Source organism: Eptesicus fuscus, chromosome 5 (assembly GCF_027574615.1).
Source record: "Eptesicus fuscus isolate TK198812 chromosome 5, DD_ASM_mEF_20220401, whole genome shotgun sequence".
NCBI lineage: Eukaryota > Metazoa > Chordata > Mammalia > Chiroptera > Vespertilionidae > Eptesicus > Eptesicus fuscus.
In genome coordinates this window covers 62473869-62589059 of record NC_072477.1, presented here as the reverse complement: position 1 = coordinate 62589059, position 115191 = coordinate 62473869, and the positions used below count along the sequence as shown (strand labels likewise).

The window sequence follows — 115191 nt, the reverse complement described above, 5'->3', positions numbered from 1 at the left end:
AATGGCTGAGGGCATCTTATACAATCACAGTAAGAACCACGATGGCTGGTTCAGTCACAGCACTGGTTATCAGTAGGCTGAGATTGGTACACAACACATACATTTTCTTATCTGTATAATTTCCTGGGCCAGTATTGTTATTTGACTTCCTAATACCCTCATAGACAATTTAATAGATGAGGAAACAGACTCAGAGAGCAAAGGTAAGGGACTTTTCTCTGTAGTGATGTAGTGGTAAAATTCACATTAGAATCCAGGTTTCTTAGCTCTTGATCCAGCGCCCTTCCAGTTCTGTCAGAGATTCCTTCAACATAGAGGATTGAGATCCAAATGCATTTGGCCTGTCAGAAGAGGTAGGATAAGACCAACAAGGAGAGGGGCCTGGTGCAGGGATGTGGAACTGGCTTGAAACTCCCTGCCACTGGGCTTATTGGCTGGAGAACTCCATGACTCAACAATTTCATTCCTAGATATAGACCCAAGAGGAATGAGTACATCATTTCCACCAAAAGGCAGGTACAAGAATGTACATAGCAGTTTTATTCTTTTTTGTTTTTTTTTTTAATTCTCACCAGAGGATATTTTTCCATTGATTTTTAGAGAGAGTTGAAGGGAGAGGGAGAGACAGAGAGAAATATTGATGTGAGAGGGACACATTGGTTGCCTCCCGCACTTGCCCCAACCAGGTCCGGGAATTGAGCCTGCAATCGAAGTACATTGCCCTTGACCAGAATTGAACCTGGGACCCTTCAGTCCAAGCCTAACACTCTATCCACTGAGCCAAACTGGCTAGGGCTATTATTATTATTTTTAATATTTTTTTTTATTGATTTCAGAAAGGAAGGGAGAGGGAAAGAGATAGAAACATCAATGATGAGAGAGAATCATTGATTGGCTACCTCCTGCACACCCCACTGGGGACCGAGCCCGCAACCCCAGCATGTGCCCTTGACCAGAATCAAACCCAAAACCCTCAGTCCACTGAACCAAACCAGCTAGGTTGGCTAGGGCTATGCTTAATAAAAAAAACAAAACTAAAAACAACCCAAATGTCCATCAACAGAAGAATGGATAAACAAACTGTGGTACATCTCTGGAATGGAATACAATTCAGCAATAAAAATGAACAAACTACTGATGCATACAACAACATGGGCCAATCACAGACACTTTTGTGTGAAGAAGCCAATCTCAAAAGAGTATATTCAGTATGAGCAAGACTAATCTGGAGAAATCACAGCAGCAGTTGCTTCTAGGAGTTGGGGGAGACTGTCTAGAAGGGGAACAAGGGAAGTTTCTGGGAAGATATAGATGTAGTGGTAACACTAAGTAATACATGGTAACTCTAAGATGTATACACTTTGCTGAATGCAAATTATACCTAAATTTTTAAAAACTTGAAGCTCAGCTTTTTAAGAAAGAGCAAGTTAAAGAAGGAAAAGGAAGGTTCTTAAAGAACCAAAGTTGGAGATGACATCCCAGGTTGACTCCTGTGTAAGTAAGGTGACCAACGGTCCTGATTTGCCTGGGAGTGAGGAACTTCCTAGGACAAGAGACTTTCAGTGCTAAAACTGGGAGAGCCTTGGGTAAACCAAGTCAGCTGGTGACCCAACTGCTATCGACGTGAACTGGGAAGGAGTTTTGGATGTCTGGCCCACAACCTGGACTCACTTGGTCCCAGAGTCTTAGGGCTTCTCCTGTGGGCTCAGAGAGGGCCCGCCAGGAGGTCAGGACAATGGGCATTGCTGGCTGACACCAGGGACATCAGGGTTGGTGAGTCATCTTTGTTCCCAGGTTGTTCCTCAGGATTCCTGACCCTCTTGGAACACAAAGGGGTGGAGGGTGAGGAGGAGGGAAAGGCCTCAGAGACTGAATTGAGGCACTTGGGCTGACCAGGTTCTAAGCATCACAGCTGAACTGGGCTCTGAGGAGGTTCTCACTCAGCCCTGTTCTCACATCCCCATTCCATCCTCTCACAAATGCCTAGGCCAAGCAAACACCAAAAATATCTTCCATGTTGATTCTGTGGAAGATAACCAGACATGGGAACCACTTAAAGGCAAATGCTATTGTATCTCTTCACCTCCACAGCTGTCATAAGGCAGGGGCTGTCCTCCCCCCACTTGGTTTGCCACAACCTGCAGTGACTTGAGCTGTAGGGGTCTCCTTTACTTTCCTTCTTTTTTTTTTTTTTTTTAGAAAACAAAGGTCACAAAGATAGTAAATAGTAGAGCAGCCAAGTTTGAATATAGGCGTATCTTGATTCTACAGATGAATTTTTTTTTTAATGAATCTTTATTGTTCAGATTACAATTGTTTCTCCTTTTTCCCCACATATCTCTCCACCACCCAGTTCCTACCCCCCCTCTGCCCTTACCTCCCCCCCCCCCCCGCTGTCCTTATCCATAGGTGTATGATTTTTGTCCAGTCTCTTCCCATACTCCCCACACAGACACCCCTTTCCCCCTGAGAATTATCAACCCACTCCCATTCTATGCCTGATTCTATTAAGTTCACCAGTTTATTCTGTTCCTCAGATTTTTAATTCACTTGACTTTTAGATTCACTTATTGATAGATATGTATTTGTTGTTCATAATTTTTATCTTTCTTCTTCTTTTTCCTCTTTTTAAAGAATACCTTTCAGCATTTCATATAATGCTGGTTTGGTGGTAATGAACTCCTTTAGCTTTTTCTTATCTGTGAAGCTCTTTATCTGCCCTTCAATTCTGAATGATAACTTTGCTGGGTAGAGTAGTCTTGGTTGTAGGTTCCTGCTATTCAACACTTTGAATATTTCTTGCCACTCCCTTCTGGCCTGCATGGTTTCTGTTGAGAAATTAGCTGATAATCGTATGGGAGCTCCCTTGTAGGTAACTAACTGTTTTTTCTTGCTGCTTGTAAGATTCTCTCTTTGTCTTTTGCTCTTGGCATTTTAATTATGATGTGTCTTGGTGTGGTCCTCTTTGGATTCCTTTTGTTTGGGGTTCTGTGCGCTTCCTGGACTTGTAAGTCTATTTCTTTCATCAGGTGGGGGAAGTTTTCGTTCATTATTTCTTCAAATAGGTTTTCAGCATCTTGCTCTCTCTCTTCTTCTGGTACCCCCATAATTCTGATGTTGGTTCGCTTGAAGTTGTCCCAGAGGCTTCTTACACTATCTTCAACTTTCTGAATTCTCTTCTCTTCATGCTTCTCTGGAGGAGTGTCCTTGGCCTCTTTGTATTCCAAATCTTTGAGTTGATTCTTGCAATCCTCTAGTCTGCTTTTGGGTCTCTGTATAATATTTTTTATCTCAGTCAGTGTATGTTTAATTTCTAGTTGGTCCTCATTGAATTTATCGGCCTTTTCCATGAAATTCTTGAAAAACCTTATAACCGTGGTTTTGAACTCTATGTCCAGTCGCTTGTTCTCCTCCATTTCTTTGGTTTGTGATCTGTTTCCTTGCCTTCTCATATTCTCTGCTTCCCTAAGTTGGTAGGGTAGTTTTGTGTACAAGGTGTCCTATTGGTTCAACGGGTCAGCCTCCCAGTTACTTGAGGTAGACACTCTTGGTGTACCCTTGTGTACTGTGTGTCCCCCTGCAGGAGCTACAGCAAGGGCTAGTTTTCTCCTCCTTTGCTTGGGCAGTTTTGGAGCAGTCTGACTGGAGCTGCAGTTAATTTGGTTGAGCTGCCCCAGAACAGGCCATTTATATGCAAAAGCCGCTGAGTGGAGCCTGGGCGGGTTTGTAGAATGTGCGGGGCGGGGTCTCAGGGCTGGGCGGGGTCTCAGGGCGTCACTAGGCTGGGGCGTGGCCAACGGCGATGGCTGCCATCAGCTGTCTCTGCCTTTCCACTTTTCCAAGTCCCTGCGCCCTGCGCTCCAGCGCAGTAAACAATGATTGCTGGGCGCACCTCTGCAAAAAAGTCACTCTCACTTTCCGACCCGATGGCCGAGAGTCCAGCTCCTCCCCGTAGGTGCCTGGGTCCCCCGAGTGTCCCCAGAAACTGGATTTCAGAGTGGTCAGGAGCTTGTCTCCCTGCGGGTTGAAGAAAAGCCGCGCACCCAGCCGCCCGCCGCCGGCCCGATTCGCGTGCCTCCGTACCTCAGCTTTTCAGCGATTGTGTTCCTTTCTCTTCTTAGTTGTAAATCTTCCACTCAGCCAGCTTTCCCGTGGTTCTGGGTGGTAGACGTTTTTGTCTTTTAGTTGTATATTTGAAATTGTTGTGTGAGGCAGCAGATTAGTTGTTTAACTATGCCGCCATCTTGGTTCCTCCCTTGTGTGTGTGAATTTTTTTTATTGTCTAAAGTTTTACATATGTTTTCTTTTTCCCCAATTGACCCCCCACCCCCAGCCATTCCGCCCCAGTGTCTGTGTCCATTGGTTATACTAATATGCATGCATACAAGTCCTTTGATTGCTCTCTACCCCCCTCACCCCCGATTTGTCTCTGGATCTATTCTTGTCCATCAAATTATGTTGATCATTATATCCCACATATGAGTGAGATCATGTGATATTTATCTTTCTCTGACTGGCTTATTTCGCTTAGCATGATGCTCTCCAGTTCCATCCATGTTTTTGCAAATGGTAAAAGTTCCTTCTTTTTTATAGTGGCATAGTATTCCATTGTGTAGACGTACCACAGTTTTTTAATCCACTCATCTGCTGATGGGCACTTAGGCTGTTTCCAAATTTTAGCTATTGTAAATTGTGCTGCTATGAACATAGGGGTGCCGATGAGATTTTTAAAAAGTTTTTATTGATTTTAGAGAGAGAGGAAGGGAGAGAGGGAGAAAGAGAGAAACATCCATTGGCTGCCTTCAGCACACCCCCTACTAGGGATGGAGCTGGCAACCCGGGCATTGCTTTGACTGGAATCCAACTGGTGACCTTTCGATGCACAGGATGATGCTCCACCAACTAAGCCATACAGGCCAGGGCTCCTCTCCCTTCTCAGAGCGTGGGAGATGTGGATGTGGGGTAATGAGGGAGCGGCTCTTCAACTGAGGCCAGAAGTGAATTCTGGCCAAGAAACTGCCAGGTGGGCTAGTCCTCAGAGAAGAAGCAGGCACCAGGGAGGGTGGGCTCAGAAGTTCTCATAGTGGTGCATGAAGTGAGCCTGGTCCTGCCTGTTGATGAGCTGACAGGCCTTCTCTACATTCTTGGTCATTCCTGGAGGGCCGCAGCTGAATACCCCGATCTTTCGTACCTGTCAAGTGTATGTGGGAAGAATGGTTTCAGAAAGAAGGGGCCTGCAGGCTTGAGAGGCTCACTTTCAGGAGGAAGCTGCTTCTGAAGCCTGGCTGGAATGACCAGGGCATCAACCCCAGACGACAAGGAGGAGACTTGAGCTGAAGATGGGAAGGGGGTGGGGAGTTTAAGCCTTCCTTATCTTGGGGCCAAGTTGGGGGGTAGGTTTCCACTCAAGATAGAGCTACAGGGTGCTTACAAGTCAGGATGTCCTGGTGGGGAAGGCCAAAGTCCCAAGATGGGTGAGGTTGGGACTAACCTTTGGGTGAACCTCCTGCAGGGAGTTGAAGAAGGGCTCAAAAGGGGGGCGACCAAAGTGGGTGACGGAGCGCAGGCCCGTGAACAGACTCCGGTTCAGCACCTTCTGGAAGTGCCGCTCACAGATGTACTGGTAGAAGAATGAATGGAGGAAGAAGGTCAGAGCCAGGCAGAACCAGGGCAGCTCCTAGCCTAGATGGTGACCCACCCATCCTGCCTGGCCGGCCCTGACGTACCAGCATGGTGGTCCTGAGGTCGAACTTCTCAGCCAGCTGGGTGATGTAGATGTGCACGGACACCAGGTCCTGGTGGTCATTCTCCTCCACCTCCCGGATGATGTCAGCCAGCCACTCGAACTGCCGCTGGGTCCGTGTCACCCAGATGAAGTAGATCTGGGGACACATGGCTGGAGCTGAGGACTCAACTCAAGGTTCCTCCACCCCAGGTGCCTTCACCTGAGCGGCTAGGAAGCCCCAGATTCCCCACAGACACTGTTCCTCTGTCAGGACCCACAAGCTTGGCCCAAGGCTTCTAACCAACAGATCCCAGCAGAGGCCCTTCTGGCTATATACTTCCCACCCTCCCTCAAAACATTTGGCACGTAGAAAACTGGTTATAAATGGCCCTGGCAGACCTAGTGCCTATGAGCCAGGGGCTTTTTCTAATGCTACTCTGTTGTGATGTGGGAACACAGTCCATCTATTCGGATTCCTTTGAAGAATGGGAGAGAGACACTCACCTTTTTACAGAGCATTTGGCTGCCCAAGGATGACTTGAAGACCAGGTCTTTGAGGATGGAGGCAAAGGGGGTGACCCCAATGCCCCCTCCCACCAGCACTGACACCTCAAATTTATGCCACTCCTGGTGGCCCTCTCCAAATGGTCCATCAAGGTACAGCTGCCAACAGAAGGGGGAAGGGATGAGCCTAGACCTGCCCCAGCTCTGAGGCTAGATATGGGGTGGGGAGGGGGAGGGGGGTGCAGGCAGTGGCGGGAGTATAAGGAGAAGAAAGATACAGGTACATTCTAGCCTATTCTGAGGCAAACAGCCCTCTCCCAGCTTGGCCTTGAGGTATCTGGTGCTTCCAGTCTCAGGGAGGGGGAGGACAGAGACACATCTGCTGATGCCAGAGCCCCCAAAGTGGTTCCCAATCATGGGCACCTTTGGGTATCTGGCAGAGCCGTTGATCGGGGGTGAGTAGATCTCCCTGAGGCGAGTGGTCCAGGGCCCTGCCACCCGGATGTGCAGGCTGAGCGTGTCCTCATGGGGTGCAGAAGTCAGTGTGAATGGGTGGTACTCGGTGGTCCCCAGTGCCAGGCAGGCGATCCGCACCCACTGTCCTGACTTGTACTCAAAGCCTTGGGGCCGCTGGAACTGCAGGTGGGTCACTCCTGGGGTCGTGGGCAGAGAAGGGCAGGGATCAGAAGGCTTGCTTCTGGAACCTGAGGACTGGCAGGTACCCTGTCCTCTCCACATGCCTGAGGCACAGGGAACAGTCACATGGTCTGAGCAAGTTGGGCTCCTGGGGCTGGGAGTCAGAGGACCCCCTCCTCTGTTTCCTGGGTAACATGAGAGCTTCTCTGCTCCCCTGTTGCAGCCCCTCTTTTCTCTCAGCTCTCTCTTCCCACATAGGGCTCAGGTCCGAAACCACTGTCCTGGATATAAGCCTACTGGGTCAGGGGACCTCAGGTTCTCCAGGGGCCAACTCAGTACTTACCAGACCTCCACTGTTATAGCTGTGTCTGCACACCTCCTGCACTATCACTTACGTTTTTTCTTTGAATTGACTTACTTTGTCAATTTGATTTACCTTGACAACTAGGTTTAAGTCACTAAGGTAGGTGGAAAACCTATATCATGTCCTCTAAATAAAAGGCACCATGTTTTGTCAAATTTTTTCTGGATAACCTTTGTGGCCTAACCACAGCTGAGCCTTAGGCCTGTTTTCTCTTTGCTGAAAAGGAGATTTGCAAGTATTGGAGAGTACAAAAGCCATACTAACACCATGTTACAACTTTGTCCTTAAGTAATCTTGATTGAAATAAAGTAGAAATGAGGTTAATTTTCTTACTATGTGAGTCCTAAAGGTTGGATGGTTCCTTGACACCTAAAATCATCTTCATCATCCTCTACAATGATGTGAATGCCCACTTTAGCCAGCACTGGCTCTCAACAACAGAGTCTCACAATCAGGCCGTTGGCCTATCTCTGAAAGAGGATTTTTCTGCAAAATTGGGTGTGAAAGGGATATATGGTTTCCTGCCCTGCACCCAGGCCATACATGTGGGGGTCTTTCTTTTCCTTAAACGCCTTAGTCCGCACTTTCAGCTATCTCTTTTCATAGTCACTTCTCACTGTCTACAAGTCCTCCTGGGATTGCATTTGCATCAGGAACACTGCAGGGGTCCCAGAGAGGCTATCTCAAGGTGGAGTAGGAGGCCTGGGAAGCTGTCGTCCCACACACCCTGAGTCGACTTCCTGTGCTCCCCACCCAGGGTCAGGCCAGGCCTGGTACCTGAAGGCAGCAGCTCGGCCTTTACCACGCTGATCTCCACCTTCTTCCGGCTCAGGCTCACCAGCTTGTCCCCCCCATAGATTAGTGCCGGGACCAGGAAGTAGATGTGGAAACGAGGCAGCTGGATCAGGCCGAAGCTGCCATGGATGATGATCTGGAGACACAGCCAGTTTGTGTAGCTGAGGCCCAGCCAGGCCCCCTTCCTGCCCTCCCCTTGCCCAGATACGTTCTGCTTGGGCCTTGGGCCTGGGCTGGGTAATGGGGATGGAATTGGCTTCAGGTCTCAGATCTCAAGGTCTAAGTTTGAGATCTTGTGTCCAGTTCAGCCTGCTCCCCCTCCCATCATGAGTGCTCATTCCTGCCCAGAAAAGTCCCTCACCAGGATGTAGAGCAGGATGTAGAGGTGGTGGGTCAGCCAGAAGCCCCGGAAGCTGCGGCGCCGGAAGTGGTGGGAGGCGAAGACATACATGATGGCCAGGACCAGGAGCAGAAGCACTCCCGTCATACCTGGAGGTATGGGATGCAGGGACAGAGAAGCGTCTCAGCACTTCACCCTGGACTGAGAATGCAAAGAGCATTCCCCCCATTCTACCCTCCTTCCCTGACCTCCCTCATCCCTCCCTAGGTCCCAGGACAGCCTGCCTGAGGGGGCTGCAGCTGGGGCTTGTCCTGGAGGCTGGAAAGGGAATCGCTGATTATTATACACACGTGTGTATTCATGGGAAAATGAAGACAAAAGCAGAAGTCCTCAGACCGTACCCCCAGTTCCCTCACACAGCCCCACTCCTTACCTGGGACTGTCTGGAAGAACCACCAGTAGAACTTCTGGGGAAACTGGGACCTGTGGGGCAAAGGCACATGGGACCTCTGGCTGGCGCAGGAGGGGCTCCGCCACTGTCACAACATGATTCTCTTCCTGCCGGCCCTGATGGCGGAGATGACTGGGCCTCCACCCAGAGGGCCCACCATCCTTCCAGGGAACATGCCACCCAATCTCCCGCAGTTCCATCCTCTGCTCTCTCAGCAATGCCTCCTCCAGTGTTGTCCTGAACTCTCGTACTGCGCCTGATCTTTGCTTCCTTCAGTGCTTGGTTCATGTTCTATAAGTCCAGTGAGGGCAGGGGTATGTGTTTTGCTCAGTGCCCTATCCCTATGCTCAAACAGTGCCAGGCACATAGTCAATGTCCAGTAAGTATTTGCTGAGTGATTGCATGTGCTTTGGCTCCTGGATGGCCACATCAAATGTGCTCCATAAATGTTTGCCCGGTGAATGGCTAATAGGCTGAGATGCGTGTCAGGTACGTGTGGGAAAGAGTCTCCAACTTCATCTCCCAAACTCCTTTCCTGGCCAATCATGGCCAGCTTCCTTCCTGAGGCTGAGGAATTCCCCTCTCAGCTTCCGCATGGAGGCTGGCATCTCACCCTCACTCAGTGAGGGAGTGGAGTGTCTGGGACCATCTATTTCTTTTCTATTACACCCTTGGATGTGCCCAGGTGTCCCCAGGGGACCCTCCCCAGAACTGACCCATCATTCACAAAGACGCTGGGGAAGATGCAGGCCAGCAGGCTGAGGGGGCTGACTGAGAAGATGTAGACATTGACCACGTGGCCAGCGCTGTGCAGAACTGAAAGAGACAGACCATTAGAGATGCCACCCTGGGCCAACTCCAAGGGAAAGAGGAGGAACAGGGGGAGAGATGGAAGTAAAAGTAGTTCCAGTCACCTCACTATTTCCCCCACAGCTAGTCCCAGGGGGCTGCAGCAATGAGATTACCCAGGAGCCACGTACCAGCCAGGACAACGGCAGCCATGGCGATCCAGCGATGGAAGTCCACGGCGGCGTCGAAGGGCACGTAGCGGTTGAGGAAGGTCTCCCGCAGGAAGGTGATGAGGTTGCGGCACATGGTGAGCAGGATGTAGGAGAACATGAAGGAGATGCTGGCGGCCGTGCCCCGCGACAGGATGATGCCCACAAAGGTGGTCTGTGCAATGCCCGAGGGGGGCGAGTCAAAGGCGTAGTCTGGGGACAGAGTGGGACGCTGAGGAGCGGGAAGAGCAACCAGGGGGCTTCTCTTTGCCCGTCACTGCCCCAAACCAGAGCTCGTACAGTAGGCGCGCTCTGCAAACAGGCCCGCACAGATGGCTGAGAAGACCGCGATGCACACGATGTGCCGCCGGTAGTTCTCCACGAAGCGCTTGTACTGCTGCAGCTTCTGGGCCAGCAGGCCCCTCTGCCTCTTCTCCTGCAGCGCCTCCGTGTACAGCGGCGGAGAGGCCACCGCTGCCCTGCAGCCGGGAAGGCAGGTAGCTGTAAGGTCAAGGCACCCTGGCTTCCACTAAAGGTCAGCCCGGCCGGTGTGATTCCGTGGTTGAGCATCGACCTCTGAACCAGGAGGTCACGGTCCCATTCCCTGGTCAGGGCACACGCCTGGGTTGCTAGCCCCCAGTGGGGGACGTACAGGAGGCAGCCGATCAACGATTCTCTCTCATCATTGATGTTTCTGTCTCTCTCTTCCTCTCCCTTGTTCTCTGAAATGGATAAAAAAAATGTATTTAAATTAAAAAAATATCACCCCATGAAGGAGACCGGGTGACTCCCTGGGGGACAGGATGGGCTACAAAATAAGCTTTTTTTTTTGCCAAACCTTTGCCTCTCATCTTTATTTGTTTTATCCGCCCCCTCTTTTGTCTCCCCGCTACTGTACTTCCTCTTCCTCCTGTCTGCTCTGTCCTTCCCTCTTCCTGCTCCCTGCACAGGTTTCGCTGCTCTGCCCAAAGCAGGCAGGAGCCAGGAGACTTGGTGTCGCGTCTGAGTGCCAGATTCTAGCCTGGAGATTAGGATATTGATCACTTGACTCTGTAGCCCTCCAATCAAGTTAGGTACTCATGGAGTAAGACACAGGATGGTCTCTTGTGTGTCAAAGTGGTATGGGCAGAACCCAAAGACCCTGAGATCTCTCCCCATGTCTCCTGGGCCCAAGGGTCTAGGAAACACTCACTTTTTGCCAAACCTCTTCTTCAGCCCGGGGCCTCCCAGCTCTGGGGCTTCTGAGGCAGGGAGCCCCACTCCCTGGGAGCAGGAGCTGAGAAAAGGAAAGTGGGTCTAGTTCTCCCCTTGTCTTTGCAGCCAGAGGAGAACTGCCAGGTCAGAGCTTGGGGATGGGGTGGGGTGGGGCAGGGGTGATTCTTATAACCGATCCTGCCCACACAACCTGCCCATAAAACTGGTCAGAGAGTAGCAGACAGGAGACAAGGCAGAATGAATAAATATGATCTGGCCATCTGTTCTATAGACTGGTTCTGTCCAGGAGTGGCAGGAGAGAGCCAGGCTCCTGAGCAGCATGGGGTGTGGGAAGCAGTGGAATTTGGGCTAGGACTGGCCATGCACTAAGAGTAACTTTCATAGGTCAATGTCTGACCACAGGGTCAGATTCAGCCAGCTCTACTTTCTTCATTTCTTTGCAGGGTACCTGGCCAAAGGGATTTCCCAATGCCCCATTCCTTCTCACCGTTCTCCAGGAGTTCGAGTGATGAATGAAACTCGACAGCTGATCCTTGGTTTAAAGATGTCTCCAACACCTGGAGAGAAGAACAAGAGGCTTCCCCATGAGGTCGGTGGGGTGGGGTGGAGTGGGATGGAAGACTGTCCCTCCAACATCACCCACTGCCCTCTGGGAAGGGTGCCATGGCACGTGCCAGTGACTTGGTCATGTCCTCATCTCCTGCTCCAGCTTTGTTCCCCTCACTCCCCACACTGCACACAGGGCAGCCACTGCTAGACAATGTGGCAATGCTGTGTAACTAGGAAAAGGAACCCTCTCCAGGTAGATGCCTGGGCCTGCAGATCCTTTGTGTAAAGAAAGTAGTGCCTTTTCCTCTGGCCAGATACAATCCAGACCAATGCACATGGCTTGGTGAGCAGAATGTAGGCTGGATTTCGGCTCACTCTTGAATCCTCAGCGGGCATTTTTGTGCAGGGCTGTATTACACCCTTGATTACACATGCCTGACTCAGTGCTAAGCACCAAGGACTAAGAAAGAAATGAGATCTGGGTTCTATACACCAGGAAGTCTCATTTTGAGGACACACCCTTCCTTGACTCTGACCATCCCTTACATACTCACACACCTTCACCTCTGACGCAGAGCTGCGTGCGGCGGAGCTCGCTGTCATGGTCCCGCAGCATGAAGTGGAAGTCCTCCCATGTCAGCTCCTCCTTGTCCTGGAAGCCCGACTCCCGGAACATGGACTCCACCACCTCCGCCAGCTGGGCCTTGGACAGGCAGTTGTTGGAGATCTCGATGAAGGACCTGGGAGAGGACCAGAGAGAGCAGCCTGTTACCTGGTGAGGTCAGGCTCAGGCAGGTGCAGAGTGGGGCGGGCCATGGATGATCTAATGTTGTTGCCCGTGACCCTGGAAATAACACTGAGAAGATATTCAGCCAGCCTGTACCCAACACTAAGCTAGGTGGGGTGACCACGAGCTCAAAAGGCAGAACAAAACTGAAAATGACCTTGACCAATGAAAGATAGCAACCTTCAAACAGGGAGACATCTACAGCTGGGACGAATGTCCACTTAGTGTAGGGACATATCCAGGTATGCCATGGTGCCGTGACAGGGTCTCTGCCTCTGACGGGGGTCTCTCTCATATTATGTCTCCCACACCATCGCTGGGCTCCCCCTTTCACAGTCCAGTGGGGGCATAGAAAACTGGGGGGAGGGGGCGGGAGGGGGGAGAAGATATAGCTGGAATGGCTGCTGCTTCTTTGTGCCAAAACCTCAAGGCACAGGCAGGAGTGTTTCCACACCCACTCTGACAGCACCCACAGTGGCAGAGCAGTAGCCATACTCTTTCCTTAAGCTGTGCTTTGGGGTGAAACTATGAGCCCAGGAGAAAAAGAGCTTTTCCCACACGGCACAGCAAGCACTGCCATCACACTAAAAAACACATCATCCCACTGAGACTGAGGAAGGTCCACACACTGAGTATAGGATGAGAAGGTGGAAGCTCATGCCTTGGGGGCAGGGACCCTCTCCTAAATCCCCTAGGATGTACTCTGGCCTGGGCCTGCAATGGCACACCCAGCGAGGTACAGACTGCAGTCAGCTAACTTGACCCCATCCCTTCTAGAAGCCCATGTCCAGTTGTGGTATCTGGACTGTGGGAGGGATGTGGCAGTCAAGGGGAATACAGAAGTCAATGGGAAGGCTTAAAGGGGGAGAACATTTAAAAGGTCCTGAGCTATTGTAGGCATTCTATCCATTCATTTGGTCATTTATTCCATCTTATTCAGTTAACCACGTATTGAATGCCTGTTATGTGCCAATCACAGCATAGAGGAGGTGCATTCAGCAGGAAACAAAGAAGGCATGAACCCCATCCTTATGGGGCTGAAGGGGACTGTGTTACTGGAGCATTGTCTTTAGGAATAAGAAGTCTCAAAACTGATCTTTATCAAGACACTACAACCTGAAATGGCTTAAGGAGCAGTAAGAGAGGAGGGTCAGAAAATAGAGGAACTGTGTGTTCCTCCTCCTGCTAATCAGGGTGATTAATATTGGAAGAGTGACTAAAGTTGTCCATGTTCCATCCACCTGCGATTTCACTGTACAGAGCAGTGTTAGGCATGCTGCAGACTTCACAAAGATCCAAAAGCATCCAGAAGGGGTTAGTGGACTTTTGTTAGTGGTCACATTAGGGTTGGTTGTGGTTTTGTTGTGTGTGTGTGTGTTTTTTCTAACTAGGGAGGGAGAATTCTCTGGCTGATGTGAAAGTGCAGATATTGACCCTCCTGGAGCAAAGTTTGGGAATGCTAAGTGAGAAAGCTTATACTGGGGACAGAAGGGTCAAACTTTTGAAGCTGACTGCTCTGAGAGTCTAGGACACACTGAGGGCCAGCTCTCAGTGGAGGCTGCCTCCTTGTCTACACTCCTCTGACCTGACTTGTTTTCCTGTTGAAAACATCAAGCAGTCTCGGGGCTAGAAGGGCCCAGCCCGTACCGCATCATGGTGAAGAATTCCTCCTTGGAGAGAAAGCCATTTGCATCCAGGTCATACATGGTGAACATCAAACGGGACTTGTCCTCTGGGGAGCCTGGGAAGAGAAAGGGGGATACAGGTCATCTCTCTGCTGAAAGAACCCTGGCTCCTGGGTTGGCCCACCATCCCCCTACCTTTCATGAAGACCACCAGGATGTCCAGGAACTCCCGGAAGGACAGGTAGCCATTGCCATCTTTGTCAGCCAGAGAGAACATGGACTCCACAAACATGTCCTGGGGCTTGAGGCCCAGGGACTCGGCAAACTCAGCCCTACTCAGCTCACATGTCAGGGCCTCTCGTACCTTCTGTGACGAGTCCAGGGGCAGAGCCCCTGCATCAGCCTGGTCGATGTCCAGCACCTGTACCCAGGCAGCAGGAGCGGGAGGGAGAGAAGGAAGTGAGGCCTGGCTGAATGCAATTCAGTGACCCTTCACATCTCTCCAAAGTCCAACAAAGAAAGGGAAGCCCTGGTGGCTACTCCTAGTCCTCAGATATACTCCTGACTTGGTCCCCTGCTCCCCTGTAGAGGGAGTGGCTTCAATCTCTAGCATTTTCTCCCTGGGCCCAAGATCCAGGAACTTTATACAGTAGGAATGGTGCTGGGTCTGGCTGGGAGCAGCAAGGGGCAAAGTTTGGGAATGCTAAGTGAGAAAGCTTATACTGGGGACAGAAGATGTAGTTGACATGGGTGGACAGGCAGGAAGAGGCTAGAGATATGTTCTCTTACCAATTCAGACAAGCTGCCATGTGCCTGATTTGGTCTCTGCCACATTATTCAAAGATTTTAAAAGTCATTTATATGCAGCAACCATTTGTTAAATGTCTACAATGTACAGTTAAGTCCTCACTTAATGTCATCAATAGTTTCTGTGACTTTAAGCAAAATGAGGTACAACAAAACCAATTTTACCATAGGCTCATGATACAAGCTTGAGTTAAGTTCCTGTCATCTCATCAAAGCTATCAGAAGATCTGCTGTACCAAGGATTTGGGCTAAACACTACATAGGACAGTGTTTTTCAAATGTTGGAGTGTATCAGAATCCCGCCCTGACCGGTTTGGCTCAGTGGATAGAGCGTCGGCCTGCGGACTCAAGGGTTCCGGGTTCGATTCCAGTCAAGGGCATGTACCCTGGTTGCGGGCACATACCTAGTGGGGAGTGTGCAGGAGGCAGCTGATTGATGTTTCTCTCTCATCGATGTTTCTAGCTCTCTATCCCTCTCCCTTCCTCTCTGTAAAAAATCAATAAAATATATATTTAAAAAAAAAATCCCTTGGCGGGTTTATGGGCCCCACCCTCAGAGAACCTGATTCACTAGATCTGGAGCGAGGGGAGGGGGGTAAGGGCTGCTAAAGATTTACATTTTTAACAAATTCCAAGTTCAGGCTACTGCTGTTGGTCTAGAGGCTACACTTGGAGAACCACTGGTGTAGATTGTCTCACTGAATCCTTACAACAACCCAATGGGATGAATCCTACTTTAATAGGCTGTTTTATAGATGAGAAAACTAAGATACAGAGCAGAGGTCATGTGATTTGCCTAAGGTCACACAGATAGTGAGTGGCAAAGCTAGGATGTCTCCAGCCCACAGAGCAGAAGCTTAGTTCACCCATATAGAGTCCTATCAGACCAAAGTTTCCTCCAACCCATGGGTTGGTCCTATCTTCAAAAGGCACGGCCATAGCACCTGGGCAAAGAGGTGTCTAAAGAAGACTTCCAGGATGCGGCCCCGCTGCTGCTTGGTCACAGCCTTCCGGAACAGCTCATTCTCGCCCATCTCAGCCACGTGGAGGCCCAGAGCCCAGTGCACACAAAAGCCTTGCAGATGCTGCACGAAGGTTCCTCGCTCCTCCTCGGAGTTGAACAGCAGCACCTGGGTGGGAGGAAGGTTGAGCCAATGCTCAGAGCTCGAGCTTCTGGTTTAGCCTCCCCTCAGAGAACCTTAGGTTGGGGGGCAGGTGAGTGGCTCAAGAGGGTCAGAAGGAGGGTCAGGGGACCTCTGAAAGGAGTGCCCCTCCCACCATCAGCCTTCACGATGAGCTCTGTAGCTAAGAAGAGGGTGACTTGAGAGGACTCGCTGTGAGAGGGGAGGCAGGATGGGCCATACCAGGTCATACTCCTTGGGGATCTTGAGCAGCAGGGTGCGACGTCCACGGTTGCTGGACAGAATGAGGTTGACCTGCTGCAGGGGCCGCAGCTGGATGGTGCGCAGCACAGAGAGACGCCTATCCAGAACCTGAAGACACCTGTCCGGGAGCAGCTGAATGGTGATGGGGTAGCTCTTCTCCCTAGGGCCTGGCCACTCCATCGCTGTGGAGGAGAAGATTGGGCAGAGCAGTTCAGCAGAGGTCCCCAGGCCCCTGCCCTCAGGCCAGTTCCACTCTACTGGTCAGAACAGGCATCCCAAAATCTGGCTTTCTCCCCACATTTGTAACCTGGTTCTCCCCCGCTCTTCCTCCCGCCCCCACCTGCTCCCTCCTCCTCAGTCCCATCTCACCTGGTACTCCATCTTTGGCTGCCTCCCTCTTCATACTCTCTTTGCCTTTCTTTTGTAACCTTTTGAGTTCTCGGCTCCGGAAATGGGCCACCAGCCCAGAGATAAGCAGACTCACTGAAGGGGATCAGAAGGAGCCAGTGGGTAGGGGAGCCCCTCACCTGAAGCTTTACTGAGGCTTGGCTGCTGCCCCTCCTTCCCAAGGCCCATTGTGCTTGGCTTTGACTATACCGAGAAACTAGCCCTGCAAGCCAGCAGGTAATGAGGGGCAGGGACAGACTGTGGGAAGGGGGAGGCAGGAGAAGAGAGATGGGTGAGGGGGTGAAGGGCCCACCTAGAGGAAGACAGCAAAGAGCCACGATGGTGATACCAAAACCAGGACCACTGCCCTTGAAGTAGTCAAACACGATCATGGGCACACAGGGTGGCAAATCATCAGTTGTGAGCTGCCAGGGCTGAGGACACGGTGCACCTGAGGGAGAGAGCACAAAAGAATCTCAAAGCCTGAGGGTCCTACTCCTTGGCCAAGCATCCTCTCTCTCTCCTGTGAAAAACCAGGTACCCTCCTCTCTCCCAGGCTCGCCTCACTGGAACATGTTCCCCTCCAAAAGTCCCCTTCCATATCCCATCTCGCACCACTCACCACAGCTTGCAGCCTGCAAACTAGTCTAGTCTCTAGTGGGGGAGATGGCCTAATGCGGGCCTCCTAGACTAATACAGAGGGGGCTGCCTGGTGCCTGGCTCCCTGGACAGCACCAAGTGATCCCCAAACCTTGGTCCTTTCTCTAGCAGCCATCTCTTGTGTTCTCCCAGGCCACCTACCTTCATGCCAGATAAAGACATTCGGCTGCAGGGCACTGGGGTCCACGTTAGTGACAGCCACCAGCACGTCCCGCAGAGTGGTGTTTCTGATTTCTGCAATTTCTTCCCTGGAGAACAGCCTAAGTTGGAGAAAGCCAAGGATATTTGGGATGAGAAGGGGTTGTAGGCCTCTAGCAATCTCAGCACCAGGTACCCAGGTGAGGAAAGAGACCCAGAGGGTCTGGGGAGAAGGTGGGGCCAGCTGGGAATCAAGGGCCCAATGGGACTGTTTACAGGCAGAGGGTCTGGGCCCAAGCCCAAGTGGGAGCCAGGCAGGCCTTACCCATTCCTGGTGTTCTCAAACCAGTAACGGTCACCATCCCGCAGACGCACAAACTGGTCTAGGACTATGGCGCTGAAAAGGGGCCCGGGGTCCCCCTGGCTCTCCAGGAGTCCCCCAGGGAGTAGCTCCAGCAGGGACAGGTCGTGGTTGTACAGGGCAGCTGTGGCTTCCAGCACCTGGGGAACCACAGGAGGTGAGGTATGTGTGTACACATGTGTGTCTATGTGTTGGGGAGGGCAGCCACTCTTGCCCCATCCCTCAAACATAGAACCCCATCAGCTACTTGGCTTGCTGTTCAGGCCTCTTTCTAGGCAGCCTCCTCGGTTGGTGGCAAATCTTGTGGGAGGATCAGTGTATCCCTGCCCAAGGTGAGACCACTGTCAAATGCCTAAGGATATACCTTGTGACCATCGCTACCCAGACTGCCTGGCCCCAATGATTAGCAGCTTCAGAGTCACCCAACTCTTGGGGAGGAACCCCGCAGGAATAGGACAATGGCACCCACCCAGGGGCCACCCTGCAGGAATGGTACAATGTAGTGATGAGGAACATACTCTGGAATCAGGCGGCTGAATTTAAATCCTGCATCTATGAGTGGCTTCACAACTATGTCATTGACAAAATGGGGATAATAGTAGTATCTACCCTACCACATTCCCAATGTACATTAGACGAATTACATGTGTAAAGGACCGAGAACGGTAGGGCCACAGGAAAGCTTTAGTTGCTATTATTATCATTACTATTCCTGACCTGGGCGTCCACATTGGGGTTGAGGTAACTCCAGTTCTTCGGGTTCTCTAAACCCAAGGCTAGCAGAGCTTGACTGTAGCTGGGCAGCCCCATATCCCTGCCACGTTGGATGCTGCTGGCCACGTAGTCTGTGCGGGAGAACTTGCCAGAGCCAGGCCAATAATCTAAGGAGAGGAGAGGACCAGACAATAGGCTCAGTCACTTCAACCCTTCTTTGCCCAATAGCCTCCAATTGGGCTGTTGGCACCACCTTCCCCCCCCCCCCCCACCCCTGCCCAGCACTTGTCTACATGTGACTGTATCCATATCATCCTTGCCTTGGTGTGGAGTCCATGTCATCATGTTACAAGAGACTTTTTCTGCTAAGTCTCTTCCCCTAAGACTCAAGACTGTTTTAGTTACCCAGCAGAAAAGTCCCTAGCCTATACCTCCTTAATGTCAAGACAGGACTGAATGAAAACCTTTAGAGACCTAAGCATTGAAGAGATTGTGGTGCCGCCCTTCCCCCACATACTCAGACATAGGCAATTTAGAATAAAAACAACATTAAACTGTAAGTGGCTATTTGCAGTGTATCTCTGTCCCTGCACTGTAGGTACCATAGTTCTACCTGTTGATTAACTCAAAAGAATCCCCAGGCTGCCAGGCCTCTGGGCCCCTTTCCCTTCTGGTTCCAGAGCTCACCCCTAAGATCTTCAACCACTATCCTGTCCTCCATCTCTGAAATCTGGGAGGCCATTCCCAGCAGCAGTTGATTCACTGCCTGGGCACTGTTCAGGTTGGGGTTCTGGAAATAAACAAGACTCTCAGTCAAGGTAGGCTTTCAGGTCCCTTCCCAAAGCCCAGCCCCTCTAACCTTGGACCACAGGACAAAGGTCCCTTGGCCAGTCCCAGACTCTCTTGAGCTGTTGTCCCCAGATAATTTTCTGATCACTCTACCCTTCATCTCCCACCACCCTGGAGCAGCAACACTCGAGAATTGGAATTGTTGCTTTCCCCGGCCTATGTAATGAAACTGACCTTGAGCCACTTTCCCTTGACCCTGACCCCAGGCTGACCTCCCGAGTCCAGTAGCTGTTGCAGACTCTGAGAGCTGGGGAGATGCCAAAACCCTTGTTGGTGATCTTCTGGAAATGACAGCTGGCATTTCTGAAATAGGGAATCAAGAATGTGGTAAGGGGATTCAGGGGAAGAAGCTAAGTTGGGATTGAGTTAGGTGAGGGTTTCAGAGGGGGTTGGCCAGGTCTGAGGGATGGTCCCTGAACTTCCTTGAAGTTCTGGCAATGTGTGTGGATTGAAGATAAAGGTTGCTCTTTGTCCACACAGGGTGGGAAGGGAAGGAGGGAAAAGGGTTATCCAGCTGATGGACAAATCCTGCTCTCAGCAACTGAAGTTCAGTCATTACAAGGAGCTGGGGAGATTTCCCTGTTAAGGCTGAATCTCCTGTCCCAGGGTCCTGTTTTAGGACGCCAAGGTCTGCTTCCTTCAGGTCATTGTAGAGGTGTGTAAAAAGCTCCAGGACCCCAGGCCCTCTAATTCACCACCTCTGCCAGTGCTGTGCCTCCTTTCCCATCACCAGCCTCTCCCTCACCTCATGTAGACGCCAGGGGGCACCATGGTGGACAGGAACTGTTCAGAGGCTGCCAGGAACTCTGGAGAGATGCTGGGGTCCAGGAAAGGGCGGTACCCTGCCCCATGGGAGGAATAGGAGAAATAAACTCCTTAACCCTCCATCCTCCCATAACAGGCATCCACCTGTCTTCTTTCCGCCTATGGAGCCCAACCACAACCTCCCCTCAACACAGGTGCCCCCCACGCCCTCACCTGTATATTCTGGGGGTGTAGTCTGCAGGAAGCTGGGCAGCCACTCATACAGAGCAATGTTCTGAGGGTCAAGAAAGAGGAAAGGTGGAGCGAATGCTCCAGCTGCCAGGCCAGGAGGGATCTGAGCCCAGGGAAGGCTTCAGTGGGAGAGGACGACCAGGCAGGGGCAGTCATGGGAAAGGCAACTCAAATGGGAGGGGAGCTGAGGCCTCTCCCCACAAGGAACAAGGGATTTGGGGGTGAGGGGTGGGGGGACACAGCTACATCTCTTGTGTAAATGGCACTTTGCCTCTCTATCACTCCTAGACTTTAGCTCTCCACATGAGCAGGGGGTCCTGCGAGCCAGGGAAGGCGGGTCACCCGGTCCTGGTCACCAGCTGTCCAGTAAAGGGTGTTTCTGGGTGGCCGATGTCCACGGATGGAGGGCTCTGCAGGGGAGCAGAGTCTCCGTGGAGCAGGACATGAGGGTGGGTGGGGAGGGCCGTGTCACTGACCTGGTAGGTGGCAATGACCCTCTTGCGCGCGTGCTGGAACAGCTCCTCGTCCCCCCAGCGCGGGTGCTCGCGGGCCAGCCTCTGTGCGCACAGGTTGTGGTAGCGGAACCAGAGCAGGCCCAGCGCCTGCAGGAAGGGCTCGCGGTTCCCTCGCTCTGCCCCGAAGGCTGCCTCCGTCAGGGGGACGCAGGAGGGAGAGGAGCGGCGGTGTGACCCGGGGGAGCGCCCCCGCGCACCCCCCAGCCCGCGCCGCCCCGCAGCCGGCCCTGGCCGCCCGCCCCTCCCGCGCCCCTGGCGGCCCCGCGGCCTCACCGTACAGGCCCCGCGGCCCGCGCTGTCCCGTGGCGGGGTCGGGCGCGCTCCACATGAGCAGGGGCTCCTGCGCGTCCCGGGGGAAGGCGGGGTCGGTCCCCGACGCCAGCTGTCCCCCAGAGAAGCTCCGCAGCGCGTCGCTCCAGGAGTGCGAGGAGCCATAGATGGCGCTGCCGTCCAGCCAGCCCGTCACCTCGTTGGTCTGACAGGTCAGCAAGGGGGTAGCTGAGGCGGGTAAGGGGTGGGGGGGGGGGGGGCAGGACCAGGGCCAGGCGGGTGTCCGTGGGTGGGGTGGGGGATCCTCTCCCCGCACGACCTGCCAGACCTGGAGCCCAGAGCCCCACCTGCCTGGGACCCCGCTCCTGCCCCGCCAACTGCCCAGTCTCACCAGGTCCCGGGGGTTGCTGGGGCTCTGTCCGGTCTTGGGGTCCCAGCGGCTCCTCTGGAAGGGCAGCACCACGTCCCCGCGCTGGTCGGGGTCGAACACGGGGTCTCCGGGCGGGACCCGGATGTTGAGGAACTCGGCGGGGCAGCCAGGTCTCTCTATGCTCACCAGGTCCGAGAGCACGTGGTAGCCTGCGTGCGAGGGGTGCAAACTGGTGAGAATCGCCACTTCCTGTGGCCAGATTTCTCAAGAGCCAAAAGGCAGATGTTTGAGTGCAAGCTCTACCCACAGCTCTGTGGCTTTTTTTCTGTTCTGCCAAGTTGTTGTGATAATCAATATAATTAATATAAGCCCCTCCCCAGCCAGTCCCCATCTCCTAGTAGGTCCTTCCACCTCCCCTCCGTCTAGCGGGGGTGGGGGTGGGGAGGGGTGGGGATAGGGAGAGCATGATCATATTGAGAGGAGAGCATGGCAGGGGACTCAGCTCCTGAGAACTATAACGGAGGTCCAGTGGCACTCCTGGGTTTGGAGTAAGGGGTAAAAGGAATTTTATGGGAGCAAAGATCCCTGAATGGAAAGCCCAGATCCCTCTGAGATGAAAAAAGTCTCGTGCTGCTTAGTGGGGGTCGGGGTGTGTGGCTGTGGGCCTGCAGAGGGGCTTCAGTGGGTCAGCCCTCGTGTTTTCCCACATTGCCCTCACCAAAGAAGACCCCCAGCACGGTGCGGTTGCGGCGGGATGCCAGCCCGGCTCTGCCCCGCGTGGCGGCGTCGCTGAGTCGGCGCGGGTTGGGCAGCTGCGGCTCTCCCAGAGCTTGATACACACCGTCCGCGTAATTGGCTGGTACGAGGCGTCGCAATCGGCAGCCTGCAGGAAACAGGCTGTGTTAGAGCACTCAGTCCCCAACAAGCCCCGAACTTTGCCCTGCTCTTCCCTCACCAGTGACAAGACCCCCCTCCCTAGTCTCCTGGCCCCGGGAATGCACAGGAGTTCCCTGCGCAGGCAGCCAGGAGGCTGCGGTGCGCTCTCACGTTCTCCGCGCCTGGACGCACCTGCCGCGCCTCGCTGGTGGTGCCTCAGGTTGTTGAACCAGCCGTCATAGCGCTGCACTTCCCAGGGCAGTGAGAGTGCGTCCTCGCCGCCTGTGGGTCAGAGAGTGGTCCCCTCAGTGCTAGCCTCCCTGCGATGCCCCGGGTACCCGAAGACCTCAGCCCATGCTTGATCTCGCCGAGCGTCCCCAACCCGACCCAAGTGGCTATGCCTGCGCCGCGTGGAGGCTGCGCTGGGAAGTTTCCCAGCCTGCTGAGCACGATCTTCCAGCCTCAGGGAACCGCTTGACTTCATTTCTCCCTTCCCTCAATCCCAGAGCTACTGAGTGACATCTCGGGAGGGCACCTGATGCTTACCCGCCAGATGCAGGGATCCAGTCAGTAGAGCTCCCAGGAGCATCAGTGTCTCTGGTCTTGCGTGGAGCATGCTGAGCCTGCAGCCTGGGGAATAGGAGGTGGTATGTGAGGGACCAAAAGCTGGCGTCCCCAAAGCCTACAGCCGGCACAGAAGGAGGAGGCATCAGCTGTTTTCACTTCTGGAGCGAAGCTTTTAGAAGCATTACCAAAAACCCGCATCGGCACGCTCTTTTGGGTGGACGGCGGCGGACGTGGCAGCCCTCACCTCCCCCGCCGGGGAACTGCTTCTCCTAGAAAGCAGGAAAGCAGGGAAGGGAAAGGGGCTAGTAAGCTGGAGGCCAGGACATGCAGCACCTCAGACTCCGAAATGAATGTCTGTGCATGGACTGGAGGGATGGGAAGATCAAGCCCCAAGCCCCGGTCCAACCTCTGGTTGAGAGCCCCTGTCGGGATCGGAAGGTTTTTCCCCTCTTGGAATCTTTGCTTTTTATGCTCAGCATCCTGCCTCCACCACCCCATTCCCACACCCACTCACCAGCTCAGCCTCCCCGCTGCGCTCTCACCCAACTCTCTGGGTCCTCTGAGGCACGTTGCGCGGGTGTCCACTCTGGCTAGACCGGTTACAGGTGTGACCATCTAGACGCTGGGCTCACCCCCTGCAGAGGAGGCAGGTCTCCTCTCATTTGCATAGCGACCGCCTCCTCTCATTTGCATGATTTCTTCCTGGACAGATCCCCTTTCCTAGCCCCGACGCTGCTTGGCGCGCTGCCCACGCAGCTATAAAAGGAGTCAGGGTCCCGAGCGACTTCCAAACGCAGAGCAAACCCGCAGAGCCGCGAAGGTGGCTGTGAGAAATAATTCCGTTTTCCCGCCTACCCGATTCCTCCCGGGTCAACCCCGAGCATTCGAGGGCAGCGCTTCCCTGCCCAGGGGCGCAGACTTGACCAACCCCTTGGGTCTTGCCTTAGCACGCTAGGGGCGGGGTAAGGAGAAGTGGAACTCAGGCTCCGACGCCGCGGACGCGCTCTCCCAGCTCAGGCCGGCTCCGCTCCCGGCTGGCCCGCCTGACAACGCACAGCGCCCGTCCTTGTTACAGCATGACGCTCTGGGATGGCGAGCTGCCTTTCTACCCCCAGTCCCGGCGTGCCGCTGGCTTCAACGTCCCGCTGCTCATCGTCATTCTGGTGTTCTTGACCTTGGCTGCCAGCTTCTTGCTCATCTTGCCCGGGATTCGTGGCCATTCGGTAAGGGGGTGCTAAAAGCTGGGGTCCGGGGACGTCGTGGACAGCTTGTTTCTGGAGGACCCAGGACAGATTGAGACTGCAGCAAGGACTTCCATGGAATAGTCAGACAAGCATAGATGGGGCAGACCCAGAAGTCTAGTGCAGCAAGCACCCCTTTCCAAGGACAGGAAGAGGTCCCATTCTAGACATCCTAGGGATTGGCCCAGTGGGTCATTCAGGAGGCTGCTGTAAAGAGTAAGTACCCACCCTAACCGGTTTGGCTCAGTGGATAGAGCTTCGGTCTGCGGACTCAAGGGTCCCAGGTTCGATTCTGGTCAAGGGCATGTACCTTGGTTGCGGGCACATACCCCAGTAGGGAGTGTGCAGGAGGCAGCTGATCGATGTTTCTAACTCTCTATCCCCCCTCCCCTACCTCCCCCTTTCTCTCTGTTAAAAAAATCAATTAAAAAAGAGAGAGAGAGAGAGAGTAGGTACCCACCTGCGGCCCATTCTAGTTTATGTGCTGGCTAGCCTCCTCGCCTCTCCCCCTACTGCAGCTCCATTCCTCCCACTCCCACTCACTCCTCCCCAGAAAGACAGAAACTAGCAGCTCAGACTGCTGCGTTTCACTTGTGTGCTGGGTATATGGATGCCCCTATCCTAAGGATTCAGACACTTCCACACAGGATTCAAAGTTGTAGCCAACTGAATACTTCCCTTAGGCTCCCATCTCTCTCCAAGAACCTAATTTGTTTTTCAAGTCTTGGAGGACCTAGCCTCCCTGGGTCTTGTCCTGCACTGGTTTCCTGGGAAACCAAGGAATACCTGAGAGGAGTGTTCATACCTCTTCTACTTGGCCACCAAGCCCAGGGCCTCCCTCTCTTGGGGGAGGTGACCCCTCCCTGCCTAGCACTTCTGGACTCATTGAGCCTTTCCAGAGCAGTGACCTGAGCAGATGGAACCAGGCCCAGGAGCCAGGTAGCTGGGCAGGGGGGGGGCGGGGTGAAGGTTGCAGGAGAGCACCAGGCAGGGAGAGATAGCCCACTGCAAGGTGGACTGGGAAATGGGGTCGGGGAGATGTAAGCACAAGGTCAGAAAACATCAGAAATGCCAGTGGCTCAGAGGGACTTGCACGAAAAGCAAGTCTGACTTCAGCCTCAAAACACCAGGAATGCAACTGGGAAAAGGACTTGCGGCAAGAGAGGGCAGTTGCAGGAGCACTAAATATCCAGGTGGCATGGGGACTCTGGTTGAACAGTACCCAGGCCTGACCCCGTGCCTGTTCCTGCAGCGCTGGTTCTGGCTGGTGAGAGTTCTCCTCAGTCTGTTCATCGGCGCAGAAATCGTGGGTGAGTGCGTGGTGCAACCGATGGGGAGGGGACCTGGGGCGGGGAAGGAGGCTGGCAGAGGGCACCTGGGAAAATGGAGAACTGGGCTTCCCTCCTCCTCTGTCCATTCTCCAGCTCTTTCTAGTGCCCACTCTTCGGTTCCTACCATGTAGACCATATTGGACCTCCACTCGCATCTCTCTTCACAGTATCCCTCCTTCCATCACCACTCTCCCAGTTCCATCTCCCCAGTCCTTCCCCTAAGCGCCCCCCACCCTGTGCCTCTCCTCACAGCGGTGCACTTCAGTGCCGAATGGTCAGTGGGGAGAGCGAACACCAACACATCCTACAAGGCCTTCAGCGCAGCCCGCGTCCGAGCCCATGTGGGTCTGCACGTGGGCCTGGAGGGAATCAATATTACACTCACAGGTGAGGGGGCTGGGCGACGCGAACTTCTGGGGTGAACAGACCCCACGGAGGGGCTGGGGGTGGCGGGAGTGTGCCGGGGGGCAGCTGCAGGACCTCTCAGGTCTCACAGGGTCCTAGAGCTCGGGGTCCCCTTGCATTTGTGTCTTCCCCAACCGCTGCCAAACCCGTTCCTCTCGTGCCTCCGCTTTACTCTCCGAACCCACTTAGTTTTTACGGGTCCGGGGCTGGGCGCGGCCCCGTGACCCCGCCGCCCTCCGCAGGGACCCCAGTGCAGCAGCTGAACGAGACCATCGACTACAACGAGCAGTTCAGCTGGCGCCTGGGCGAGGACTACGCGGAGGAGTACACGGAGGCGCTGGAGAAGGGACTGCCCGACCCGGTTCTCTATTTGGCGGAGAAGTTCACCCCGAGCAGCCCTTGCGGGCTCTACCGCCAGTACCGCCTGGCGGGGCGCTACGCTTCAGCCACGCTGTGGTGAGCGCTGGCGGGAAGGCGCCGTGCGTGCGTGTGTGTGTGTGTGTGTGCGTGTGTGTGTGTGTGTGTGTCTGTGTGTCTGTGTGTGTGTCTGTCTGTGTATGTGTGTCTGTGTGTGTCTGTGTGTGTGTGTGTGTGTGTCTGTGTGTCTGTGTGTGTGTGTCTGTGTGTGTGTGTGTGTGTGTGTGTGTCCAATACGCTCAGATGAGTATGATTGTCCCTCGGGTCAGAAGGTCAGGACCGCACAGACCGTCGGAATCTCCCAGAGCCTCATCAAAGGCTGGGATCCAGCTACACGCTGTGGGGGTTCCCCCTGCACTTCCGCCACGCCCCCCCCGCCCGGGGGTTTGGGCCTGGGGCAGGGACCCAGAGGCCGCGGAGGCCGCGGGCCGGGAGGAGCGGGCTCGCAGCACAGCGCTGTCCCCGCAGGGTGGCCTTCTGCCTCTGGCTCCTCTCCAACGCGCTGCTCTCCATGCCGGTCCCGCTCTACGGAGGCCTGGCGCTCCTGGCCACCGGCGCCTTCGCGCTCTTCGCCGTCTTGGCCTTCGCCTCCATCGCCAGCGTGCCGCTCTGCCCGCTGCACCTGGGCTCCTCCGCGATCACCAATCACTACGGCGCCGCCTTTTGGGTGACGCTGGCCACCGGTGAGGACCAAGCGACGGGCCCGGGGCGGCGGGGGAGAGGGACGGGATTGATGCCGGTTGCGCGCTTTCCAGTTGACAAAGTGAGGTCGCCTGCGTTACTGTTTTGCCCCTCTCGATAGTTGGCGGAGGCAGGCTCTGCTGTGCCCATCTTGCAGCAGGGTGTGGCGTCTCGCCCAGTTAGCACTCGAACTCTTGTGTCATGCAATCCATATTAGAGGGCCTTCTGCGTGTGTGTGTGTGTGTGTGTGTGTGTGTGTGTGTGTGTGTGTAAGAAATGGGAGGGGTGGCTCCATGGGGGAAGGGGGCAGGCCGGGTTCTGTCCCGGAGCCCTGACAGCCCCTTTTCTCACGTCGGCGCCGCGCAGGCGTCCTGTGCCTCTTTCTAGGAGGGGCGGTGGTTGGCCTCCACTGCGCTAGGCCCAGCGCTCTTCGCACCTTCTTGGACCGAAGCGTCAAGAACGGCGGTAACCAGACGAGAGGGGGCTCGCCTCTCAGCCTCAACAACCCATCCTACAAGCAGTTCGGGGCCTCCGACGTAACGATCAGTACTAACCTGTGAAGGGGACTCCAACCTCGGACACCTACTCCGCCCCGGTCCCCCCCGGGGGCAGAGGTTCACCCCGAGAAGGCCTTGCGGGCTCTACTGCCAGTACCGCCTGGCGGGACACTGCCCTGGGGTGCTCCTCCTTTCCGCAGTGGGCGGCCTCAGGCGTGCGCCTTGCACCCAAGTCTCCCAAGATGAGCTGCAAATAAATTTTTCCCTTTTGTTTTTTTTTTTAATACGTTTCTCCGTTCATTTCCATGGCTTCTCCAGACTCTTGTGGGACACGCGCCCTCGGGAGACTTCGCTGGGCTGCAGGCAGCCAGAGAACATTTTCTTTGCTTGCCACCCGGATTCTCTCCATCTGGAAAATCCAGAGGAACCCAGGAAAAGATCTGGGAAAAGGGCGCCCTCTAGCGAGCTCAGAGGAGATCCGACCGGAGCCAGCATGTTCCTGAGCCACCCCAAGAGGATGGTAAGGGCTCGGTGGAAAGAAAGCTCGCCCTCCCACTAACACACCAGTGGGATCCCCCTCCGCTGGCCCAGCTGAGTGAGCTAAGAGGAAATGGCGTTTTGGAGTTTACTCACTAATTCCAGTTTATTCACTATGGAATGGTGTTGAGGTCCAAGGTAGATGTCAGCAAGGCATAAAAATGTAAATCCTGGGATTTTTTAAAAGGTCCTTGGCAAGTCTTACAATTTTATTTAGCAAACCTGAGAACTGAAACTCAAAGAGAATGTGGCACAGGTGGTTAATATTAGGCCAGGGTAAGAAGTTTGGTTTCTTCTCTCTCCAAGTGTCCCTTTCATTGTACCAAGAGGTCACACAAGCTGGGGGAGTAAAGGAAGAACAAAGGGGACCCCGGAAAAAGGAAAACAAGAGGTGTGGAGGGATGAGAGGGGCCACAGAATCACACCGTAACTGCGCCCTGCACCACATCATTATGGAGGTGACGCTAGTTTTCAATAAATGGAATCTGGAACAGGCAACGCATCGAAAAAAGGCAGGGTTGCTGTGTGGAAACTTTTGGTCTTACCATGTGACAAGGTTTATGGGCGGTTCCAATATCTGTTCAGCACCTTAGGTCTTTTTTATTTTTATTTTTTTAACGTCTTTTCTTTTGTTTTGTCAACATTGATAGATAGAGTCTCCTTTTACGACTCCACTGGAGCTGGAGGGCTGATACAACCCATTCTATGGGCAGTTCTGGAGGGAGGTTAGGGGGGTTCAAAGGAGGTCTGGAATCACCTTGGAAGGTGGTGGCCACCAGGGAGAGGAACCTTATAGGGCAGGGTCAGGCATTCTGGGTTGCTCCTCCTTACAGCATGCCTGGGAGGAAGCCTCTGACAGAGGAATGTCCTGGGGCTCAGGACTCTCGGCTGTGGACCGGTAGCGGGGGCTCAGGAGTCCCCCTTCTTCAGGATTCCACTCCAGCCCAGGGTTCTCCCCTACACTCTGGTTGAAGAAAGCCTTCAGTCTGTGGGGCTTCATCCTGTGGGCCACCACCATGGCCAGGCCCAGCAGCACACAGAGCAGTCCTGGGAATGAGGCGATAGGTGTCTTGTTTAGTAATGACAGCACCCTCCCAAGGACATGTTCTCCTAAGAGCATCAGAACAACTCTAAAGGAGGCCTGGCGTCCTGGCTTCAAGGCAATTTGGGCTCAGAGAGGCGGTTGTGAGTTTTGGACTCTAAGCCAAATGCTTTCAATTACATCCCAGGAGAGAGAGAGAATGAATATGGATCTGAAAACAGAAAACCCTGAGGAAGGGCAGGGCACAAAGAGGAGGCATAGGAAAGGGCACGAGGGACAGACACAGTGGGTGGGACAGGAGAGGACAATAAAACTGCAGGACACTTGAAGGCTATATGAAACAGGGACAGAGAAGGGTTCTAGGAATGGGGGGACACAAGAAAAATGTTTGGGGGAAGTGGGAGGGGACATGAGATTAAAAGATTTGGGAAAGAGTTGGACAAAGAGATAATTAGGGGATGAGGCACTTGACAGAGAAAGAGAGAAGACAAGGGGGAGTAGGCATATACAAAAAGAGAGGGGACGTGAAACTGGGGAGAGAAAACCCAGAGATGAGGGATATAAGAGGAATGGGGCTTTAAAGAAGGGAAAGGCATCCTGGCCCCCAGACCTTCAACCTCCCCCTGCCCCAACATAATGGTCCCTGACCCTCCCTCCCTGGCCCTGAGCTCTCCGGTGCCTGTCTTCAGGGCTGAGCCTCACCTGTGGTCAGGGTGATCCAGAAGGCAGGTCCACGGTGAAAGTGCAGCATAGCAGTGCCCATGCGCAGAGGACAGGGGGGGATGAGCGGCGTGGCCATGGAGAAAAAGATCAGTCCCAACAGCTGGAAGATGCCCGTGGCAAGCAGCATGTGGCAACCATAGACCAGCACAGGCATGGACAGCATCACGTTGGCCAGCAGCCAGCAGAGGAATGCCACCCTGGAGAACCAGGACCCCGTGAAGGCTGGCCCAGGCACCTCTACCTGGAGGGCTCCAGGTGGAGGCTCAGGGACCCAAGGATACCCCAAAGATGTGAGGTAGGGATTTCTGCTTTGGGATTCCCAACTGAGTACCGTGGTGACTGGCACCACCTTCCTCATAAGAATTGTAATATAAGGTGGGAGGGGGGGTGCGGGGGGGGAGATGGCTAGAAACCCTGTTCCTGGGTCTAGAGCAATAGGGCCTCCCGCCCACCCTCACCACAGAATGGCCGAGGTGTAGTGTCCCGCCAGGCGGTACTGGCCATGCAGGCCACATGGGCTGGTCGGGGTGAACTTCTCAGCCAGGTAGAGCACAGGGTCTGGCAGTCCCTTCTCCAGCGCTCTTGCATACTCCTCAGCATAGCTCTCCCCTAGGCGCCAGGTGAACTCCTCGTTGTAGTTGATAGTCTCATTCAGCTGCTGCACTGGGGTCCCTGGGAAATGGGGCAGCTGTGCTCAGCAGGGACCCAAGGGCCAGAGTGGGGCATTTGCCTGGGTAAGGGGCTCACCACAATGGGCAGAGGGACAGGAGCTGGTCTCAATGGAGAGAAGGCAGCTTCGAAGGCCTGGGAATTTCCCTTCCTACCATCCCCCTACCTTGCTCTTTAGACCACACCAAACTAGAGCCCAAAGACACAGAGCAGAGCTTTCCCCTCCCTCACCGGCAAGAGCCCTTCCTCACCTGTGAGTGTGATGTTGACTCCTCCCAGCCCAACATGGAGCCCAACATCAGCGCTGATCCACTGGGAACTGAAGGCCTTGTATGATGTGTTGGTGCTGACCTGGCCCACAGACCACTCAGAACTGAAATTCACAGCTGGGGTTGGGGAGTTGGACATATGGGAACTCAGGGAGTTCCGGGCATTGCTGAGTTAGAGTCAGAGGGAGAGCCACAAGGGGACCATGTCTGTTTTGCTCATAATTGTATATCCATTAACTGGCCTAGGGTCTGGCTCATGGTTGGTTTGCCAATAAGGTGTGAGATGAATCCTAGATTTCCCTTGGTCGTGCTCCTCTTATCCCTCCTTCCCTTTCTCTTCCTGTTTAGAGAGAGCTACTCAAGCAGCTGAGGGAGGAAAACATTAATGTAATAAACCATGTTGGGCAAACACAGCTTCAGCTTTGAGACTTCATCTCTCCTACTTGCCTAATTCTCAAAGCAAAGCAAGCAGCCCTCCCCCCCATTCCCTCCCTCCATTATCCAAAGGCCTTCTCCCCACAGACATTCATTTTGATCTGCTTTCCTCTGAATAAAAATGTTATGAAGGTTGGAGAGATGTGTCCAGGATGGTTTCCCAGGGCCCACACCCCTCTGAGCAGGGGTAAAAGTGAGGGGATATGGCCACAATGAGGGAGGCATGTGGGCAGGTGTGGAAGACCACCCTGAAGCGGAGGCTCCCCTGAGGAAACAAGGAGACGCCAGACCGGCTGCTGAGGGAACCAGATGGGACGGAGGCACTGCCTGAGACAGCTGTGCTTCACACTCACCCAGGATCACAGCCCCGATGAATAAGCTGGTCACCACCCGAAACAGCCAGAACAGCCTCTGAGCCATGACAGGGTGGGTGGGTTTAGGAAGGAGTACCCTCCTCCCAAGTCCACCCTTCCTCTTTCCAGCCTTGGGATTACTCGGTGGATGGAGCTCAGAGTGCCTGGCAGGCACATAATAGGTGCTCAACAATCATCTGTTGAATCAGTGAGTGGGGGAGCTCTCTGCTGGGCGGGTGCGGGGGGGCGGGGGAACAGGTTGGGGGATGTTGCTTTCTCAGGACTGAAGCCTGTTTCCTGAGTCTAGTTATAGTGAGAGAATATGGCCCCCTCCCCTCAAGGCCAAGGTCTCTCTGGGGCCCGGGTCCCCAGGGCTGGGTTTGTTTCTTACCATTTTGCCCCGAATGCCAGGCAGGATGATGATGAAAGTGACAAGTGCAGTAAGAAAGATGGTGATGATGATGGCCAAGGTGGTGTCCATTGGGAAGGTTGGCTTGGGGCCAGCATAGAAGGGGAATGTGTGTCCAAAAGCAGCCATTTTGGTGGGGTTGTGCAGGGAAGGCAGATGCTGTACAACAAGGATAGATGTTTATTGAGTGCCCTGTGTGCCAGGCACTGTTCTTGGTGCTGGAGATACAGCCGAGAATAAACCAGATCAGGCTCCTCTTCTCTTGAGCTCACCAGACTCCACTGTTACTGCCATTCCCCTGCCCCTCAGCCACCCATCTCCCCCTGTGCTGGCTGTGAAAGGATGAGGGTCTTGGCAATCAGTCTCTGTGGTTCCATGTTCCCTTCCTAACCTCCAGCCCCCTAAATCAGTGCTGCCACCACCCTGGAGGCTTCTCTGCTTCCTTTGGCACTGTCTTAAGAGACACAATTCTTTTTTTCTTTTTTTTTTATCTCCCTCAGGCCTCCAGACATATCACAGAACATAAAAAGAGCTATATTTACTATCAAGTGAAAGCGTAAGGGTGAAAGATAGTACAGATGACACAAATTTCCTCCTCAGTCCCCAAAGGAACAAAGGTCAGACAGCTCTGCTAAGTATATGATCCAACTATATTATCAGAGGGCTGATTTCCAGACCTGGCACAGCCCACACTCGTCTGTCAGCTTCCTCAAGTGCCTGGCTCCAGCTCTGGCTACTCCAGAACAATTGAGCTGAATTGAGTTCACCTCAATAAGCACTGAAGAAGCACCTGCCATCCACCAGGCATGGCGCCAGGGCCAGAGGCCAGATGTCCTTCTACTGCACACATCATCAACCGCAGCCTTCCTCCTTGACTTTAATTCCCAGGCCTTATTTCAGCTCAAACACTGGCTCAGCTCTTCTCTGCCTGTTCCCTGATCTCAGAGCTAGATTTACTCTAATTTGTCCCTTTGCAGACAGATAGTGTGTTTTATTAAATCCAGACAGAATGGATTACAAGACACACTATTACTTTCTGCGAAAGAAAGAAACTACAAATTAAACCATGACAGCCATTGTTGGTAAGATACACCTCAATATCAGAGATGTCAAAATGTGAGAATAAAGTACATTTTACAATCAATGATTCCAGCTCTGCTCATTTCCCTGAGTGTGATCTGTACTGGGATCTTGGTTTGCACAGGAGGCTCCATGCTTTATAGTCTGACTAGAGGCCCGGTGCACGAAATTCATGCACGGGGTGAGGAGGAGTCCTTCAGCCCGGCCTGCACCCTCTCCAATCTGGAACCCCTCAGGGGATGTCCGACTGCCTCTCGCAATCCGGGACCACTGGTTCCTAATTGCTTGCTTGCCTGCCTGATTGCCCCTAACCAGCTCTGCCTGACTGCCTGATCACCACTAACTGCTCCCCTGCTGTCCTGATTGCCCCTAACCACCTCTGCCTTGCCCCACTCCTGGGACTCAGGATTCCCTCCTCTAGCTGGTCGCAGGCACCCGGGACCCAGGCTTCCCTCCCTCTGGCTGCCCCAGGACTGCAGGGCGGCGGCTTGTCCCTCTCCCAGGTCACAGCCTGGCTGGTCCCCATTCCTCTCTCACAAGCTTATTTGTGCCTGGCTGGTCCCCATTCCTCTCTCCTTAGTGTGATGGTGTGAGGGCGTGATGACCATTTGCATATTAGCTCTTTATTATATAGGATGAGAGTGAAAGAACAAGCTTTGGAGTTAAGTAGCTCTATATTTGATTTCCACCTCTGCCTCTTGCAAGTAACCTGACCTCTACAGAGAGTTTTATTTAAAAACTAGAGGCCTGGTGCATGGATTTGTGCACCGGAGGGTCTCTTGGCCTGGTCTGCGCCCTCTCACAATCCAGGACCCCTCAGGGAATGTTGGACTGCCAGTTTTGGCCTGATCCCAACAGGCCAGGCCAAGGGACCCCACCAGTGCACAAATCTGTGCACTGGGACTCTAGTATGCATATAAGATCTTAGGTTAATCTCTTCCCACCCTCCCCCCTCCCCCCTTCCCTCTGAGATTCATCAGTCTGTTCAACGTTTCCATGCCTGTGCATTGAGTGTCTGTTCGTCATAACTACCAGTCAAACAGCAGAACTGTGGCATAGGATTTTATATATATAGACTAGAGACCCAGTGTACAAAATTCGTGCACAGGTAGGGTACCTAGGCCTGGCTGGCAATCAAGGCTGATCTGTGGGGCAACTGGCAGGGTGATTGGGGCCCCAGCTCATACCCACCTTGGCCTGGCACTGCCCACCCGCCAGCCCCGCCCCCAGCCATCAGTTGCTGTCTCGCTCTCATCGGGGCCCATCGGGGCCAGCAGCACCTCTACTGCTGCCTGCTGCCAGCACCACATCACTGATGCCCACCATGTTCCATGCCACCCCCTGGTGGTCAATGCACATCTAACTCCCAGTCAGGTCGAACTGATTAGTCAAACTCCCGCCCATGGGGACAATTTGCATATTAGCCTTTATTATATAGGATGGGGATGATAATAATGTTTACATCATAGGGTATAAAATGAGACTGTGTATGTAAAGTGCTAAGAATAGTACCTGGAACAGAATATCAATACATGGAAGCTACCAGCTTGGGAAGGAGATGACATTCTATTATTTCATTTATCTCCAATCCTTTTTGGAGAGAACTGGCTGGAATCAGTTCTGGGTCTGGTTCCAGTCCTTCAATGAATAATTTAACATTAAGAAGGCAAATGACAACTTCCCCAGTTGTCGTTTCTTTATCTACAATTAGATATGATGATCTTCGAGTCCCTTCTAGTTCTAAATACTGTGATTCTCCTACAAAACATCATAGCTCCCAGACTTACCCTTCCTTCTGGGCTGGATAGTTTCTTAACTTGTCAACTCTCCCATCCCAGAGGAATGAGTATCTCTTTTTCTTCTGGGCTCTGACACCAACCCACCCTGCCTTCACCACCACCTTTCTCATAGCTTATGCTTCTCAAATCTATGTTTCTAAGTAGACCTCTTCTCTGGGCTCCAAACACAACAAGGTCAATTACCCCATGGGCTTTTTCACTTGGATGTTCCATGGATGCCTCAAATTTAACAGGTCCCAAACTGAATTCACTGTCTCTATTTTGCTTTTCATTTTGTATCTTTTTGGTCACCACTCCATTAATCAAATAATACAGAGACCTGGAATATCTTACTTCTTAAATATTTATTGAAACCATCCATGCATTTCCTTCCCTACTGCCTCTGCCCTAATTCAGCCTCATCCTATCTTGCCTGGTGTCAGAACAATATTTCTAACAAGCAAATATAATTATTTCAATTTTTTGCTCTGGGTAAAATCTATTCTCACCGTCACATAGAAAGTCCTTTGTAGTCTGGTCTCACCTACCCTTCCATCTCCATCTTTCACTCAGCCTAATCTCTAGCCACACTGAGCTATTGGTCTTTCTCAGAATCTGACATGCTCTTTCAAGCCTTCATGCCTTTGTATGTGCTATTTCCTCTGCTTGGAATGCTCTTACCTTCTTGGCAAACTCCTTTTCACTTTTCAAGTCTCAGCTTGTGTTGACTCCTCTGTGAAGGATGCTATCAGGTCTATGTGAATGTTCCTACCTCTAATGTTCTGATTGCATTTTGAACACACCTTCGTCCATGATCCCAAAATCAACTTATAGTCTGTTTGAACATCTCCCTCTCTTTTAGTTTTGAATATCCTTATTCCATCTTTGCAACTCCTGAACATAGCATATACTAGTACTAATCAGTCTGTGGATCAAATGAATGAATATTATGAACTGGTTCCTCCCTGTGCAGGCAGCATCTTCTTTTGGAACACAAGAGGGAGCTATATTCCCTTATTGTCATTAACATTAATTTGAGTTCTCACCAATATAGGGCTAAGGACTGGGCAGGAAGGGATTTGACTAACCATGTCAATTTTTAATGATTTCACAAAATTTTCAGAAAGTATCTTCCAATGGTTGGATTCTCCAAAGCATGAACGTTCATTTTTAATTGAATCTGAAACATACATTTGAACTCTGGCTGAACATGAGTAACAGAATTTGTGGATTAAATTATTTTGTAAAATATGTGATAGTAGTATTTATTTTATGTTTTAAAACATTTTAATTTATTCCAGAGAGGAAGGAAGAGGGAGAGAGAGATAGAAACATCAACGACGAGAGAGAATCACTGATCAGCTGCCTCCTGCATGCTTCCCACTGGGGATCAAGCCTGCAACCCGGGCATGTGCCCTGAACAGGAATCATGCCTTGACCAGGAATCAAACCGTGATCTCCTGGTTCATAGGTCCGGTTGCTGAGCCACACGGGCTGGACAGTGATATTTATTTTAAAGCACATGTTTATTGACCTAAGAATTTAAATTTATGATACCTAAGATGAAACCATTATAATTTTGATGAAAGGCTATATTTTTTAGGAAGTCTATAAAATGTAGCATATCTTGGTTAGTTAGTAAGATAGGAAGATAAAGCAAGTTTGCTAATACATGTTACGTTCTGTAACTTCAAAAACAAATATTTGCAATATAAACAAATAATAGTGTAATGTGTTTTTGTCAGGGTCACGTTATTCCTGCATTTATTTGAAAGGGAAGTTAAACAGTATGTTATAAGAATGGCTCATCCCTATTAGTATGGTGCATCAAAGAAACACTACAAAAGGTTTTCTGTATCCTAAGCACAGAACATTGTTAACTTATTTCCAGTTCTCCAAAATACTTATTAAAGATGACTAAAGCAAAGAGATAATTGGTGAGTGAAATTTGCATTGATTAAGTTTTTTTGTTCAATTTAATGATTTAGGTCTTCCTTAAGCTACATTACCTAGTTTTTTTTACATATTTTTTATTGATTTCAGAAAGAAAGGGAGAGAGAGAGAGAGAGAGAGAGAGAGAGAGAGAGAGAGAGAGAGAAACATCAAAGATGAGAGAGAATCATTGGTCGCTGCCTCCTATAAGCCCCACACTGGGGATCAAGCCCACAACCCAGGCATGTGCCCTGACCAGGCATCAAACCATGACTTCCTGGTTCATAGGTCGACGCTCAACCACTGAGCCATGCTGGCCAGGCAACATTGCCTAGTTCAGTGGTTCTCAACCTTTCTAATGCCATGACCCTTTAATACAGTTCCTCATGTTGTGGCGACCCCCAAACATAAAATTATTTTCTTTGCTACTTCATAACTGTAATTTTGCTAATGTTATGAATCGTAATGTAAATATCTGTTTTCCGATGGTCTTAGGCGACCCTGAATATAAAAAATATCTGTTTTCTGATGGTCTTAGGCTCTACAGAAGCGGTTCTCAACCTGTGGGCCGAGACCCACAGGTTGAGAACCGCTAGCAGGGTCGCCTAAGACCATTGGAAAACAGATATTTACATTACGATGCATAACAGTAGCAAAATTACAGTTATGAAGTAGCAACAAAAATAATTTTATGGTTGGGGGTCACCACAACATGAGGAACTGTATTAAAGGGTTGTGGCATTAGAAAGGTTGAGAACCACTGGCCTAGTTTTTAAAGTTAATTTTTCATGATCCTGATCTTAATTTGATTTTCATTATTTAGCTAGCAGGCCTCTCCTGCATGAAAAAGTGGGACTAAAATGAAAAGTCCCCACATCCAGCAATCCTGCTTTTCCTATGGAGCTTATCATTTCCCTTGGAACACCTTCCTCCCAGATTTGCCAAGAAGGGTATGACAGTAGAATTTCTTCTAATCTGATAAAAATCTCATGTCAGTCTTCACTTGACCCACTTCTCCCTGAGCTCACCACTATGATTGGTATATAAACACAATGTATATTGATATTAATAAACACTAGGAACAATCAGATATGCAGCTACACATTCATATAAACAGAAATACAGGCACAACAAGGAAGAAGTTCTCAGTAACAGACATCTAGACACCAAAACCCTGCACCAGACGCCCCTGTAACAAAACTGGGGTACTTTTTCACTGGGGCAGGCCAATCCTCACACTTTGGGGCCCTCCTTTATTACCTGACCTGGAAAGATGAGTAACACCTTTTCCCTTTCTGAGGTCCCTTAAAATACTGAAGCATTTCTCATACTAAGTTGTATTCCAGACACATCCTACCTACCATAGGATGAAAAGAGACTCCCATGTATGTATGAAGGGCCAGCAAGAAATAGTTCCAATCTTTAGGAAAACTGATCCTACTACAAGCTATAGTCCCCAGCATCCAAAGTTCTTAGCTGCTTTCTTACTGCTCTGTAGCCTCTCTTATAGCTTGACAGGAATTTCTTCCTGAAGTCTCCTGCCCACCTCCCCCATCTATGGAACCCATAGGGTAAGGACTATTAATTCTCTCTACAAATGGGGAGTGGGTCACATGTCTGGAGTTGCTGGGAGCTCTCATTGGGTTAGGGTTAGGGTTAGGGTTAGGGTAATGTGATTGATGGCTTATTTCTCTGGTTGGGGTTGACCCCATTAAAAGTTTGCAGCCCTGGCTAAAGAGACCCTGTCAGAAACTCCTGTCCCCGCCTCTCTTCTTCAAGAACCTGTGTGTGGGCATGTGTATGTGCGTTGTTGCACTGAAGGAAACATTAAATGGAGAATCAGCACAAGATCCGAAAAGTAGGTTGAGACAAGGATCTCCAGTAAGAGGACTGAGGTAGTAAGGATCCAGGGATACTGAATCATACAATCCAAACTATCCAGACTTTAGCTAAGCCAGGATAAGGACTGGATGTCTGTAAGTCTTGTGGCATGTATGGCCTTACAAGATTTTTCTTGCTTCCTCTTAGTTTCTTACCAAACTTTTTCTTTGAAAATCTGGTTTTGATCCGGTTGGACACCAGAAGTGCGCCCCTAGGGGCCCGGGCGAGGGCGGCACTTCAAGCCACCCTCCAAAGGCACGGGGACTGCACCAACTCCAGCAGCCACAGCCCCGCCACTCACATGGTACCGGGGTTCCCCACCTTCGCCTCTTCCAAACAATGCGTGCGTGGCAGCTCCCGCCGCTGGCCTCCTCCTATGGAACCTCACACGCGACGCTCTCCGGGGTGGAATCAGGGGACCTGGTCCGGACGGTCTGTCAAGAAAGCGCGCGCCCTTTCTCTCCGCGGGGCTCCCTTCCATCCCCCACTTTTCTCATCACTTAAGGACCAGGCTCTGACCCGACAAACCGGGTCCCGGATGCTTCTCCGCCTCTTATTTTAAGTCACCCTCGACCTTCTCAGACTGCAGCCCAGGCTCCGCGGCGCTACCCCACACCAGCCTGGCACAGAGGAGGGACAGTGCCCCTCCGCAGCCACCCCTCAGACTCCTGTGTCTCCTCCCCCATGCTCGGCTTCGGGCAGCTCCAGCACAAACCTAGCGATGCAGTCCGGGGCGCGGGCGCCGTGACACCTCCGAGATCTCACGGTGAACTCCTCGGGGCTGGCGGGGGTGGTTAGCACCGTCTCCAACAGGGTCTGAGGATGGGTGCCTTGCCTGGACCCCTGGCCAGGTCTTCGGGTCTTGGTCTTAGAGCCCAGAACCAGCGGTGCGGAGAGGATTTAGGGAGCGCCTCTCCGTCCCGCTGCACCCTTTCCGTCTTGCACTCCCAGCCTCAGCGGACCCATGGAAGCGGACTTGCCCTTTTCGCTCTCCACGTGGCCACACTAGCTGAGCCCTAGCCGCGGACGCGAACTTTCCCTCCACTTGGGTCCTGCGAGCACGTGGCGTCTCACCTTGCGCGCCCGGGTCTCCACGGAGCACCTCGGCGGGTCCCCAGTGCGCCGGCTTCTATCCCGCCCCATTTCGCCCCGCCCTGCCGTAGATCTGGGGTGCGCCGACTCCTCTTCACCACCCGCCCCCCAGCCCCGCCCGTCCTGGCGCAGAACTAGAGAGGGAGCTGGACGAGAGCGGGCCTCCCGGGCCCAACTTCCAGCCAGGCGGGAGCCAAGCCGCAGTCCCCGAAGCGGGGACTCCGCAGCCGCAGGTCAGATTCCGGAGGGGCTGCCCTGGGCCTGCAGATCTGGCGCTGGGAGGAGAGGGACGGGGGGCGGGGGGGGGGGGGGGAGGGGGAGGGGGCGCCGGGGGAGCTCTAGCGGCAGAGGGTGCCCCAATCCGCCAATTTTTGAGGGAAGGGGAATTCAGCCTGACCCTCCTGCGCCTCCGTTCTTAGCCTCGGGCTACAGTGGGTCCCGTTAGGGCCTATCCTCCACCCACCAAGGTTTGGGGAGACTAGATGCTTTGCGGTCTGGGGACGTTGGGTGACCTGGTTTGCTTGGGCGTTGGGGAATCTCTCCGAGCTCGTCCTGGCAGCAGCACATCATGCCAGGGAGGGAACTGGGGGCTTTTAGAGACCAGGCTTTCCTCTTCAGTCCTCCCTTGGGACCAAGCTGGACTCCCTAGGGCCTTGACTCCTCTTTCCCCACCCCAGAGTCACCGCTGTAGGACTTCATGGCTGGGAAAGTTGCCATGTGGGTCAAGAAGGAGGCAGGCCTGTATTCTCTTCCTGGTTCTGCCACTGCCTGGGGCGTCACAGCCCTTTCCTGAGGTTGTGCCTTCCTTTCAAGGCTGGTAAAAAGTTAGGGAACAAATGTGCTGTGTAAATCCCCGTGGCTACCCACCCACAGGGAGAGCTTATTACTGGCCCACCTTCTCATTCAGGTGGTTCCCACAGCCTGGCCTGCAGGCTCGCTGCATGCTTTTGTGGATTGGGTGGTACACTGGTGTCCGGACCAAGGATCCAGAAGCCAGAGTGGTAGGGGAGAAGAGGCAGGACATTCTAGATCAGGGAAGGACCACTGTGGGCACTTCAGCATGTCCAGCCTTATGGCTTCAGCCATCCAGAGCCCTGCTCTTTCTTCACAAACTATCTAAGGCTGGTATCTGGACAGTCTCTGGGATGGAGTGGGTAGAACACTAAGCTTTTGAATTACGACAGGGCCTACATTTTTTTTTATTTCTTTCTTAATTTTTATTTTTTATTTTTATTGATTTCAGAGAGGAAGGGAGAGGGAGAGAGATTTAGAAACATCAATGATGAGAGAGAATCGTTGATTGGCTGCCTCCTGCATGCCCCACACTGGGGATCAAGCCCACAACTCGGGCATATGTCCTGACCAGGAATCGAACCATGACCTCCTGGTTCATAGGTCGATGCTCAACCACGGAGCCACGCTGGCTGAGCTCATTTCTTCAATGAGAGAAGGCCAGTGGGGGTGAGGTCACCCTCTGGGTTCCCTCCTCTGTGACTAGACAACCTATCCAGGAGCCCTGAGGGTTTGGCTGGAGATGAGGCTTTCCATGAGCTCCCACCTTCCTCCACTAGATAGTTCCCCAGCCCCACTCCATCCCCAACCTCCATATTGCCTGTAGGAGGTCTTCACTGGCGTTGGGCGCTCCCTGTGCCACTCAGAAGCCCCAACCTGAGCCCCCTGCTGCCTCTGTTTCCCTGTTGTCCCTAGGTGATTTATTGGCCTGGGGAGAGCGAGCAGGAAGTTGGCATTAAACACAGGAGCCCCTTTGAGTTGACTCAGAGGAGCCAAGCTCCAGCCCACACTCTCTATATTACATTTACATAACACCTGCCACTTTTCAATCCCACATTTGAGTCCCAAAACCATGCTAGGAGGTAGACAGTTCAGACATGTTGACTCCCATAACTGGAAGAGGAAACCAAGGTCCAGACCAGATAAGTGATCTCAGACCCACACAGTGGACTGGCAGTGGCACCATGTCCTGGCCTCCTCACAAGGCTCTGTCCCAGGACCACACTTCAGTAAGCAAGGCTTTCCACTTACTCTTGGGCAGTAAAGTCCAGGAATGTGAGGGTTTCTGTGTGCTCTGTTCATCACTTAATCTCCAGTGCCGAGGCCCATGCCCAGAACATAGAGGGTGTTCATCAAGTAATTTGTGAATGAGTGAAAGATTCTTGGGAGGGAGGGAGTCTCCTGCTCTGTGCTACTTACTGTGGCCTTGACCCAGCCCCATGCCTGGATTCATGCCAAGGCTCTGCCAAGGCCCTGACCCGACTTTCCTTAATTGCTGGGGTTCATTCTCTCTATACTCTTTCTTTTTCTAGGGTCTCCATTTTCATCATGGGCTTCTGCCTGGCTCTGGCATGGACACTCCTGGTTGGGCCATGGATACCCACTGGTGAGTACAGATTGGAGGAGAATCATGGCTAGGAGCAGAGGAACCCAGCGTCTTCTGGGCTTCTCCAAGGACAGAGGCTGAATTACATTCATTTTTAGCCCTACTCCCTGGCTAACACAGTAGCCTGTAGGTGCTCATTCCAGCTTGTTGATTGTGCCTTCCTTTCATGTCAAGTATGGGCCAGGAGAGTAGCTCTGAGGTCCTGTCCTTAGTCTGAGTGGGTGTCCCTTTGGCTAATGAGAGTCCCTTTTTTTTTTGCTCTGTTCTCTGAGCTGAGGAGAGGGGGAGACACAGCCCTATGGCCTCCACCCCTGACCCCAAATAGAAAAAGATTGATTAGACACAGAAGAAAATAAAGGATCTTGGGGTCAGATTGGACTGAATGCTGACTTCCTCAAAGGGAAGTCACCAATGTTCTAGAACAATATGATTAGGGGGGAAAATCCACAAGAGTTTCATCTTGTTACCTTTGGCTTTGGATAGTCTCTTACTAAAATCTGAGGCAATTTCCTACAGTCTGGGTCTCTGAGGAGGGAAGTGGGCTTAAGGTGCCACAAATTAGGTTAAAAGAGCAAGTCTCTGATCATCAGGGGTGGGGATGCAAGAACAGGGAGCAAAGAAAATCTGTGAAATGATGTCCTGGCTGGCGGCATAGGGTGGTGAGCCAGCCCCTGCAGCTTCTCCCTTGCCAGAGCTGCTCACATTTACATTTCTTCCAGCCTTATCTATGCCTTGGCCTTAGATTTTCCTTTTCTCTTGCCTCTAATTCCCAAGAGGCATTTTCCCCATGCCCTCCCCAACAGCCCACATCCCTTGTTCTGCCACAGTTCATTTTATTTTAGAGATAGAATGTATGTGGCTGCCCTATTTCTGCCCCAAGTCCTGATCCTTAGTTGGGTTCTGCAGAGATGGAAAAATTTTCCCTTCATTCCTTCTTGATTCTTTGGCTTCTTTGCCATCCTAAGCTGAGGAGTGGGATAGGGGTCTGGGGCATCAACGGGGAGAAGGGAAATTCATAAGACAATAGGAAGAGCAGATGTTTGCCCTGCCATCCAGACCAAAAGTTATCTCTGGTATTAACCCTCTTTCTGGGCCACGCCCCCCTACCTAATATTTTTCAGGTGGTTGAGAAAAAAGTAGTTTTTTTTCTTGAGTCTGCTATATCTTGATTGCCTTCAGCTCAAAATAATCCACATGCCAAAGTGACATATTTTGGAGTCTCTTATTCTGCTCCTCCTCAGTTCTTTGCTCACATATCAGGGCCTGAGTCATTTTTCCTCTCTGACGACCTGGTGTGTGTGTGTGTGTGTGTGTGTGTGTGTGTGTGTGTAGAGAGGGAGAGAGAGAGAGAGAGAACACTATGGGACAGAAGAGTAGCTCTGAGATCCTGTCCTTGGTCTGAGTGGGGAGACAATCTGAGGACTAGGTCTCCCTCTGGCTAAGGAGAGACCTTTTCTTTGCTCTGTTCCCTGAGTTGAGGAGAGGGGGAGACTCAGCTCTATGGCCTCCTAGTTTGGGGAAAGGAATCTGGCTTGTCATCTGATCTACTGGCCAGAAGGACCCCTGCTATATTTCTGATTCTGGATCCTTCCCTCTGCCCCCATTACCTGAGTTCTTCCCTCAGCAGCTGAGTACTCCCTCCCAAACCCTAGATTTTTGGAGTAAATAGGATCAAGAAAAGGAATTATATGGGGGACATGTTGACCCCCAAAGAAAAGGGGGGGCAAGGTTATCCACTTGACTATCAGTCCCTGATCCCACCCAAGAAACTGGAAAAAGGATCAAAACCACAGCTCTGCAGCCCACATCCTTGCCCTGGGCTCTGCTCAGCAGGAGAAGGCCAAGCCCCTCTCCACACTGCCCCTGCCTGGGGATGGATCAGAGAATGACATGTCCTTTCCTGGGTGGAAGAGTGGCTTGCTCTTTGGGGGTGGCTGGCTGTTTGGGGGTGGCTAGCTCTTGCTCTGTGTGATGTCTTAAGGCTTGGAATGGCTGCTGTCCTGCCATGTCCCCCGGGAGCTGAGGTGTGAGAGCAGTAAAAGTCTCTTGCATCTCCTTCCCCATTACCCCTGTTCTCTGCTTCCTCTTTCTCTCTGAGGCCATTTGTCAGCACACTGCACATGGCTACCTGGCTACAATCCTTAAGTGCTCCCTGCCATATATGTCCCCCCTGCCCCTCCCCCCCCCCACACACACAGCTTAAAGATTGGGCTTGAATTTGAACATCACTTTGCTCTGATTGTCTCCCTCTGTACCCTACCCTACCTCCCACATCTGTGCTGGATGTCCACTTTCTGCTGACCCCAGTGTCAGGCTCACAGGACACAGATTCTGCAGGCCTGCCCATCCTCTCATGTACTGACTTGCCCAGCTGCCCCTTCCCTCCATCCTCACACAGGAGCTCAGAACCCCATTTCCTGGGAGGTGCAGCGATTTGATGGATGGTACAACAACCTCATAGAGCACAGATGGGGCAGCAAAGGTAAGTGAGAGTCAAGCGGATACAGAGCCCAGGGTTAGGATGGTACCCACCGCTTAGGGGCAAGGACTGGCAGGCACCAGCAAAGGCTTATCCATTCCCAAGGTTTTAAGATCTGTGGTATGGAGGAAGCCTGGGAGAGAGGAGGTCAGGGAACCCCTCTGAGGATTGGTCCTTGTCCCTACCCATCCCATTCCAGGCTATCGGCTGCAGCGCCTGGTCCCAGCCACCTATGCAGATGGTGTGTACCAGCCCTTGGGAGAACCCTACCTGCCTAATCCCCGCACCGTCAGCAACACTGCCACGAGGGGCCCTGCAGGGCAGGCCTCCCTGCAGAACCGCACAGTGCTGGGGGTCTTCTTCGGTAAGGGCCCCAACCTGTAGGGCATAGAGGCCAGGGGGGTCAGCTAGACACTTCTATGTCTGAGGGGGACTCAGAGAATGAGGGAGAGAAGTGTTGGAGGGTCAGAGAGACAGGGGAGAGAGATGGAGGCGCAGGCAAGAGGTGGGGTAGGGGTGGGAGCAGAGGGATAAAGTCTGGTGAGAAGAGGAATAAATGTGCCCCAGATAGAGCTGTTGATGGGGTAGAAGCAGGAGCATGAAAATAATCTGGTGGGGACTCGGTGGGGACTCGGTGGGATGCTCTTCTCACTCCCTGCCTCTGTGGCTCCTAAGACAGGCTCAGTACGGGGTTCTTCGCCTGGCAGGAGGGCTGGCGGGTGTGGAAATGGGGTTGCCAGGGCCTAGTGACGGGTTTGTTTGTTGGCTCACAGCAGGAATGCCAGGCTCCTGCTAGTCATTCAAAATGCCCACACCTGCTTCTCAGTGTCCACCATGCCACCCAGGCATGGGCAGGCTGCTCCCAGCAATGGGTTGGAACCCATGCTGCCGAGGCACACTCACTGGGCACCTCCCAGTTACCAAGGAGAAGGCCAAACTGTCAATGCAAACAGTTTGGACCAGGGTGTAACGCAGCACTGGGAAGGAATGGGTGAGGTCAAGGCTGGGACTTGCCCATAATGGCTGTGGAGTCTTTGGCAGCTTGGGGCTGGGGGTGGGGGAACTAGCTTCCTGGGGAAGAAAGGAGCGTGGGCTTCGCGGGCCCTAGCGCCCTCCCTGTGTGGGCAGGCTACCACGTGCTCTCGGACCTGGTGAGCACAGAGAGACCTGGCTGCCCCGCCGAGTTCCTCAACATCCGGGTCCCGCCCGGAGACCCCGTGTTCGACCCCGACCAGCGCGGGGACGTGGTGCTGCCCTTCCAGAGGAGCCGCTGGGACCCCAAGACCGGACAGAGCCCCAGCAACCCCCGGGACCTGGTGAGACTGGGCAGTTGGCGGGGCAGGAGCGGGATCCCAGGCAGGTGGGGCTCCGGGCTCCGGGTCTGGCAGGTCGTGCGGGGAGAGGATCCCCCACCCCACCCACGGACACCCGCCTGGCCCTGGTCCTGCCCCCTCCCCCCCCACCACCCCTTACCCGCCTCAACTACCCCCTTGCTGACCTGTCAGACCAACGAGGTGACGGGCTGGCTGGACGGCAGCGCCATCTATGGCTCCTCGCACTCCTGGAGCGACGCGCTGCGGAGCTTCTCTGGGGGACAGCTGGCGTCGGGGACCGACCCCGCCTTCCCCCGGGACGCGCAGGAGCCCCTGCTCATGTGGAGCGCGCCCGACCCCGCCACGGGACAGCGCGGGCCGCGGGGGCTGTACGGTGAGGCCGCGGGGCCGCCAGGGGCGCGGGAGGGGCGGGCGGCCAGGGCCGGCTGCGGGGCGGCGCGGGCTGGGGGGTGCGCGGGGGCGCTCCCCCGGGTCACACCGCCTCTCCTCTCCCTCCTGCGTCCCCCCTGACGGAAGCAGCCTTCGGGGCAGAGCGAGGGAACCGCGAGCCCTTCCTGCAGGCGCTGGGCCTGCTCTGGTTCCGCTACCACAACCTGTGCGCACAGAGGCTGGCCCGCGAGCACCCGCGCTGGGGGGACGAGGAGCTGTTCCAGCACGCGCGCAAGAGGGTCATTGCCACCTACCAGGTCAGTGACACGGCCCTCCCCACGCACCCTCATGTCCTGCTCCACGGAGACTCTGCTCCCCTGCAGAGCCCTCCATCCGTGGACATCGGCCACCCAGAAACACCCTTTACTGGACAGCTGGTGACCAGGACCGGGTGACCCGCCTTCCCTGGCTCGCAGGACCCCCTGCTCATGTGGAGAGCTAAAGTCTAGGAGTGATAGAGAGGCAAAGTGCCATTTACACAAGAGATGTAGCTGTGTCCTCCCTCCCCTCCCCCCCAAATCCCTTGTTCCTTGTGGGGAGAGGCCTCAGCTCCCCTCCCATTTGAGTTGCCTTTCCCATGACTGCCCCTGCCTGGTCGTCCTCTCCCACTGAAGCCTTCCCTGGGCTCAGATCCCTCCTGGCCTGGCAGCTGGAGCATTCGCTCCACCTTTCCTCTTTCTTGACCCTCAGAACATTGCTCTGTATGAGTGGCTGCCCAGCTTCCTGCAGACTACACCCCCAGAATATACAGGTGAGGGCGTGGGGGGCACCTGTGTTGAGGGGAGGTTGTGGTTGGGATCCATAGGCAGAAAGAAGACAGGTGGATGCCTGTTATGGGAGGATGGAGGGTTAAGGAGTTTATTTCTCCTATTCTTCCCATGGGGCAGGGTACCGCCCTTTCCTGGACCCCAGCATCTCTCCAGAGTTCCTGGCAGCCTCTGAACAGTTCCTCTCCACCATGGTGCCCCCTGGCGTCTACATGAGGTAAAGGAGGGCTCAAATGTGTGTTGGGAAGTGAGGGGCAGGGTGGGGATGATATTGTCAATTGAGAAAATTGCCCTCTTGAGTCTTCAGGACAGGATTATCAGGGGACAGTGAACCAGGAGGGGAAGAATAAAAATAATTGTTTAAAAAGATACATTATTGTGGTTTTTAAGCACTTTAGGTCCATATTCCTGCAACTGGTGTAGATATTAATCCTCCAGTTTAAGACTGGCTAATTGAGGCTCAGAGGCTGAGTCATACAGCCTGTTGTGCTGAAGTTGACACTACCCTGGGGGCATTTTTAGCTGTAAATACAGTACTTGGAGCTTATAAACCTTTTGGAGAAATTATAATAAAAGTGTGAACCTGACCATTGTGGCTGAGTGGTTGAGCGTTGACCTATGAACCAGGAGGCCACGGTTCGATTCCCGGTCAGGGCACATGCCTGGGTTGTGGGCTCAATCACCAGTGTGGGGTGTGCAGAAGGCAGCCAATCAATGATTCTCTCTCATTATTGATGTTTCTATCTCTCTCTCTCTCCCTCTCCCTTCCTCCCTGAAATCAATAAAAAATATATATTTTAAAAATGTCTGAGAGCTGAAGAAAATATAGACTCCAAAATAATAAAAAGGGGACTTTAACTAAAAATTAATTAAATGTATACAAAGCAAAGCATGTCAGTTTATTTATTTATTTTTTACAATTGATTAGAATTTAAAACTTCTTTTTCTGGAACAATTTCTGTTGTTCCACGTATTTATGCATTCACTGATTGTTTCTTGCTTTGACCGGGGATCAAACTCACAACCTCAGCATATCAGGATGATGCTCTAACCCAGTGGTCAGCAAACTCATTAGTCAACAGAGCCAAATATCAACAGTACAACGATGGAAATTTCTTTTGAGAGCCCAATTTTTTAAACTTAAACTTCTTCTAACGCCACTTCTTCAAAATAGACTCGCCCAGGCCATGGTATTTTGTGGAAGAGCCACACTCAAGGGGCCAAAGAGTCGCATGTGGCTCGCGAGCTGCAGTTTGCCGACCACGGCTCTAACCAACGGAGCTACCGGGCCAGGGCTGGAACTATTTCTGGATATGCCTGATGATGGCCAAGGAATCATAGCAATTGAGTTATTCATAGACAAGTAATTTCAAAAGAACAATTAAAAATTCTTTCAAAATGTATATGAACATGTGGAAAGAGAGAATGCACAAGAGAGCATGAGCAAACTCTATGGGTGCATTTTTAGATATTTGGTCTGATGTGGGAGAGGGACCTCCCCAAAACCAGATTGTTCAAGACCTACCCTGAACACATACCAATTCAGGGAAGCCATGGCCTGGCCCCTCGCTACAGCCTTGGAAACCAGAGCTGATGCCTGACATTAGGACCTTGGGGTCTCAGTCACCACTCCCCTGCTCCTTGCATTTCAGAAATGCCAGCTGCCACTTCCAGAGGGTCATCAATCGGAATTCAAGCGTCTCCAGAGCTCTCCGGGTCTGCAACAGCTATTGGAGCCGAGAGGTCAGAGCTGGGGACATTTATGTGGGTGGGTATGTGTATTGTGTGTGTTTGCATGCGCACACACATGTGTATTAGGGTATGTGGTGAAAGTGGGCAGTAGGGCTGAGACAGCCAGCAGCTGGGATGGGCTGGGGTGGAGGAGGCAGCCTGGGGACCAAAGCCATCTCTCCTACCAGTGTCTGAGATGACGGGTAGCTGTACATGGTCAAAAGTCAACCCTCTACTCTCACCTCAGGACTGTGCAAGTGTGGCTGTACATTTATTGCTTCCTTCAGGTTTTTCTTCTCCCTTGGCAGCTCTGAGTCCCCATAAGCCTTGGAGTACCCCAGCCATTCCAGCCCCCAAAGAAACTCTCCAATTAGACTTCCCTAAGGCAGCAAATGAATGTGTTTTTGTGGGTTGGAGGCAAGGAGAAGGGAGGGATTCTGAGAGATTACCAGGGATAGTCTGTCCATCCAAACCAGGTCAGTGTGGGTCAAGAGCATTGATCATTAATTTAAAGCAAACGCAGAGTGTTCATAAGAGGGAAGGGAGGAGAAAGGAAAAGAGAGAAGAGGAAGGCATAGGATCAGAGTCATGGAGCTGAGTTTAAAGAGACCTCCATGTCCTCCTAATCCTTTTTTTTTAAAATGTATTTTATTGACTTTTTACAAAGAGGAAGGCAGAGCGAGAAGGATAGAGAATTAAAAACATCGATCAGCTGCCTCCTGCACACTCCCTACTGGGGATGTGCCCGCAACCAAGATACATGCCCTTGACCAGAATCGAACCTGGGACCCTTCAGTCCGCAGGCCGACGCTCTATCCACTGAGCCAAACCGGTTAGGGCCCTCCTACTCCCTTTTTATTACTTTATTAATTTTATTTCATTATTTTTTTTACTCTCTAATGCCCTTTTTTAGTAAGGGAAGGGCACTGAATTCAGAGAGATCCTATTACTTGCCCACAATTACACATCTGGTTACTAAACAGAACAAGAACCAAGACCTGTATCTTCTAGTGTCTTTGTCAACCATGATCTCAAGTCTGTTTCTAAAATAGAAGAAATAATGAATAAATAAATAAAATAAAATAGAAGAAATCAAGTTTTTGGTTCCTTGTGCTCATGGAGACCTTTCTCCCAGCAGCATGGGCTCTGGATGAGGACATCACTCACTGTGAGTGGTGCATCAACCTGTGGAAGAGCAATGACCCACCAGTTTGGGAGTGAACAGCAGGACTGAATAGAGAACGTAGACTTATAGGCGGAGGGAGTCTGATTGCCCAAATTCTGGCCCCCTTAGCCACACTTTTCTCCTCTCCTCACGCCCATAGCACCCAAATCTACAAAGAGCTGAAGATGTAGACGCGCTGCTACTGGGCATGGCCTCCCAGATTGCTGAACAAGAAGACCACGTGGTGGTTGAGGATGTGCGAGGTGAGGCCAAGACTGGCCTGTAGGCTGTGCACCCCTGGCCCCTGGGAGGAGGTTCAGCTGGAGCTACAGAGCCAGACAGGGCGGGGTATCCAGGCCTGGGAACCTGCACTGTCTCACTGCCGAGAGAGCTTCTGTCCTGATGGCCACAGCTCCCACAGCTTAAGTCCCCATGGGGCTGGTGGGAGCCTGGGGGATGGGCCAGAGGAGCTTTGGTGTTGCTGAGCTCCCTGAGACTCTCTGCTGTCAAATTCACAGATTTCTGGCCCGGGCCACTGAAGTACTCCCGCACAGACTACTTGGCCAGCAGCCTGCAGCGGGGCCGGGACCTGGGCCTGCCCTCTTACACCAAGGCCAGGGAAGCACTGGGCCTGCCTCCCATTACCAGATGGCAGGACATCAACCCTGCACTCTCCCGGAGTCATGGCACCGTGAGGAGTGGTCGGGACCCAGAGGGCAGGGTGGGAGGGCCATGGGAACACTGGCCTGAGACACAGAAGATGGGCAGTGAGACCCGGGTACCAGAGACAAGCACCTGCTGAGAGGGGCAGGGCTCACCCACCTTGCTTTTCCCAGCATCATACACCAGGCTGTAGGTTACCAGACCAGCAGGAGTTGGCTTTAGACTCTGCAACTGTGCAGATCCACCAAATGTTTGTTGGGCATCTACTGCATGCCAAGCCCTTAGTAGACATTACCTCATTTACTCTCCCCAGATTCCCTGGGTGGGTATAAAAGGTCCTTGACTCAGGAACAAGTCGTACCTTTGCACACTGTTATTCAAGCTGCCTTAGGGGAGTCAGTTCTCACACCCTACGCTATCACCCAGCCAACAGACTAGTTTTAGCTGCCTTAACATCTTGGTACAGCAGGGTTTCTATCATTGATGACAATGTTATTGGCCTTTGCCCTTACTATTTGATAAAATTGTTGGAAAATAGAGAATTGGAAGACCAACAAAGATGTGATATGTGTGTGGGGCTTGTAAACTTTATAAAATCAATATGAAGATAAGAATCAGCAGGCATATCCAAAGTAGCAAATCTTTAGCTTCAACTGCACCTCATTGGGATTAAACTGGTCAAGTGCTTATTTACACTGTGAAGAAAAGAACTAACGTAAAGGTGAGGCGGAATATGCTGCCCATATATTGTTGAAGACTGTCTTTAAAATACAATGTATATGTAGGGATTTGATTTTTTAAACACTTTTTTAGATCTAAAAAATGGAAACCTTTTCTAACACATCATTCTACCATTTAACATTTGCACTGATTTGATTCTTGAACTTGTATACCTTTCCAAGACTAAGTTACGTAGGGGATTGGCTGCCTAATTTATTCCAACTTTGTAAAACAGGCAGCTGAATCTGTGAGAGAATTCCCATAATGAGTGAACTTATGTAAAGCACTCAGAGCAGTGCCTGGGGCATAATAACTGAGTTAGTGTTACTGTCATTTATTATTATCCCTAAGGCTGATCCCTGGGAACCATCTCTTTGCCTGAGGGTGATGCCAGGTCCTTACACTCACTCCTGTCCCTTCTTGGCCCCAGGTGCTGGAAGCCACCGCTGCTCTGTACAACCAGGACCTGTCCCTGCTGGAGTTGCTCCCCGGGGGGCTCCTGGAGAGCCACGGGAACCCCGGGCCCCTCTTCAGCACCATAGTCCTCGACCAGTTTGTGCGCCTGCGGGATGGTGACCGTTACTGGTTTGAGAACACCAGGAATGGGTAAGGCCTGCCTGGGTTCCCACCTCAGACTCCAGACCCTCTGCCTATAAGCAGCCCACATGGACCCTTGATTCCCAGCTGGCACTGCCCATCCCCAGTCCCTCTGGGGCTCTTTCCTCATCTGGATCCCTGGGCCTGGGGCCTGCATCTCTCTCCCTCTCTGAGAACACCCCGCCTCTCTCACCCCCAGACTCTTCTCTGAGGAAGAGATCGCAGAGATCAGAAACACATCCCTCTGGGATGTTCTAGTGGCTGTCACCAACGTGGACCCCAGTGCCCTGCAACCCAATGTCTTTTTCTGGCATGTGGGTGAGTGGCCAAGGGGTGCTTGCAGGGGTTTGGGGTCTGGAGTTTCTTTCCTCCTCAGCCATGGGTTTGGCTCAGTGTGGCTGGGCAGTAGACTCCAAGGGGGGAGTGAACTATGGTTGTGCCCTTGGGAACTTTGGATCTGGACACCAAGGTTGCCACTTACAGCTACGTAGGTTTTCCCCTACACAACTCCAGGTGCCCGAGTGAGGGCAGGGCTGAGACTCAGAGAGTCCTGGTAAGGAGACGCATTCAGCTGGGATGGGGCTGGGGTGGGTGGGACACTAGGAGGGCTAAGTGTAGTGAGGATATCCCACCCCCACAGCAGTGACAACGGAAGGGTTCTGTGTGTGAGTGTGTGTGTGTGTGTGTGTGTGTGTGTGTGTGTGTGTGTACACACGTGCATAGGAGGGAAAGAGAGAGGTTGAGGTTCATTTTGGACCCCACTTGTTACCCAAGTAGGAAAACACCACATTCTTGGTACAATGGCAGAGACAATGACAGGGGTAAGCAGCCTCCTCCCCTCTGGTACCCAGAGCCACCACCATTCCCCCTTTCTGCCACCCTCGTCTCCTCAGTGATGCTGTGCCTGAGCCTGTGGTCCAACAGCCCCCCAGGACTCTAGCTTTCTCTGCCTCCCCAGGAGACCCCTGCCCACAGCCAGGACAACTCAGCACGGAGGGCCTGCCAGCCTGTGTTCCCCCTGTCATGCGGGACTACTTCAAGGGCAGTGGATTTGGCTTCGGGATCACCATTGGGACCCTCTGCTGCTTCCCCCTGGGTAAAAGTGGTGGGCAGGGTGGGGTTGGGTAAGAGATGCAAGCTGGGAGGAGGGTTGGTTCCATCTGTGGCATCAAGCCATGTTCCTCTGGGCAGATGACAAAAACATCAGAGGCAGGAGGAGACACAAGAAGTGTCTGACCTGCAGATAAGTTGGCACCAGGGAGAATTGCCCCCCTGTTCTCAGGGCCCAGATTGGTCAGGCATCCCAGGAATCCACGATCCACAGCTCTTTGTAGGAGCCTGGGCCTGTCAGAGGCAAAGTCCTGCTGGAGAACCGGAGCTGGGATGTAGTTGCTGGGGCAGAGGCTTTGGACTTGTGTGTGGGTGGACCCGCAGCCTGGCAGAGTGGGTGCAGCTCTAGCTAGGAGAGGACCCGAGTGCTGGAAGCAGGGGAGGAGCCTGCATAGGCATCTTAGAAGCTACCCAAACTCCCCATAGGATGCAAAGCAGCGCCCCACCTCTCTGAAGGCAGCTTTACAGTTGGAGAATGGACAGATCTAGGACTTGGGGAAAGCAGGGGTCTTGGCAAGGAAAGGAGTCTGGCAAAGGAGCCACTGATCTCCCCAGACCTTCCTCTGAGCAGCCTACTGCCTCTGCCCTGCCAGTGAGCCTGCTTGTTGCCTGGATTGTTGCCCGGCTCCGGAGGAGAAATTTCAAGAAGCTCCAGGGCCAGGACTGCAAAAGCATCAAGTCTGAGAAGTTCGTGGAGGGCGTGGAAGGTAAGCCGGGGATGGCCATGGTGGTGAGGAGGAGGACATGACTCAGGGCGACAGCCCCTACCTCCACCTCAGCAGCCTAAGGAAAGGCCTCCTTTTCCTAGGCCTCCTGGCAGCCGGGCAGGGGGGAAGGGCCACAGGGGCATTGGGTGGAAGTTGGTCCTGGAGTCCTCCAACCTCTGTAGCTCCTCCTCAAGGTCCCATAGGAAATGAGATAGACCCATGGGGAGGAGTCACAGAACCTGGACTACATTTCACAGGGTTTCTGTGACTCACAAATTCCCAACAACTGCTGCTTTGTGCATCTTACGCTGGAATTTCAGGCAACAGAGAAGTAATTAATGAAGTTCTAGAGTCAGACTGGAATCTTGATCCCACCAGTTGGGCCTTAGGCAGATCTTTAAGTTTTCTAAACTTACTTTTCATTATCTGTAGCATAGGAATAATAATAGCACTTACCTTATCGATTTATGAAGACTAAATGAATTCGTTCATGCAAAGTACTTGATACCATGTTGGGCACATGGTAAACACTCAGGAAATGGTAGTTATTCTGCTCATGGGCTAGAAGCACAGCAGGACTATTGGGGAGGGGGTGTCTCTCAGTAGCCAAGAAGAGGCAAGGAGCTGTGGAGGCCTTGATCTAACTCCAGCTCTGAGCTGGCCTTCTTCCTTTGGGTTTGCCTCGAGCAGGGCGAGCCCGGAGGCCCCAGCTGACCCAGCCCCGTCTCTCCCCAGCATTGGAATGGCAGGGCCGCAAGGAGCCCTGCCGGCCTGTGCTTGTGCACCTACAACCCGGGCAGGTCCGTGTCCTGGACTGCAGGCTCTCTGTGCTCCGCATCATCCAGCTGCGGCCCCTGCAGAAGGTCAACCTCATCCTTTCCAACAACCGTGGGCGCCGTACCCTGCTGCTCAAGATCCCCAAGGAGTATGACCTGGTATGGCCCAGCTGGCCCCTGGCTCCTTGTCCACAGACACGCCAGCCAGGTGGAGGGAAAAGAGCACTGGGCCAGACAGGGTTTCTGGCTTCTGGCTACTGGCTGCAGTACCTGAGAGAGAGATGAACTTGAGCACATCTGTCCTGCTCTGGACCTCCTGGATATGATCTCCAGGGTCCGTCCCCTATTCCTCTTGCAGACACAGTCTGCCCCTCCCTTTCTAAGGACACTGTGGCAGGTCCTAGCTGGGATTCCTTGGAAGAAGCTGGGTGCTCTTCCCTGTCCCCTGATTTCAGGCTGGAATGATTTGTTAAAGATTTTGGAGGGAAATCAATCAGAGGCTGATCTTCAGCTCTGGGTGTCTGGCTCATGGTCCCCTCAATCCTCTGGCCTCCCTGCCTTCCCCTTCTCCAGTATGGAACGGGGAGGGAAGAATGCTTTATACATGTATGTGACTCTGCACATATAAGAAAACCACTTAACCCCTGAGCCCAGGAAATAACGGTATGTCTTTTGCAGGGGCTCTCTTTCCAGGGGCCCCTACAAGATTCATATAAAGCTCCTAGACCCAAGAGGCCTTGACAAACGGTTGCTCTCCCTCCTGCTGCCTCCGTAGGTGCTGCTGTTTAACCTGGAGGAAGAGCGGCAGGCACTGGTGGAAAACCTTCGGGTGGCTCTGAAGGAAAGTGGGCTGAGCTTCCAGGAGTGGGAGATGCGGGAGCAGGAGCTGATGAGGGCAGCCGTGACGCGGGAGCAGCGGAGCCACCTCCTGGAGACCTTCTTCAGGCACCTTTTCTCCCAGGTCTGTATGTGGGATCAGATCTGTTCTTGCACGTCTGTCTATGGTGGTGCCCTTACCTGGGGGTGACTCCAGGGCAACTCAGAAACCCTGAGATCACAGCCAAGAATCAACTCTACTGTGATTTTGGCCAGGTCACCTGACCTTACTGTAAGGAGATGCTCCAGCCCCCATTCCAATCCCACCCACTGTGAGACTTCATCGAGGCATTTCCTAGGAAGGGGCTTATCTGCATGTGTCGGTATCTCTCCTCAGGGCTGCCCAGGTGCTCTGCCCTCACTTAAAGGCTGCGGAAATCTAGGGCGAGACAGCCTTTGCGGGCAGTGAGAGCCCTTAGCCACTCCTCCTTGGAGGAGTGTAGCTGCCAGAGGCCTCCAGAGGGTATTAGTGCCTACCTTAGCCTTCTGAGAGCCATTGAGAGGTTGTGGGGAAATAAGATAGGAAGAGAAATGCAAGGACTTGAACCCCTGTCTGGCATGAAAATAAAGGCAGCCTGAGCAGAACTTGGAGAGGAGAAGCTTGGGAGATAAAAGATAATACGGCGTGGGCACCCACTGAAGGAGTTTATCATCCCACTGGGAAGATGGGATGCGCACAGAAAGGAAGATAATTGGCAGAGAATGACAGCTATAAAAGTGACCCAGGAAAAAAAATGGTCTAGGAGTTCAGAAATGGTAGGTGAACCTTCAGGCAGGTATAAAGTCATGGTGGAGGTGAGATTTGGCAAGGACTCAAAGTTGGAGAAGTTTTGGCTCAGAAGAAAGGGGCTCACATCAATGTTTCACCCTCTCCCTTCCATTCTCTCTAAAAATCAATGGAAAAATATCCTCAGGTGAGGATTAACCAAAAAAGAAGAAGAAGAAGAAGAAAGGAGGTACCCAGTAGAAGGGCCAAAAAAAAAAAAAAAATCAGTGTTTGAGGAGAAGGAGCAGGGTTGGCTACCTGCAGAAAGGATCCGTGAGGGAATCTACCATTTAATGGTCATTTGCTGTGTGCACCTGACTACACCACTTACTCTTCAAACAAGTTGAACATGAGTATGTACTAGAATGGAGGGTCCCCCTGCTGGGCTGACTCATTGCCAGGGCCCAGGCAGGCATCTCCACTCAGTTCAGGATCTGGCAGCGCTATGAACGAGAACTCCCTGTGTTGGGAGGTGAGGGTGTGCTACTGTTTCCTAGGGTAGCTGCCAACCCTTTCAGTGCTTTCAGCTTTGAAATGAGATATTTTTCATACAGCCTCTCTTGTTGATTCTCACAATAACCCTGTGAGAGGGCAGGTGAGGAAATGAATGCCAGACAACTGAACAGACTTGCCTGAGGCCACACAGTGAGACAGTGGCACAGTTGGGACATGAACCTGGGTCTCTTGCCTCTAGCCCCAGGCTCTTTCCGCTAAAGCACCTTGTTTCAAGCAACAAGGTTTACCTCATGAAATCATAGCCAGGCTTGAAGTAGGGGCTTCTAGTTGACAGGCAGGAACAACAGGTGTTGTGGTTTGCAGCCTGCTTGCTTCCTTAACCGTCTGTTCTCCTTATGCTGGGGCAGCCCCTGGGGTGGGATAAAGGTGGCTCATGATGAGAATTTCCCCTTCCCAAGCCCAGCTTTTTCTCAACCCAGCTGAGCTTTTCTCTCAGTCAAAACTCTGGATATAAGAGCAACCTGCTCAAGCCAGCATTAATGAAGGGTCAGATGACTCAGGATCTAGCAGTGTCTCAGGAATTCCAAAGGGAGGACTGTGGCCTGGCCTGGAAAGGACCAGGGAAGGGAAAGCTGTCGGCAAACAAGGCCACTCCTCTCGGAGGCTGGCTCCTTCTCAGTGCTGCTGCTTCGCTCTGTCTCTGTGTCTCTGAGCACTTGGAGGAACAGGGTGGTCCACAACTTCTGAGTTTTCTTGTGCTCAGGCAAGACAGACCTAGGACCTCTCAGTTCTAATTCTAGGTCCCCTGCGTGGCTCAAGTGGGCATCCCTGGCCCAATCAGCTAATGCACAGGGCCAAGGTTCTGTAGACTAAATGGCCACAGGGACCACCCACAGGGCTTATGGGGTAGTGCTTAGGGGAGGGGGTGCTGGGCAGATACCTTAAGAGGTGGCTCAACTGGCCTTCAAGTCAAGGAATCCCTGTCTCCTTCTCTCCCTCCCTCTGCTGCTGCCCAAGTGCAGGTGCTGGACATCGACCAGGCAGACGCGGGGACCCTGCCCCTGGACTCATCTCAGAAGGTGCAGGAGGCCCTGACATGTGAGCTCAGCAGGGTCGAGTTTGCCGAGTCCCTGGGCCTCAAGCCCCAGGACATGTTTGTGGAGTCCATGTTCTCTCTGGCTGACAAAGATGGCAATGGCTACCTGTCCTTCCGGGAGTTCCTGGACATCCTGGTGGTCTTCATGAAAGGTAGTGGAGGAGGGAGTGATTGTCCAGATAGGAGAAGATGGAAGGGGCTGGAGACTGAGGCTGGGGTGTAGCTGACCTGCTGGAGATGGGGCCAGGTCTCTAGCCATGGCAGACATCTGGGAGCGCCCCGATAGAGTCAGGAAGCAGAGCAACCCCTCGCTGTGTCCAGCAGTGGGTCACACTAGTGTAAGGCCCTTCCTGGCCAGCCTGGGTTTAGGCAGGAGGTCCGGGCCTCTCATAGGTTCCTCCTTCTCCCAGGATCCCCTGAGGAGAAGTCTCGCCTTATGTTCCGCATGTACGACTTTGATGAGAATGGTCTCATTTCCAAGGACGAGTTCATCAGGATGCTGAGGTTGGTCCAATGGGACAGCTAGGAGAGTGGGCCAGAGCAGGGGCTGCAGGGGAAAGGGTGGGACATGAAGGAAGAAGCAGGAGGGTAAAGAGCAGGGGCCCCCACCTTCTCACCCACAGAGCCAGAGACTGTTAGAGCTAAGAGGGCGCTTGGGATTTGGCCCGTTGGGGTCTTCCCATGTGGGCTCTGAAGGCCTGCCTGGTGGGATGGCCAGTGGGCCTGTGTGTCTAGGCCCCAGGCCCCTTGTCAGGGCCTGATAGCTCCCCTCCCCCAATCCCCAGGTCCTTCATCGAGATCTCCAACAACTGCCTGTCCAAGGCCCAGCTGGCGGAGGTGGTGGAGTCCATGTTCCGGGAGTCGGGCTTCCAGGACAAGGAGGAGCTGACATGGGAGGACTTCCACTTCATGCTGCGGGACCATGACAGCGAGCTCCGCTTCACGCAGCTCTGCGTCAGAGGTGAGGGAGCCTGCCGGTAGGGCTGCTTAGCCGTGAGGCACAGCAGGCACGGTACACGGTACACAAGGCCCGTGTATCTTGGGAATCCATGGAAATGTTTTCATTCCTTTTAAAATCAGAAGACAAGAAAAAAATCAGAAAATAAGATCAGTAAAGAGAATGAGTATAATAATAATAATAATAAATACGTAATGACGTATCCAGCCTGGATTATATTCTTTATACCAGGGGTAGGGAATGTCCGGCACACGGGCTGTATGAGGCCCGCAGAATCATTTGGTCTGGCCCTGCCAAGGCATTCGGGGTGAGTTAATTAAATGTTTGACCAAATACAGCACGCTAATTTTTAAGTTGATAATTTTGTATGGCCCTCAAATGATGTTATAAATATCCAAATGGCCCTTGGCAGAAAAAAAAAGGTTCCTCGCCCCTGCTTTACACCAATATCATTATTTTAAATATAAATTTTAATGTATTTTTTAATGGAGGAAGAGGCCCAGGAAGACAACGGGCCTAGGACCCACAGAAGTCACAATGCAGCCCTGCTGGTGGGGTGTGCAGGGTCAGGATGGCATGGGGAATGGCAGCTGGAATTCCTCTTTCTTGTCAGAGAACCCTATGCCTGGAGCCCAGTGCAGAGGGGAAATAGTGTCTCCTCATTACAGCCCTACCCTGGCCATACCCACCTCAGCTGGGGTGTCTGGTAGTGGTGGGTGTTCTAGTTTTGTTTGCCACTTTATTCCCTGGAGGAGTGGTCGGTAAATGTTTGCTAAGTGCATGGACACCCACTTCTGTTGTCCCCCCCTACTTCCTGCCTTCCTGTGTCTGACTCAGTGGGTGGGGCTAGAATCAGGGTGAGGAGTGGGCAGAGAGCAGGCAGCGGGACTGCCTGTGGCCTGCTCTGAGCTGTTACTGTGTCTTCACAGCCTGGGATTCTCACTGGGGCATGTTGAAACCAAACCCAGCCCCTCCCAGGATTATGAGAGCCTGGGGGAGCGGAGCAGTCCAGGTGACAGGCACAGCTGGGCTTCTGGTCAGGGCTTCCCCTGCCCAGGGTGGGAGGAGAGTTGGTAGAGTGCAGACCCTGCAGCTTTTCACCTTTCCCAGGCAGCCAGAGACGGAGGCACCCAGGCGTGAGGGCAGAGCAGGGGTGGATGCCTGAAGTGAACCCAGGCTCTCATAATCCTGGGAGGGGGTGGAGGGAAGGACCAGGCTTGGGAAAGGAGGATTAAGTAGAAGGTTAGCAATGAGTATTATTTTATTTGGCATTTTAATTAAAAACAAATTTTATTGGAGAGAGAGAGATTTGTTGTTCAACATATTTCTACATTTGTTGGTTGCTTCTTGCATGTGCCCTGGGATCAAAACTGCAATCTTGGTGATTAGGACGACACTCTAACCAACTGAGCTACCCAGCCCAAGGCCCCTTTGACTGGTAATTGTTGTACTTTATTGTTTCCTCCAAATTTTACTTGGAAACATTTTAAACCTAGAGTTTAAAGGAGCGTCTCTTTCTCCCTCACCTAGATTTGTCATTTGTTACCGTTTTTGCCACATCTGCTGTTTGCTAAAGCATTTGAGAGGGGATAGATTACTTTGTTTTCAACACTCTGATTTTATTAAATTCAGCTTAATCACGTTTGGCCTCTGGCCTGTAGACCAGGGTAATCTTCAGGGTTGGTTTAGCACTTGGAAGTGACCTGCAGATTCCCAGGTCTCCTGTGAGAACCTGGATTGACTGTCCCTAAGTGCTGAGCCCAGCCAGGGAACAATGGGAAGCTCCTGGAAGGGTCCTCCTTCCCCTCCTTCCCACCCCCCCTCCCAACATTTTCTTATGAACATTTTCCAACACAGAAAAGTGGAATCTCCCATATATGCACCACCTAGATCCTACACTTAACTCCAAGGAGATTTTAAGCTGGAGGGTCATTAGCGGGGGGTTGTGGTGGAATGTTTTTAGCAGAAGGGTTGCATGCAGTTCCTGAACTCCACCCCATAAGCCTGATTCCATCCCAGGAGTGAGACTGAAGGTGAGCACACACTCAGGGGAGCCTGCCTGGCCAACTTTGTTTCAGGCCTTCTCCCTGACCAGGGGTGGCTAGGGTTAGCTCCCACTGGGGACACAGGCTGAGGCTGGGGCACCCAGAGGCAGGGTATTGGCCAGGGACCCTCTATAGTGTCTGGACATATGAGCCAGGTCCTCCTGAGGCTCTGGGCCCTGAGCTGCTCCCTAGCCCAGCTCTGCATTTTGCAGGAGTGGAGGTGCCTGAAGTCATCAAGGATCTCTGCCGGAGAGCCTCCTACATCAGCCAGGATAAGCTCTGGTGAGCCCTCATCTGGGAATGTTGGCGGGAGGGCTGGGGACAGGGAGTTGCCTTTTTTCTCCCCCAAAATGACTGGGGTCACAGTCCCCCCACCCCCCAGCCTACATCAAGCCTTCATGCAAATCAGAAAAAGACACTTCTTACTCTGCAGACACAGCCCTGCATTCACCTTTGGCCTGGGTCGGAGGCCCTTGTAAAGGGCACAGCTACATGTGACAGCCTTGTCTAGAACCCCCAGGATGCGACTCATTCTCTAGCTAGGTCTCTGGGAATCCTGCTGTCCTCTGGCTGAGAGCTCTGACCTTCCTCAGCAGAGTGGGTACGGAGGCAGACCAGGGGCCACGGAGCACCAAGTGGCTTAGGTAACCAAGATCCTGTCTCCTGCATCCCTGTCCTAGTCCCTCTCCCAGAGTGAGTGCTCGCAGTTCCCGCAGTGATGTCGAGGTGGAGCGGACACCGCAGAGACTGCCGTGCCCCATGGACACCGATCCTCCCCAGGAGGTTCGACGGAGGTTTGGCAAGAAGTACGCCTGCTTCTTCCCCTAAGGCCAGGCAGTTCATCCATCCTTTCAGCACGCATACATTGATTACTTGGTGCCAGGCACTCTCTTAAGCACAGCCTCATATGAGATAGCCTGGAACACTGAGAACTGCAATGTCCCACTGATGAATGGGATAACGGTGGTAAGAGCAAGGGGCTTCAGAGCTCAAGGAAATGCTCATGTCTGTCTGGGAGGTCAGGGCAGGCTTCCTGGAGGAGGTGCCCTTTGAGCTCCAGTGTAGAGTGAGAATAGAAGCGTGGGAGTTGGGAGCTCAGATTGGAAGGGGAGAGGGCTGTCTGTGAGTGAGAACTGGGGGTAGATGAAGTGCGTCCCCTGGGATGTACTGACCCAGTGACTACTTACCAGGGGTCCCCACATGGACAGCTCCCTTGAAGCGTGTGACTCTGAACCATGCTTGGCTTGAGTAACCCGGGGCCCTTTTCTCCCGAGCTCAGGCTGGGAGGGGAGCGGGGCTGCACTCGCGCTGGGTCCCTACCTGAGAGCCCAGACTTGCTGTCTCCCAGGGTGACGTTGTTTCAGCCCCTGCTGGTCACCGAGGCTCGCCGGCAGAAGTTTCAGCGAAGCCGTCGCCACCAGACGGTGCAGCAGTTCAAGCGCTTCATCGAGAACTACCGGCGCCACATCGGCTGTGTGGCTGTGTTCTACGCCGTCGCCGCGGGCCTCTTCCTGGAGCGGGCCTACTGTGCGTGCTGGCCGCGGGGGTGGGCACAGGACTCGGAAAAACCGAGAGCCCGGGGGCGGGGCCTGCTTGATTGACGGCTGCAGGGGAGGACAGAGCGGGCCTACTGTGTGAATGACAGACCCTGGGGCGAGGCCTACAGCAATCACCAGCCCTGGGGGCAGGCCTCCGTGGGTGTTTGGGCAGCTTGAATGGGGACCTGGGGAGGCGATTGTGGGCGGGGCTGGCCAGGGCCTGCGGGTGACCTCCCTCAGGAGCCCCCCCTCACCCGCCCGGGCCCCTCCGCAGACTACGCCTTTGCCTCGCCCCCCTCGGGCATTGCACAGACCACCTTTGTGGGCATCATCCTGTCGCGGGGCACGGCCGCCAGCATCTCCTTCATGTTCTCCTACATCCTGCTCACCATGTGCCGCAACCTCATCACCTTCCTGCGGGAGACCTTCCTCAACCGCTACGTGCCCTTCGACGCCGCCGTGGACTTCCATCGCCTCATCGCCTCCACTGCCATCGTCCTCACAGGCAGGGCCTGGGGTCCCCGGCATCCTCTCCTGGTCCTTCCGCCCCCCCCCCCCCGCCCCCTTCCCCTCCTCTGAGAGGCCCCTAGTCCCTCTCCCAGAGTGAGTGCTCCCTGCACTTAACTGGAGTGAGAGTCTTGGATGTCCTTCTCAGAAGGATGGGGGCGGCCCAGCAGTGGTTGCAGTAAGCCCAGGGGTCCCCCACTGCACCCCGCCCCCCCCCCCCACTGCCTCTTCCCACACCTTCAGGGCCACCTCACCGCCTCCACCTGACAAGTTACTAACACCCCAGAATGAGTGTACAGAATGTGCCATCTTGCAACGTTTATGTTTTAAAAGATAGTTCTGTGAGAGGAACCAAAGGAGTGGATTTCTAATATATAATTTAGACTCATGGTTGTCTTCATGGGTGGTGTGTATATGGGACATGGGGAGGAACAGGAAGTTTCTCAGAGATCAGAAATCCAACCCCCTAGGGTCCTTCTTCAGCCCCCACCTCTGGCTGGCGCGAGTTCACCTTGGGCTGAATGGGTTGAGCACCCCCACCCGGCTGCCCCCAGGCTCACCCCATCCGCCTGGTCTTCCTTAGTTTTACACAGTGCAGGCCACGTGGTGAACGTGTACCTGTTCTCCATCAGCCCACTCAGCATCCTCTCCTGCCTCTTCCCTGGCCTCTTCCATGATGATGGGTGAGTAGTAAGTGAGGGGAAAGGGTGTATTCTTTGTGAGTGGAAAGAACCAAATGATCTCTGCTCAGAGGAGAGTGTCACCTTCCAGGTTACAGGACAGACAATGACCAGCCTGAGCTCCCCGCCCTGAGTCAGCAGAAAGGGGGACCGTGGCTGGGTTGGGGTGCCTCATCTGGAGGGTCCTTTCTGGAAGTCCCAGACATCTCCTCTCAGGATCCTCCCTTGCGTTCCCTTCCCCACAGGTCCGAGTTCCCCCAGAAGTATTACTGGTGGTTCTTCCAGACCGTGCCAGGTGAGAGCCCTTCTGCTCCGTGAACTTTCCGGGCCTGGCCCCTAGTTCCAGGTCCTCTCTACCAACAGAGCAGCCCCGTTGCACTCACTGGGCTCTCACGTCAGTCATGCTCTGCCCTCTGGCCCCCAGGACTCTTCTGGGCAGTAGCTTGACTGGGGTCCCATCCCAACTCTGAACTACTTCCTCCCTCTGTGTGATGGGAGTGGTGCCCCGCCTCTCCCCTAATGCACACACCTGCCCTGACAGTGGTTCTGGGAAATACTGTGCCCCAGTTGCATGGGGGAGCGACCAGGCTCTTTGTCAAGTCAGGCAGAGCCCCCCACCACCCCTTTTAGTCTGTCTTGACAAGGGCCGTTTAGAGGCATATTCCTAACTCCCCATAATCACCCATTTTAGGGCTATTAGCTGTGAATCTATTCAAACACTTCTTGAACCTATTTATATTTTCAATCTGTTCCCTCCTTGGGGTAACACGTTTTCTACACTCACTCCTCTATGAAACAAAGCACAGTTTTTTACTTTTTTATTTTTTTAATCCTAAAGCGATCTGCTCTAAACTTCAGAGAGTGCCTGCTCACTCCTGCACAGTGGGGTTTCCAGGATAAGGCTGTGTTTATGCTCCTCTCTCCATTCTGTACTTGACAGGTTTTGGTTAGATCCCTTCTTAACCTCTGCTTTGCCATTCTTCAGGGCTCTGATCTTCCTAATTTCTGCCTCTCTCCTCCTTGATCACGTGAGGGGCCATTCTCTGACCGCTGCATTCCCATTCTGGCTCCAGTATTGCCCTCCTGGGTAGCCCAGGCCTGGGATTCCCTGTGAAGAGGGGCCTCCCACTAACTCAGGGCTGAACCCAGGGGGGTCTCTGAGGGTAGCACTTACTCACCAGTGCTCACGCTGTGTGCTGTGGCAGCTGGGTGGAGTGCTGCAGGGGAGGGAACAAGCCTTGACTGCATAAGGCAGGGCCTGCAATGTCCAGAGTCCCAGCCCCATGCATTCATTTATTCAACATACATTTGTATAAGGCCCACGGTGTGCAGGCCCTACACTAGGTTCAGTGGTGAACTAGCCTAGCCTGACCCTGTTCTTGTGAACCTGAGAGTCAGGGAAGTGATGGACATAAAACACAGGTACTTGAAAAATATCATGACAAAATCTATGAAGGATGAGTAGGGTCTGTAGAAGCGAGAAGTGCCTGTGGCCAGTGGTGTGAAGGGAGAGGAACAGAAGAAGATGCTGGGCTTTCCCCACCCCCTCCCAGGACAGTGGGGTGGAAAAGGGACCCAAGCCCTTGGCAGGCCCAGAACAGCCTCGCTCCTTTGCCCTTCAGAACCCTTGTTCATTTTGCAGGCCTCACGGGGGTTATAATGCTCCTGGTCCTGGCCATCATGTATGTCTTCGCCTCCCACCACTTCCGGCGCTGCAGCTTCCGGGGCTTCTGGCTGACCCACCACCTCTACATCCTGCTCTACATCCTGGTGAGGGCTTTTGGCTCTGAGCCAGGCTGATGGGGTCTGGGCAAGAAGTTCCCAGGGAGGCAGTGAGGGCTGAGACATCGGTTCTCCATCCCCTTAGTTATTTCAAGTATCCTCTTCATTTGTCACTTAAAAGATGGAGATGATAGCAGGGGACTTTCGAGTAGACTGACCCTGATAAGCAGCACTTGGAGAGGGACTTGCCGGCCTGGGTTTTGCAGTAGCAGCTCTAGCAGACTGATCTGCATTCCCAGCAGAGACCCCCACATCATCTTGCCCAGCCAGTCTTTCTCCACTTTGAGTGGCCGGTCAGGGCTCCAGGGTGGGCTGCCTACACTCAAGGGCGTATCGCCCCTTTTTAGAGAAACTTATCTTAATTGGGTTTTGCCGCTTTTGTTCTGATCCCATTTTCTAAGATGTTAGCCACCCCACCCAACTAAGCGCTACCTATAAAGTTAATGACTTTGCTCCAAAAGCCTTCACTTGGACTGTTGATAAACTGGATTTGTAAGGCCACCTTCCCCTTTCCTTCTCCTCAATCTGGGCTCCTGCCTGCCTTCCTTCACACCCGCTCCTTTCTCCTGTCCCGCTCCCTTCCCCCTTCCCTGGGATTGTCAGCTGCTTCGGAGCTGACTTTGATCGGTGCCCCTGTGTCATGGTTCTGTTTGGCCTGCCTTCCTCATGGACACAGGCAGTTCCCAAAAGGGCACCCTGAGGGCCTGCTTGTCGCGGAGCTAAACTAAGTCCCAAGGCTCCTGTGTCCCCACTGATGACAGCCTGGCTGGGAGCATTTAAGGAATGCATAGTCCATATGGCTTCCTTCTCTGTCACTGGCTCCAGGCAGAACTGCACACAGGGGTCTCCTCCCAGGTGCTGTTCTGTCCTCACTGATAGGTAGGAGGGTCTATTTCTTTTTTTTTTTTTTTTTTTACTTTTTAAATACATATTTATTCTTTTTTTTTAATGAATCTTTATTGTTCAGATTACAATTGTTTCTCCTTTTTCCCCACATATCTCCCCACCACCCAGTTCCTACCCCCACCTCTTCCCTTACCTCCCCCCCCCCCCCGCTGTCCTTATCCATAGGTGTATGATTTTTGTCCAGTCTCTTCCCATACTCCCCACACATACACCCCTTTCCCCCTGAGAATTATCAATCCACTCCCATTCTATGCCTGATTCTATTAAGTTCACCAGTTTATTCTGTTCCTCAGATTTTTAATTCACTTGACTTTTAGATTCACTTGTTGATAGATATGTATTTGTTGTTCATAATTTTTATCTTTCTTCTTCTTTTTCCTCTTTTTAAAGAATACCTTTCAGCATTTCATATAATGCTGGTTTGGTGGTGATGAACTCCTTTAGCTTTTTCTTATCTGTGAAGCTCTTTATCTGCCCTTCAATTCTGAATGATAACTTTGCTGGGTAGAGTAGTCTTGGTTGTAGGTTCCTGCTATTCATCACTTTGAATATTTCTTGCCACTCCCATCTGGCCTGCATGGTTTCTGTTGAGAAATTAGCTGATAATCGTATGGGAGCTCCCTTGTAGGTAACTAACTGTTTTTCTCTTGCTGCTTGTAAGATTCTCTCTTTGTCTTTTGCTCTTGGCATTTTAATTATGATGTGTCTTGGTGTGGTCCTCTTTGGATTCCTTTTGTTTGGGGTTCTGTGTGCTTCCTGGACTTGTAAGTCTATTTCTTTCATCAGGTGGGGGAAGTTTTCGTTCATTATTTCTTCAAATAGGTTTTCAGCATCTTGCTCTCTCTCTTCTTCTGGTACCCCCATAATTCTGATGTTGGTTCGCTTGAAGTTGTCCCAGAGGCTTCTTACACTATCTTCAACTTTCTGAATTCTCTTCTCTTCATGCTTCTCTGGAAGAGTGTCCTTGGCCTCTTTGTATTCCAAATCTTTGAGTTGATTCTTGCAATCCTCTAGTCTGCTTTTGGGTCTCTGTATAATATTTTTTATCTCAGTCAGTATATGTTTAATTTCTAGTTGGACCTCATTGAATTTATCGGCCTTTTCCATGAAATTCTTGAAAAACCTTATAACCGTGGTTTTGAACTCTATGTCCAGTCGCTTGTTCTCCTCCATTTCTTTGGTTTGTGATCTGTTTCCTTGCCTTCTCATATTCTCTGCTTCCCTAAGTTGGTAGGGTAGTTTTGTGTACTAGGTGTCCTATTGGTTCAACGGGTCAGCCTCCCAGTTACTTGAGGTGGACACTCTTGGTGTACCCTTGTGTACTGTGTGTCCCCCAGCAGGAGCTACAGCAAGGGCTAGTTTTCTCCTCCTTTGCTTGGGCGGTTTTGGAGCAGTCTGACTGGAGCTGCAGTTGGTTAAGCTGCTCCAGAACAGGCCATTTATATGCAAAAGCCGCTGTGTGGAGCCGGGGCGGGTTTGTAGAATGTGCGGGGCGGGGCCTCAGGGCGGGGCCTCAGGGCTGGGTGGGGTCTCAGGGCGTCACTAGGCTGGGGCGTGGCCAACGGCGATGGCTGCCGTCAGCCGTCTCTGCCTTTCCACGTTTCCAAGTCCCTGCGCCCTGCGCTCCAGCGCAGTAAACAATGATTGCTGGGCGCACCACTGCAAAAGTCACTCTCACTTTCCGACCCGATGGCCGAGAGTCCAGCTTCTCCCCGTAGGTGCCTGGGTCCCCCGAGTGTCCCCAGAAACTGGATTTCAGAGTGATCGGGAGCTTGTCTCCCTGCGGGTTGAAGAAAAGCCGCGCACCCAGCCGCCCGCCGCCGGCCCGATTCGCGTGCCTCCGTACCTCAGCTTTTCAGCGATTGTGCTTCTTTCTCTTCTTAGTTGTAAATCTTCCACTCAGCCAGCCTTCCCGTGGTTCTGGGTGGTAGACGTTTTTGTCTTTTAGTTGTATTTTTGAAATTGTTGTGTGAGGCAGCAGATTAGTTGTTTAACTATGCCGCCATCTTGGTTCCTCTACATCAGGAGGGTCTATTTCTATCTTGCCCAAGGCTTGGCACTTCACAGTTCTGAAGGTGACTACCCAGCCTCGGCTTAGGCTGTTTCCTAGAATTGATGATGTTTATTTCCAAAGAAATCTCTCTCAAGCTAATTTATCCCTTCCTCACCACCTCCTCGGTAATGGGTGGAGTCCTAGTTACTGTTTCTGGTAGGGGTGGAGGTGATGTTCTTATTCCTGGTGAAAGAGGAGCTTCTTTGTACTAATGGGAGACTGGCTCCCTGAGACCAAGACCCCTTTCTGATTAATCTCTGGTTTGGGAGAATCCCTGGAGTTCAGAACCACCCTTCCTGCCAGCACGGGGGTCAGCAGCTCAGAAAGGTGTAAGCCCCTCCACTGGGCAGCCCTCCCCTGGCAGCATCTCCCCTGGAGGTAGGTCAGGGCCAAAACACCCGCTTCCTTCCCATTTATCACAGGTGTGGCCCCTTGACCTCCAGCAGAAAGAGAAGTTACCAGTAAAGGACCCAGGGTGGAGTAGACCCTGAGAAGGCTGGAGAGGCAGGGCTAGCACAGCCAAAGCTGAGCTGGCGGCTGCTCCCCCAGCTCCTCAGCCAAACAGCAGATTGTGGTTAAAAAGTAGAGCCAACACCAAACAGGGTGTATAGCATGAGGTCACCCAGGCATTGTTCTCAGCCTGGTTGGATGCTCAGAAAGCCTTGGGGGTGGGCGTGGGCTCCACAATGAAAGAGGAACTGGGGGAACTGGAGCCAGTTCAGAGGAGAGCTCTGAGAGGCTCTAGTAAATCCTGTGGGGGAAAGGCTCACGAGTTCAGGGACCCTCAGCTGGGGGAAGGGAGAGCTGAATGAGGAACCAGAGTTCAGTTTAACAGTTGTGCTGAGAGTCTGTTATGTCCTAGCTCTGTGCTAAGCCCTGCAGGGAAGGGGAGACTCGATGCTCTGCCCTCAGGATTTGCGGCAGAGGTAAATGCCATGCATGTGAAATGATGGACATGAGCAGACAATACAGGATTAATTGCTGAGCTGAGTGTTCCGAAAAGTAAGTTACAGGAGCTCATTGAAGGGAGTTTCATTTGGGCCAAACTGGTTAGGGAAGACTTCGGGGAGAAGATGGGACTTGGGCCAAGCCTTACGGAGAGATAAACTAGGGTTTGACAGGGCAGAGTGGAAGCTGAAGAGCATTCCAGGTAGAAGGGAGGGCATGAGCACAGGTGTGGAGGTGTGAATGATGACAGGATATTCAGGGCGCAGAGGAGACAGTGCTGCCTGGCCAAGGGCGTTAGGTGGTGGCAGGACGTGGTGGACCTGTGTGAATTGCGCTGAAGCTGAGAGGCTGTGGTTCAGCTGAGAGCCATGCTACGTGGGAGAGCATAAAGACAAGCAGCGGGTGAGGAAATCAGGCTTGGGCAACACAGGGGTTGGGGTGGAGAAGGAACAGTCAGTGCAGGAGGTGGAAAGTGAGTGGCCTGAGAGGAGGGAGACCCAGGAGAGCACTGTGTTGTTGCAGGAGTGTCAAGGTGGCAGGGGGAGGGGGGCACTGTGCCACAGGTGCCAAGACGGGGAGCGAAAGTGGCCTGAAAGGACACCTTGGGGGTTGGCCGTTCGTGAGCCCTCAGTGAGAAGATCCTGAGAAGAGCTTGATGGGGAAGCCAGACTGAGCAGACTTCGGAGCAAGCACGTGGGAGGAATGGGGCAAGGAGTGTCTGACCAGCTTATTGAGGAAAGGACTAGAGCTGGACAAGGCCTGTCGGTTATTTCATGGAAAACGGAGACTGGTTATGTGTTCTTAGACTCCAAAGGGAGAAGATAAATTGGGGGAACTTTTTTCATCGACTCAACAGTAATTGAGTGCCTACCATGTGCCAGGCAGAAACCGCTAGGAGCTGAGAGTATAGTGGCAAAGAAAATGGATGCAGTGCCTACTCCAGCAGTCCGCTGGGGAAAGCAACAGTGAATAGGTCAACGAATGGAGAAACACAATTATTGTGGATGACAAGAGCTTTGAAGGGAGTGAGCAAGGAGCTGTGATAGAGAGGACGGGGTGGGGGGGGGGGGAAGCCCCGGGAGGTGGTGTGTCTGCTGAGACCTGAAACATGAGATGGAGATCATCTAGGAAGAGCCAGGGGAAGAGCATTCCTGGCAGAGGCAACAGCAGGTGCAAAGGTCTTGAAGCAGCAAGGACTTGCCATGTTTGGCAGGCAGGGGTCAGAGTATCCCCGGGCAATGGGAAGGCCGCTAAGGCTTTTAAAGCTGGGGTGACATGATAAAATGAACTTTATAAAGTCACACGGGCTGCCTTGAAGAGAATCGATCGATCACATGGGGCAACCCACTGGAAAACCAGTTAGGAGGCTACAGCATGAGTGCAGGGGAGAGCTGACATGGCTTGGTCTAGGATGGTGTCGGAGAGATGCAAATAGTCTTATTCATCAAGGATGCTTTGGAGCAGGCGTCCTCAAACTACGGCCCGCGGCCCACATGCGGGTGTTTTTGCCGTTTTGTTTTTTTTACTTCAAAATAAGATATGTGCAGTGTGCATAGGAATTTGGTCATAGTTTTTTTAAAACTATAGTCCGGCCCTCCAACGGTCTGAGGGACAGTGAACTGGCCCCCTGTTTAAAAAGTTTGAGGACCCCTGCTTTGGAGGATGGGGTTGGGAATGGTTAGGTTTTGGAACCTGGAAGGAGCATGGCACACGGTGAGGTGAGGCGTGGACATGCCAGTGAGGAAAGAGTCAGGGGTCTAAGCCCGGAGCCAGCCTCAGATCCTGTTGTGGGTGTGGCCGGGTCTGAGTGGTATTCTTCACTCTATTCAGCTCATCATCCACGGCAGCTTCGCTCTGATCCAGCTGCCCCGTTTCCACATCTTCTTCCTGGTCCCGGCACTAATCTATGGGGGGGACAAGCTGGTGAGCCTGAGCCGGAAGAAGGTGGAGATCAGCGTGGTGAAGGCCGAGCTGCTGCCTTCAGGTACCAGCCGAGAGGCTGTCAGGGGCCCAGCGTGGTGGTACCGAGGAAGCAGAGCAGATCCCAGACCTTGCAGTCTCCTAGCCTGGCCCAGTGGAGGTGGCAGGGGCCTTGGGGTGGAAGGGATGAGGGAGCTGGTAAAAGCTCGTTGCCAGAGGCCCTGAGCCTCTTTCACAACAGAGAGGAGAAGCCCAGGTCAGGCTGTTCCTTGCCCTGCTGACCACCAGCCCCTCCTCAGGGCAGACATGGCCTCAGGGGAGTAATGACTTCTGATGGGGGAGGTCCCCCTGGCATATTCCAGAAGCAGAGCTGAGGCTGCAGTGGGGGAACTCTCTGGAGTCCACATTGTTGCTGGGTTCAGGACAGCAGCCTCCCGCCCACCTCCCCTCCTCAGGAGTGACCCACCTGCAGTTCCAGCGGCCCCAAGGCTTTGAGTACAAGTCAGGACAGTGGGTGCGGATCGCCTGCCTGGCTCTGGGGACCACCGAGTACCACCCCTTCACACTGACTTCTGCGCCCCATGAGGACACGCTCAGCCTGCACATCCGGGCGGCAGGGCCCTGGACCACTCGCCTCAGGGAGATCTACTCACCCCTGACCAACAGCTCTGCCAGATACCCGAAGGTGCCCAGACCCAGGCCAGATGTGCCACATGCTCCCACAGCCCCTTAGCAGGCCTCGACTCTGCAGCACCAGACGCCCGTTGTGTTCCTCCCTCCCCCTTCCAGAGACTGGCTGTCCCAGATAAAGCCACAGTCCCCCTTCCCCTCACTCCATAAACCTGCTTTTTCTTGCCTCTCACTTCTGGCTTCAGAACTATGGTGGTAGCTGAGAGCTTAACTCACACCCACTCTGCTCCCTGCAGTTGTACCTCGATGGACCATTTGGAGAGGGCCACCAGGAGTGGCATAAGTTTGAGGTGTCAGTGCTGGTAGGAGGGGGCATTGGGGTCACCCCCTTTGCCTCTATCCTCAAAGACCTGGTCTTCAAGTCATCAGTCAGCTACCAAGTGTTCTGTAAGAAGGTAAGTGCCCCCTCCTCTGGCCAGCCCATGTCCATAGCTCCCGATCACTGTGTCCATCTGTGCTGGCTCTCCTGCCTCTGTTCTTGGTCTCCGTGGTCTAGGCAAGGCCAAGCTGGCCTGGCCCTGGGTGGGGTTGGGGGGGGTCGTCAGGATATCCCCAGATCCTAAAGGACAGAGTTAGTTTGTTGATGCCCCTGGGCTCCTTCCCTCAGTTATGAAGCACCCCACATAGGGTTTGCTTCTGGGAATCCCTCCAGGCAGGTTGGAGAAAGGTGAAGAAACGCTCCTCCTACAGAGGAAGCTAGCACTTGAGGCATTGTCGGGCTGGGAGAAGGAAGGGCACACTTGGGGTGGGGCACAGGTGAAACTGGCTTTGATCTCAAGAGTAAGAGAACAGGAGGTGGTAGGCAGGGCTGATGGGCACGGCTGGCTCCAGGAACACAGCCCAGGCCCTCAGGACCCCTCCACGCAGGCCCCTTCACCCCAGCCTGCACCTTGTGGCAGGCCCCTGCTTGTCTCTGTAGGCCTGGCAGGTGAGTCAGGAGTGCAGGAATGCAGCAGGCAGAGGCCCAGCCCATATGCTGTCAGCATTCAGAGGTGACAGACAGTTCTCTGCTCCTCTGTCCAAGCCAGCTCTACCTCTGCTTCCTTTTTAAATATATATATATATTGAGTTCAGAGAGGAAGGGAGAGATAGAAACATCAATGATAAGAGAGAATCATGATTGGCTGCCTCCTGCACACCCCCCACAGGGGATCGAGCCTGCAACCCGGGCATGTGTCCTGACTGGGAATTGAACCGTGACCTCCTGATTCATAGGTTGACGCTCAACCACTGAGCCACACTGGCCAGGCTGCCTCTGCTTCTTAACCCAAACAGCCCCACTTCCCCCCATCAGAAGCTGGAGATGGATTCCCCTAGGGAAGTTTCCATCCCCCTGGTCTCTGAGTCCATTCCCATCCCTCCAGACAGCCAGCTGGGTCTTCCCTGAAGATGTTCTGTGACAAGCCCTTTAGTGGTACCCTCTCCTTCTGAGCTTTGGTTGGTTGGAGCCTGAGGAGGGCACATCGGAGAGAGTGGCAGGATAGGCTCAGACCATCAGGTGCCCCAGGCTGTCACTTACTTGCACCTCTCCATGCCCTGGGGCAACTCCATGTCCTGCTCCAGTCTGGCCCTGTGGCCCCATACACTCCATTTCCCAGGATATCTGGAGAGGGGCACAAGCTGGCCAGAAGAGTTCTGTTGGTGTGTAAATCCCTGGGGTATAGGGAGCCTGAGCTGAGCTGGGCTCTAAGCTCCAGCCCTGTCCCCAGATCTACTTCATCTGGGTGACACGGACCCAGCGGCAGTTCGAGTGGCTGGCTGACATCATCCGGGAGGTGGAGGAGAATGACCACCAGGACCTGGTGTCCGTGCACATCTACATCACCCAGCTGGCTGAGAAGTTCGACCTCAGGACCACCATGCTGGTACGTCAGGGCCGGCCAGGCAGGGTAGCTCAGTGGTTGAGTGGGTTAGCAGGGGAAGGCAGGATGGCCAGGGAAGGTGGGTGGACAGCCAGGCTCAGTTGGCAGGAGCCACAGAGCAGGTGGCTCCGATACTCAGCCTCCAGCTCCCTCCCAGCCCAGGCTTTGGGTTGGCTTGGGCCAGCACTGACCCTGATTGTCCTTGTCTTGACCTGCCCCTGTGCTCCCAGTACATCTGTGAGCGCCACTTCCAGAAGGTGCTGAACCGGAGTCTGTTCACGGGCCTGCGCTCTGTCACCCACTTTGGTCGCCCCCCCTTTGAGGCCTTCTTCAACTCCCTGCAGGAGGTTCACCCACAGGTCAGTTCCCCCACCCCCCATCTAGGGCCTCTTCAGTTTATCCTCTGGGGGGGCTGAGCAAAGCTCCCAAACCTGCTTCATCAGGGAAGCTATTGACTGCCGATGAGAACTCATCACCCCCTGGGAAGTTGGTGGGGTAATGAAATGGGAAAGGAGAAGAGGGGGTCACCCTGAGAGGGAAGTGGGGAGGCAGGCAACAGGGACTTGCCACTTATGCAGCCATGATGCCTTGTTCAGAAGGAAGAGGTCAATGATTGAGCTAGTCCTCACCATAAACTCAGAGCTACCCTTAACACTAATGATGACCCAGGCCTCATCCTGGACACTGAGCTGATCTTCACCATGAGCACTGAGCAAGCCACTGCTCTCATAAACACTGGGTGAGCCCTTAATGAGACCCTAAGCTAGCCCTCAACTTGAACATTGATTAACCCAGCCCCGTATCAGACACTGCTCTTGCTTGCACTTGAAGCTGGCAAATGCTTTGGAAGGGGTAGAGGCTGGACCCATAGAGAGAAGGTCTACTAAAACCAAGTTAGATTTAAAAACACCAAGCTGGCCCTCACCAGGCATGGTAGAAGCAAACTTTCACAGGAACGTGGAATGCGCCCTCATCAAGGACTCTTCATGGCTTTAACATGGACCTGAGCTAGCCCTCCCTCTGAACACTGAGCTAGCCTTCACTTCTTCCTTCCCCATCAGGTCCGGAAGATCGGGGTGTTTAGCTGTGGCCCCCCTGGCATGACCAAGAATGTGGAAAAAGCCTGTCAGCTCATCAACAGGCAGGACCGGACTCATTTCTCCCACCATTACGAGAACTTCTAGGCCTCCTGCCCAGGGGCTCCACCCACTGCCTGATGAGCAGAGGTTTGGGTCACACCTCGACTCACCTCTGTACTTCCTGTTTCTGGTTCCCTCGCCTTCTCCCCACTCCCACCTACCAACCTTGGTCCAGGTGGCCATGGTCAGTCACCCCATGTGGGTTCAGGGACCCCCAGACTCATAGTCTCAGCCTGGACAAGTGGAAGGCACTGTCCGGGGACTAGAGTTGGGAGCTATTATTGTTTTGGGGCAAAGTAACCCCTCTTCTTCCAAACTAAGAAAAATTTCAAAAGACTGGGGCTGACAAGTAGTTAAGTAGTGTGTGTGTGTGTGTGTGTGTGTGTGTGTGTGTGTGTGTAGGGGGCTGTGAGCCTAAGGATGAAGTGGGAGCACAGATGCTGGCATCTTAGAACTCCTCCCCTAAGTCCTCTCCCTCTTCTGGGCTATCCACTGTCAAAAGGGCTGGCAAATGCCTTCAAGGGGATAGAGGCTGGACCCCAGAGAGAAATTTATAGGAAATCTCTCAGCACCCCAGTTTAACAGCACAATTGATCTTCTCTCCCAAGTTCTTAAACAGGTACTGTAGTCAGAACCTGGCCCAATGTCTCTTCAGACCTTCTCTTCTAGTTCCATAGTCTCCTTTACAAATAAACCACTTTTCTGCCCTCTGGGTTGCTTTATTCTGCCCCAGGATGGGGTAGGTACTGGCAGAAGAAGCCACTCAACTGGCCAACTAACAGGCCAGTGCAGACATTCTCTGAGCTTGCTAGTATCCTCTGAATAAAGGAAACCCCCCCCAGGCCAAGCACCCCAGCTAGAGACCCCTTTCCCTGCTCAAGGGCATCCTTCCGGACAGAGGGCCTCTCTGAGTGGCAAGTGTGAGGCTTCTGAAGCCTGTCAGGAGGCGGGAGAGGTGTGAGGGGTTTTGGAGAAGGTGGACTGGGCACAAGGGGTGGGGGATGGGGGCCTAGACACCCAGGAGCCAACAGGGAGGCAGAGTTGGCCTGGCCTGCTCCGGGATCTATTACTCCCAGTCCTTCTCTGAGCACCAGGTAGTGAGATGACTGCAAGGAGACAGATGAGCACACCACCTAACCTTTTTGGAACTGTTTTTGCATCTACTTAAAGATAGGGCAACCCTCTCGGAGGGAATTTCTGAAGTAGTGCCCAATTTCAAGTGATTCTATTGTCTCCACAGAATTCTTACCTAGTACATTTGTCCGATCACATATCCTCCGTCCCGATCCCTGATTATTTAACCACTGGATTCGAAAATCCAAAATCCCATGCTTCACATCACACTTCGGAGTTGCAGATCTAGGTTCTGGAGGAGGTCTTTAGACTGTTCTCCCAAGGCAGCCATCCCCACGGGGTGTGTTCAGCCCCTCGTAGAGTTTTTGTTCAGCTTGCCCAGGAGAGCCGGAGGGCAGGCCTGGAGTGGTTTGACAGCAGCTCTGCCTGGTGGCCCAATGGTATTCCCGGGAGCTGGGCCCACAAGCCTCGGCGGTTTGCAGAAGGGGCGCATTGGGGGCCACCGGCGGGTGTGATCCCGCGCCGGGGTCCCGCAGTTAAGGGCACGGCCAGCAGAGGGCGCGCGCGGACGGCCCCCGCCAGCCTCGGCCGCGAGCCTCGGCGGGGAGGGAGATCCGGACCGAGGCCCGCAGGCTGCAGGTCCCGGGGCGAACCCATCCTTCAGAGAATGGAGGAGGCGGCGGCAGGGCCCCGCTTCCTCTGGAAAGGAAATGCAGCAGGCTGTGCCAGCTTTCCCAGCTCGCGGGCGCGCGGCTTCCGCGTGGCAGGGCCACCCGCTCCTCCCGCCTGGCGCGCTGCCTCTTTGTCTCTCCGCGGCTCCCCTCCTCCCAGACAAATGGCTGGAGGCAGGAAATTGGACGCGCTCCTGGGAAGCCGGGCTCGTCGGCGCGGCGGGGAGGGGGCGCCACGAGGCCGGCCGGCTCCGGCACCCCCTCCCCCCGCCCCCCAGCCGGGGCGGGGGCAATGGGGGATGTTTTGATATCTCGTCAAAGGAAGGAACTCGATGCTTCGAAAGCGCTTTTCACAGCCGGCCTGTGTCTGCTCCCGAGCTGATTTATAAACAGATCTGTGCTCGCTTCGCCGCTCCCCACCCACCCGTCAGCCCGGGGTGCGGCGCTGAAGGCGCAGACGCGGCGGTGCCTGGCAGCCCTGGGTTTATTTATTGCCTCTGGCCGGGAGCCGGAACGGCCGGGGGACCGCACCGATTCCCTCCGTCCCGATCCCTTCCCCGCCGCTCCCGCCCAATGCCATCTCCATCCCAGGGGTCTGCCCCTCGTTTGTGGGTGGAGGGGAAGAGGTCAGGGTGCCCGGCGGGCCTGCGTCCTGCTCCACCCCGTACTGACCTGGGGGTGGAGGGTGGAGGGGAAGTAGGTGGCCACCTCGGCCCCAGAGGCGGAAAGGGCCTGGAGCGGCGGATCTTAAACTCTTCGGGAGCCTCGCGGTTTGGGAGCCCCCTTCCTCCAGGGGCTGCCCAGGGGTTCTTCTCTCCTCAGCTCCAGACCTCCTCTTACTCCAAGGCCCATAGCCCTTACTCTTTAGAATAAATTAAGGAATCTCCAGTTCCCACTCCACCCCAGGGAGAGGGGAAGAAAGGCTTGGGAGATCATGGCCCTGGGAAGGACCGCAGCCCTCAGCCAGGGCGCAGGCACAGGACTGGGTCCGGGTCTGCCGCAGTGCCCAAGCCTCACACCTACAGAGTCCGGATGGCCACGGGGTAGAGCAGGGACATGTGCTCGGCCCCCTTAATGGGCAGCTTGCGGCTGGCGTAGTGGTGCACGATCTCAGGGACGCTGCTGAAGGGCGGGCTGTTCTGGCCCAGCACATACTTGTGTTCCTTGGTCCGAGACAGCTTCATATGCATGAAGCCCTGGCTGCTCCTGGGAAGAGAGGAGACCCTGTGAGTGGAGGCCCTTCCCAGTCCCCTCCCTCCCCCAGCCCTGCAGCTAATGTTCCAAACCAGCAGAGAGTGGAGGCGGCTATGGGAGATGGAGGTCAGTGCAGAAAGCAGGAAGGGGGCGGAGGGGATTTTGTAAGTAGGTAGCAGTAGGTATTGGCTTTGTGGTGAGGGCACAGGGTGTGCCAAGAATGTGCTTGTAGTGAGTGTACAGGGTGTGTACAGATGGAAAATGGAGGGACCAACACCCCTCACCCCCACCCCCAAACCCTGGTAACCAGGCACTCCTGCCTTCCAGCCTATGCGGCCAGGACCAGTTTACCCATCCCCCTTTCTGAGCTGTGGGGGAGGACACCAGTGAGGCTCTCGGTCACTCCTGTGGAGACAGGAGAGTGGTGGGTGGATGTGACAACCAAGAGAATCTTGGTTCGGGCTCTCTCTTGCAGATACTAGGGGAGGAGTTGAGCTGCTCCCCAAATCTGGGGATAGCCGGCCACCCTGTCCTAGGGACATCCCTTCACCCTCCTGCTAACTGGGCCTTGAGCCAAGCCCCCAGCCCATCCAGCCAGCCCTTCAGCCTGGGCTGACGTCATGGGTGAGGCTGCAGCTCCGTGCCCTCCCTCAGAGAGGACATGCTCCACCGCCTCTCCCATCTCCCGGCACAATCTAGGAAGTCAGCGGTAGTGCCTGGCCCTGACCACAAGACAAGGACCCCGTCCCGTCCCCCCCCCTCCCTGTCCTCCCCCTTCCTCCCAGCTCTGGCAAGCTCCCAGATGTCTGGGTACCCTCAACCTTAGAGCGGGGGTGGGGCCCCAGCAAGAACAACATTTGTCCAAACTACTACAGCCCAGGCCCCAGGTCTGACACTCACTCACCAGCAAGTGGTCAGCACTGCTTAGGGGAGGCCTGCTGGTCAGAGCCTACCTGGGGACAAGGACAGGGCTCAGAGCAGGTGTGGGAGGTAGGACTCATGGTGAGGCCCTTGCTCTTGAGAGGTGAGGCTGGAATACCTCCTTGCTTCCTCCCTGCCTAGGTTAAAAGAGGCCTCTGGACCCATTTCACTAGGCCAGTGGTCGGCAAACTCATGAGTCAACAGAGCCAAATATCAACAGTACAACGATTGAAATTTCTTTTGAGAGCCCAATTTTTTAAACTTAAACTTCTTCTAACGCCACTTCTTCAAAATAGACTCGCCCAGGCCGTGGTATTTTGTGGAAGAGCCACACTCAAGGGGCCAAAGAGCCACATGTGGCTAGCGAGCCACAGTTTGCCGACCACGGCACTAGGCGCACCGTCAGAAAGCGGGGGGAGTGGGGTGACTGAAGAGAGGAAAGGGATGGGAGGAAAACACAGGCCCTTAACTCCATCCTTCCCTCTCCAGGGTACAGTGCCCAGAAGCCTGCTGGAAGCCCCAGTTCTGGGGGTGTGTGTCAGGGTGTGGGGCCAGCCTTCATCTGTTGGTCTGAGATAACTGCTGAGGCTGACAGTGACCACACAGGCCCTGGAAAGGAGCCGAGGGCCTCAGGAAAATGTGCAGCCCCTGGGGACTGTAGAAAGAGGAGGCAGTAAGTGATCCTCTCCCTTGTCTGCCCTATGCCTAGGCCCAGGCCCAAGGCTGTGGGCAGCAGCGTGGACCCTGCCTTCCCTCACCCTCTCGCAGTTTGGGGATGGCTCCCTTCCCACAGTCCACTTGGGAAAATCACCTCTCCTAACAACTGTGCATTCTATCTTCTCTGAGGGACAGATCTGGGCAAAAAGGCAACAAGTAGCCAGAGACCAGAGCTGGAAGCTGAGAGCTCAGCCTCCATCTGGATAACTGAGCTCCTGGGACAAAGTCCCAAGGGTCCATTAGGACACAGCGGAACCCTTGCCAGACCCTCAGGGGCCAGGGTGGGACTAGCTGGGAAGCAGAGCCAGGGCTGGCTTGACTTGTGGAGGAAGCTGTTTAATTACCAATGAAAGCCCTTCCATTACAGAGAGAAGAGAAACCATAATTGTATTTCAGAAAAGCCATTTATATGTGAACGAGGCTCTGGCAGACAGTTGCTGGCGGGGCCAGACCAGCCAGGGCTGGAGCCAGGCGTCCAGACGAGTCTCCCCCTTTACACCCCAGGCTAAGGCAGGGCTGTGTTCTGCAGTGCTCTGCTAGGGAGCCAGACCCCTGCAGTCTCCCTTGCCTTAGACTGTTCCAGACTTGAGGGGGGGAGCTGTACAATGGAGGAACAGTGTGGTTATTAGAGTCAGACTGAGCTGGGTTCAAATCCTGCTCTTAGCCCTAGCCAGTCTTGCTCAGTGGGTAGAGCGTTGGCCTGTGGACTGAATGATCCCGGGTTTGATTCCTGGGTTGCGGGCTCGATCCCCAGTGTGGGGCGTACAGGAGGCAGCCAATCAATGATTCTCTCTCATCATTGATGTTTCTATCGTGGTCTCCCTCTCCCTCACTCTCTGACATTAATAAAAATATAGTTTTAAAAAATTCTGCTCTTGGAACTTTATTAGCTGGTGGCCTTGAGCCAGTCATACCTCTTCGAGTCTATTTTTGTTTATAAAAAGAGATTGATTTTGCAGGATGCTAGTTGGTTTAAGAGATGGTATATATGTTGCTATTTGGCACATAGTATATGCTCTATGAATCTTAACTATAATTTTTAAAGCAATACACATTCAGGAAGTTATGTAAATCACATTTTTGACAATTTTTTCCAAATGCTCCTTTGATTTTATGATAATTTTCAGACTCCCAGAGTGTGAGAGCTGGAAGAAACCTAAGAAGTAACCATCAACATATTTTGCAAATGGAGAAACCAAGGCCCTGGGTCACATAGCTAATTTTATTAAACCCAAGAATAAATCGCAGGTTATGACTATAGTCTGGCTTTTTCTTTTCTTCATTATCTTTTAGTGAAGCTGAATAAGTATCTTCAAATGTATCTGTTTAGTAGTCCCAAATTTCCATATATTGGATTTGTTTGAAGTGCGGGTATATCTATATTCCATTGCACCCAGAAAATGTGGTAGGTGATATACACGCTCCAGTAGTGGTGGTGGGGGAGGAGGTGTGAATGGACACACCACTCTGCCAGGTGGTCCTGTGGAGTACAGGCTCTACCAGGGGGAACTCTCAGGTGCCAAGGTGCCAAGGAGAGGACTTGCCATCCCACCAAGAGAGCCTGGGAGGCAATCCTGGCCTGTGTATCCGCTCCCAGGGAGGAGGGCTGATGGGAAGGGAGGGCCAACCTCCCCGACCTCTTCCAGGATCAGTTGTCAGCCACTAGCAACCAGACCTCCTGCCCGCTTCTTCAGAGTGAATAAGAATAGCTTTGTGTCCACAGCTCTGTCCTCCTCCCAGGACCCAGCCTCCATCTCACCCTGTAGATCCTTTCAGGCAAAGTTCCTATCTCCTGGCCTGTGCTTTTAGAATATTGTGGATTTCCATTAATGATGATGATGGTGATCATTTATTGGGCACTTAGCACCATGGCAAGTACTTCCCATACATTATTTCATTTAATCATTCCCTATAAAGTAGGTATCATTATTCCCTCACTTTGTAAGTTAAGGAAACTGAGGCCCAGAGAGATTAAGGCCACACAGTAAGTGACAGAACCCTTCTGAACTGGACACCAGCTTAACTATTTCCCCCAAGAAACTATGAGCTCCTTGAGAGCAGGGGCTGAGCTCAGAGTTGGCAAAGGTTCATGGGGGATGGGGTTCTCCCCAGCTTGGCGGAGCCTGGGAATATTAGGGTCTCTTCCTGTCCTGGTGGTTGTCCTCCCATTGATTATCCTTGGTGCCACTCTCACAGGCTAATCCTGTCTAAAACGCCAGCCAGCCCCACTCACTTGAGGGACAGGGAGAAGTCATTCTTGCTGGTCTCACTGTTGCGCACCAGGTAGCTGGCCTCTTTGCACAGCCGGAGCAGGTTCTCGGCATCTGTTCGACTGATGGCCCCATGGTACCAGCTGAGGATGAGAGAGAGGAAGGGGAGCGTCTCTGCTGGGTCCCTCGCTGACCAGGCCCACTCATTCAGGGTGTCCCCTCAGGCAAGTGCTAGGAAGGAAAGGGAGGGGGGAGAGTCCCCAGCTGGACACAGACACTCACACCTGGTTTTCCAGAGGCAGTGCTGGGTCTGTCCACTCCCCCAGGGGGCTGCTGGGCTCCATGTTTAGGGGCTTGGCTGACTTGGGGTTCCCTGCAGAGAGTCGGGGGGGTAGACGCCCCTTCTCCTCCAGGCCGGGTGACAGGCAGCTCTTCTCAGATCCTTCAAACTGGGCTGTGGGGAACATACCAGTCACAGCCACTGAGGACCCTAGAAGTAGAGCCCTAGAGAATAGCCAGTACCCCACCCCCATTTCCTGGACATGCTCATGGGCCTGACTGGCTCTAGGGATGGAATTCTGGGTCCATCCCCCAGGGGTGGAGGTGAAGGTGGGGCTCAGCCCCCCAGTGCCACACAGGGCCTCCCAGTCCCTACACTGTGGGAGAAGAGGGGAGAGGAGCAACAAGAGAAACCATTTAAGCTTCTCCCTGGGAGCAGCTGACTGCCTTCCCCTATTCCATCCTCCTCAGGGTGGCTTCAGTGCTGATAATATTGTTTCTTTCTCCTCCTCAGAGTTCATTACCGTTCTCCAAATCACCCTGCCAAGCCATTCTGTAGAAATGACTTATCGATCTGAGAACAATTATCTGATTCCCCTTGGTGCCATCCTGACAGGCTAATCCTGCCCAAAGCCGCCAGCCGGCCCGCCCCTCCCCCGCTCCCAAGGTCGCTGCCCACAGACTCCCCTCCCCACCCCCACAGAAACCCAGTAGAGGGGGCTCTGCCTTCCCCGACCAGGGCAGACCTGACTGATGAGCCTGCACAGGGACAGCTGAAGCCAGCAGACCACATGGGCATAGGCACACATGCACAGGTGACATCCTGTATTTACAAAATACCCACTCACACTCGGGCACACATGTACAAACAGGTGCTCAGGCCTCTGTGCATGTGCAGAGATGCACTCTCCCCCATCTCTCCCCCCCGCCCAACCCCGTTCCCCCCAACTGCCCATTCTGGGTAAAACTGAATGTAGATGAGGTGTTCTGTGCCTTCTTTCTCCCCATTTGGACTATTTTTCTCTCCTTGCAGCACTTTCAAGCCCTTATTATCTTTCAGACAGCAAACCCAAGGAGCAGATCCTTTCCTAGACACTTACTGTGCTAGCTAGTGTCCCCCATCTCAGGAGTTACTTGCATTGCTGAAGTTCTGGTCAGGCAAAGCACTACCCAAAGAAGCGAATTCAGAATAGTGGGTTTCCCTTAGGAGACACCTTCCCCATACGTTTGGGGAGGGAGGGGAGATGTGTACTTTCTCCCTTCCTTCTTCTTTCAGAAGAGAGGGGTTGTTCCTGGGTCCTTCAAACCATGCCCCACCTCTTAGCTCCTCCAACCCAAGCCCCCAGGGCCCGAGGGATGAGAGGACACGTCACCCTGGCCAGAAGCCCCGACAGGACCCACCGCTGCCATCCTCCAGGCTGGGCTCGGGGAGGGGTGAGGCTGGACCGGAGATGTCCCTGTCCCCGTCGGGCAGGGAGGGGCTGCTGTCCAGCTGTCCCACCGGTGGAGGCCAAGGTAGGTCTTTGATGACCTTAATGTCAACTGGAACCAGTAGCACAGCAGGGAGAAGAGAGACAGGCAGGGACAGGGATAGAGACAGAGACAGGGACAGAGAGGCAGAGGTTGAGACACCAAAACCCAGAGCCAGGACACAGGACAGCCTAGAAAGGAGGAGGGTCAGAGTGGAGGCAGGGGCGGCTTCTGAATGGGGAACAGACTCTCAGAGGGCCAGGTGGAGCCATACTGACCACACTGGGCTGGCATGGTCAAAGGTGGGAGGCTCAGGTGGCAAAAGCAGGGTCTTGCTGTCAGCCCTGTGGATCCCCTTCATTTGACCTCTCACAAGCTTCCAGGAACCAGAGGGGCCAGGAAAGGAGGGAAAGAGGGATAAGGAGCTGCCCACGTCTCCCAGCACCACCCCCAGGTTCCCTCAGCCTCCTGGCACCCCCAGCCTTGCCTCCGTCCCTCCTTTTCCCACCGCCTAGCTGAGACAGCCCAGCACCAGGTTGTCAGGGATACTCAGATGTGGGGGCAGCTGTTTTAGTGAAATTTGCCCCCCACACCCTAAATCCCAAGCCCTGACAATGAGAAGAGTGATGCCACGGGCGGCGCCAGGACTGCTAACAAGGTTTCCTAATGACGAGCATAGATTTTCCCATTAAGCAAGCCAAACAGTATTGATTCTCCAAGGAGACTTCTGGAGATAAGCGGCCCATCCTCAATGGTGCGCGCTTTACAGGAAACAAATTAGAAACCTTGTGGTTTCTCAGTCTGGCTGCCAGGGTGGGCCTCCCCACAGAGCAAAGAGCCGGGTCCAGCTCCAGGATGAGCCTCTTGCCCAAGGAGAAGAAAGAGGGCCGTGGGCGTGGAAATGGAGTCTAATGGCATTTAAGTCCTCTATGTCCTCACTGAATCAAGGATCCAGGAGTTAAAGCTCTTGTGCCCCCTGCCCCCAACTCAAACCACCCACACACACCTCTCCATGTCGGACTCCAGGCCTGGGATGGCCACCGGGGTGCTCGGTACCGAAGAAACCTATCCTCACTCAGTAAAGGGGATTTCTCAGAAATCCTCTGGGAGTAGGCACCCCTGGTCTGCATAGCCTACCCGGGGAGACACAGCCCTCTCACTCAGGGTTGGTATCTCTAACGTTACAGAGGCAGCTGTTTTCATTGTTTGGAGGGTTAATGCCTTCTTTTGTTAAGTATTTAACACATGCCACAAGTTTTATAATTTTGTTTGGAACTTCTTTATTTTTAAATATACCCAGTCCCCCAAAAGATGGAAGTGGCCCAAGCCTCTTGGCGTCGGAGAGGTGGTGATGCAGGGAGACACCTTCAACCTCCTCTTGTGCCCACACCCTGACTCTGCACACAGCGCTTTGTCCGCCGGCCAACTCACAGCTCCATGGTGAAGACTCAACTACACTTCTCTCCTGGGCCTCCCCCCCCCCCACCCCCCAGGGTGCCACTCCTTCACTCCCCTGAGCCCAGAAAGCTGCCCAGAGGCCCCGCGGACCTACCCTCTCCGCCCAGGACTCACCAGCAAAGGCTTTAGAAATCCGCTCTTTCTTCCACTCCCAGGGCTGGTCATACTCCTCGGGCGGCCTCTCATCGTCCTCAGGCAGGCGGGACTCCCGGGGCCAAGGGGTCCCCTCACCCTCGGGGGTGGCCCCCTCCTCTTCTGGCTCATAGGGTGTGTCATACAGAGGCAGGGGCTGAGTGGCTGTCTCCTTGGAGCCCCGGATCTCTACCAGGGCAAGCAGGAGGGAGGTGTGAGAGCCTGGCTGCCTGGCTCAGCCCTCCCAGCAGGGCTCCCAGCAACCAGTCAGGCTTCCTTCACAGATGCCGGTGGCTCTGGGGCACACATACAGGGTCCCTCTCCCTCAAAACACCTCTGGGGTTCCAAAAGCATGGGACCCAACAGATGCAGGGGCAGAGGCACCAGAATGAAAGCCAGAAAAAGGATCCTGGGATGACCAGAAAGGGCTGGGGAGCTGAGGCTTACACATTTAGGAAACCAAGTCAGGGTCCTCTCCTAGTCCATCTCCTTGTTACCCAACTCGATTTATTTCCTTGTGTCCCAAGTGATACCATTTCACAATATGACAATCCTCCTTTGTTGCTCAGACACTGCTGACCACCCCATCCTTGAAATTGTCCCCTTCATGGACTGTCCTCCCATCTGGTCTCTTTTACTGGATCCTCTCTTGGTCTCTGTTTCCCAAGGCCAAGTCTTATTCATTTCTCCCAGGCCTCATCCTTGCACTACTTGCCCAGTCTCATGGAACCCTTTGCATCTATGTTTCTAGTTGCCATAAAGATGTTTCAGTTTGATGTTTCAAACTCACGACTCTCCCCAAATGTTCTTCTAGTCTGTTCTGTGATTTTTTTTTTTGAGATCTCTGACCCCAGTGAAACTGTTATAAAAGCTATAGAGCTCCCCATATGTGCAAATTTTCTCATCAATTCCAGGGCACTCATGGACCTCCTAGCGCAGCGGTCGCCAACCGGAGGTCCGTGGACCACTGGTGGTCCGTGAGGTCCAAAAGGTTGGCGACCACTGTCCTAGGGGGCCACACCCCTCTGACCTAAATATGGTAGCCACCCTCCCACTGTCTCCAATACTGCTCTCCTTGGTCCTGGCCCTCCTTCATTGTCTGAGTCCATCCGTCATTGCCAGTGCCTGGTGAGTCTCACCCTCATCTCTCCACATCTAGATTTACTACTAGGGCGAACCTCCATTCTTCAGGACCTTGTTTCATTGGCTCCATGGAATAACAGTCCTGACTGCTCTCTGCCCCTCGCCCACCTCTCCCAAGGAGGGAGAGCAGTTTATCTGATCTGCTTTCTTACACAGAGAGAACATTCTGGTTCTTTCTCCTCCTGCCCCTGTGCAGGGGCCTACAGTCATGCTACGTTGCCCAAGCCTGAGTGGGCAAGTGTAATTCTTGGGGAAGTATTAAGAAGCCCATTGTAGTGACATAGCTAAGTAAAGTTCTCCAATCACCTTTATCAGTAATAAAGCTGACATTGTTATCTCCATTTTCTGTTTCCTTGATCTTATTTCTCAATTATTTCCAAGCTCCAGAGGGGAAGAAAGGGGTGTTAATTGCTGGTTCTGTAAAGCCTCAGTAATTTCCACAATAGGCTGCTAATTCATCTTTCTGATTGATGCCCAGCTCTTCTAGTCTGTTCTGTACACCAAAGCCTTTGTAATCCCCTTAAAATGCCTTATTTGTCCTGTTGTTTTCTTGCTCAAGAATCCATAATGGCTCCCCTTCCCCTTTTGGAGCAAGTCCAAATGCCTCATTCCAGCCTTTAAGGCCTTTCAACGTCCCTCTTGGCCTCTCTCCTCTTGCCTCTCCTGTGAACATGTCTTCCTTTCTTCCTGCCCTGGGAGCTTGGCTCAGACTGACTCACCCCTGTCCTCCTTGCCCCGATCTGGTCCTTCCCTGGGCCCTTTCTTGGTCTCTGCTCCCCAGAGCCGGGTCTTATCCATTTCTTCCTGCCCTCACTCCTTAAACTACTTGCCCAGCATCATGGGCATTGCATCGGCATTTATAGTCATGCGTTTCCAATTGTCATAACATTGTTTGACATCACATCGTTTCAAACTTACCACCTTCTCTAAAGCTAGTGATTCTCTTTTAGGGACCAATGACCCCAGCCCACACCACTTATCTTCCCCTTCCTGACTATCCCAAATGCTTCCACCTGTCTGACCTTTGGTTGTGTGGCCTTCTCTACCACCTCAGGTCTCAGGTACCACAAATCACAGCTCCTTCTCCAAAGTGACTATCTTGAAAGTAGTGGTCACCTTCCCCGAGGACCCAGCAAAGGCATTCTCCATATTTCTAGAGACCAAGGAATCAATTCTTAAGACATGTGGGTCCCAAAGCTTGTTTTGCAGATACCCAAGCCTCAGGGAACAACTTCCCCCAACACTCTCCCTTACTCTATCACTCACCGGCCATCATCTTTTGGGCCTCATAGGGCTCCATGTAGCCATCGTTTTCCGGGACCTTCTCTGGGGCTCCTGAAGCTCCTACTAGGCTGTCACCAGTCTCCTGGACATCAAACGGGTCTGCATAGTCTTCTAGGATTGCCAACTGTGGGAAGAGAGCAGGCTTCAGACATCGGAGAGACAGCTCTTCTCCCCAGATGCTCTATCCACAGGAGCAAGAGTCGTGGACAGGCTGCCTTAGACCCGGAGCCCCAGGTACCCAAGGGCAGGCTCTGAACTTAGATGGGGACAAGCCCTGGCTCTTCCTTTGCAGGGGTCTCCCACTAGGCTGCTCCCAAAAATGGTACTTTCTTTTCTGTTAATTTTGTGCCTCTAGGCCAGGGGTCCTCAAACTTTTTAAACAGGGGGCCAGTTCACTGTCCCTCAGACTGTTGGAGGGCCGGACTATAGTTTAAAAAAAAACTATGAACAAATTCCTATGCACACTGCACATATCTTATTTTGAAGTAAAAAAACAAAACGGCAAAAACACCCGCATGTGGCCCGCAGGCCGTAGTTTGAGGACGCCTGCTCTAGGCCATTCCCTAGGCTAAATAGCCAGGATGAGACTCTGGGCCTTAAAGCCTGCCTCGGTCAGGGTCCAGGCAGCCCAAGAGCTTACACCAGGTGGTTCCACAGAGGGGATTAATTCAGAGAACTGGTTACAACCGAGTTCAAAGAGTGGACAGGCACAAGAGGCAAGTTGGAGATTAGCGTGGTCCATGCCTACCAGTGTGTTACCAGATGCTGAACAAATATTACTTGACCATCAAGAACAGAAAGACTGAGTACTCACTTTATGCCACGGTTCTGCTGGTTTAGCTGCAGGGCATCCATCATAATCATCATGTGGGTATTATTATCCCCGTTTTAAGGAAAAGGAGGCTCAAAACAGGTAGGGGACAACATGCCCCAGACCATTCCAAGTAAGTGGAGGAACCAGGCTTGGAACCTGCATCCTTTGTACAAAATCATGCTGCCAACCTGTCACCAGTGGGCACCTTGGCTGTCCCAGGAGAAAGACAACCTTAGGACAGCCGTAAGGAAAGCCAGGATTTGGGCTCTGCTGAAACCCCCTGGGCTCCTGGAGAACAGGGTCAGGAAAGGCCTGGTCTTGGCCCTCCATATCCCGTGCGTTCTCCCACACAAACGGCTCATGCCACCCCTCTGTCCCTGCTCCCAGTCACGGCAGAGGGAACCACAAGCTGCACACCCCGCAGAGGAGTTCAAGGTGCTCAGGGCGGGGCACAACTGAGGACAATAGAGCCTTTCTCCAAGCTGGGCACAGGCTCCTGGGGGGCAGGGAGGGGAGGACTGGCTGAGGCAGAGACAGAGCCCAGCCCAGCCCCCTCAGGGGAGCACTGCATTAACAAGACATGGCTCTGGGGCCAGCAGCACGGGGAGCGGCCCCTCCTGCCTCTCCCCCATTCTTGGTCTAGGCTTTGGTTCTGGGCCAAGATCCCACAGATCAGGACTGTGGGAGCCAGTTGAGCAGGGAAGCTGTAAGGGTGACCTCCCTGCCCTGGGTTAGTGGATCTGGGACCCTTAGTAAGGCAGAGATGGAAAAAGGAAGCTTCCCACCTCAGAGACCCCTTCTTCATGTTCCTTGGGCTGCTCAAACCCCTCCAAGGGTCTCCAAAGCATGTCCCAAAGGCTCCTACCATCTCACCCTTCAGCTCTTCAGCTCCCACCTTATTCCATTTTGTCCTAGTCAAGCCGCCCAGCCCCTTTCCGCCCTCAGATCTCTGCCTGCTTCCGAGAATACTACCATCTCAGATCTTCCTAACCCACCACCAGATCAGCCACTAGCCTGGAGCCCTTTGTCATTTTTGTCTCTCAGGCTCCAGTAAGTACCCAGCTCACAGTAGGCACTAGAGTTATGTTTCTATTAGAAAAATGTTTCTACTAGATCAGCTCCTACCTCCCTCAGAGCCCACCACACCTCCTCCTCCTTCCTCTAAGAAGTAAAGAAAATAAATCCACTCACCCCCTCCTAACCCAAACTGCTTCCTCCCAGGCCAGCTGGCACACCGCCAAGTGGCCCCACCCGCTTGACCAAGGGGATTTCTGGAGTGAGCCTGTTGGGTACCCAGCCCAGTTAGCACTCAGCCTCACAACTCACACATGGCAGCAACTCAACAGTAACTGAATCAACGGACACGCTATCCTTAAACCTTGCAATGGCTCTCCAGTGGCTACAATAAAAAGTCCATAGTTAAAGAGATTTAAAGATTCCACTTGCCTCTTTGGTTTCTCTTTATCCATCTCAGATCACATTGTTACCTGAAAGCTCAATGCTCTTTTTCTCACCTCAAAAGCTTTCCCTAAGCCTGAATCAAATTCTTTTCTTCTTTCAGAAAGCCTTCCCATTCTCCCCCAGGTCAGGTTAGGTGCCTCTGAGCTGGGCTGGCATCCTGTGTGTAGTGAATACTTGTTTTATTAGGTCTTCCTGCAGACTGTGAGCTTCCTGAGGGCAAGAACCATGTTTACTTGCTAAATTCCAAGTGCCCAAAAGTGCTCAGTAAATCTTTGTTAAATCAGTTCACATAAAACAGGAAGAATGGACAAAGGAAGCACATTTTCTTGTTCATTCAGAAGAAGGAGGAGGCATGAATCTGGGTGGGGTGGAGGATCAGGTTAGGGGGGTTGAGACCCTGGAAGCTGCTCAGTGAGCAGAAGCACCCAGAACCATGCACCGGCGACCCCCAACCCCACAGAGCCCCCCAGCCCTTCCCTCACCAAGCTTGGTCACAGCTGCACTCAGCACCCTTCCCATTGGAGTCCTGGGCCAGTGCCTAGAGCCACGACCCCTCCCAGGCCGGCGTGGGCCTCCCTAGCGCCAGCCCTTGGTGCCCGTGGGCGCCCAGGTGGCAGCTTTGTGGGCAGCTCAATGGCTCCTCTGTTCCACTCCTGGCTCCACACCCTGCTCCAGGAAGCCCCAACCCCCCTGCCCTGGGCTGGGGTGCCCAAGGAGCCGCCCATGGGGTTGCGAGTCAGAAGCAACAGCAGAAATGCCTGCTGGGAAACCAGGCAGGACAGGCACTTGCCCTAGCACAGAGGACCCGTGTCATAGGCCAGGCCTGCTTCCTCAGGAACTTCTTGGTTACACAGGAGGCAAAACTGCTCAGTGGGGGAAGCTGCCCCTGTAGGCTTCTGACACCTTTGTCCTACCACTGTTTATTTTGTGTGTGGGCCCTTTACCGGACTCTAATGTGCTCACTATTATACACCACGTCCACCACAGAGCCTGGCACACAGTGGCTGCTCAGTGCACATTACCTGGAGGCTCAACAGGCGTCCTTCTCCCCATACCCATAGACTCTCAGATCCCCATTTATCTGAACTCTGACCAACCAGCAGCAGCTGTAGGAGCAGGCTGTCAAGGGACTCGACTTTAGAATGGGAATCAAAGCCCCTGACTCAGGAGCGGAAGGGAGAAACTAGCAGGGAAGACATCAAGGCCAGGGCTGATATTTGGGCAAGCCCTCTGGTAGTCACAATGCTGTTGAAATGCTGAACCATTTCCAAGCTAGTATGTAAGTAGCTGCTGCCCAGAGGGTCCCCTTGTCCCCATACCGCCTGCCAACCAGGTCCCCTCCTTTCTATCATCCAGCAGGGTGCCTCCAGGAGGCAGCTCTTGTGCCTGTTCCAACTGGGCAGTGCCCCTCCCAGAGCAGCTGTCAGGTTTGGACTCTCCTTCCTGCCCAAGCCTCTCCTGAGGTGCTGGAAGGCCCACCATCTGGTGGAACCTTCTACTCTGCAGCTGGGCCCTCCGCCCTCCATGGGGCTTGTGAGTCCAGGGAGACCAAGGGGACAAACATTACAGGATTTGGCTCGGCAAGGTCCCCAAAATCTACCACTGCCCCCTTTCTCCATTTCTTTAGTTCACATTTAATGTCTGGAGGCCTCTGTATTTTTATCTGTAAAATGGGGCTGGTATTAGTACCTACCTCATAGGCTTGGGAAGAAGATGATGAATGCAATCGATGCTGCCAACCCTTATAAGGTGTGTCTATGGCTCCCTCGAGATTAGGTGGCAAATGCTGTCCTTCATCATCCAGAATGAAGGTGAACTCAGCCCAGAATGCACTCCTCATTCCTTCTGTGAGTCTCCTTCCCCTTGTTCATTAGCAAATGTCTAGTGAACACCTCTGCTCTGCAGGGCTCCTCTCCATAAGTGCAAGGGCCCCCTGGCATGGTGCTGGCAGCCAATCTGGAGTCGGGCTGCCTGGCTGTCAACCTGGGCTCTCCTACTTACTAGCTATGAAACCATGCAAGTGTGACCCAGCATTCCTGTGCTTCAGTCTCCCTGTATATAACCTGGGATAATAACTGAATTTCCTCATAGGGTTGTGGTAAGGATCAACTAGCCTAATCCATGTCAGCTGCTTCAAAATGGTACCAGGCACAAGGTAAGTGCTCAGTAAATGTCCGCCATTATATCATTAAAGATGAAGACCAGATTCCTTGGTCCTCCAGAAGCTCACAGTGACAGACACAGAATAAGCTCCAACAGACTGAAGCATCTGGAAGTGCTGTGAAGCCCCACGTCTGGGACCCAGGCTCTAGAAGCACCACAGGCTCACTGCTGTCGTATAATATCACACTGGTTCTGTGGTGAGGCCAACTGGAGTAGGCAGCAGGTCCCCCTCCAAGCCCAGACCATTCCCATTCATGGTCTACAGGGCCCCAGCTGTTCCAGACTCCCAATGGACAGAATGCCAGGGCTGAGGTGTCTCTGAGCCAAAGATGTCTTCTAGAGGGTCGGACTGCCGCAATGTGAGGAGGCGGCACTGGGTCGAGTGGACAGGCCTGCCACACAATCCCACAGGTCCCAGGCCTCAGCCCTCCCGAAGCACCAACTGCAGCACAGACGACTAGTTCAGGCCACAAAGGGTTAAGAGGTCTAGCCAGTCCACAAAAGTCCCTGATCTGGACCTCTCTCTTCTCCTCCCTCTACTTCCACAGGAGGCCGTGAGCTAGATAAACAGATCATACCTCCGGGCTCTGTGGAAGGCATAACAAGGAAAATTAAGGCAAACAAGCAAACTCAAAAAAAGTCAAGTACCAGGTCTTCTGGGTGGTGCATCCCTTTCAGGGCCTAGGTATCATTTAATGATACATAAACACTCAATGAACACTGGGTAAGGGAGGGCCCCTACCCGCTCTCCTAGCCCCAGGGGAGGCATGTCTTGTTTAATTTCAGACAACCAAATATCTCTTTCACTTTACTGTACCCTTCCTACCTGTCTGTTCATTCATTCTAAATTTGGGCCTGAAGGATCCAAGTCCATGTGGATACCATCTATAAGGTACACCTATTTTTATTTACATTCTTAATATTTTGGGCCCTGTGAGAACCCCCTTTCCCAGAAAAATGCTCATCTACTCAAATATCTGCACAATTTCTGAAGATTCATGAACTCCAGAAACACCCCCATAAGCTAAGAATAAGAGCTCTGGTTTCACTTCATACAAGATGCCTGTCTTGTTGTTCCCATCACATTTCTCTCTCTCTCTCTCTCTCTCTCTCTCTCTCTCTCTCTCTCTCTCTCTCTCACACACACACACACACACACACACACGCATATCTTGGCATGATGGACGCAAAGGACACACTGTGCAGATGGTCACAGACAGCTCAAAGCTTCATCCAATCAGGGCCCCTTTCCCATCCCCATCCCCCTTTCCTAGACCAGGTTTTTCTCGTTGAAGGTCTGAGAAAAGGGAGCAAAGCAAGGGAAGGCCTGGCTCTCTAACCCCTCTGTCAGAGCATGGCCTGGCGGCCAGAAAGGGTCCAGCACCATGCGGGAGCTCTTTTTCAGCCAGATGGCGAGTCCCTGCCTTCCCATCCCATGCAGGGCTCGGCTCCTGCTGCTCCCATGCCTGTCCTGCCAGGCCTGCCCAGATGGCCACCCTTGTACCCTGCCAACTGCAGCAGTAGGTCTCAGGGTGGGCCAACAGCCAAAGCCCTGCCTGGGGAGAAAGCTAATGGTCCTGAGCCCCTTGGGCCTCTCAGGGTCCTATCTAAGTCCCCATTCTCTCCGACCCCTTATTCACTGAACTCATTTCCCCTCAATCTCTCTGGCTCATCACAGAGGCATTTCCACCCATTTCATCAAACCTCACAAACCAGCCCCTTTCACAGGGTTCTGACCCATCCACCATCAGTCATTGGGCTCCCAGAGGAGAGACATTGGCCAGCCCAAGGCACATCCTGGTGCCCAGTGCCTACCTCACCTCAGCCAGTGACCCAAAAGCAACAAGCCAAGAGGATCTGCAGGACTGAGAGGAGGGAGAACAGAGAATAGGGATAAAACAGCCACAGAATGGAAAAACTGGCTCAGTAATGCCTCAAGAGCCAGAGCCAGCTCACTGTTCAGGGGCAGAGTGAGCTCTGTAGGCATGTGCTGACACTTGGATTTAGGGTAAGGGGTTCAGGTACCTTGTCAGGGCTCTTCCTAAGGGAAGACTCTGGGATCCCCAAAACGGCTCCTAAAGGGGTGAAGCTGCTCTCTCGGAATGGTGGGAAGTCCCAGGTCAGCATCCCTGCCCCTGGGCCATCTTGGATGGCATCCTGGCTCCTTCTCATCACACCTGGTAAAGAAGCCACTGATTGTGTGGTTCCCAGGATATCCTGCTGGATTTCATTCCTGTCCCTGCAGCTGACAAAGGAGTCAGACACCTCTTGGGCCCCAAGGTCTGAACAGCCCACAGATCACAGAGCTGACCCAGGGTGAGGCATGGATGCCCTCCGTGAGAAGAGGCTGCAGGTCTCTGACTGGTTGTGTGGGCACAGCCCCTTCATTGTGGGGTCTCTGTGGCGAAATGTACAAGGGGAGTCCCTGACCCTCGGGCCACAACGGCAATGGACAGCCGTCATTCAGGACATATTTACACACCCTTCTTTATGCCAAAAATGGTGTCCATCACTTGGAAGACACAGACTTGAGGAGAACATGGTCCTTGTCCTGGAGGAGCCCACAGCTTGGTGAGAAGGCTGTTAAACCATTCTAGGACGAAGAGGGCCAGGAACAGCTCAGGCCCATGTGCGAATGGGTGTAGACAGGGAGGAGGAGACTATTGGTCAATAGTAAAAACAAGCCCGGCTGGTGTGGCTCAGTGATTGAGCATGGACCCATGAACCAGGAGGTCACGGTTCCATTCTTGGTCAGGGCTCTATCCCCAGTAGGGGGTATGCAGGAGGCAGCCAATTAATTTTCTCTTACCATTGATGTTTCCATCTCTCTCTCTCTCTCTCTCTAAAATTAACAAAAATATTTTTAAAAAATAGTAAAAACAAGGCCTAATGCTCTCTGTGCCTTACTCCACCACCATCACATCACCCAATAGCCGGGGACAATCAGGAAAAAGGAAGACTAAGGTAAGGACATGTGAAGAAAGCACAGCCTCCTTCAGCAGGCTAAGGATCCTAACTCAGGATGGGCAGCCGTGCCCCATGGCAGGAACTAGGGAAAAATAATTCGCATTCCTGAGGCTTCTGCTCTGACCCTGACACATCTCTCTTACCCAGGAAATCAGGCAGAACGGCACTCTCTCAGCTGAAAGCCTCCACCCTGGAGCCAGTGGATTCGGACAGCAACTTTGCTCTCCAATCCAAAAAAAAAAACACTGTTCTCTGAGGAGAAGGGGGGAAAAAGCCCCAGGGCTGAGCGCCCAGGGGAGAGTGAAGAGGGACAGTGGAGCCAGAGCGGCCCAGACAGTTATAAAATTTAGGGCTAGAGGGACCTGGGGATGGCTTTCCGCTGTCAAGGAGGGATACGTCAAACTGAGGTTGGGCATGGGGTGGCTTCTCCACCGGGACCTGCTGAGGCACAGCGGGTGTTCTCTGGAACAGGGGATGCCCAGCTCTCCTCTCTACCCCAAGCCTGCAGATCCATAAAAGGCTCTCGCCACCCTCAGAATGGACAGAGGGAGGGAGAGGCCAAGAGGAGAAGGAGCGTGGTCTCAGCTGTTCAGCCCTTTCTGGGCAACAGGTTCTGAGCACTGACTGTCCCCACCCCTGGGGGGACAAGGGAAGGAGTGTAGTGGTGGGCCTGCCTGAACCTCCGTGGTCAGCATCCTCAGCACAGAGCTGCATACTGCCCGTCGGGTTTCCTGAGAACAACAGTCCACCCAGCTCCAGTCCCACTGGGTGAGGCAAAGGCCAGCTCTTGCTGTGTCCACCCCCTTCCTGGGGCTTCAGCACCTGCAAGGATGCCTGGGCTACCAGAGGGGTGAGGAGGAGTGGAGCTTTGTGCTGGTTCTGCTCTGGTGGGAGGGGTCGGAGATCAAAGGGCAGTGAGCTGCTGCTCCCGGTGGGCAGAAAGGCCAATAGGCGGGGTGAGGGGAACGCAAATCCGCAAATCCCGTTAGAAAAAGGCCGGCTGATTAGATCCCAGGGGGCTGCGCTGAGGAGATCAGAGCCCCGGAGGGGGAGGGTCACCAAGTCCTGGGGCGACAATAGGGGGTAGAGGCAGAGTTTGGGGCACGCGTCCCAGATGAGTAGGTCGAGAACTGGAACAAAGGTGGATGAAGGCTCCGAGCCCCCGGGGTCAGGGACTGAGACCGGGTCCGTCAGGAACCGTGACACCGGGGGGCCGGGCGGCCAGGCCACCTTTGTCCCTCCCGAAAGCCCTGGACCACCAGCCGCCTCTCCTCCCGGACACCCCGCCCGTCACGGCACTCACCCTGTCGCTGCTGGCCGGGGGTCCAGGGGTCCGCTCCTCGGGCGGGGGCGCTGGGGGACCCGGGGTCTCGACCCGAATAAGGCGGTGGGGGGGCGAGCCGTGGCGCGGGGGCGGCGTGGGGCCGGGGACCGCCGGGGCGGCCAGGGCAGCGGAGCCGGACGGCCCTCCGGAGTAGGGGTCTTCGAAGTCCCGCTCCCTCTGCAGCCGGTAGGCGGCCAGGATGTCCGGGGGGGGCGCGGGGGGCGCGGCCGGGGCGGGGACGGGCGGCCGGTAGTCCGGCTCCGGGGGCGCCGGCTTGCCCCCACCGCCGCCGCCGCTCCCCCCACGGAAGCCCAGGTGCTCCCGGAGCCACTTGGCCACTCCGCCACTGCCGCCTCCTCCCGGGCCGGCCCCGGGCCCCCCAGCGCCCCGGCGCGAGCCCCCCGGGCCGCCCCCCGCACCCCCCTGAGCCCGCGGCCCGGGGCCGGAGCCCGCGGGCGGAGCTCCGCTCAGCAGCATGGGGCCGGCCGACTGCGCTCCGAGCCGCGGCCGCGGGGGGCGGGGCGGGGGCGGGGCTCCGCGGCGGCGGGAGGGGCGGGGCTCGCCAGTAACAAGGAGGGGCGGGGCTCCGCTCCCGGCGGGGCCCACCTCCCCGGGCCCCCCGCGGAGAGGGGCGCGGGCGTCCAGCCGTGAGGACTCGGGGGGACTGAAGCGGGCGACCCCAGGGCCGGGGGCGAGTCCCGGACTGAGGATGAACCCTCCACGTGTCGCCCCGGTGCCCCGGTGGGGGCGCACCTGTCCCCATCAGTTCTCCCTCCTCAGCTGCCAGCTCGCGGGCGACGCCGAGAGAAGAGCCCTCGGGCACCTTCCGTCCCTCTCCCTCCCCTCCCCCAAGACCCCCCAATTGGGGAATCATACCCGAGGAGGAAAAGCGGGGGCGGGCGAGAGAAGGGGCTGTGCCCAAGATGTGTCTGTAACCACACCCTCCCTTGTGGGAGCCCCACCTACCTCCTCCCATCCCACTGCTCGCCTGGTACAGACTCTCCATCACAGACAATCAACTTCCTAGAGGTACCGCTTCTCCCGTGTCGTTTCCACGCACGCCCCCCTCACACGCCAACAGCCCCCGCGTAAACGCCTGTCACCCTCCGGAGCACCCGCGTGCAGCAGGCCCACCGAGCGCGCTCACGCAGAAACCACGTTAAGTCACATCCCGGGTTTCATTGTCAATCAGATTAGTGACAGAAGAGAAACAGGCGAGTCAATAAATCAAGGCTAGACACAGTTCCAATGTTGTCTATCACAGACCTCTTATCCTGAGGCTCGGATGCTGAACGATAGGCATTTTTGTCTTAGACGTAAAGCCAGTTTCTCCCCCAGAAATGTACCCGCGAAGCAGACATCAACATTTGCTTTCGGCTCTGCTGGGAAGGCAGCAGCTTCGCCTCACCATCACCCCGTGGACACTGCCTCAGTGTCTACCTCACTCTTAGCTTCGTATCTGCCTTCTGAGGGAGCAAGAATCCCCATAGGATCCCCAGGGAGGGCCTCAGGTCTCAAAATATTTGAGCTTCTGCTTTATTCATACTCTAGTTAGTGTTATAGGACTGTGCTTCTCACACTTTAATGTGACCATGAATCTTCAGCTGCAGTTTCTGATTCTGTAGTTGTGGCTGGGTAGGATTCCAGACTGTAGCTCTAATGGACTCCCAGCTGATACGGACACTGCTGGTTCTCCCGCCACACCTTGGTTAGCTGGGCCAGTGGTCGGCAAACTCATTAGTCAACAGAGCCAAATATCAACAGTACAACGAATGAAATTTCTTTTGAGAGCCAAATTTTTTAAACTTAAACTATATAGGTAGGTACATTGTTATTAACTTAATTAGGATACGTGGTATTTTATGGAAGAGCCACACTCAAGGGGCCAAAGAGCCCCATGTGACTCGCGAGCCTCAGTTTGCCGAAGACTGAGCTGGGCTGTAGGAAATACTGAAATATCTGATACTCTGTCTGGCTTCGTGAACTACAATTGGGAAAATGACATGTGCACATTGTAAAAGTAGACCTGAGCTGGGTAGGCTTTGGACAGGTGAAGCAAAGGAGTGAAAGTTCATTCATGCCAAGCTAGGAGGTCAGCATGAGCTGAGCGAAGGCATTGAGGTAGGAACCAGAATGCCATAAAGAAGGGGAGGATTCAAGAGTAGGAAATAAAGTTAGATGAGGAGGGGGAGGATATCATAAAGGTAAGAGTTTAAATGGTAATTAAAATGCTGTAATACCTTGTGTGCACCATGTTCTTAATCTTATTTTAAATGATCTGTTAATGCAATTTCCTTCCCCACCAAAGTGTGGACTCCTGGAAGCAGGCATTATTGAATGCCTCATGGGGCCAGGCATCTTGCTAGGAACCCAGGATAACAGAGGTGAAGCTGTCACAGCAAGGGTCCTCTGAGACTTGGGTGGCATTGGCCGGATCCAAAGTCTTGAAAGTTAAGTACATTAAGCATGACAGCATAACCCAGGCTTCTGAAGGGAACAGAGTGTTCCCACCACTTAGTACAGAGCCTGTTGTGTGGCAGGAGCTTAGCAAATGTTGAAATGAATAAAGAACATTTCTCTTGTTCTTATTTTGTAGAGCTATACTTAACATTGCATAATTTCCCCATTTTTGTTATGTCTTATTGTCTTCCAACTCCTTTTTTAAAAAATTGCAAACCTACAGAGAAGCTCAAAGAAAGGAATCTGTATACCTTTCACCTAGATTCACTCTTTTTGAACATTTTGCCATATTTGCTCTATCCCTTTTTTTTTCTTAACCATTTGATTGCAAGTTGCAAATATCATGGCACTTCAGCTCTAAATACTTCAGCAGCAATTTCCTAAGAATAAGGAATTCTTCTATAGGGCCATAAGATCATTATCACAATAGTATTGTCTATTGTGATAGATAAATAGATAAAATTCAGTCTATACTGAATTTTTTCTATTTTTCTCTGAAAAATCATATATATATTTACATATATTTATATAGATTTGATTTCATCTAGACTCCTCCATTGCATTTGTTAAAGTTTCTTTAGTCTCTTTAATCTTGAACAGTTTCCCATTTTATTGTTGCTAGTTTGTTTTTTCATAGCATTGTTTTGAAGCATCCAAAGCAGTTGTCATATAGAATGTCCCACATTCTGGATCCTTCCATAGTCTCCTCATGACTAGATTCAGGTTAAACATATTTGAAAAGACTTTTCAGTTTTGAAAAGACCACCATGTAGGGGGTGTTGTGTCACACTAGGAGGCCAATAGTGCATATTTGTCTCATATTGGTGGTGCCAGGCTTGCTCACTTGGTTAAGTTAGAATTCATCAGATCTCTCTACACGACAAGTTAAAGTAAGTTCTGGTGTGCTTTCCTAAGACCTTTTTACTATTTGCTCCCAACAAGGTTTTTCCAAGTGGTTTTGGCTTCCCTGCTTGCATTTGTTATTACACTGCGATTGCAAAATGGTGGCTCTCTACGTCTGTCATTACTTCTGTGTTTATTATCTGGCATTCTTCTGTAAAGAATTCTCCCCCTTTCTTCTTTTTCTCTCTCTCTCCCCATGATCTCAAAAATTCTTTAATCCTTTGTGATGTAATCTATTACTATCAATATTCTTTTTGATGCTCAAATTGCCCCAAATTTGTCCAATAGGAGTCCTTTCAGAAGGCTTCTGTGTCCTTTTGATTTGGTCCTATCAGTCTTTAAGCACTTGCTTTGTTACACAAGATATTCCAGACTCAACTTGTACTTCCTCTGCTGAAGAGCTGTAATCAGTCATTTCTTTAAGGGAATCTTACTCTTTTTAGTTAAAAAATATATATTTAAAAGTTGACTTTATACTTTAAAAATGATTATTATTTTTAAAAATTAAAATGACTATTATTATATACCTTAGTTTAGTTCAGTGCTTTATTTGTTGGTCATTTAGGCTAATCCTATTCTCCTCCCTTCCAAATAACTCTGTAAACAGACATCTTTATGCAGATAACTTTTCCAAGTTTAGGATTATTTGCTTTGGCAAGATCCCTAAAAGTAGAATTATTAGAGCAAAGAGTATACTTTTTCTTTCTGACTCTTGAAACACATTATCCAGTTGCTCTCAGAAGGTTTTAAAAATCAACAATGACTTCTAAGTGTCAAACCCAAAGATTTTGTCTCATTCCTCTTTCTCCTTTGCAGCATCTGAGTTTGCTGACCTCTCTGTGCTCAAAATCTTCTTCTCCCAAATGTTTCTTTAAATGACACTGTTATGGTTCTCTTCCTTTCTCTCAGGCCACATCCTCTCTTTCCCCTTTAACTTCCTAACTGTGTGCACATCCCAAGGCCTAGTCCTTAGCCCTCACTTTTCTTACTGCGTACACTCTGGTTGTCATCACTTCTGCTTGTGCCTGACTTTGGATGTTCATTCTGTCCTGAACTCTGCTTCCTTCTGGGTTTTGCCTTCTTCTAAGTCTGGTCCTTGCCCTGCCTTGGACCCATCTCTGTCCACAACCTCATGAGGACTAACATATCCTAGTACACTCACATATGCACTCTGTTCTTTGAGATTCTGGATGTAAATGAGGTTCATTTGGGCCAAGTTTTCTATTTGTCTGATATGAAAATAACATGATTCTGTGTTGAAACAATACAACTTAATTTACAACCAAAAAGCAAATTAGGCCACTTCACTCATTTATAAACTCCATTAGAAACCTCAGTTCAAATATTTATGGAGAAGATGTGTGCTTGGAACACAAATATAGTAAGATTTGGTTCTACCTTCAATGAACTTGAATTTTCTAACTACACTGGCTTGTGACTTAGGTTGGATCCTGACAATAAGAATGGGGAGAGATGGAAGTTGAGAGCTTCAAATGGATTAACTAATCAAATCCCTTTTCCCACTTCTAAACCCAGGATGCGTCCCTGCCCTTCCAACCTAAAATCAAAATAGGGCTGCTTCCTTACAGAGCCCAGGCTCCCACCCAAAGGTTTCTATGGACACAGTAGTGAACCACTTTCCCCTCTCTTACCAACCCAAACATCTCCCACCTTCCCCAGCCAGGATGGAGGGCTGGGGAGAAAAAGGACGGGATCTGGGTGAGTAGAGATTTCCTCCAGGTGTGTGTACTATTCTTCCCTGTAAGTGGAGATTGCCTATCAGTGCAAATCTATCACCTCAAGTTTTGACTCTGAGGGTGAGAGAGAGGAAGGGAAGAGGTCATTTGTATTTTGCAAGAAGAGCGGGAATATATTTGCATACATATAAGTGTTTATACAAGGTCTGTCATAGAAAGATACACTGGAAACTGGCAATAATTGGTGGACGGAGTGAAGAATGAGGAGACTTACTTTTCACTGGACTTGTGCACATGCACTCTCTGTTTGAAAAAGAACAACACAAATTTTTAAAAATGCATGAAAAGGAAAAAAAAAATCGCAAGGTCACAGAGGCACTGTTTTGCTGGTGTAGGAGAATGATTTGGACACCGATTTTCAAACTGATCCGAAGCCGAAGCGTTAAACCAGAATTACTGGGGGTGGTGACGATAGAGGTGGCTCAATATTCTGGGGAGGTGCAGCGGCTTATTTTTTAAAAAGCAATTTATGATATATACAAAACAGATCGAGTGGGTAAAGAAAAGAATTAAAAAATTTAAGCCCCTTGCCGTGCCATTGTTCCACAATGCCGTGACTCGGATTCGAACCGAGGTTGCTGCGGCCACAACGCAGAGTACTAACCACTATACGATCACGGCGAGCTACCGGAGCCTTGGGACTGCCCGCTTTCGATTATGCTTTTCAATAGTTATAGGCCTTCCCAGTCTGCACGTCACCAAAAGCCCCGCCTATGGGGCGGGATTTCAGCTTAAGGCCTGTCTGAGAACTCGCAGTTCCTTGCGTTCACGGCAGTTGCTCGGGTTCTCTCCTGTTTTGGTCCTTCAGTCGCGGGAGATGGTGACGATGCAGTGGGAAGGGTGGGTTCCATGTGAGATGTGGGAGTTTAGAGGAGACCATTTGGGCAGCGGGACTGGTCGGATAGCAGAGCGTTCACAAGCTGTGTAACTCCCATTCCCTGGGGGACCCCGATTGCTGCTTCTGTGCTCGGGAGACCCTTCCAATGATCGTGGGCCTGCAGGGCGCTCCTCAGGGGTTCTCTTCCCTGCTGATTCCCCCAGGAGTGACCCAACGCCTCCTCTGCGGAGGATGTGGACGCCCCACAACCCGACTGGCTACGTAGCATGGACTCAGCGCATCTCACCCTCCCGTTCTCCTCCCCCCAACACCCACTGCCTTGCAGCTTCTTCCACTTCCCCGACGGCGCTGATTCCTCTCCCTCCTCCCCGCCCCTCAGTCTCCCGCCGGACCAGGTATCCACCTCTGTTGTGCCCCTGGGCGGCAGCAGGATTTAGGCCGGGGTTTTTCTTGTGCTCCCGCCCCCACCGCGCCTAGAACCGGGCCGAGTCCACAGTAGGAAGTGGCTTTCTGCTAAACCAAGAACCTGCTACTGTTTCTAAAAAGTGAATCCACAATGACTACCCGTCTCGCCAGTGTCATCTGCTCTAATCACCTCCCACACCCTACAGAATCGCCAGAAGGATCTTGCTAAACACGAATTGAATCATTTGACCGCACCACCTCTCACTCCCACCCTCCAAGAAATTAGTCTACCCTTTCAGGGAGAAAATTTGCAAAGAGAAATTACGATAGCAATTTAAGCCTTTGCACAGGAGATTATCTTGGCTGATCGGTAACTTTCCTGTCTGCCTTCAAGAGCTACTTCAAAGGACAACTGTTCTGCGAGGCCTTCTCTTATTATTGGGAGTCCGTTTCCAGTGCAGCCATGGGAGTTTGTACACGTCTGTTATAACACAGCCTTGTGAGTGCTTTGTGCTTTGTCCCCAAGAACGATAACGCACGTAGATCTGGAGTAACTGGAAGCCTATTTTTGTCAGATATCCAGCTTAGCCAGAGATGGCGAAAACGCCATTTCCCGCTGTCATAAGGGAATTCAGATCTATTTTCCAGAATGTCGTTAAAAACTCGAGAGCAAAGTAAAAAGTAAAAAGCAAATCCCCTGCCGTGTCATTGCTTCACGCAATGCCGTGACTCGGATTCGAACCGAGGTTGCTGCGGCCACAACGCAGAGTACTAACCACTATACGATCACGGCGAGCTACTGGGGACCTGACGCGCTAGCTCCTCTCCTGAAGTCTTCTGTGTTAAAAGCCCCGCCCCTTAACACATCTGATTTGTCCTTGCTCCCGCCCATCTCCAACCTGGCTGTTCCGAGTGTACGCAGGCGCACTTCCTTGCTTTCGTCTGCGGGCTGAATCCCGCCGCTTCGCATGGAGGGAAGGTGCGCCCGGGTTCTCACTTCCTTGCGTCTCGAAGTTGTGCGGGTGGGTCGGAACCGATTTTCTTGTAGAATTTAAGAGACAGCCCCATTCTAAACCAGAATCTGTTCAGATAGCGTGAGCGGTGTGCGTGAGAGGGCCACCTTTTGGGCGACTCCGGGGCCTCACGTTCGCACTGCCCACGTAGGCTTGGCCTCATTGGAGTCCTTTCGCTTGCAAAAACTTTTTTACGGTTTGTGTGCACGACCAGCCGGGGAGTCCGCGGTGCTCGTCCTCTGCGTCAGGTCAGGTCAGGGCGAGGGCCAGAAGGGCCTGGGTCCCAATGGTTGACTTAGGAAGCTTGGAATGACAGCCTTCTAGACGAGTACAGCCCTCGGAAGCCTTGCTCCCGTGGCGTTCCGGTAGCTCGCCGTGATCGTATAGTGGTTAGTACTCTGCGTTGTGGCCGCAGCAACCTCGGTTCGAATCCGAGTCACGGCATTGTGGGGCAATGGCACGGCAAGGGCGCCCTTTTAGGTTCCCGAAGCCACATTTCTCCCTAGTTGTTCCTTAACTCTTACTGACTTTAGCCGTAGCCCAGATTCCAAAGTGGCAACAAATAAACTCTGGGACTTAACTCCTCTTTGTAGTTCTTCTGCCCACGGGTAAGCTGCCTTTCCTATTTCCTGTTACGTGATTGTTTTGCCGCAGGACGTCATTCCTTCTTCATTTGGCCCCTACCAAGGGTCAAGTCATATATTGTGTTCTTTAAAAAGCCTCGCACTAGCTAGAACTTAAATACTTTGGAGTCTAGGGGTCATAAGAACAATGTGCAAACATTTATTAAGGGTGAGAAGAGTGCGGAGTAGACAATACACTGTGACAAATGGAAAATATGGCGGCCCTGGAGGGGGCTGATTTCCAGAGTCACAATGAGGAGTGCCAATGAGGAGTTTGTGGCCTCCGTCTCCACAACCTCCAAGGTGACAGGGTGTTTCCTCCTTGAGGATTTTTTTCCTAATCTACCTCAGGTTTAAAGCAAATTTTGTTAGTTATTTTATGAGCACTTAATCCAAATTTAACAAATTAAGGTCTGTCGTTTGGCATCAGGCAAAATGGAAGTTTTGGATTTGGCTCTGGGGTGGCTGACAGCAGCTGTATCACGTTAAGGAAGGAATGAGGTAGGACTTAGTGAGGAATGAGCCTCTCCAGCTGCTCCCAGGGGACCCGGGGGCTGGCAAAGCAAGCCAGGAAGCCAACCGGGGAGAGGTGGACATTGCAGTGGGGTTGTGCCCCCTTTACCGACAATTTATCAGCAAAGACTTACTGAATGGTGTGTAAGAGCAAGACACTGTTGAGTGCTGTAATTTTCCCGGGTCTTCCTACTGCCAGTTTCCGAAATTTGATGAATTTAAAGCCACACAACAGGACAGCTCAGACCACAATAGAACAGAATGGAGGAAGGTGAGCCTGAGAAAGTGCCAGACTTAAGAATACACACACACACACACACACACACACACACACACACACACACACACACAGTCAACATCACATAAAAAAACAGAACTGGCCAACAGAAATGTGATGAACTTTTTTCCTCTGACCATTTACGAAATAGCTACACTGAAGGTTTTTAAATCCGCGGGCTGGAATGAGGTATCAGGGTGGGAAGCAAGGAACGTCTCCTGTTTTTTTCCTTGAGGAAGAGTGACAGAAGGGGAAGGTGCTCTTCTGCCCTTGCAACTGCTGACCTTGGCAGGTATACAGTTATCCTGGAGATGGGTGCCACCCAACTATCAACATTTCATAATATCCTTTTCTGAGGTCACTTGATTCCCCTTGGTCTGATATCAGGCCTACAAAACAGACTTTTGATAATGATATGACTGCCCATGTAGATCCATGTAGATGTTTTTACAGGGAAGAGCATTGTTCTGAACAAGCTCAGTTGTTCTTTTTCCTTTCTTCTATATTTTTATTGATTTCAGAGAGGACGGGAAAGGGAGAGAGAGAGAGAGAGAGAAACATCAATGATGACAGAGAATCATTGATCAGCTATTTCCTGCACGTCCCCTACTGGGGATTGAGCCCACAACCCGGGCATGTGCCCTGACTGAGAATGGAACTCCATGACCTCCTGGTTCACAGGTCGACACTCAACCATTGAGCTATGCTGACAAGGCTTGATTTAGATTCTTAAGAATTTGGTATGATTCATTTCCCTTGAATCTCCTTATCTCTGGGTGCACTGATACAAAGAGTTTCTGGGCTGGCAGAGCTGAGAACTAGGGACCCTGACCATTGATGACCTCACCTGCTGCTCTGGAACGCCCTCTCGGAGCAGCCAGACGACACCCTCTTCCCCCTGACCTCTTGCTTTACTAGTAAACCATATTCTGCAGTTTCTGATTCTGGGAATGTGGTCCTTTCCCCCCACTCCTTCCAACTCGAAGGTTAAGCTCTTCTTTAGGTCTCAGCACTAGAAAAGAGGCAGGGAAACCTTTAAGGGGCAAATCTTGATGAAGACAACTGTAATTTATAAGCATTCGCACATTATTCATCTGCACCTTAGTTTGAGAAGTGCTGCTCTCACATAGGGTAACTACCTGACTCCATTGGAGCCCTTTATTGTTCATCTTGTGCGTACTTGTGCTTACTAGAAGGGGCCTGCTCCAGTCTACTGGGCTTCATCCATGAGGGTGACATTGAGGTTATGAGAATGAGAAGATGGAGATCTGGGGGAGTAATAGAGGGGCCCAAGTTTGGAGGCACCTAGGGAGGAGGCCGCAGCCCTAGACTTCCACGAGGAGGCGCTGCATTCCAGGAAGTGGACGTGGAATGCTGAGGCTGGAAGCTGTCCAGCACCTGTGGCTCACAGGTCCACAGTCCAGGGCCAAGAAGTGTGGGAGTTTAGGGTCCCAAGAAGAACTCCCTGGCCTCCAAAATTTATTTATTCCACAAAGTTTAAGGAGCCGGGCACTATTCTAGGCACTGAGTAATTAATCCTGAACAAGACAAACCTGCCTCCCTGACTTGCTCACTGATTCCTAAAGGCCCTTAACAGGGCACAGAGACCACAAGGATACTTCCTGACTTGGTTCCCCGTGAGGCAGCTGATCTCAGATCCTTCCCTGAAGACAGATTTTGATCAGGCCAGAGAGAGGAAGATGGAGGATGGAGAAAAGGGAAAAGAAAGAGGGCTTGGCTCCAAAGACTCTTTGCTGGCTTCCCATGTATCTGTGCTGTCCTTCTTCAGTACATGTCTCAGGCATGACCCCTCCTCTTTATGTCCCCGTCTGACCCAGGTTGGACTCCATTTTCCTCTCTGACTCTCAAAAAGATGATGTGGACAGTGGTTTCCTTGGAAAGGATCGGATTGGGACTGCTTGTGGAGGTGGAAGAGAGGAGTGAAGCGAGGAGGTGGCAGCCACCACTCCATTCCGTCTTTCTCACAGGCAGGTTCCACTCTTTCAGGCCACAGAATCAGCAGAACTTCCACCTGGAAACATTCTTGAGCAAGAAGCCTGTGGAGTGAGTCACAGATGGAGTTTATAGACTTCAAAGCTGGTGCCAGCCCGGTGGCCTTTCCCTATTATTAGAGTTATCTTAATTCATTTTAGCAGAATGCAGAATTACACTTATCCTCACTGCAACCCTCCTTGAGAAGGCTTTTTCCTGAGAAGAGATGAACTGAGGGCCTGAATCAGTTCCCCAACTGTACAATGCCCCATCAGCACCCTCTGGGGCTTCAGAGGAGCCAGGGGGCAAGTTTGGTACCTACCACGGAAGGTTTGTGACTCTACTTGAGAAAATACCCAGCTATCTGGATTCATATAGAAGATTCCCACTTAACAGCAGTTGGGCAAGTTGCTTAACTTCGCTAAGCCCCAGGTTTTGTAAAATATGGACTTAACAAAGCAGTAACTACCTTATAGGGGGTTGGGAGGATTCAGTGAATTAATGCATGAAAGGCCCTTGGCTCAGAGTTTTGCACCAAGTAAGCTCTCCATAAAGGCTAACTATTATTATTAATAATAATCGGTGTTCATTCTAGGACATGGTTTCAGTGAGCATTTTCTCCTTCTCCCTGTAGGCCTTTGTCAAATCTTCATGAACCCATTCAGTGTTCTGACAGAGAGAGAGCTTGACAAAACTTCACCAGTGTCTCGGCTGGGCCCATGGTGCTTGGGCGCCAAGCTCAAGTGGGGCCTCCCTGGCAGGCAGCATTCACTTGCCATGGTAGGGGATGTTTTCTTTTACAAAAATATGATTTCTCAGAGTGTCTTTCTTTGTCTAGCATTTCTTTCTTATATTATGTAGTGTTCCTAAAAGGTAATATCTAACAGTTTTTAAGGGCAACTATGTATTGTGGCACTTTTTAAAGGACAGGGATATTTTGAAAGATTAATTTTTTTAAAAGCCTAGTTACTTCAAATGAGAAAAATGTAGCATTTAGCAATATAATTATTAAAGAATAATATACATATTATTGATTTTAGAGAGAGGAAGAGAGAGACAGAGAAAGAAACATTGATCCTACCCCGACCAGGGATGGAACCTGCCACCTTTCAGTGTATGGGATGATGCTCCAACCAACTGAGCCACACCGGCCAGAGCATAGATATATTTTTTATCTGAATATTACAGTCATGTGGCAAAAGGATTATTTGCTTGTTTATGGTCAAATTAACTTGCCTCTAATCCCCAATAATTTCTTATGGAATGAATAACTTATTCTATGCAATCTATGTAATTTATTATATGTAATAGATCTGAACAGTTATTTTCCTAAGGAAATGCACCTTATCAATCTTTGCATTGTGTTCGTCACAAAGAGGTATTCTTTTGACAAAGAACTTAAACCTAGGGCATAGGAGAAGAGAGCACCCTCTAATTTCTCTTTATAAGAAAGTCAGTGTTGCAGACATAATGTTCACTTCCCTTAAGGGAACAATGGCTCTTGACAAGAAGAAATGTGGTTTTGGCAAAGAACTTGCTGCTCCAGATTTGTTAAAAACAAAAAACAAAAAACAAAAAAAAAACACCCCACTTAATATTCTGTTTCAATTCCTACATCAAATATATGGGGAGATATTTATAAGGAAATCGGTAAACTGATGAGTGAAGTATCTTTGAGCCTTGTGTCAGTAAATGAAATGAACTTCGTGCTTTCAAATGCATACGTTTGTTTCACTTGGTTAGAAAGAAAGTCAAGTTTCTGAAAGACCTCTCTTTAGTGGTCAGAATTGTACAGACTGAAGCAAAATAAAAGCTGTACTGTGGGAGTTGCCTATTGTTATGGACTACATGTTTGTTTCTCCCTCCCACTCGAATGTTGAAGCCTTAATCCTCACTGTGATGGTATTTAGGGATGAGACCTTTGGATGGTATTTAGGTAATTAGGTTAGATGAGGTCATGGGAGTGGGGCCCTCCTGGTGGGATTAACCCCCTTATAAGAAGAAAAACCAGAGAGCTCACTTGTTCTCTCTGCCATGTGGGGACAGAGCAAGAAGGAGGCCACCTGCAAGCCAGGAAGAGAGCTCTCACCAGAATTCAGCCGCGCTGTACCCTGATGTTGAACTTCTAGCCTACGGAACTGTGAGCAATAAATTTAAATTTCTGTTGTTTAAGCCACTCACTCTATTGCATTTTGTTATGACAGCCCAAGCCAACTAACACACCAATAAACTTTCCAGACCATGTTTCTCTTTCATTGACAGATGTTTTCACATGGACCACTATTTGTGTTGAAACCATCCAATGACCTGGCTGCCCCTGGTTCTTGGCTCTGAAGTCACCCTCTTGGACATGAGAACCGATTTAGCTCCACCACTTTGGATCCCAGACAGTATACCTTAAACATGGCCTAGGGCTTGCTATCTGGCTCTCTCATCCAAAGCCTAAGCCCGGCCCAGCCCCTGCTCCCACTCTTCAGGGTTACCCCCAGGTGAAGGGTCAGATATTAGTCATGTGTCAGGAACCATCAAAGGTACAATAAAACATAAGGAACATGGCTGGGTAGAACAAACATTGAACCTAAATTTTGAGATAGAGAAAGAAGAGTGAGCCATAGAAGGGAGGAGAGAAAAGAGAGAATACTTGCCACACTATTTCAGAGGGTTATTGCCAGGATCCAATGTGTCAATACACAGGAATGAGGAAAAGCCATACAGTTTCAATTCAACACCTTGTCATAGTTGCTAATCCAAGGAGTTTATAATATAGCTAAGGAAACATAATATAAGCCACATGATAACAATATATATGTGACTAAAGTGTTACTCACTTGGATGTTCTCAAAGTCCTCCGGACTGCTGAGACCTGCTCCCATCCCCCATCCTTTAATCTTTAAATAAATTATCTCGAACCCCCCATCTTCTGTAGAATGAGGTTAATCCCCATCACTCCCAATATTTCTGAAAATTATTGGGGCCTCGCTCCTTGTTGTCTCTGGTTCTGTTTGCATACTTTGGCTAAATTCTCTAACTTTGCTGAATGGGCCGTCCATATAGATATGTCACCTCGCTGCCCCTGCTCCCTGGCAGCCCCCGCACACAACCTGGCTTCCTGAATTCTCCAAGAATTACTGACATCAAGCTGTATGTGTAGCAGATTTTACTAAAGACTTGAGGGGAGGAGGGTGAAGTTGTAGCTCAGCCCAGAAAATGTTAAATATCCTTCTACTCAATTGTCCCTTGGCCATTGCCACCTCTGAAAAGACCTCACTGGCCTACTGTTTACATGAAGCCCCTGTGACCAACATATTACTCCATTTCCCCCCCTCTCTCTTCTCCTGCCCTTTTCTACTTGCTCCTCCTAAGATGCTCCAATAATTCCTGCTCTATTACTTATGTAAAACAAGATAGCCACCACCTAGTGAATGCTTACTCTGTACCAGGCACGATGCTAAGTGCTGTGCACTTCTCAAGTAATAGATATCCTCGCTTTCCTTTGCTCCAGATATCTGGGCACATACGTAGGTGTTTCTATTTTTTCAACAAATAATTTTTACACAATTTCTGTGTGATAGGGGCTTGGGTCTCTGCTCTAATGGAGCTTCATACCCAAAAAGCCAATCAAGAAATTTGCTAAAACTAAAACAAAGCAAAACAAAACCCACAATTCTCAATGAGGCATTGCATTGCTACTTTTATACAAACTTTTTCCCCCTCCAGAATACAATATGACAACATTATGACAAACAGCATTAGAGAAAAATATAAAAGATGCCACATGAATAGCTCAGGCTATAAAAGAAGACAGCGAGTTCATTGGAGGTTGAAATGGAGTCCAGCGGCATTCGGAAAAAGAAGTCAGCTGAGCGGGACGTTAACGGATGGTATAATGAGAACAGGAAGAGGGGAGAGAGGCATACGGCTGGGCCAGGATGAACAGCAGAGAGTTGTGATTAAGGGCAAGGACTCTGGGCTCAGACTTCGTTCTGTCATTTGCTCACTTTGGTATTTGGTGAGTTGCTTCATGTCTCTGAGCCTGAGTGTCCTCGTCTGGAAAATTGGGATAGCAATAGTACCTTCCTCAAAGGTGCATGGTCAGGAGTAAATCAGAAAATGTGTGAAATGCATTTCAGTGACTGCCATATAAGTGGACAATATAGCTTTAAAAAAGAAAAGATCTATATTAGGAACTTAACACTGCGGGAAGCCGCCCATTGTCTTCACTAGCAGAGAGGTGTGGACAGGGAACCCGGAAGGCTGGTGACCCTCGAGCTCTGGCAAAGGTCAGGGCTGTACACCCACTGTTTAGTCCAGACAATGGTAGCTGAAGCAACTTCCCTACCAGACAGTCATGTACTGAAAATTGCCTGCCTAAGGGCTATAGTTGTATCCCAGATTGAATAAAAGGATGGCAAGGCCGGAGCCCAAGGGGAGTCCTTCCTCTTGAGTTGGGCTCCCACCTGGCCCCCCAATATTTCCAAATTATTATTTCTTGTCTCTTTCATTTGCGTGCGGCCCCTCTTCCAGAGCTTGCACTTTTGTTCTAATTTAATCATTTGGGAGTGAGGTCACTGGGCCCATGGAGCCTGACTCCAAATCTTTCCAATCCTGCCTTAAGGTAAAGCAAAACAAACAAACAAACAAAAAACTCAGGAGTGGTAGACCCTGAAATGCTTAATAGTAAATAGGATTACTTCCTTATTACTTGTTTTCCCAATCAAGGGTAGACTTTCACCAATGAGATATTGTTAGAGCATCTACGGGGAGGGTCAGGAGTGGGACACAACCACCAACTTGCTAGACTTTGTCCACCTACCCATTTAGCCATGGAAAATAATTAGCCATCTATTAATCAATAAGAACTACTAGAGGTAAGGCTTTTAAAATTAGAACCCAAATCAAAAGTCTCCCAAGAAGTTCAGCAAACAGAGAATAAAGATTCTAATCCACGCTATGACTAAGTGTGGGAGGTGGTTGTTGATGCTAAGTTTCTAGAACACAAGCCTCATCCGTTCCCATCACAAAGCCGGGACTGCTCACCCACCTGCGCCCTGACACACAGGCCTTTATCCCTGTCAGCCTCCATCACCAGCTCTGCTCTGCAAGGGCTGACGCGGTCCCCACAGGCGTTCTGGAGCCTACTTTCCCAGAACTCTCTATCACAACCTTCTCAGGTGGAGCACTGCAAAGTTAAATAGAAGGAGAGATGGGACAAAGAGAGAAAGGGGCTTGAGGGAGAGACAGAGAAAAGAGAGGGAGGTAGAGTCAAAGAGATAGAGAAGTTAAAAGTCGGATGTAAAAGAAGAGGGCGCGAAAGAAGATAGAAACCCCTAATGGCAGAGCAGAAAGGTTATAACTTCTTAGGACTTACCATATTCTCATTCTGCTTTCTGTGGTCAGATAACATTTGGTTGATCTTTCAATTGGGATTGTTAAAACCGCTGAATAAGCAGGTTGCCTAGTACATGCTCACTGAATTGGCCAAGCCCCGTGTTGCAGTATGGAGGGGTATTTATCATTCCCCTTCTCTAGTTCCACACCCTTCACACGTTCACTACTCTGAAAGAAACCTGTATGAGGGACAAAGCTAGAGAGAAAAAGACCTTAAGCTTCTTGAAGGCAAAGTTTAAAAAACTTCAGCATTCTATGAGAAATGGCAAACATTAAAAAAACAAAACTATAATTGTATACCTGGCATTATAAAAATATTGGGGTTCTTAGAAAACAATTGTTATCAGCACCTCTTTAAACCATTTTAAATACCCCCAGTAGTTCAAATGGCTTGATATTCAGGGTCAGCCTTACCCAAAATTGTGACATTTGGAGAAATGTATCTTCAAATGCTTCCCTTTGCATTCTGCCCCATCATGTCTTTCTTTTCTCCTTCACAAGCTCTTCCCTGGAGGAACTTCCCCTCTGGTGAGCAGGAACAAAGGCTTTAGCTCCAACACAAACTCTATACCTAGCTCTACCACATCCTTACCTCCACCACAGAGCCAAGTGAGGGCAAGGGCCAATGGGAGGGGGGCAGTGAAAGAAAGAGGGAAGTAAGTATAAGGAATGCTCTACTTAGGGGAGAAGGTGGCACCGGAGAAGATCACAGAAAGTTCTTGTTTAGAACATATTGGTGCTGAGACATCAGTGTGCATCTAAGTGGAAATGAACTCCAGGTTTCTGGGACGACAGAAGTGTGGGAGGGTTAGAGAGAGGGACTGGAGATCATCTCCATAAAGTGGCGGGGGTGTGTGTGTAATAGGCTGTTGGGTTTACTGGGCCTGAGTGCATGACCAGCAGAGCACAGAGTCCTTATGCCATGCCCACCGGGCAACTGCCTGCCGCTTGATGACTTACAATACCTATGGTCAGCGCAGTTGTGGCTAGCCAGAAGATGTTAAAGGTCCATTTTCCTCTAAAAATCTATATGACTCTACAAGATAACATGATCCACACCCCTAGATAAAGCTATTTTATGACCCTGGCTGGTGCCACGGCAAGATGAAATTGAGCAAGGGAGGAACAGAAAGGCCTCCAAATACTCCTTGGTGCTTTGATTTCTTCAGTTGTCCTCTTGGAAGAAGGATAATTTCCAAATCTGTGCTCTTGTTTAGCAGATAACCATATAATGTGACATATCCATTCAACATTAGCTCAGTCAATGATGAGAAAGTTGGGACTTTCAGTTTGTTATTTCTCTGCAATTTCCTCAAGGGACTTTACTCTGGTCAGAGGGAACAAAGGTCTTAACTCGAATATAAACTCTATACCTAGCTTCAACACATGCTTAGCTTCATTTTAAATGCTTTTTCAGTAGTTTCTCCAATAAATATGTTTTTACTAGAGGCCCGATGCATAAAATTCGTGTAAGAGTAGGCCTTTGCAGCCGAGGTGGCTTCCTTGGATCCTGCGGCTGCAGCCCGGGCTTTGTCTGAAAGGTTGTCTGGAAGGACGTCTGGTCTAATTAGCATATTATGCTTTTATTATTATAGATTGATTTCAGAGAAAAAAGGAGGGAGGGAGAGAGAAACATCACCGATGAGAGAAAATTATTGATCGGCTGCCTCCTGCACGCCCCCTACAGGGGATCAAGCCCGAAACCCAGGCATGTGCCCTGAATGGGAATCAAACCCTGACCTCCTGGTTCATGGGTCAACGTTCAACCACGGAGCAACACTGGCCGGGCATCCCTCCCCCCCTTACCCTTTCATTTCTTAACTAATTTCTTTATTTTTGTCCTTTCTTAATTCCTCTAAAAATTCTCTCCAGTCTTTAGCTAATTTTTGCAGCCTCCTTAGCATGTCAGAGAAGGCCACACCTCTGTGCCTTTGTTCAAGTTTCTCTCTCTGCTGGTACATCTTTCCCCTTCTCCATCATTCATCCCCTACTTACCTTTCAAGGCTTTGCAGACTCACAGCAAATGTTACCAACTCTGTGAGCCTTTCTGCCACATGTCTTCCCTTAATGATTTGTAAGTTCCTTCCCGGCAGAGACCATGTTTCGTTCATCTTTCTATCTTCAGCACCCAAAACAGTGAGTACTCCATAAGTGTTTGTTGAAGGGATTAATGAAAGACTTCCTAGTGCTTCCCAGTGACCATGTGGCATTGAATCCTGCATAGTCCTGCTCTCTGTTTTTCCTTCTTTCTAGTAATTGTCTTTCCCATACAACACGATACATTTCCTGAGTGCAGAGACCTTTCTCTTAGTTCAGTGCTGGACAAGGCTTCTGCTGATCTGCCTGTTAGGAGAGCCTGCAGAACTCTTAGACCTGACCCCACCAAACAGTCTTGAAAGGATGTAAATGTTTAACTTGAGAGTTGCACTCCTCCTCTACAGGGGAGGACTCCCTTCAGAGTCAGGATCTCTGGGAGCTGAGTTTTTCTTCCCGTCCTTCCCTGAGGAGACAGAAGGAATCTTAGGAGCTGGTGTAAGAAAGGGTGTTTGGGGAGGGTAGGAACCTGATTTGCTAAATTCCTTAATTGATCCTGTTTAGACCAAATTCAGGTTGTTCTCTGCCTATACGGGAAGGCCCTAATTTACACAGCAAAAATCTGTTGTGTGTGTTTAATGAAATTATACTTTAATGCTTGAAGAGATCACATTAAAAAAAATTTCATGGGGTCAGTAAACTTTCTGCAAAGTAAAGAAACATCTCAGAATAAGCTTATAAATTTCAATGTTTGTCTATTAGGATTGCTTACTAATACAGTGAGGCTCAAATGTTGCTTTAGTTTATTGATTCTCATTTTGTTTTAAAACTTTATTTGGGATAATTAACATTCATGCTGACTATTCTAAGTGTAGGTTTCTTTTATTTAACTAATGAGGAGCTGTCTTAGATGTTCCAAAACCAATTTTTTTTCAAAATATATTTTTATTGA

At 52.1% G+C, this 115191-nt stretch overlaps 5 protein-coding genes, 1 long non-coding RNA gene and 3 other non-coding genes across 25 annotated transcripts; 4 read left to right on the top strand and 5 right to left on the bottom strand.

Moving 5' to 3' along the window:
- Positions 1-5061: 5061 nt before the first annotated feature.
- DUOX2 (dual oxidase 2) lies at positions 5062-22933 on the bottom strand. Of its 2 annotated transcripts, XM_054715547.1 has the most exons (34): positions 22864-22933; positions 22510-22599; positions 22160-22324; positions 21463-21650; positions 21075-21276; positions 20763-20929; positions 20269-20329; positions 20036-20132; positions 19503-19593; positions 19129-19231; positions 18445-18608; positions 17692-17867; positions 17370-17488; positions 16882-17019; positions 16551-16664; positions 16161-16363; positions 15741-15926; positions 14185-14410; positions 14012-14105; positions 12134-12317; positions 11672-11675; positions 11516-11585; positions 11006-11089; positions 10114-10292; positions 9796-10026; positions 9532-9631; positions 8798-8847; positions 8386-8513; positions 8007-8160; positions 6653-6882; positions 6230-6388; positions 5727-5882; positions 5492-5620; positions 5062-5191 (listed from the first exon to the last, which is right to left on the bottom strand). In XM_054715547.1, the coding sequence occupies exons 1-34, from the start codon at positions 22931-22933 to the stop codon at positions 5069-5071; spliced, it is 4635 nt and encodes a 1544-aa protein (XP_054571522.1). In that variant the 3' UTR covers positions 5062-5068. The 2 variants fall into 2 exon arrangements, with proteins under 2 accessions (XP_054571522.1, XP_054571521.1); XM_054715546.1 differs by lacking the exon at positions 11672-11675 and having other exon boundaries at positions 12136-12317.
- A 1027-nt stretch (positions 22934-23960) lies between these two features.
- On the top strand, positions 23961-27729 carry DUOXA2 (dual oxidase maturation factor 2). The gene is made up of 6 exons (XM_008143090.3): positions 23961-24107; positions 25378-25435; positions 25709-25843; positions 26104-26317; positions 26747-26961; positions 27326-27729. The coding sequence occupies exons 1-6, from the start codon at positions 23961-23963 to the stop codon at positions 27517-27519; spliced, it is 963 nt and encodes a 320-aa protein (XP_008141312.2). The 3' UTR covers positions 27520-27729.
- A 347-nt stretch (positions 27730-28076) lies between these two features.
- Positions 28077-39683, bottom strand: DUOXA1 (dual oxidase maturation factor 1). 5 transcript variants are annotated; one of them, XM_054715545.1, is made up of 8 exons: positions 39639-39683; positions 38866-38998; positions 31876-32052; positions 31485-31542; positions 30679-30813; positions 30217-30430; positions 29738-29955; positions 28078-29040 (listed from the first exon to the last, which is right to left on the bottom strand). In XM_054715545.1, exons 3-8 carry the CDS (start codon positions 32020-32022, stop codon positions 28784-28786), a joined length of 1029 nt encoding a protein of 342 aa, XP_054571520.1. In that variant the 5' UTR covers positions 32023-32052; positions 38866-38998; positions 39639-39683; the 3' UTR covers positions 28078-28783. The 5 variants fall into 5 exon arrangements, with proteins under 5 accessions (XP_054571518.1, XP_054571520.1, XP_054571519.1 ...); XM_054715544.1 differs by lacking the exon at positions 39639-39683 and adding an exon at positions 39280-39458; XM_008143091.3 differs by lacking the exons at positions 38866-38998; positions 39639-39683 and adding an exon at positions 39280-39329.
- A 120-nt stretch (positions 39684-39803) lies between these two features.
- DUOX1 (dual oxidase 1) lies at positions 39804-75131 on the top strand. The gene is made up of 34 exons (XM_054716279.1): positions 39804-39889; positions 41981-42054; positions 44453-44536; positions 44733-44897; positions 45662-45849; positions 46039-46240; positions 46387-46553; positions 46987-47047; positions 47184-47280; positions 48716-48806; positions 50120-50222; positions 50478-50650; positions 51773-51948; positions 52139-52257; positions 52898-53035; positions 53643-53756; positions 54492-54691; positions 55308-55493; positions 57653-57878; positions 58137-58230; positions 58512-58687; positions 60942-61011; positions 61410-61535; positions 62078-62256; positions 62542-62772; positions 63358-63457; positions 63700-63749; positions 65097-65224; positions 70974-71127; positions 71519-71748; positions 71990-72148; positions 73463-73618; positions 73846-73974; positions 74677-75131. The coding sequence occupies exons 2-34, from the start codon at positions 41997-41999 to the stop codon at positions 74797-74799; spliced, it is 4653 nt and encodes a 1550-aa protein (XP_054572254.1). The 5' UTR covers positions 39804-39889; positions 41981-41996; the 3' UTR covers positions 74800-75131.
- Positions 75132-76965: 1834 nt separating this feature from the next.
- Positions 76966-96518, bottom strand: SHF (Src homology 2 domain containing F). Of its 12 annotated transcripts, none has more exons than XM_054716270.1 (7): positions 96016-96518; positions 87290-87431; positions 84863-85069; positions 83222-83362; positions 81824-81995; positions 81565-81684; positions 76966-77705 (listed from the first exon to the last, which is right to left on the bottom strand). In XM_054716270.1, exons 1-7 carry the CDS (start codon positions 96511-96513, stop codon positions 77519-77521), a joined length of 1467 nt encoding a protein of 488 aa, XP_054572245.1. In that variant the 5' UTR covers positions 96514-96518; the 3' UTR covers positions 76966-77518. The 12 variants fall into 12 exon arrangements, 10 of the variants coding, with proteins under 10 accessions (XP_054572245.1, XP_008141315.2, XP_054572251.1 ...); XM_054716269.1 differs by lacking the exon at positions 76966-77705 and adding an exon at positions 79703-79929; XM_054716278.1 differs by lacking the exons at positions 76966-77705; positions 96016-96518 and adding exons at positions 79705-79929; positions 88122-88141.
- A 5187-nt stretch (positions 96519-101705) lies between these two features.
- TRNAH-GUG (transfer RNA histidin (anticodon GUG)) lies at positions 101706-101777 on the bottom strand. Its single transcript has one exon. It is a non-coding gene; the product is annotated as a tRNA-His (tRNA).
- Positions 101778-103120: 1343 nt separating this feature from the next.
- On the bottom strand, positions 103121-103192 carry TRNAH-GUG (transfer RNA histidin (anticodon GUG)). Its single transcript has one exon. It is a non-coding gene; the product is annotated as a tRNA-His (tRNA).
- Positions 103193-103784: 592 nt separating this feature from the next.
- On the top strand, positions 103785-103856 carry TRNAH-GUG (transfer RNA histidin (anticodon GUG)). Its single transcript has one exon. It is a non-coding gene; the product is annotated as a tRNA-His (tRNA).
- Positions 103857-106822: 2966 nt separating this feature from the next.
- Positions 106823-108989, top strand: LOC114232009 (uncharacterized). Its single transcript, XR_008556134.1, has 3 exons — positions 106823-107147; positions 107452-107597; positions 108864-108989. It is a non-coding gene; the product is annotated as an uncharacterized LOC114232009 (long non-coding RNA).
- The last annotated feature ends 6202 nt before the right edge of the window (positions 108990-115191 follow it).

What these genes read in the sequence shown, in the direction of transcription:
- DUOX2 (XM_054715547.1), bottom strand. Translation starts at nt 22,933, where the DNA reads ATGCTCCACGCAAGACCAGAGACACTGATGCTCCTGGGAGCTCTACTG. An exon ending in AGCGTCTTTGTGAATGATGG is followed by an intron (nt 8,848 to 9,531) that starts GTCAGTTCTGGG and finishes TTTGCCCCACAG; the next exon opens with GTCCCAGTTTCCCCAGAAGT. An exon ending in TGCAGGAGGTTCACCCAAAG is followed by an intron (nt 5,192 to 5,491) that starts GTTAGTCCCAAC and finishes TACACTTGACAG; the next exon opens with GTACGAAAGATCGGGGTATT.
- DUOXA2 (XM_008143090.3), top strand. Translation starts at nt 23,961, where the DNA reads ATGACGCTCTGGGATGGCGAGCTGCCTTTCTACCCCCAGTCCCGGCGT. An exon ending in CCGGGATTCGTGGCCATTCG is followed by an intron (nt 24,108 to 25,377) that starts GTAAGGGGGTGC and finishes CTGTTCCTGCAG; the next exon opens with CGCTGGTTCTGGCTGGTGAG. An exon ending in AATCAATATTACACTCACAG is followed by an intron (nt 25,844 to 26,103) that starts GTGAGGGGGCTG and finishes CGCCCTCCGCAG; the next exon opens with GGACCCCAGTGCAGCAGCTG.
- DUOXA1 (XM_054715545.1), bottom strand. Translation starts at nt 32,022, where the DNA reads ATGGCTGCTTTTGGACACACATTCCCCTTCTATGCTGGCCCCAAGCCA. An exon ending in CTGGCATTCGGGGCAAAATG is followed by an intron (nt 31,543 to 31,875) that starts GTAAGAAACAAA and finishes GTCATGGCTCAG; the next exon opens with AGGCTGTTCTGGCTGTTTCG. An exon ending in TACACCTCGGCCATTCTGTG is followed by an intron (nt 29,956 to 30,216) that starts GTGAGGGTGGGC and finishes CTGGTTCTCCAG; the next exon opens with GGTGGCATTCCTCTGCTGGC.
- DUOX1 (XM_054716279.1), top strand. Translation starts at nt 41,997, where the DNA reads ATGGGCTTCTGCCTGGCTCTGGCATGGACACTCCTGGTTGGGCCATGG. An exon ending in ACAGCTATTGGAGCCGAGAG is followed by an intron (nt 48,807 to 50,119) that starts GTCAGAGCTGGG and finishes TCACGCCCATAG; the next exon opens with CACCCAAATCTACAAAGAGC. An exon ending in TCTCCCGGAGTCATGGCACC is followed by an intron (nt 50,651 to 51,772) that starts GTGAGGAGTGGT and finishes TCTTGGCCCCAG; the next exon opens with GTGCTGGAAGCCACCGCTGC.
- SHF (XM_054716269.1), bottom strand. Translation starts at nt 96,513, where the DNA reads ATGCTGCTGAGCGGAGCTCCGCCCGCGGGCTCCGGCCCCGGGCCGCGG. An exon ending in CCCCGGCCAGCAGCGACAGG is followed by an intron (nt 87,432 to 96,015) that starts GTGAGTGCCGTG and finishes CTCTTCCCACAG; the next exon opens with TTGGCAATCCTAGAAGACTA. An exon ending in GACTTCTCCCTGTCCCTCAA is followed by an intron (nt 79,930 to 81,564) that starts GTGAGTGGGGCT and finishes TCCATTGTACAG; the next exon opens with CTCCCCCCCTCAAGTCTGGA.